At 45.8% G+C, this 140,688-nt stretch overlaps 2 protein-coding genes and 1 non-coding gene across 4 annotated transcripts; 1 reads left to right on the plus strand and 2 right to left on the minus strand.

The window, feature by feature from the left end:
* Positions 1–770: 770 nt before the first annotated feature.
* Positions 771–84,290, minus strand: LOC119456312 (aminopeptidase N-like). 2 transcript variants are annotated; one of them, XM_037718009.2, is made up of 20 exons: positions 83,023–84,290; positions 24,043–24,198; positions 23,403–23,505; positions 22,965–23,085; positions 22,041–22,195; positions 20,594–20,707; positions 19,373–19,507; positions 17,883–17,948; positions 17,691–17,756; positions 17,186–17,343; positions 16,423–16,514; positions 15,791–15,924; positions 15,052–15,107; positions 11,246–11,393; positions 9,696–9,775; positions 8,726–8,839; positions 8,046–8,213; positions 5,616–5,759; positions 4,626–4,707; positions 771–2,752 (listed from the first exon to the last, which is right to left on the minus strand). In XM_037718009.2, the coding sequence occupies exons 1-20, from the start codon at positions 83,625–83,627 to the stop codon at positions 2,603–2,605; spliced, it is 2,847 nt and encodes a 948-aa protein (XP_037573937.1). In that variant the 5' UTR covers positions 83,628–84,290; the 3' UTR covers positions 771–2,602. The 2 variants fall into 2 exon arrangements, with proteins under 2 accessions (XP_037573937.1, XP_049525677.1); XM_049669720.1 differs by having other exon boundaries at positions 17,883–17,944; positions 19,369–19,507; positions 83,023–84,243.
* Positions 10,366–10,437, minus strand: Trnat-ugu (transfer RNA threonine (anticodon UGU)). Its single transcript has one exon. It is a non-coding gene; the product is annotated as a tRNA-Thr (tRNA).
* LOC119456313 (uncharacterized) lies at positions 83,626–108,220 on the plus strand. The gene is made up of 5 exons (XM_049669170.1): positions 83,626–83,927; positions 96,878–96,995; positions 104,511–104,678; positions 106,884–106,985; positions 108,065–108,220. Exons 1-5 carry the CDS (start codon positions 83,626–83,628, stop codon positions 108,137–108,139), a joined length of 765 nt encoding a protein of 254 aa, XP_049525127.1. The 3' UTR covers positions 108,140–108,220.
* Positions 108,221–140,688: the final 32,468 nt, after the last annotated feature.

Here is a 140,688-nt window from a genome sequence, read left to right on the forward strand (position 1 = left end):
CCACATGATTAAATCTAGCATGATTGGAGCACAGTGTGTTAGCGAAAACTCAGTTGCATTTCCGATAGCTCATCGCACAGAAGCAAGGTAGAAGCGGTAATGGTTTCGTATTCGTGCGCGGTCGCTGAGGAGAGGTATGGCGCGCCGCCGTGAGCGCCATCTCGTTTCTTTAATACAAACTGCTCCACGAAAAGGGTCAATAACGCGCGTGATTGACTATATAAAGGATTCCGGCCGTGGCGGCCGCATTTCAATGGGGGCGAAATGCGAAAGCGCCCGTGTACCGTGCATTGGGGGCACGTTAAAGAACCCCATGTGATCAAAATTAATCCCGAGTACCCCACTACGGCGTGCTTCATAATGAGATTGTGGTTTTGACACGTGAAACCTAAGAATTAAACTTAAATTTAATCTACTACATTCCAGTGTAATGGAACCAGTGATTCGAAACACTTTGAGCATATCTGCACGTCTTTCGGGTCTGTTAAAAAAACTCTTGGAGTTCGAAGTTAATCAGTAGCCCCGTAATATACTCTAACTCACCCAATGGGCAGCTTCATGTCCGGGCGCAAGCAGCATCTGTAATGACCACAGCTCTCACGCGCGTGGCGATCCGCAGTGACAGTGGTTCACGCCAGCTAATGTTACGCATTGTGCGCACACGCGCTTTGTCACGTGAGACATTCGCAGCGCACGTGCGTCAAGAAGTGTGCGCTGCGCAACTGAAAAAGGCACTTGGAATTGAAATGCCATGCACGACCTGTTGTACGCTTATCGCCTTTATTTACAGTAAGTTTACACGACAAAATGTTGTGGGATGATACACATGACAAATAGCAACCCAGCAGGTGAGGCATGACTTTCACTTTCGTTTCGTCTCTCGCCCGCACACTCGCGAAAGCAACTATGCCACGTATCAATAGCAGGTCGTTCACAAAAGTATACATTCAAGAGCCGACTAAATCGCGACACCATGCTTTCAAAATTATCTTTGAGAGTGATATGTGCAGAGGTTCAAAACAACGTAATATTTCGGAGCTTGAGAGATAACACACACTGGAAACAACTCCGAGCAAGAAGTATATAGAGTTTACCAGCGAGTGCAGAGTGAAACCTACATGAATGGCTTGCACGAACGTGATCGTAGCCATCGAAGCCCTGCTAGGAGCAAAACCAGCGCAAAACAACCCTCGTTACCCAAATCAGCGTATCCCCAACGACGCACTGAGAGTCGTTCGTGGTGCTCGGTATATATGGCGTCGGTTACATCACGTGCAAGTCATTTACAAATGAGACGCGATGTCATTAATGCAACGGAGTAGCAGTGCGCGTATTTCACATTGCTCAAACAAGTGCTAGCAGCAAATTATCGTACTCACACAACTTACGCCAAAAACGCGCGAACCAGCCTTGCAAGGTCTATATTACAGAATGTTTGTACAAGGTCGTCGTAAGATAAAGCATACTTATATTACTGGCTTGGCAAAGCAGTTAAATGCGTTGCAACTTGGATATCACGCGCGAGTTCAGTTAATATCCATGCACACCTGACGGACATAAGAAAAGAGGAGTATCAGACACCTCATCAATACCAAAGTCTTTCAAGAAAACAAAACGACACTGCAGGCCACAAATTCGAGAAGGTGCAACAAACGGTGACTAAAGCACATTGCGTGTTCGTAGCTTTGCAGTGTAAAACAAGCGTACTTAAACATTTAGTGCGCTTTTATTCGTTGTTCTAAAAATATATATCCGCGAACAGAGTCCACTGCTAAATAAACGTCACACAGTGCAAGAAGAGTGTACCCCAGGTCTCCAAACATAAAACTCAAAACGAGCCAGTAAGTGACAACCGTGCTACCGTCACGTCTGCATGCAGCAAGGTGTGACCAACCGATACTTCACTTGTGACCGTCACTTATCAGCAGTCACCTAAGACAAAGATGCACGTGAGAGGAACTGCACTGTGGACAGACGTTTCACATCTCGTCAAAGCAATACTAAGACCGTCGATTTTCCTTTACGGCAGCCTTTCAGCAAAGGTACTTGACCGGGAATGATGTGGAAACAACTGACATCACCCAGAACGCATACAACCGCCAATTTTCTGCATATGTGTAAAGGAAACCGGTAGGCACTCCTAAATCACACACAACTTGACGTATGGATAAAAGTGCGATAAAATGAGCTGAAGAATAGCTTACTGCATTTAGTCAATCGAAATAAAATCGGATAAACATTTTTTTTCAGTGCTCACAAAAATCCCAAGGTCGTGCTCTAGGCAGCGACCGATGCTGCTTATTTACACACTCGTACACACAGTAAAAAATAAGAGGAGGACAAGCAATACATTCAAGCACAACATGCGCCACGTCACATTACTCAACCCCGCGCGATCGTCTACCGCAAACTGGAACCGAAAACACAACCGGAAGAATTTCCACAGGATAATTCAGCGGATGTACACAGGACTTCCGTTTAGTTGCAGCTAATTCGGCACAAGGAATGAAGTAAACAGTGTACAGGAACAAAAGAACAAAATAGAGCGCATCTCGGTTTATCAATTTGGTATAACCTAGGATGCCTAAGCGAGGCCGGGCGGCTACTTTATTTTCTCGTTCAGCCAGTCCCGTATCCGGGCGTAGTTCATCTCCTTCCAGCGTATGTTGGACTGGGCCTTTTCGACGGTCTGCTTGTAAGTCCGGCCCACAGCCGACACGGTCTCCTTGTGCTTCTCGTAGAACACGCCCAACTAACGTGGGAAAGGGGAAAGAAAATAAACGGCAGCCGTTTTATACGAAGAAGTAGAAAGTGCACGATTTATTGTGAACATTATGTTAAGTGCCTCTCTCTATATACACGTCCTCGCTGACGCACCAACTGACGCGTTGAAGACGCCATCGTGTTTCATCAACTAGGCCTAACACAAAATTGTTGCCTTCAATTAGAGTGTTCTAGTGTTCTTTGTGCTACCTATTCGCAAGTAAGGTTGCAATCCACACATTGAAATAAACTTAGATTGTGGGGCTTAGCGGCCGCCCTGGTCAAGAATCGGACCCGCGACTTCGTGCTCATCAACAGAACGCCACAGACATCACGACGCGTTATATTCGAATGTCACGAATAATTGCTGTTTGAAAATAAATTCATAGTATTTCGCCTCACATCGCACACTAGTTTGCACCTTCTACTTTGAATCCAAACAGCTGTATTCCGTTATGTCTTAAACCCATGTCTGGTTTCTTGCAGACACAAATGATAACAAAAAAGTGGGATGATGTTGCAAAAAATAAAAAAAACTAAGTATCCTAACCTACAAATCTGTAGTCACTTACCAAATACAGTAATGGCAACAACTGTTACCACTGACAAAGTGGTAATTCAAAGCACCGCTTTTCTTTATTTGATTATTTCCAGCACTAGAACAAGTTCGCCTCTTGCCGTAAAGACGAACTGGGAGACGAGGTCAGATTATATATATATATATATATATATATATATATATATATATATATATATATATATATATATACAGGGTGTTTCAGCGAACACTTTCAAGATTTATTTAAGGTTTCATGTGGCAGATAGCCCAATTCTAGTTAATGAGCTAGTCTACTCGAAGAGGCGGACATTACTTGCACAAAACATTGAAATGCATAATCACCCAATTAAAAGAATTTACTAATTAAGTTTTGAACTAATTACCTGATGGCCCATATTGCAATTTACAAATTGCAGCCGTGGAGTTCGCCAGGAGGATCCACTTAGAATTAATTCTCAGGATAACACCATTTTCGAGATATTAATTTCCGAACTTTGCGGAGAAATGCATTGGCGTTCCAGTTAATTTTGTGTTTCAATGCAGAAAGCGACATTTTGGTAAGAAATTAACTGGAACGCCAATGCATTTCTCCACAAACTTCGGGAATTAATATCTCAAAACTGGTGCCATCCCGAGAATTCGTTCCAAGTGGATTCGCCTTGCGAACTCCACGGCTACAATTTGTAAATTGCAATATGGGCCGTCAGGTAATTAGTTGAAAACGTAATTAGTGAACTTCTGTTAATTATTTGATTATGCATATCAATTTCTTGTGCAAGTAATGTCCGCCTCTTCGAGTAGACCGGCTCATGAACTAGCATTGTGCCATCTGCCACAGGCAACCTTTAAGAATTTTTGAAAGTGTTCGCTGAAACACCCTGTATGTGTGTGTGTGGGGGGGGGGGGGGGGGGGGGGGGCTCTCATGGCGCCTCATGCAATGCGCCGGACATTATGCGTACAAACGCCAAAGAATGTAACTTGTTAAAGCATTCGTAGGTCCGACTTAGATATACGACGTCCAGATAACGATGCGGACCGTGCGATGATACAAGGCTCCAGATAATATTATAAGGCAATTATACGTACACAGCGACCACATAAATGAAATTACTATGGGCGTAGCGCAGATGACACGCGAAAGAGCCGCGAAGTAACGTCATCGAATCGTTAAAACTTTGAAAATTGTTATCTTCCAAGGGTTGATCCCTTACAACAAAAGAATTGCTGAAACGAACATATTGACACTCCTATTTGTCCACGTCATATCACCTCGCTCTCTTATATATGTAGGAAAGCACTCACCATCTCCATCTGGAAGTGAGAATGGATCGAGCCACTGGCTGAACCGAAGATACGAGGAAGTGAGAATGCACCAGCTGAGTAGCTGCAGCGAGAAAAAAAAAACATATTATATATAATGCAAGGCAAATACTCGCTATGATCATCGCGCTCCATGGGCAACTCGATCGTTAGAGGAAAACGACAAAGTGCTCCTGAATACCAGTCTGCCAGTTGTACAGAGGTCAACACACATCTCTAGAACGCGCGAACCACGTTCGCAGGACTGCGCTGGCGAATCTGATGACGACGTGTGGCAGAAAATCGGCTGTATGTGAGCTTGCATGACTAAATACACAGTTTTCATTGATTTCTCTCGACCTGGTGGTCGGCTTAAGCTTTCGTGGCTGCTTTGGCCCTCGCGAGTGTGTTCTAGACATGTGTGTTGACCTCTGTACATTTCTTTCCGCTTTTTTGACATGTATAAGTACTGGATCACTAAGATGTATACGTTTATGCTTAGGTATATTGGCCTCACTCCAGACAGTAGCTATTAACCGGACACTAAAATCATAGCGGACACTGAACATTACCCGACATTAGCGCCTGTCTTGTCTGCGTACATTAACAAAACAAATCATACACTCAGTGCAGACGGTCAAGCCGCTCAATGAACGATCGTACGAGCCTTTAATGCAGCTGGCACCAGCGTTCACGTCACACAATGCACATGTTTGAACACACGTGATCGTTTACTGTGTCTGTGAAACGTCCCTGCGTAAAAAAAAAAAAAAAAAAGTAACACACTAGCCTTTTTTTCCCTGATACATTGTGTTTTACCAAGAGGTGATGATGGTGACAATAATGATGTGTGTTCCATAAAATGCGACAGCATCGCATCGCACCTCTCAACGCGATGCGCCACCATTTTATTCTATAGCGTATTTTGTCCGGCCTCGGTTATGTGCGATAGGAAAACTGTAGGTCTCGCGTGTAAGTTCGTGTTTCACGTACGTCTTGTAGATGGCTTCCCAGTTCTCGAGCAGGAAGTTGAAGAGGAGGCTGCGGCCGAAAACAGTGGAAGCGACTGCGCTGATGACCGCCGCGCCGTCCTGCCGGCGAACGCCGGAGTCGGGCGTGATTGTCTTCATCAGGAAACTGCAATGGGAGAGAAAAGACACAGTCATTGTTAGAGTCGTTGACTGCATGCATCATACTGTCAAGACATTTAAAAAAAAAGGTCACCGGCCGCGAAAGTGCTGTTAATATCATCTTACGTTGTACTTTGTGTAGGGGCTGTATTCTCGATGGATCGGTCTCCAGTATATCCCGTTTAGTGCGCGTTAGCCAAGCATTGCCGAGCCATTGACCGTCATACCAGTGCATGTCATCGCGCTCGCACAAAAATGAAAGTATCTCCAATGTGATGAGAGAGCATACGGGTACTGCGCGAGCAGAGCTCGGATAACGTTTATGTTACAGTAGGAAGCAGTGTATATTGCAGGGACGCTACTATCCTTTTATGTAACTGTTTAATCCTATAAGGAACGCGCCTCCAATGATTGAATCTAACGCCAAGAGCACCTCGAACCCCTACCTCCGTCCTTGATACACATGGCTCTGTAGCTCTAAAGAATGTAAGCCGGTTGGTTGGAACAGACATTCGGGGGAAACTTCCAGGCAAGATGTGCAGTGTAAAAAATCCGCATCGTGGAAGAACAAGGCACTTTCAGCTCTGAGACGCATCTCACTGCTGTCAGTCGTTAACATATAGATCCGTTCAGGTGAGGAATAGAGGCCATGCGAGTCGCATCCCAAACTCGTTAGCCTGATGACCTGCACGTTAATTTGGGGGAAAGCGCAAATGTCGTTTGCAGAACAGCTCCCTCTAAAATGCCGTTCGAGGTTTCGCTGCTTTCGTTCTCTTCAGTGAAACAAAGTCAGGTGCAAACAACGTTCGGCCTTAAATGCCATGCAGTTCTGCTTAACTTTCGGACCTTCGGCTTTCCGTCCTTGTGTTGCCTAGGAAACACAAAGAAAGCGGCAGTGAAGAAGGGAACAGCATGCGCGCAGAGTTGTTTTCTTAAACTTCCACCACGCGAAAGACGGGCGAGCGAACCGAAGCGAGTTCAGAAGAAAGCGCTAAGTTTTCTCAAGGGACCCTATAGCCTCCGGCAAGCCAGAGCGACTGTTGTTTGCGACACCTCGCCGAGAAGCAAATGTTGTGTGGACTTTTTTTCTGGCTGCATTCCGCAGTTTCCCTCGGAGCACTATTTTTAACTACGATCTCGTCAGAACGAAAAATGGGGCGAGCTTTGTCTCAATAGAGAGGCGTGCTGAAGCCTGCAGATGACCCAATTTCACACAGTCGGTACAGCGGTACAATCGTGCCAACTGCAGACTACGGATAATTCTTTGCGCAGCGCCAATTGGTTCGTGCTCATAAAGCTGCCTGCGGCGCGAAGACGAATGCCGATCAAAGGACGCGTGGCCTTTGTCCCAGGACCATGTTGTCTTTCGTTGTCGCCGAGTGATTGTGTAGAGCCTTATACTGCTTCTCGGTTGTGCGCTTTCGTAACCCGGATAGTTTTATTATCCCGGACAGCTGCAGATGGCAGGGGAATTATTTCAAAACGGTAAACACCGCAAATTGGCAAAGTTATTATTATTATTATTATTTTGTATGTGTGTCATGGTGGCCCAGCTCCACATCTCCAAAAAGTCCTTTGTATACTGCGTAGTTGTCTTGTGCAGCACAGCAGTGCACAAGCTACTTTATTATTATCGTGGTAACCTTTAAGAACGTGCTCATTTTCACATGCATCTGGCAATGCAGTCATGTATTGCTACTGCAAATTTTGCTCCGATCGCTGTTACCTATAGCTTCGAGAATACAAAAAGAACATCAAAATCATCACAGATGTTACCGTTAGATAACAGAACATCGTAGTTGTTATCTTTAAATAATAACATGTGTACATGATAACGGTTACCGTGATAAGCACGAGATGACTGCACTTTGTACGTAGGTGCCCAAAGAACTTAGGTATGGCACACACCCGTACACCTATATTAAAACGCGTCGGTATGCATTCCAATAATTCCGCATGTTGTCGGTACCATTCTTACGGTATTGAGAATGATCCAATAATTCGTTAGAATAAAATACAAGACTTAAATATGGTGGTGGTAGTAATGCTGATTACGAATATGACATATCAATACCGTAATTCCTTCCGAAATTAGGAAAGTACGGGAAACATACGGAATTATTGGACCTCATAAGGAATGCTTCAGCAGAGAACCGTAGCTGCGTGCTAAGAATGCGCAGTAACTTGGATTAGATTTCCTCAGTTGTAATCACCGCAGGGTTACGGTGCGGAGCCCGGCGTGCGGCTCTGGCGGCGCCGGTGAAACACGTCAGTGTTGACAGAAGGTGCTCACCTGCTGAGGACCCATGGTTCCCTGGAACAGGCCAAGCTTTGCAGCTGCTTCACTTTCTCCGAGGCCACGGAAGTCTTGTTGTACATGTCCCACATGAACAGCCAGTCGTCGTAGTTACCGTTCGCGATGGCCGTGCAGTACACAAACGAACGGAAGTTGGGTTTGATGCTGCGATGGCGGGAAAAATCAACAGAGGGACCAGTAAGAGAGCAAGGAAGCGCTCCCGAAAATTGCGATGGAGTGTTATGTAACTGCAACGTGTCTATGAGCACTACATTTACCTGCGCTCAAGATCGTATCACGTTTATCCGTTACTACTCGGGCACTCATTAGAACACCGGACAGAGAATGTTTACGGTCCTTACATTTTTGGTTTTGTGATGACGCCAGAAGGCTAACTGAAACCCGACATCGACAACCAGATCCCGAATAATTCATATCATCGTACCAGATTACTCGTCATGTCAGTGTTCCTTATATACCCAGTCTTGACTGCAATTACCTTACACAAAAATGCACTCCGTAATCAAGTTGCGGCTTCGGGGAACTCGCAAATCAATCAATGAATCAATCACTCACCGATCGAACACACGTTGATCGATCAATAGAGCAATAGCTGTGAAACTATAGTTATCGCGCAGAAAATGAATTAAGTCGGCGCAAGAAACATCGCCACTCACGGGCTTTTCTCCGCCTTGCTGTCTCTCCAAGTGCGGAAGTAGTTGAGTGCTTCCTTGACACAGTCCTCGTGGCCCAATGTGCACGCCGTCGCGTACACATCAGTGCGAAGGAACCTGCGGAAGCGGAAGTGAGGCAGTGCAGTAAATATGACGAGACCACTGCGTTTCACTTTCAGGTTCGGGCTGAATAGAGATAGGCTGAATTGCAACCGTTGAATTGCTGAGGTCATTTTTGAGCGATGATGACGGAATGTGAGCAAAGCAGTGGACAAAGGTTGCGAAAGAAAACGCTGCCTTGAAATTTCGCCTTGAGTTCAACAGGAGGTATTGACTTTACAAACTAGACAAGCTGGCTCAATGTTAGCTTCATTCAGAATTTATCCAATGCATTTATTTATTTCTGCATGCATTTCAATGCATTAAATGTGCTCGGGCGGCTTGACTGGGTCTTTCAAAATCCTGGCAAAGAGAAGAGAGATAGCGGGAGCTCAGCCGGCCGGGAGGGAGGAGGGGCCATGCGCTCAAAAAGACGGCGACGCTCGAGCCAATGCTGATGATGATAGTTTTTTTCTGCACGCGGACATGATCCTGGGTAACTTAGCCCTTAACAGCTTCGCTGTAAAAATAACGAGCCATTGGCACTTCCATGTGAGGCTGCAAGTGTACAGTCAAGTTGTGCTTCCAACAAATACGTGGGTTTCAAGCCTTTGACACGAATCATGGCTGGTATAATGTGTTCTGCCACTGGCAAACTGAAATCGCGAAAGTTATGTCGCATGAGGCTGATCCATTAAAAGGGAAGAAAATCGCACCTCGTGCGTACTGTGGTAGTTTGCGTACGGCACTGGTTTCCATGGTAAGGAATGAAGAACAGCTCTATAGAGCAACACATATTCTGGCATTGACTGAAGCCGCAGAGACCCTGTGCGGACCTCTTAGCAGAGAGGAAATAAACAGAAGCATGTCTCACGTCGTCAGAATGGATTCCCCTTCCTCCTCGTTCCAAGTGAGGCGGTCGTAGTTCGGCTTCACTAGGCTGAGCAGGTATTTCTGCAAGAAAAAAAAAAAAGGGGGGGGGGGGGGGGGGCACGTCATCAGATTTCATGGAACCTTCCAATGTAGGCTGCCTAGGTATTGTGGCTACGAATTTGGCTTCAGTTGAGCTCTATGCATTCAAGTTTAACACGGACACAAACACGGTGACGCCGTTTTATACATTCACAGGAATCATAAACGTACAACTATCATGCTCACATAATATTCTCGTATGCGTGCTGCCCTAGCGAGAGTATGGCATGATCAGTTTTAAAACTCAGGAAGAAAGAAAGGAAGAAGAAAAAAAGTACGCCTCTAGCAAACACCAGTATTTCAAAAATATGGTTTAAATCGGAGCTATGTCCTACAAAAGCAATACCGCCATTTGCTTGTTTTTGTTAGGTGTTTGTATCTAACCTATAGGTGAGCAACTAATTTCTCGAGAGATGGCTTGAGGCACCGGCACCTTCCTGGAGGGTCGGACCACTTTGCTGAAGAAAAATTCTATCCGCTTAAATAAATTGTGTGGCATTTCTCTTATACAGCTTCCGGTTGAAGCGTTTTACCAAAATGATACGAAAAAAAAACGAAAGAAAAAAAAACGCAGCCGCCAGTGAGGATCGAACTCACGACCGCTGGTTTACAAGACCAGCGCTCTGCCACTGAGCTATAGCGGCGACGGCGATCACGAGCCTTATGAGTGAAGTCATTACAACTGCTGATTTTTTTTTGTCTTTTTTTTCATCATTTGTCAAGAGTCGTGACACACACGTCGTCTGAAAAGGCGCGCGGACGTCTCCTCAGCAGTTTTCTGTAATTAAGGCTCATTGTTGAACTTTATTGTAAGATTAATTCACCGACGATTACGATACTCCCTAATGCGCAATGTGAGCGCAGCTCTATACGTGTTTTCATTTGGCGATATATTGGCTGGCGCGGACAATCTGTCTCGTGCGGCACGTTGCAAAGGGAGCGAAGTGTGGCGCGATTGTCTCGCTAATCGGGAGATTGCGAGAGGCAGCGCGTGGGTGACGCGTGGGCGCGATTCACAGCAGCCGCCGCAGACAGACCTCCGCTCATGCAGCGCTCTGTTTCCATACAGACGACGCGCGCAACTCTGGCGCCATCTCGTAGCCGTCGTCGCCGCAGAGCCCGTCTTGCGCGGTACTACGCTTCTCTTCTCATGCTTTCGCCATACCCTCCTCCTCCGCTTCCCTCCTCGCGTTCTCTCCGCTATCGCCGTCTTTCATCTCCCGTTGCGCCCTGTATTCGCTCTTTCATCCTTCGCTGTGCTCGTTCGCTCGGTTAAGCCGAGGGCACCGACTCCCACTCTCGCCGCTGGAACGGGCGCTTTGTTTCAGCACGGAGGATAAGCTGCGAGGCAATGAGTCGGGATCGGCGAGTCGGAAGGGGGCGGATGGCGGGCCGCATCTTGTCCAAGTCTGAGCTATCATTCGTTTGTGGCAAATAACAATGTGCACCGACCTTCCACTTTCCGTAGACTTCGGTGGTCTCCAGCATGCGGCTGATAAAGCCGAGGTTCGCGGAGATGGGACTCCAGGCGATGTACGACTCTTCCTTAGCCAGGTACTGCGTCGCATCCAGAGCCAGACCATAATCCACGGTGCCAGCCCTGCGAAAGAGCAGCACCGCATACAGTGGCAGAATGAGCAAGGTCAAGCTAATTATTATACGGAATAAATTAAGAGACCCCCCCTTACCCCCCTCCAAAAAAGAAAACACAAATACAGACATAACAGGGTACAATACGCATGATATGGAATGAATTAATTCCATATAATGATTCAACTCGCCGAACAACACATCCCGATTGTTCTAAACACGCGTTTGTGAACAGCCATTCAGAAGAAGTTCGCAGGCAGACAATTAGGCGAGAAACGACAGTAGAGGTTAGAGGAAGCGAGCGACAGCTGTATAGGACAACGGTGATTATCATACATGACATCATGTTTAAGCGAAAGAGAATACAGTGTATACGGTTCGCGACACCATTGTTGGTGCTCCTGCGTCGCCTTGCGGCTGTCATGGTGAAGCAAGTCTAAAGGAGTTAATGCAACCACTCATAGAATGGCAACAAAATGTCAGTCATTCGCGTGGCAAGGTCGCAGGAAGATATGGAAAAAAATTAGAACAAGAAGTTTCTGGATGAAGCGGAACGAAGATGTAACAGTTTACATAGCAAACATAAAAGCCACGATGATTTCATGACTCAGAATTAAAGGAAAAGAAAGGCTATCAACTTTGAACATAGACCTTAGCGACGCGTTCAACAGATTTCGCATTTGCTCTTGTATCGTGTATAGATAAGACGAGCTTGAACAGCTGAACTATAAAAAAAGAACTATGATGCTATCGAACAACTAGCTCAGGTAAATGCTATTCTGACGCTCCCTGTACAGAGTTTGTGGTTGGATAGTTAGCACTGAACAATTTTTAAAGACGGTAAATGAGGACTGCCGAAACTTCTGCAGGTCGAAATTTGTCAATACTTGTCAGGCATTGCGCGCAACAGACTAGATGAAGGCACGCATCAGTAAACTACTGTTTTTTTTTTTTTGCGTTGAATATCAGAAGGGGTGGGGATCCCTGCATTCTCCTTCACAAACCCCTCAACGCTTGCCCGCTTGCATCCCTCCTCAGTTGCAACGCGGTTCGCCCAAACCCTCCCAACTTGACGAGCGCAACGTCCGTAGAAATTTATTAACAGAATAGCAATCGTATTTACTATTCTTTCATCGCGAAATGACTTCTTTGTGCATTTACGAGGTATCACCACTCAAGTGCTAACAAAGCTGAACAAAGGCTTTGTTGCTTCGTTGCGGCTGTATGCATTCGTCGACGAGAGCCCACGCAGTTCTTAGCTCCCTCACAAGAAAATAAGACCGGTGCAACGTTGGTGTGAAGCGTTTATTAAACAGTTGGTCCTGAACAGATGGCGAGAGAATATTCGATATGGCGTAATTACCCTCTGGAGTTTCAAAACGTTCGTCCACCGCTTGAAGGAGTATTAAACGAAAATGGTAATCTAAGCTAGAGTGATCGATACGAGCAGGAAATAAACCACTTTTACCGAAGGCATGTCAGAAGAACGACAAAGTGAAAGACGGTTGGTGACGCCACCGTTTAAAATCAGAAACGTCGTTCCATGGCGTCACACATTAAGAACGACGTAGTGGGCGAGGCCAGCTAGCTGTTGACAATTAACAAAATAATAAATTGCATTAAGATAAATCAAAATGCAACCCGTAGTAATTGTTGCAGGTTTCTTTCTGCAAGAAAAGAGGTTAAAAAGCGCATTAGCCGCTCAACACCCTTCCTCTATTCAACTTCTCCCTTTCGCGGTCCTCGAATTCGGACGTCACGCAATCTCATCGCTTTTGCCACTGCTTTTGTGCAGATGGAATAGAATGTGAAAACTGCGTCTTCATTTGCGTTATTATGCCTAATATAGCTGCCCCTTCTCAGCTGTACACCCAAGCTGACAATATTTTAAAAAGCCAATTCCTCACTGTGGAATAAATAATGCGGTACTCGCGTTTAGCGCCATTTTTAACAGACGACACACTGGAAGACAGCCTGCCGAGAAACGCTTCACTTCCTCCCAGCTTTAAGTTCGGCAACAGCTGCTGCCTCGACCACCGCAGAAAAGACGATAATACGATACCGCATACATCCCGTTTCCTGTGTCGGCGGAAATACACGCAACGCATGCTCAGCGCTACGGATCGAATGCAAAGGTTTGCGCGGCCCGAGCGTGTGCAGTGGGAATGAGACGCCGCGCTGTGTAGATGAACTTGCAGTAACTTGCGTACTGGTCCCACTGTTCAGCGCGAAAGCTATAGTCTCAAGAAGAAAAGGCAGGGTTGCGTGGGTCCGTGATTTCGGATTGCTATGGAGAGCAGCATTTAAGATCTGTTCTCGTTAGAAACGACACGTTTTGTCGAATTCATTTATCTCAACACTTTCTCTTTTTTGGCGGATGAAAAAAAAAATTAAAAAATTTGGAAGACGCCTAAGCTTCGCCTTCAAGAGTGGAACGCGATAGCATTCAAAGAGCCCTGGCTGCTTATCAGGCTTTTTTTTCTCGTATATTCAAACAACAATCCGACGTTATCACGTCTGTAGGTTGTGGTTAAGTCGTACTTTACGATTTTTCCGACGGACTTTACTTTGAGGAATTCAATTTTTGTTCACTAACGTCTTGCGCCACGCGAAGGGCCTGCCAGATCGGGGTGGTTCGGGATGATGTGGTTCGGCATGATTATTTCCACCAACGACGCCGGCGCTTACGCAGACGCCAGATTTTCTGCGACACGGCGTTAATAATGAAGGACGCTGGACAGGTATACGGCTCTTAGCTTTGATGTTCCCTCTATTACTCACTGCAACTTCAATGAGCCAATGAGACTACTCATGTCTGAGATATTCCATGCGTGGCTAAACAGCGTGCGATGCGCGATTCGACCAATTAACCGTCTAGCAGCAACTATCAAGGCGATCTACCGAGACCCGACACACGCGTTCAATCAGTACAGCAACAACGCAAGCGTTAGCTCACGTCAGAATTGACGTTATGTAGGGACTAAAATAGAACCGAGTCCCTTAGCACTGCTCGAAACTGTTAACGCAAACCTCACGCAAGAGGCGGAACAATTAATGCGACAGCGCTCTCAGTCACCAGAACTAGTGGCCCACCTGCAGCAACGCACCTATTGACGTTATCTATAGATATGAGAAAAAGCTGCCTATACCGTCGGAAATGAACTGATATTGTTACCGAGTCGTTCCTCACGCAACGCTAGTACAAGAATTTGTTAGATTTCCCAAATAAAGGTATTTAATTTCAATTCGGTAACAGCCCCTCCACATACTTGTATACATGCTGTTTCTTTCTCTTGTTGCAGGTATTGTGCCAGCATCACAAAAGGAAGTCTTGCTGCTTCCATTGCAACAATATCTGCTGTATGCGCATTTAAATGCACTATTCCTTAGAGCTTTTCTATGAACAGCACATCATAGAAATTAAAGACTGCGTTTTTTTGTCGACAACCACATTGTCAAGCAAAAAAAAGACATGGAGCTTTAGTTACGACATGTAAACATAAGTACACCATAGAAATTTCGCATTTTTTTATAAGCCTGCATTATCCGGTGATAAAAATCTAAAAACATAAAAACGTTTTTCCGACAGTGCTCTGAAGGGCGCATTTGTACCAAGCTGACTGCATTTGTAACTTGCAAGCACAATAGAGATGTAAGAAGCAACGAACCTTGCCAGGTCCAAAATGTCGTCCAAAAGTTGCGCCCTGTTAATGACGTGAATGTCCTGAAACGAAAAAAAAGTATTACCGATATTATACTTTTCTTTTTGGCACTTAGTAATCTGACGTGTCCCCACTGTCTGGCTTCAATTCAACAGTTGCAAGTGGGTAAGTTGATAATAAGCCGGGTACTTTAATATATTTGTTGACAACGAGAGCTATTATCACACAGTTTTTGAAGTCACATTAGCAAATAATGTATTGAAAAAAAAACGAAGAAAAAAAAAACGTGACAGGCCCGGTATGCCCAGAAACATCGTATTTATTGTTCGTCCATTTCACAAAACATATTATGGTAACGAATATTTGAAATAAACATTTTTTATGACTGCCAATTACGTGCCACACCGCGTTAACCTTATACAAACCAATTATTTTACCCCAGTTTTAAGAACGAATCCACATTTTCCGAAAAATGTGTCTTGCCAATACTAGCAAGTACCGGAATCCCCTTCCCGTCTACGTCAGCTTCATTCAAGATGCCACATTGTTCAAGTCAGCGCTTTGTAATCATCTGAACTTAACAGCTAGTTGCTTATCAATTACCAATTTCTTTACATCTTTTATGTTAACCACTATTTTCAACAAAGCCTGTAAGGTCATTAAAGTAAAAATCCTCCCGAACCCGGGAAACGCTCTTGTGAACGGCATGCTGCTGACGTCACCGCAGACAAACGAGTACACCTACCGTATGTCTTTCCATGAGCTGCTTAATTAGAAGCTTCCAGTTTTGTTCATCGTAGTTGACCTTGTAGAATCCCACTTGCTGAACGTTCGCAATGAACCACTCCGACCTCGATGTTGGCAGGTCCGTGATAACGGCTGCGTAAAATAAAGTATACGGAACAATTCGCTGGCACTCTCGAACAAAGTCCACAAGTGGACACCAAGGAAGCGCTAGCGTGAGCTAAATTTAGCGATCACACTTCTACAACAGCAAATATGCTTCAGAAAACGAGGTGGCGAAGCCACCGGTAACTTCTTGCACTAACTGACATCGAGGCAGTCATTCGTTGGCATTTGTTTCATCTTGTTCTGGGCTGCCATGGATCGGCACATCTATTTAGGAGAGAGAACAAAGCGTGTTGATCCATTTAATTTGTTCTTGGTTGTGCGTAGTACCTAACAGCAGTGTGCTAAACAGTAGCCATAAGTTCAAACCGATGCATAGCTCACCGGCGTGCTCTCAAATCATTCGTGCCATTAACTGCACGCAGCGTCGTCTTATTTCAATCAAGCGCGAATGCCGCCAGAGCAAAGAGTTTCGTTGATGAGGGTGGAGGGGAGGGGGGGAGTTGCGTGGCCCTCTTCAGAACTCACCTGTTTTGTTGGTAAACCACAGCTTGGGTTCTGTGGCATTCCAGTCGGGACTCCTGGCGTCAGTGTAGGTGAAGGGTATTTTCCACAGCGTCCTGAGCAAAAGCGAGAAGGTACTGTTGCTGATACCGTGAGAAGGTCGAACGATTTTGTTGCATTGATTCCAGGGAAATTAGGGATGAGCAAGAAGTATCACTGTCTTTTTTCCTTTTATTTATATTTTACTAGGCATTCTGGGAAGTCAGTGACATCGTCGTAAAAACGAGGGCAGTCAATAGACAGGTCGCGCGAAACATTTCTGCATTCTCAATATTCGCTTTCGTGTTCGCACTGTCTTGTGATAATCGCCAGACCAACGGGCTTGTTACGCGCACATACTGCAAAAGACGGGTCTGACTGATCAACTAAAAGCGCTTAAGTGAACTGCGATTAATTTTGTCACTGCTACTGAAATTGACATTAACAGCTGCAATTTCCGCAGCAATTTACTGATAGGATTGCCGTTGCAACATCGGTGTTAGTTCCACACGCAAGTACTGAAGAGAACGTGCATTTTAAAGTAATCCTCGCCCATTTGAGTCAATCTCAGATGTGCCAAGAAGAGCGGTGGCAGCTACGTTAAACAACGAAAATAAAAATAAAATTAGTATGAGAAAAGCAGATTACGAAAAGCTGTCACGTTCTTCGCCTAGTAAAATACAGGAAGTATCCTGATCGTGCTTTTTTTTTCAAATAAAATATAAATAACGTGACGAAGTCAACTCACTGGTTGTCCGTGCTGCCGTCGACCAAGAAGCGCTGTTGCGAAATTTTTGCAGTGCCGCTCTCGTACGACCTTTCGACAGTGATGACCGGGTAGCCCGTCTGGAGAGTCCACGAATCCATCACAGCCTTCACGTCAACGCGATTGCCTTCACCTTGAGCCTGCGTTCAACCGAACAAGCTGTTAAATAGAGGGTCCCTGCGGCAATGCCTCTCTGTGCATCTTTTTTAAGTGACCATGCAGGTAACTACTCGTCGTTTGTTTTATGAATCTACGCTTTTTTCACATCATCAAATATTTGCGAAGAAACACTAAGCATGCTCAACGCTTTAAACCTTCTCCTGGTTCAAAGTACCACGTGACCAAGATTTGTTAACACCACGTTTAGATTACTGATCACAAGTGCCATGCAACGACGTTATCAAGATAGCACCCATACCCACTGCTCTTGACTTGAAGAACATTATATAGACACCTAGTTTTCCCGAGTGTTCAGAGTAAACCTCACCATGGTGAGCTCCTTCCAAAGGTCGTCCTGGCGAGCGTTGTTGAAAGACCGTTTCTTCAGGTAGGTCTAGAAAAAAAAGCAAAAAAAACAGCAAGCATTTAATCAAGTCAAAACTACCTTATGTATGTGCTGACACGTAATATACAGAGAAGTAAGTTTATAGTAATCTGCATAAGTTTCAGTCAATCTTACCGATACACCTTTCCTGAAGACTGGTTCTGTGAGGAAGAAATTCATCATGCGAATTATAGATGCTCCCTGAAAAAAAAAGAGAAGAAGAAGTTCGAGCGTTAGTTGAATTTCGATTAAGCAAGTTTCTGCACAACAAAAATGTGAGGGTGGGTGGAAGGGGGGGGGGTAGGGGGAGCACTATCTATTTCTGAATGGCAGGGCTGCATTCTCGAGTTAAACCCCTGTCGTCTGTTTATTCGCGGTGAACGCAGGCACTTAGTTGCTCTCATCTTGTCACGAACGCAGTATCAACGTGATGTATGACGCGTGAGATGTAGCCTTCAACTGTCAACAATAGACGAGGTTCAGTATTTCCCCTCAGTTGCTTCACGCCATTAAGAACAATACTGAGGCAAAAACATCAACTTGGGGTGATTTTCGAGACTATTAGAAGCGACTCCGCACAAGCTTATAAAATAGTATGACCATTAAGCTGAGTGCTGACAAGCACAGAAACAACCACAGTCTCAACAACACGTTCGGATTATTCAAGATAGTTAGAATTCTACGTTTAACATTAAAATAAGTCCAAAGTGCGAGTAATTCTGAAAAAAAGCGGCCATGTGATCCTCGTTACACAAAGCTGTTTAATATAATATAATAAACAAGAAGCAGCTAGCGATCGTTACGTTATAGCTAGGTAAAAGATAAGCGTGTCAACACAGATATAGAATAGCAAATGAGACATAAGTTCGTCGCCTTACTTATACCTTGCTTTCCTGCTGTGGAACGATTTCGCTTTTCCTAAGGCAGACTTCTTAGGGACGCCAGAAAAATCATCCTCTACCCAAAATATTTGTCAAGAGACTTCGTTAGCTGATGGAATTACAATGAACTTACAATGCTTCCACAGTTTCAAAACGAATTGTGACAAACATATGGGCCACTTACACGTTACAACTTCTAAAAACAAACGCAATTCTGCGTCTCCAACCACTAACGCCCAACATTAAAGTACTTTCCGCTCACACGGTTTGCAATCTTTCACCTCCGCGGTAGCAGCGATGCGCCCGCAACCTCACGAAAACTCCGTCATTTTAATGTCTACAGCCTGTCCTGCATAATTCGCGCGTATTACGGTGTCGATGTTAATCTTTCCTGGCTTAGAAAGATCAACCTCGCAGGCATGTCACAACCTGATTGTTCGTACTTCATCTCTGATCACTCAAGATGCCGATAAGTGAAAACAAAAGTAACAGGACATCATAATGTTACCGTTGCGTTACCGCTGCGTTAGCGTTACCATTGTGTTTGCCACCAAAACCTGGTGGCGGTAGCCCGATGCACAGACAGCATTTGATGGTTGAGGTATAACGGCAACGGTAGGTTTGTAACACAATGCTAAAGCATTATACTGCGCTAAAACGGTGTGCTAGAAGTATGTGCGTGAGTATCGTTGCATACGACGAAAAAGTATGCGCACGCTAATATGGGCGTTCGTCGAGACCCACCTTTCCGTAGGAGATCTTGTCAAAGTTTTCAATGATTTCGTCAGGGTTGTAAACTGGAACCGAAACAGGGTGCGACGACTTGAGGGAGTCAAGCTCCATGACTGGCTGCATTTCATCGGCGATGAACTGTTGCGCCTGTTATAAAAGAAAAATAAATATAAAAACCCCAACAAGCACTGTCGGTGGTATCGGTGACCCCGTCTATATTTAACTACCGTATAACCTCCTGAGACAAGAAAGCACGTCACGGAGATAGCCGCATTTCAAGTTGGTTCCAATTGTTTGCTGGTACATTACAAATGTGAACAACCATTTTTCGTTTAAATATAGCGGTTAGCAGCATCTCCGTGCATGTGGGCAAACTGACAGTCTCTTCATGTTTGTTGCCGTAAACACCGCTATTCTTTGCGTATACACATAGATGAAGATGTAACATGGTGTGGTGGGTTGGCAAGTTGATGCTGCATCCCGGATTTATTTATTTATTTTTTAAATGAGCAACGAGTCTCCTTTGTTGACGACTGGTGTGCAAGCAGAAGCAGAAATCGCAGTCCGAGCGCTCACTGCCGTAAATGTCGCTGTGCGTAAACTCCGAGAAAGTGACACCGAATGTCTCATTAGAACTATCGTCCCCGTGTTTTAAGCAGTCTATGTTCAGTCTACACGAAAGAAGTTAAGGCTGGCTTTCGAGATGCAAAACGCTTTTTGCCATTTCGCCGACTTGCTGTGTTAAGCTGTGTGTCTTCTGTTTTAAGCAGCTCTTGTGTGATATATTCATCTGCGGATTGTTTCGAACAATTCAGATTCATAAATATACTGTCATCTCCGCTTGTGGTAACATTTTCAAAACAAACGTTCTCAAACTAGTCTTACCGAAATCGGCGCTTTGGCACCACTGAATGTTATCTTCTGCTTGGGCTATTTTCGGCTTGCCCTCTGCCAGAACCTTTTGCGAGTTTTCTAAAGTAAATCAATTTACAGAATAAAAAAAAAACGAAATGCAAATCGGATGCAACTTGAGATTATGTTTTTCACAAGCTCCAGTTTACCACGAATCAAACCTTATGTCACACGTATACTAATGACACGAGTGGCGCTTCGCCTATAAGCAATAATCAGTATCCGACCGTTCGGCGCGGTGCATGTGAAAATATCGGTATGGGAAAGTGTATAACGTGCCTCGTAGCCCTGGCTCCGATACACAATGGAAGCAATACTCACCATCTCCCAGTCCTTGTGCACGAAATCCACGCCCAGATACTCAACGTAGGTAGCGAAGCCTTCATTGAGCCACAGGTCGTCCCACCACTCCATGGTAACCAAGTTGCCGAACCACTAAAGCAAGAACGGACCAATTCACGACCATGCTTAACGAATTCTTCGAGATTTGATAGGCATGTAAACGAAGCAAGTTCTACACACGCTAGCTTGACAATGTTCAGTTGTGACCATGATGGCACATGTTACGTGCCGATGTACAAGGACGACCAAAATATTAAAGAAATCATACACAGGACGGCGCTAGCGCCATGTTGTATCATTTCTTTCCTTCTGTTGTTCTTGGCCGTAAAGCACTAAGTCATTTGTACGAATGACGCACCAACAGTATAGCAACCTTGGTCAAACGCGTGAGTGCATTAACTCTTGAGAACGATACACATGCATATGCTGGTAGAAGCGGCGTCTGCACATTTTATTGCGATAGAAATTATAGGGACACTGCAGGCGAATTTTCACCGTCACCGTAATGTTCCGTACAGTTGCTTCAGTATGCTAGGTAGATGCTATAGTAATGAAACGTCAAATTCGTTCTGACCAGGTTTCATCGTTTTAACCACATTCAGAATTGTTGACTATAGCAGCGCGAATAAGTCTAAAATTTCATTCGCAGCGTATGTCTTTTATCTTAAATCTTCAAACTCAGACAATTAAACATTGAAAAAGAATATTAGGGCTCATTATCTGAAAGTGATGTAGTTTTACTGACGCCGATAGCGGTGCTCTTTATAAGCAGCGCAATGGGACCGGGGAGTTCTAACACCAGTGTGCTAAACCTTTCAAGGGTGCCACAAAATTTGGCGCTTCAACCATTTTTGCCGACAGCAATTGGCACATTAAAATTCACTGAACAGGCCTGGCGAGGTTAGCCGATCGAATGCTTTAAGCGAACTAGCAATTATACGGACGCTCGAGGCGCAGCACACGCCGTTGTCATGCAGTCTCGCCGACGGTGTATACACGGATCGCGCGCGAAGGATTAGATGGTCTCCAGATACGCGGATTGCGTATTGAGTGCAAAAATTACAAAGGCGATGCAGAAGTACCGTAAACGCTGCACTGAATCGCCAGTGCGACCGAGCAAGGGCAGCGTTATCCCTTCCGCTGCTGGCGTGAGCCTTTTGCGCACCCGCTGTATACAAGCGCACTAGCGTTCGTGGTGAGCTGTAGCTTTTAGAAAAGTATAAATTGCTTTGAAATTGAGGCCAACAAGGGCATATAAAGCGCGATAAACAAAGTGAAGCCAGAAGCACGGAGATCAGACAAATCCATGTACTCCATTATTACCATGGCGGCTGAACGATTGCAGCGCTACTGTTCCCTCTAGTAATTATCGTAGGAAACTCTACGACTTTGACACCGCCTATACACGTGTTTCGAAAGTGCGTACCTGATGTGCGAGCTCGTGCGAGACGACGACGGCGACACGCTGCTTGTTCCCGGCCGACGACTCGTTCGGGTTGAAGAGCAGCGCCGTCTCTCGGAAGGTGACCAGTCCCCAATTCTCCATGGCGCCAGCGTTAAAGTCCGGCAGTGCGACCATGTCTGCGAACGCAACACAAGAAGGACTTTCATTGCCATCGTAAGCACGTGCGCTGCATTCAAAGTCACTCAGTATGTACGCGCACACTCACTAACTCGAAAGATTCCGGCAACAGTAAAAAGCTACGGAATTGCTTTCAGTGTCGAAAGAGAGCGCAGAGCGTAAACATCACATATACGATGACGACGTCAGGCGGCAAGGCTATAATATGCAACCACAGTTAAAGATCGAAAACACCGCGTATTTCAACTGCCATCTCGAGAATTGCCGAAAAAAATGGTCTTCATTGCAACGAAGAACATTTTTATGATATCTGGAAGGCACACATCTACTCTTGGAAAGTATCTTTCTCTCAAAGACCAAAGTCCTAAGTAACCTGAAGTACTTCATTCAGTCAGGAGTTTCAAATCTGTCTCAGCATTTATTTAGTTGTAAGCAAGCACTTCACCACAATCGCGCAGCGGTAACCTTAGCACGAGATGACACGGTGCCATAAATCGAAGATAGTGAACCGACACAGCTGATACAACAGATTATGACACTTCTGTAGCGTACCATACGGCATCACTACAGACGTTTTAAACCAAAAGTCCAGGTTTTATTGACATTACTTTATAGCCCCTCCTCCTTAGTCAATACGCTTCAAATGAAAACTTTATTCGGCGGCTCTCGTGTTACTAAAAATAAATATTACTCTTGATGTGGCGGAGCTAGGTAATAAACCTTCGCTCGTATTATGCCTATGCAGCTTTCTTATATCCCACTACTCACCAGTCTTTGGGAGTGGATACTTTTCCGAAAAGTATTTCTCGTAGAATTCTAGGATCTTCGGACCAATTGATAGCGAATATTCCACGGCTGAGATGGCATTCGGCCGGGCCCACACCCTGAACTGGAAAAAAAAAGAGAGAAAAGCCCGAAGTGAGCAATGTGAATTGTGCAAAGAAAACTTACACTTCGCTGACAATTACGAGTACGTAGCAGCTGCACAACGTGGTTAAAGTATCCTCCTAATACGCTTACCAGAGGCGTACCTTGGCAGTAGAAAATGATACCTAGAGGCCGGTAATTAGTTCTACATGTTATAATATTTCCTGCTTAAATACAGAGCCATGTGTTGATATATTGTACTGATTTACACTCGCACACGCACACACCGTATAGTACACACAAAGCGAGGCATATGAATAAAAGTAAACCACGACTCACCTTGGAGTCACCCCGCGACTCGAAATCGCTCACTACGAAAGCCAGCAAGTAAGTAGACATGCGCACAGTAGTCTGGAAAGCATCCGCCTGTAATCCGCCAGGCCTGCGAGAAAAGGATGGTCGTGCAAAATTAGAGAGGTGAGTGCATCCGCACAACATGGCGCAGCTTGCGCAAACGTGAATTATTCGCACATCGTTGTTTGTTTTTGTTTGTTTGGTTGATTGGTTAATTTGTTTGTTTTTTTTGCTTGTTTGTTTGTGTGTTTGTACTCAGGCTTTGAAAGAGCACTAAAGTCCCAACATGACAGTTTTGGGCACAGCTACACACATGTGTCCACAGCCGCCGACAAACTCAAGAACGTTCCGGCCTGTGTCAGAGTTCCTCCGTGAAATTAGAGATGTTCAACAAGGAACTGAAAAACTGACCGTCCCCTGGCGTTTTCCCAACACATTCTAAATGTATAAGTATCTATGAGACTAATTCGCGCTCCATTTGGGGGCAAGAGTGCATAGTTCTAAAGGTGAACTTGTGCACGAAAACTGAAGAGCAATCACTATATAATGTCATTACCCGGCTTCCTAGGCCGTACATCCTTTAGAGGGCTAGCAATATACAGAGGGAGATTATAAGGTGTCTCACCTGTCCGTCGTGGAGCTGATGGGCATGTTGGAGAGCGCGTTCATGCCGGCCGGCCGCACGATGGTGACGGCGAAGGTGGCTTTCATGGCCGGCTCATCGAAGCACGGGAACGCCCGACGGGCGTCCGTCGCCTGGAATTGCGTCGCCGCCAGCCACCTGTGCGGAATGAGGTGCACCGAAATGAAACGATGCACTACGTGTGGTAATGATTTGGCGATAGAGCGCTGCCACAAAAAATTTAAGAAGGTTCAACTCGAGGCAAGAGTGCGTGATTACGGCTTGTGGCTGCTGGGATGGTTGCAGCCCTGAGTGTCAACTGCGACATTGTATATGGAGGTGGTTCTCTAATTCTGACTTTTACAGCGAAGCTGTATGCCTCTACTCCCCAATGCATTTGTCGTGTCCGTGAGCAAAAATAACCTCTTTCGTGGGCCGATTCCGGAGGTAGTGCAATCGTAGGCTAAAACTGAAGCGAAAAGTATACATATCCTTTCGAATCACACATACAGTGCATAGCACGTAAGTCGTTTCTATAAAGAAAAGCATAAAACACGTCTCGTGTCAACATAATGGATGATAAGGCGGTCGCTAACAATGGGAAGCACATGATTGATAACGACGTCCGCTTGTAAGCAGGGGGTGCGACGTTAATACTGACATAAATTTAAGTGCAGGTTTGCGACAGCACAGTTTGTAACACAAGCCATGACGTCATTACATTACGTATATATAAAGAGGGCGCGCCTAGTAAGGCATTGCGTTTGGGTTGTGACAGTGCTATGGGAAGTCCACGTACAGTGAGGACTCCTGAAGAGCAGCGTGCATACGAGGAGCGGCGAAGAGAACAGAGACGACAATGTGAACAATGGCGTCGTGCTCGTGCCACGGATGAGCATCGTGCCCAGGACGCTGAGCGCAAGCGCCAAGCGCAGCAGGATTATGATAAATGTCGTGAAGCCGAAAACGCGGCCAAGCGACGAAAGTACAACGCAATCAATTGTTTCAGGGCTCAAATTCTAAATTTAAGAAGTAATTGCTCGACCGGAAAATTTGGATTTAATTTCCCCGAGTGTGATCGACTGTGCTTCCAGGTTAACTGCTTTTGCCTTATCTCTGGTCCACTCTTTGTAGGTGCACGAAATAGCGGAGTAAGCCAAGTCGCAGGCCATTGAAACACCTTTGGCTAATTAGATAAAGTGCATGTGAATGTCGCCACGTGAATAATTTCAAGCCACGACGCAATGAGTAATCGTTCTAGGTTGCAGCGTTTTCAGCTTCGCTGTCCAACCACCTTCACAGAGTGGATTGGAGACCATTTTTTTATTTCATGTTTTTAGTTAGGTGAGGAAACAAACTTACGAAATCAGAAAAGAGAACACATGCAGTTTACCACAAAACAGAACTATACAATACTCATAATTGAAACGTGAGCAGCAACAAACTCCTTTTACGCATATAAATACATAGAACTGCGACGTGTGAGCCAGTCGGTAGCTGTTTGTAAGCATGGAGCAGTCCCAATCGTACGTTTTGGAGTCTGGATAAGGCCACTACTACAAATGCAGGTGAAACTGAAAACGAAATAATGCGTTGGAGTAGTTTCGGAATTCGTCGCGTTTGAATTTATGAGCACTGTACAGGATAATTTTGCAGGCGGAGCATCTATCAAATAATTTACTTGGAACAGAAATAATACTTGATGAAGAAAGAAAACATGATGTTAAGAAACATTGTGTAGTGTCCTAAATGAGATGACGCAGTTGTACCTTGCGCCACGCACTCGTACACCCGGACACGCACGCACGCACGCACGGTGGTTCTCCAGATTCCACAAGCATGTGCACAGGGCATTGCGCCGATTAAGTTAGCGGTCCTCGTGTGTGCAATCAGCCAGATTTTTAACAATACCGCGCGAGCGTCGACCGCACGCTATGTCAGCGCCTGGTAACGGCGAGAAGTGATGAGATCGGCGATAGTGCTTGCAGGCTGGCAGTGTATTCTTCAGAGCCGGCGTCGTCTGCTACGCTCTTCCCTTTAGGTTTTGCACACCCCCTGCCTTTGTTGCTCATGAGATCCCATTGTTCCCATCGTCCACACGAATGCCTGCCAATAACTCGCGCGTCCTAATAACTTTCGACTTTTCTTGCACCGCAGATGCTCATTTTACTCGTGCATGTGTTTGGTATCACACCGCTTTTGATGCGTTAGCTTTTCCGAATGTCAAAGTGGAAAAATGTGCGTATATATATATATATATATATATATATATATATATATATATATATATATATATATATATATATATATATACGACTGATCATCGTCGGGTGCGCTTCACTCCTCAAGAAGGCAGGACGTTTGTCGAGTGAGCTCGTGAACAACACTTTGCAATGTGGTGAACGCGGTTTCCAGCCAGAATGCAGGACCTCAAAGATGTTCGACGTAATTCCAACGCATTTCTGTCGCATATATCGCTAAATTGACGTTGTTTCTTTTTTTTTCACTATGTAGGATCAATTCTGGCGGGGTGTGTTTCCTCCTGTAGTATACGGCGTACCAAGCGATGGTCGCACTGGAGTGTGCATTGCGTGCTTGCGCGAACTATCGCTGATCTCGAAGTTTAAAGCCTGCGCTGAACGACAGAAAAGCCTGCGATCGCGTGATATCGTTAGAAATCTGGCTAATTGTACCAATGTGAATGCCAATAAACTATAACACGGGGCAGCTCGCAACATTGGCGCGATGACAGTCACCGTTGGTCTTTCTTCGGAGTTGTCCGTTGACCCTGACGATAAAACGCGTAAGCCGACGACATATTCTACAGCCCTTTCTCCCACCGACGGCGACACGCTGTGTAAACAACGGTCACAATTGGCTGGTCTCTCTTCAGAGCTGGGCCGATATCCTGCCACTACGCACGTGGCCGAAAAGTCCTATGGGTAGCGCTCGACCTGCGCTGTATGTGGGAGAGGACTCGGGCTGCGACCGCGACGTACGATAGACGTACATGGTTCGCCACTAAAGGAAACACCGAATTAGTTTTAACTAGAACGTATGATCAACTTCATAGGCAAAAAGTACTTGAGTGACGCGTTAGGTAGCAAAATATTGGGAAAGTATTATCGCCGATGCCTAAGTGTCAAAACAGAGCTGTGACCTGTCCCGAAATGCTAATTTGGTGCTCCCTTTAACAAATGACCGCACTTCTCATACTCAATATGCAAGTCATGAAGAAACTAGTCCCTGAATTACACCAGCGGGGGGAAATCGCGTTAGCAATTATGACGTTCTTGTTCAGTGGCTCTATGCTTACCTACATGGCGAAATGCCGAATTTCTCCTTATGCAACCGCTGAAGCGACTACATTTGTTGCATGCGTCACAGTGAAAAGCGGCGGTTCTTGCTGCAGACTATACAATGGACCCGTTCTGAGCACGAGAACCGAGAATTTATCTTTTTTTTTGTTATCCTTGCTTTCAGCAGTATGCGCACCTTGATTAAAGCGAAGCTTTCTTTCCTCCTTCCCCCAGCTTTGTGGGTGCTCGCTTCTGCTGTCGTGCTGAGTAGACAACTTGGGCCACTGGGCGTGACACTGAACGTGTGTAACTGAACGGTGACACTGGGCCAAGACAGCAGCTGGCTGCTGTCTAGCCGAATAAACAACTTAAGCCACTGAGTGTGTGCTACCGGATATGCGCTGCTGGATATGGGCCCATTCTTGGCCAATCCCCCAGAATTGATACATGCTGCTGTGACATAAGTGACATAGAAACCTTAGATGTATTTCGATGTGCGTCGTAATTCTCTGTGCATAGGCCTCCTCAACGATATTCTCCCCTCGAGAAACCTCATACATCTAACAGCTATACAGGCGACAAGGCTGTACTAGCATCATCCGCTACAGCTGCTACCTCGCTAACCCAAACAAGCTTTGCGTCATTTAGATTCCGACAATGTCTTGAATTTGCGTTTACTTTTTGTATTATTTTTGAACAAAAGTGCAGTTTAGCGAGAAGTTCACGCGCCCTGTAACGAAATGGTGCAACAGAGAAGCCGCTCCCAGCACGCACATTTGCTCTTTTCGCTCCCTCTGTCATGGCTCTGCACAGCTTCCTGCCCCCCGCTTCCCCCCCCCCCCTCCCCCTTTTCCTAAGTTTTGAGTTTCAATACGAAGCTTCCAGTCACACCACGGTGCTTATACTGCAATTGTACTCTTAAACTCGACTTTGAGGGATAACATATCCGACTATGTTAGTACAGTAGCCTATTACCAGTGGGCTTAATAACATCTAAGTACGACGTTGTACTTGGATTTGTGCACTCTTCTTGTGCTTCAAGTGCAACAGCTTATGGGCATGCAATGTCTTGAGTCATCGCTCATTCCTAAGAACATCGCTCAACCCAATTGTATTAGCAATGTATAAAGCGTCTAGCGAACACCGAGAGATAAATTTTTCTCACAAGGAAAAAAAAAAAAAAACAAGTGCACCTTATCTTCAGACAAAATGCCGCCGCTCTCCCGCGTCCACGAATGTGTTGGGTATCCGGTGTTCATGCGTCGCATTTTTTTTCTGTTTACTTGTCCACGCTCCTCACGGAATCATTATCGTTACGCAGGCGTTTCACCACGCAGAGCCTCACGTTCGCAAATGATGCCGCTGCTGAACATTAATAGTGAGTTTCAGAAACGAATGCCCCCTGCACTACTCTTCCGGTACTAACGCGTCAGTTAATGGCTTGGTGAGCAACGAAGGCCTGCTGAGGCAGCATTCCAAGAGGCTTCCGAGACTTCGTATTTTATGAACGCGCTCGCGTTTATTTTTTCCCTTTTTCCCCCGCATTTTCTTCAGACTCAATAAGCTACACGTTTCTTACGAAGATATATTTATCCCGTTTTTAGAATGTCCGTAGGCATTTCTGCATGAGGTTTGTAAGCTGCCGGAAGTCTGTCAAGGGCTTTGTGAGGTTACATTTGTTGTCCATTGTTGTCTAGGTATTTGCAGTCGCAATTCGCTTTGATATCTACGGACTGCAATATAAAATGAAAAAAAAGCTTCTTCACGACTCCGTTAGATAATCTGTTGTTCTTATGGATTAAAGAACCACTTTGTAGGAAAGCAAAACAGCCTACGAGAACACTATTATCTACAGAAGATTTAAGTACGTTTATATAGAAGGCGATCGATATTACGGTGCGGTACATAGCTTCGCTTCGCTATGAAATTACGGTACGATATTTTTTATACCAACTCGCGCTGCATTCGAGACCGTCCCGACGTACCGGCGTTGACAGCATCTAATTTCATGTCCTAAAAGGTGGATTTACACAGGGAGACGAAATTACGGAGCTCTTGTGATATTCGCTCCACATGACGAGTTATCATTCCTAACGACTCTAACTCGCTTGGCCGCAAAGATGCCACGTTCGGCATTGTTGTTGATCACGTTCCAATAGTGGAGTGGCAACTACCACCGAAAAACTAAGCCAAGCCCTTGCTGTCGAACTGACTCCATGTAATGCAAACCTACAACAACGCTTCAGCGCTCCCGCAAATGACCGGACAGAAGTGCCAGCTTTTCAATTAGTGCGCGGCCAACAGCGGAACGCTCGAGTTAAATGGAGTGCGTATCTTTCGCGCCGTGGTTACTTAGGTATCGAACCACGTCGAGTCCTTATGAAGCAGTGCCAGTTTAAGTTAGTCCTCTTGTGCATATAGGTTCCACCAACTCCACGCGCGATAAAGTTGCGAACGGGTCAGACCATCTTTTAAGCCATTGCAGGATCAAATTAGGAACTTCATTATCCGGGTTCATACGGATATCCGCTTTAGAACACAACTTTATGTAATGGCGAAGTCGAGTAGCACCGCAACTGTTTACAGCTCAGAGAGAAAAAGAAGAAGGAAATAACAAGCTGGGAGCGCACGCTTTCACGCTCGCTTTCGCACTGCGCGCGAGCATCAAGCATTCACGAGGCTCGACCATCATCTCACGCCTTTCGAGAGTCCTGAATGCTTCAACGCCGAGCGCTCACGAGTGTTGGCCACGTTTGCTCATTCACCTGAGTGCGTGGATAAGGGCCACGTGGTGCTGCTACGCGCTCCCGGCGCCATCAATGCGCGAGCAAGGGGCGCGGCTGACGCTGCGGACCAAAAGGTGCAACCGCGCCCGTGCTACTTGCTCTCTTATTCAAGGAAGCCGAGAGCTTCGAAAAGCTTCCACGGCAGCGCCATGCGCGACCAGCCAGAGGGTATGAAAGGTAGAGCCGGGTATTCTCGTAACTAATGAATTAGTTTTACCGCATGGTAGAAATATTACCTGCTCCGCTTTTTCTTTATTTACGTTTCTTTTGTGCGCTTGAGGAGAAACTAGAAGTATTTAGCATTTTTTTTAACTGGTCTAAGCGCCAGGTCGCTTTTTTTTTCCTTTTTTTTTGGGGGGGGGGGGGGGGGGGTATCAAGCTTCTGAGCTGACGATGAAACCGAAAAAAAGTCACCCTTTAACAGCCTTTTGACCTTTGAAACTCGCATTGTAAACGGTGGTTATAATGAAATACAAAAGCCTTTTGCAGCTGCTGGATGGTGTCAGTTTCCTTATTTCTGACGTTATCTAAACCAGACTAGTGTCCAAATTTAACCCAACCCTGCCTACGCATGCAAGAAAAATATGCGCTGCGTCTGTGATTTCAGAAAGAATGAAGGTTGAAGATTTGTTGCTAACCTGTCATATCTATAGTTGTTCAACCACGCTCTACTGGAGTTGACAGAATGCTCTAACGAAATAAAAAAAAAAAGCAACGTTCTAGGCCACTTAAATATATGATGCAGGCACGGCAGCATACCCCGTAACGAGTCTTTACAATACATTTCCATGTTTGAAGAAGTCACTACGTTTAGTTCTTGTTTTTATGATTATTTTTTTTCGTGGGAGCAGACGTTAGCAAGCAAATTACTGGCTTCAGGTATCAGTGTACTTGTCAAGCATCAGACTTTCTAAATTTGGCATTCACGCAATCTTGCATCATGAACTTGCAATTATCGACACCCATGAGCACATCACAGATATGGTGGCGGTGCTGAACCCTGACGGAATGCGAGCGCGTGTCACACAAGACTCGTCACGCTCAAGCAGAGCTCCTGACAACGGCGAGTCTAGGAAGCTTCGCACCTGCCATCTTAGACGTCATTGTTTTACATGGAACATTAGAACGGGCAATATCGGGGTTACAGTGTCTGCGGAAACCACCAATATCAATGTTTAATTATCCTGACAAATATTTGGGAGAAAAATTGGTTGTATAATTTCAACACCGGTTAATTCGACCTCGCTCTTAATTCGAGAGGGCTCGAAGACGCAGAAGACGGCTTTGTTTTTAGACCCTTAATGTCATATAGAACTTCGAAAAAAATTGAAGCAGTTTTGCATTCCTCGAGGAGATCAAACTAAGAGAAGTCGATTCTCTTTTTATAACGGTGCGCGTCCGGTACTTCCTGGTCACGAACGACATGCGGCGTTATCAGTGTGACATTGCATTACTTGACACGAAAGTAGCGATCGCCGTGCTTTCAAGAAAGGAAACGCAAGCAAGACTGATTATTGTTAGAGGAAAGATACGTCACGAAGGATGCTTGCACGATTGCAGCGATATTGAGCTCTCGAGTAATATTTGTATGAAACTATGGCGAAAGCTGAAGTAGCGTTTGCAATAATGCACAACCTTACTTGAAATGCCGCCAAAAAGCCTTTCCCTTTCAGCCAAACTTGTTTGCAACGAGTCGTCGGCCCGAAGAATGCCGTCAGAAGGTTTTCCTCAACATCGAGTCGATATTAGATTGGCCGCGACTGCAATGAGATTTCTGCAAACGGCAGTGCCATTTCGCAGCGGATGCGGGACTTGGCAGTGGCAGATAAACTGAGGAACGGCAAGCTACTTACGGTGAACGAACATACGCCGAATACTTTTGAGAAGTCTTGATGAGATGCTGAGCCCTTAAAACCCGCCCGTTCAAGATTTCGCGCAGTCTTATCGCGCGCAGAATGGCACCAATAAGATTATCTCAGGCCAGAAGAAAGCTGGAGTGCTATAATATATGAATGATGTGCATCTGATGCACAAGGTGTTACAAAAGCTGTTACTGTTATCTCACTATTATGCACAATAAAGAACGCTCAAAGAAATGAGCAAAAAGAAAGGGTAACCGATATGTCTATAGCAATTATCGACTACACAGTTTGAATTTTTGCGCATGAGATGAATGTAAATGGCAGAATAAATGGCGGGTCTTAATGTGTGGCTCAGTTGTTTCATGCTGTGTTGTTGCTATGAGCAAGTACTCAGTAACGGATTTGGTGAAGAAAAGAAAGAAAGAAAAACGTTCTTGAAAACCAGCGCAGTCTGCGCGTGCGCCTTTGTCGCTCTGCCATCCTGTGTCGAGTGCCCAAAATTAGCGTATGATGCTGTTGTACCAACAAGCCCAGCGTGCAACCCTAGTAGGAAGATTGTACTTGAGTCTGAAGAGGAAAACATGGGAGACACCTTCCAAGTCTCTTCCTGTGAATTTCCTCAGTAGTTAAACAATATCACCAGCCCTTCCCCTGTCGAGAAATTGGGGGTAAGCGAAGTTTGTGGCAAGACGACACTGTCGCAGGCGTTCCGCTTCGTTTGCCCTAAACTCAGGGTCCGCGGCTCTTCGCTGACGTTTCGCCTGGGTTTCGGAAGCCCTCACGCTAGAATCGGACGACCAAGCTTCGCTTACCCCCTTTTTTTTCGACAGGAGAAAGGCTGGTGATTTTGTCTCTTTGGATCCCACGTGTGACAAGGGTAGTTCAAGGGCGCGTTACAGGTCCCCGAGCCCACAGGGGTATGTACCATTGAACTTGTACCCTTTCTGCACTATGACAAGGATCGGCCCACTTTTCAGCGTGACACCACCACCACCATCACCGCCAAAACTTGTGCAGCCCATAAAATCTTCGCTTAAAAATATTCTCGTTCTAACTTGCAAGCTCCGGTTCAAGGAACGGCCACTGTGAACTGAAATTGCGCACAATCAGACTGCACAAAAGTTTGAATGTGCAAGCTTTATAAGGGCTCAGCAACTCGCTAAAAGTTATCTGAAGCATTTGGCATTCGTTCGTTATGGAACCAATGGTGTTCGGTCGTGAGCGTGTTCTGCCGGCAATATGTGATACGCGACAAGGCTGTTTTAAAAGTGCAGTGAAACCGAACCTAAATGTTAGCTGACGCTGAGCCCCAGTTTGATGAAACGAAAATCAAGCATAAAGCTTGTTGCTAGCACATGAGCGGCCTGTACACCACGTTTCCTGAAGGTGGTGTACAGATCGCTATAGGTGCAGATCGTACAGCCTAAAGGTGACGTGATGACCGTGAAGAATTCTCTCCCTCGGGCCCGTTTTCCTGGCGTGTCTCAAGAAGTACAAGAATGATGTCGCCAAAGGCCACACAATGACAAATGACCATCGCAGAGCCTGTCGAGAAGACGGGTAACGAGATAAGCTGGGACAACGCGCATATCGTGGCTACAGAGAAGAACAGAGAGGCTCAATCTCGGATCACTAATAATTCAAATGACAAATAACACAATCAATAGATCATCTGGCACTTTAAACTACGTGTACTACCAAACTTTGCATCATGTGCTCAATGCTATTTAAGAACCTTCTGCTTATATTGTTACGTGTAACTGATTCCCAAGGCTATTTACACTTTATTTAACGGAGGCCAAAATGGCGACGCTATATCAAGGGGGAATTCGTCGTCTTCCTTCTCAGTGTAGCCACACTGTGGTGGCTGTTCCGTATCAATATAGTCGACATTCCATTGTGAACAAGGGATCCATACAGATCCCGAAACGTCATTTTCTTTTCATTTTGACCTTTGCCAGTGACCTGCTTGAGTGACAATGAGATAGTCCATGCACCCGGTATGGCATTGATATTACACGGGGACGAACACTGCATGAAAGAAGAGTCGCTGCCTGCGCGAGCGCGTTCTTACGTCGTAGGTATCACTTTCGCTGTTATCTCCAACGCACACAACAATGGGCAGAGCGTATCGTCACCAAGTATACTGTATAGTGCTTACTGCAACCCTTCTGATGCGCATTGTCCCCGAGCTTCCGTTTGACTCGAAATAATTTACTGTTATCGTTATTACCGCGTTATCGTGAGTTCTCAAAAGTTGTCAACCTGGGGTTCTTTAACGTGCACCTAAATCTAAGTACACGGGTGTTTTCGCATTTCGCCCCCATCGAAATGCGGCCGCCGTGGCCGGGATTCGATCCCGCGACCTCGTGCTCAGCAGCCCAACACCATAGCCACTGAGCAACCATGGCGGGTTTTGCTGTGTTGTAAACAATGGCTCTGACACACTGCGCATCGACCGCAAGCGGGGCCGCACGGCCGAGTAACGTTTCGGCGCTACCAGCCGCGAACCCGAGAGCACGGTATACGACTCAGCACGCCTTCACGTCGCGAGGCCGAAGCCTTAATAATAAATGTAATAATAGTAACCTTAATAGTAAAAGAAATAGATTCTCTTTCAAGATTCAGTACTCCAGGTTCTGACCAATAAGGGAGCAAACAACAGACGGTGCCAGTGCGAAGTGCGCACATTCGCAAAGGCGCTGATGGTGCAGCCTTGAGCGCATTGTCCGTACACGAATGAATTAAGAGTTGCATGCAAACCTATTACGAATAACTGTTGTTTCGGTCGATCAACTATACCTTGTATGGGAAGGGTGGGGAGTAATGGCTTTGTATTCACGTTTGTCGACTCCCGTCCTGTACTATGGATTCATGTTTCGCGGCTCTGCACGCATTGCACTGATGACACCCCGACAGCCATGCTGGAGAACCACCAGCACGAATAAATGCGACAGCTCATTTAGATCGTAAACAGGCTGGTTTGCAGGTATGCATGCGCATTTGCACACGCGAAGGGCTTGTTCAACCGTTCGGGCCAATCTGCCACAACTTTAGCTTACAGCACCCGGTTTATACTACTACACTTTCATTGTTCGCTCGCACTGTCGATCCGTTTTACTGTGTTGTAAATTATGGGTTTTTACGTGCCAAAACCACAATCTGATTATGAGGCACGCCGTAGTGGGGGACTCCGGAAATTTAGACCACCTGGGGTTCTTTAACGTGCACCTAAATCTAAGTACACGGGTGTTTTCGCATTTCGCCCCCATCGAAATGCGGCCGCCGTGGCCGGGATTCGATCCCGCGACCTCGTGCTCAGCAGCCCAACACCATAGCCACTGAGCAACCGCGGCGGGTTGTCATATCTATAGCCTCTGCTCGTTTTCTAACGACGCCTAAACAATATTTATTGGTCAAAGAACCATTAGTCCAAAACCGACGCTATGAGAATCAATCACGAAGTCAGCCGTCTTGCGTATTTGTTTCTTTTCTAGTTGACGAAGCGTCCGCTGACCGACTGACATGCATTTCGTACTCGTAAGCATAATTACCAATCTATAGAGTAACCTAATACTATTATATCTTTTTTTAATGTAGAGGTACCGTAGCGGATCGCTATATGTTACCTGGCAAGTGATATAGTACGTGTCTTGCAGGTCACTCCTATATTACCTGCATGTGCGCGACCATAGCACCGTCTGCGCGCTGTAGAGTCTATACAATTTCTAATCATACAGCGCACGTTATGTGCCAATGCGGCAGCCTTGCCTTAGGTAAGTCCAAGTCTTCAAAGAGCGCACGAAAGAGATGGGGAGCATTCATACATACGCCGAAGCCGCGATACAGGAGACCCTGCAAAGGCGCGGCGTGACTTTCAAATTAGAAGCGCACGCTGCCGGAGCTCAGGCTCGTGCCTCCTAAGGAGTTATAATTAGCGATCATTGATTGGGCAAGAAATGTGCTTCTGCAGAGGCAGCGGCCAGAAACCCTCGCTTCCCGATAAATTCCCCCCAACAACACTGCAGCGGCCGCGAGCTTGAATGATCTGGCGGTCTGGCGCTTACACACATTGGGAGACTCGACTGTGTGCGAATGTGCGACGCGGATGGTCTTGCGCAGCGGCGAGACCGTGTTTGCGTTCACATTGCTGCGATTTATACAATTAAAAGAAATTTGAAATCGATCGCTAATCAAAACTAGTCCCAAACCGGCTATTCTTTCCGGCAGAACTATATATAAAAATTAATTCACACTCGCTCACAATACTTGTAGCCCTTCAATCTTTTGATCGTCGTTTGAATTTCATTTGTAGCGCGCGAACTGAGGTGCTGACTGTACGTTGTACGCACGACCGCAGAATGCAGCGAATAACGCGGAAGTCCACCATTCATTTAGAAGATTGATTGACTGATTGCTTGATTGATTCGTGGGGTCTAACACCCGAAAGCAACGCAGGGGCCATGAAAGACGCCGTATAGTGGAGGGATGCGGATTAATTTTGACCACCTAGGGATCAATGTGCATCTAAACTTGTGCACCTAAACTTGTAGGTATAAGAGCGGCAAGAAATCGAGCCCATGACCTCGTGATCAGCAGCTGAACGCCACAGCCGGAGCCACCACGCACGACAGGTATGCACTAAGGAGATAACTACACTTAAACACAGGTTCAAGTATCCAAACGACTTGACACAAATCGCGGGGGCACTGGTTACGTGGCCGTAGCATGCCTTTCATGTTCAAGCTGATGTGTCCGCACTTGTGTGCGCACCTTCCACCGAACGTCACAATTGACCACGGTCCACGCATTGTCGTCTTTATCCTTTATTCTCGAAGGCTCGCGCAACATTCCTAATCTGCAGGACGCAGGTCAAAGTAACAATGGGACTTTCTTCCTTCTCCGGCATTTTTCCGTTACACTCCCATCTCTTTCCGAGCCCCTTTCTAGGACATAGCAACCTTGGAATGCCTCGAAGACTCTGGAGTAAAGGGGGAAAAAATCGCGATCCAGATCACGATAGCACGCAGTAAGTTGACCACGATCCACTCCAGTACACTGCAGAGTATACCACACTATACGAGTACAGATGAAGAAATATACGCCTGTTTTTCTCTCGGTTGGCGTTCAAGGGAATGGGGTTGTGGCACGTTGAAAAACGTGTGAAACAATAGAAACAAATCGCTCGAGGGGTGGAAGTATCTTGGGGAGTCCACGGATAAACAAGTGTGGACCTCAAGTAAGCGGCATATAAAGATAAATAAACAAGGAAAGAGGAGCAAACCGTCAATCTTCATGAATCGAGTTTCGCTGAATCTCCTTTCTCTTTCAACTTTGTGTGCGTGCGTGCGTGCGTGCGTGTGCGTGTGCGTGTGTGTGTGCGTGTGTGTGTGTGTGTGTGTGCGCGTGTGCGTGTGCGCGTGTGCGCGTGTGTGTGTGTGCGTGCGTGGTGTGCTTACCTACACTGAGTCCCTGAATCTGCGCTGTTCTTTCTACGCCGTCCTAATGAAACACGCCAAGACTCAATTTATTACGCCGAGACTCTTCCTCGGCCTTCTCCACACAGGCCGGCTTACACCCCGCCCTCTTTATCGTTTCCTCGGGTCTACAGTGAGGACACCGGGTTCCGAAGAGAGAAAGTTACACTGTCGCACAGGCAAGCTTTCTTCGCGCCATCGTTGCGAGGGGCTATACGGCGCTTTGTTGACGTATAGAGAGTGCGGCAATTAATTTGAATTATTAGAGCTCGCCTAGCGCCCTGCGTGTCCCACGGTTTCGGCCGAGTGCTTTGCCGCATATACCCAAGGGATAATGAGCGCGGCTCGGTGAATTGTATCTGGCCTCGACGTCATCCATATTAATCAAATTCGCAAGGGACGCTATACCTTGAGAGCGTGCGAAGATGCCTATCTTGGGTCCTCTCCGTTAAGTGATTATATCTATTGTTCTCAGCTTTCTTAGCGCCAACGATACTAGAGGTTAATCCGGCGCTATAGCTAGTGTCTGCGTGAGCTGCCAGTGTGGCTTTTCAGCCAGCATGATCATGTATGGTCCTTGCATGCTTAAACCTGAACTTTAAGGGGGCTTTGAATGACCTTGTTGATTCTTATACAAACTTTCTTGAAGCTCTTTTTGTAACGAGGAGCAGACGAAGCTAAAGGCGACATAACATCCTGGCGGGTTCCTGGTTCTCTGTTACATCATGTGCTAAGATGATGGTTAGGATGACTAAAAGTTTATTGTTATGAGCAAGCGAAGTCTTCGGCCGAGGTGGGTGGCCCCCTCATTCCAGGAGGTCATGGACACTGTCCACCCTCCGGGCCCTGTCAATCAGAGCAAGCTGCTTCTCAGGGTTCGAGCTTGAAACTGTACGTCCCACTGCTCCTCCGTCGTTGTGTGCGTTGCCGGTGGGTTTTGTATGCTCCCACACTACGTGGCGTAAGGTGTTGGGGATGCCGCCGAACTTGCAAGTATATGGGTATTCCTTGCGCGAGATCCTGAGTACGTAGGAATTCGTTTGCAGCCTCCTGAAAGTTAGCACTTAATTTCTGTTGACTCTATGATGCGGCGAGGTATAGGCTCTTCTGTGGGGTCTGTAGTGCTGTAGAATATCTGCACATTTCTTGGGAACGCCACCCTTTCTCCGTGGTCCGTCCGGCAGGGAGGCCCGGCGAGTATGATCTCAGGACGCGGCGTCCGCCATCACATTCACTGCCAGGGTCCAGACAATGTGGATGTATATTTCTGGTAGTTTCTTGATGTGTACCAGTGTGAGTATAGTTTGTTTGGAGATCCTTTCTTTTTGGTAGTTTCAGCAGGCGACCTGTGAGTCGGGAGGTTTTGTTGCTATTTTGCCTCAGCTTGTCGCAACAAGTTGAATGGTTACTTCTTCCGCTGTGTCTACGTCCTTTGTAAGTGTTGTCGCCACAATATGTTGTGTGCTTCTCTTGCTCAGAACATGGCGCACTATATATTTAAAAAGAATCTATTTCTTTTACTATTAAGGTTACTATTATTAAAGTTACTATTGCTAGAGATCAGGAGCGAAAACGCCTGGCCCACACCGCAGCTAACACCAAGAACATCCGCGTTACACACCCGTAACTGTCCGGTTAGCTGTTTTTTTTTTCTTTTCATTGTATCACCGTCAGTCAAAATGCGGCCGTGGAGGCCAGAAGTCAAACCCACAACCTCCTGCGCACAGCATAACGACGTGTAGGCACTGAGCCACCGGGAAGAATGCTAAGGCGCGACAGTCGGTTGTTTCACCACACGGCTCCGATCACTCTCTTCTATTATACTCTGGTCGTCGTAGCGCAACACTTCTGGTGAAACGCAAAATAGGCATTTCGTCCTGGCGCTCTGTATGCGAGCCACGAGGAAAAGAAAATCGATTCGAAAAGCAATAACATTTCGACACGGAGAACAGTTCCGTTTTCTCTTCTAACTTCCGGGTGCAAGCGACGGAGCTAACCGGTGTTGTGTTTCTCAGGTTGTTGCGGCGGCATTCGTGATCCGCGGCTATTCGCCAGACCTTCCACCTGAACACTAATGGCCGCACACCACCGCCCGAACGGGTTTTGTGGGGTTTCGTGAGCTCCTCTCGGTTCTGTTTGTTACCCACTGCGCTTGCAGAAACAGGGACCTCGGCTCAACGCTGCGCCCTCGGCAAAGATATACGGCGGCGGCTGCACTGTCTATACGCAATTATAGCCCGGCGCGCAGGAGACACCGCTCCGCAACACGGGCAGAGCGAAAGCGGCGTGAACGGCACGGCGTGATTGTATGCAAATGAACTCGCGGATCACCGCCGTCCACCGCGGAAACAGTTTCTGTTCCGGGCGGCCAAGTGTTCGAACGCGGCGGAGGGCGTGACTGTGTTGTTCTCGCTAGCCGACGAACAAGTACAAGAACACACTCGCCATGCGGTGTTGCACATTCTTGTTTCCCCAGTGCTTCTGCCGTCATTCGTTGTTCATCCTGTTGTTTTGCGGTGAGGAAAAAAAAAGCATTCTCTGTCTCGTCATGTGTGCCAGGTGCGCTGATGACACTCGCGCACAGGTTTGCCAATCGCGGACGGGGAAAATAAAATATAAGTGAAGCCACCAAGAGAACGGGCGATAGAAGAGCCGGCTCGCGTTCGCTCTCGTACTGAATCGAAACTGCAAATAGGCAGCTCAGGAAACGAAGGAAGGCCGCGTGCCTATCAGTATTCATGGTCCTGGCTCAGGGTAGATCTGATCCTATCCTGAGAGGAACGATGCGCACCAACAAGATGGTGCAGGGCGCTTAGAGTGGGCAATGCTCTGCACAACAGAACGAAAAGACCAGCCCGACAGGACAAGGGCCTATTGCTTTTGTCTTACAGCGCCGATCATTTAAGTGCGAGTAAACAAGAAGACATACAACATACGCGTGGGACCATAGGCGACCGTACCAGTTTCGGTCGTGGTAAACCGGCCCCGGCGTCGGCCTGTCTGGCCTTTAGCGCTGCATGCGAGGCTGTGAGCTTGATTCCCACCAATACCACCCTGAAATAAACAGGCTGGTTTGCAGGTATGCATGCGCAGTTGCACACGCGAAGGGCTTGTTCAACCGTTCGGGCCAATCTGCCACAACTTTAGCTTACAGCACCCGGTTTATACTACTACACTTTCATTGTTCGCTCGCACTGTCGATCCGTTTTACTGTGTTGTAAATTATGGGGTTTTACGTGCCAAAACCACAATCTGATTATGAGGCACGCCGTAGTGGGGGACTCCGGAAATTTAGACCACCTGGGGTTCTTTAACGTGCACCTAAATCTAAGTACACGGGTGTTTTCGCATTTCGCCCCCATCGAAATGCGGCCGCCGTGGCCGGGATTCGATCCCGCGACCTCGTGCTCAGCAGCCCAACACCATAGCCACTGAGCAACCATGGCGGGTTTTGCTGTGTTGTAAACAATGGCTCTGACACACTGCGCATCGACCGCAAGCGGGGCCGCACGGCCGAGTAACGTTTCGGCGCTACCAGCCGCGAACCCGAGAGCACGGTATACGACTCAGCACGCCTTCACGTCGCGAGGCCGAAGCCTTAATAATAAATGTAATAATAGTAACCTTAATAGTAAAAGAAATAGATTCTCTTTCAAGATTCAGTACTCCAGGTTCTGACCAATAAGGGAGCAAACAACAGACAGTGCCAGTGCGAAGGGCGCACATTCGCAAAGGCGCTGATGGTGCAGCCTTGAGCGCATTGTCCGTACACGAATGAATTAACAGTTGCATGCAAACCTATTACGAATAACTGTTGTTTCGGTCGATCAACTATACCTTGTATGGGAAGGGTGGGGAGTAATGGCTTTGTATTCACGTTTGTCGACTCCCGTCCTGTACTATGGATTCATGTTTCGCGGCTCTGCACGCATTGCACTGATGACACCCCGACAGCCATGCTGGAGAACCACCAGCACGAATAAATGCGACAGCTCATTTAGATCGTTTTAGCTCCAACCGGTGGGTAGCGGCGCTGTCTATGGAATACGCGAATGTCGTTCTATTGTGGCGTCCGTGCCATCAGGTGCGAACCATTTATAGTTACCTCAACATCGCACTCATGTGCGGCCAAACGTGAAATGTGCCAATAAGTAAATGAAATCCGTAAATCATTAAAAAGTGGATAGCTACTGGAATGGGCCCTTCAAAGCGGAACGTGTTTGTATGAATCATTCGTGTCGACGCATTCAGCTGCGTGTACGCTATTTCCGCAGTCGCCGCCACTCAACGTTTCGTTTTCTTTATAGTTGGCACTCCAACGTGCAGCCCTAATGATAATTGCTGACACGCTTACGCCCGACACTCGTTGTATGACACCTTCGACACCTACGCTTATATGTCATTCCGCAGCTTCTCAAGGTGACCATCACCAAAAGCGCTGGTTTTTCCTCGGTCGTCCAGACGCTGCGCCATGCGATAATGTGTGCCTTTCTGCGAACTCAGGGTCGAGTAGAAAAACATTTCGCATCTGCTATTGTGATGTTCTGGTACTCCCGTAGGTTTACGATTTTTAAACATAGCCATATTGCTTTTCTATCACTTCTTTTCTCGCTACGTATTTGCTCACTTCATCTGCAGATTTGAGCTCAAATTTGTCCGTATTAGGTCTTTGTGAAAACAAACTACGAACGCGTGTTTGAAGCGCTTTGCTAGCACGTTTCGTCAACTTACATTATCACATACTAGGACCAATATTCTCGGTCTCTCGATCAATCACATTGCAGGGATTCGTTCCCTTTCAGAAGGAGTGTCAGCAAGTGCGATGTCACACTGCAGAAACGTATGATCTGCCAATGGCTTATACAGTCGACGCGCCCTGAATGTGGTAACAGCGAGAGTAATCTATGTAGAATGCAGTGCCACTGACTATCCTTTCTTATTTTTTTTCTGTTGAAAGGTAATTGGACCACACGTCTGGAAGGTGACGTAGGTTTAAAATGCATTTCTACTAGGTTGAGAGCGAGAAAGTAGAAGCTGGAATACTCCAAATATTCAAAAAAAAATGCAGCGGCGCACCTTTGAGATGAAAGAATAGCGTTATAAAATGTACCTATGGAAACAAAAACACATACACATACGCGCACACACCGACACACACACACGCACACACACACAAACTACTTACTAATGCCATTGGCTCAACGTATATAATTGTGGCTGACAGCACGCAGAGAGAGATAGTATCTTTAACTGATGGCTCTAGGCCTATTGGGAGAAGTGGGCAAGGGAGCCAGCTAAAATGTGGTTCACTATGAAAACTTTACATGCGAAGCTCCATAGTAAGTCAAGTGTTTCTGACACTTGACGTGGAATAACAGAACATACACACATTAGGCTGCTTGAGAAATATACACCAGGATATGCGCAAGTTACGCGCGAGGGCGTCGAAGAAAAACCATTGCATGGAGTTCGGTTAATGCAAACATGACGGAGTCCCGAGCCAAAATATAGCCAATTGAACAACAGAAATAAACGAATACAGTCACAGTGAGGGCGTCGCGACACCACGTTCAATGACGAGAAACAAGAACATTTTATGAACATAAATAACGAAGAGTACGTGTTATAAATTATGATGGACGAAAAAGAAAAAAAATGCTAATATGCAAACACCGGTGTTTCAGTTGAGGCTGAGTATTACTGCTGTTTATTTATTTTTTAATTCTCCAGAAGCGATCTCACAGATAGGCAACTGCAGCCGCGTCGAGGTGTGAAATAATCAGCCTTTTTCATCCCTTTATTTTTTTTTTCAGGTGCTAGCACATCTGGCACGTATCTTGTGTTATGGGGCGGCGTGGTAACCTGTGGCTTTATTTTCTGTCCTTTTACGTGTACTAATCGTTAACGCCTAAACCGCACAAGATGGTACACCCCTTGGCTCCCGATCTTGAATTAAAGCTTCTTGTTCTTGCAGTACCATTGCGAGAAATTCATAAGGCAATGTGTTGCACTACCAGAGCGGCCGCACCAACTTTCTGGGGGGAAAAAAAACAACCACATCGTTGTCATTTAGTTGTTTGCAGAGCAAGCAATTCGCCTGCTTCCAGCAGTAGTGACCCTTTCTGCGCATGTATAAACTGAACATTTTAAGCCACGTTAGCACACAGTGATCATTGATAATTTGCTATAGCGCATACGTAACAAGGGTATTAGAACAGACGGTATAAGCTTGCGTTACTAGGCAATGAGCGAGAACGAATTGTGTGTCAAGAATGGGGAGGTTAGTGTTAAAATTCAGTCTAGCTAGCAAGCAGTCCCTACTGGTGGTCGACGTTTTTCTCGACATTTATAAATCTTAACACAGGGTGATTTTTTTTACTGCCATAGATCTATGACGCTCGCATTGTACGGTCGATCTTACATGGTCCAGAAGCACCGCTGGGCCCTGTAACATTGAATCTCAGCCTACTTTGAATTGCTCTTAGCTTATCCAACGCGACACGATACGCACGAGGTTCGGAGAACAAGCTTACGACATGAATAGCACAATGCTTTTTTTTTATGAAGAAACAGAAACATGCGGTCATTGTGAAAGTCTCGGCGAGAGGAATTGTCTAGTTATGTGGCAAAGCTTCTGTGACGTCAATAAACTTTTTTGTTTGTCATTGTCGCGCAATGACATTAGAGGTTAAACTTTATTTGCTGAAAGCATAAAGAGAGAACGCGAAAGTACTGCCACTACACGATATCGCAAGGTGAAAATCAGCTGCACAAGCAGCAAAGCTGCTTGTTCGAGTATTGCAGTTGCCCAACTTTTCGAGCAGTTGAACCCTTTTGTTGTTGTTTTTCATGCAGTGCATCAAAAAAGGGGGAGATAGAGGGGGGGGGGGGGGCATATGCCAATAAGTTGCTCACTTCAAGTAGTTAAATACTGACCAACATATTCCAACACAAAAAAGATAACTTAGATCATGTCAATTGTTTAGATAACTATAGATATACGACGTCATAAAGATGGAACGAAGCTGGAGGAGGCGCGAACTTCCATCGTATATGAGCTCTTCACAGGTGTGCTAGTGTAGTGCCCCAATATAAAGGCTCATAGGATACAGCGTGATACAAAATTGTCAGCGGTTGCTTCTCTTACTCCGACTAGTGTGTCTTAAAGAAGCTTTTGTTCAGTTTCCACTGTGTAAAATTCCCTTCGAAGTAACCTTATATTTTCTTATCAAACACTATATTTTTTAAAGGGTCGCAATGGCGATTAACACACGTTGTAGTACCGACAAATGTGACCCCGGCTAAGTACGTACATGTTCGAAAAGTCTAAAGCGATAAAAAAATAATAAAAAGCTGTGCAGCGTAACCTGAACTGGATTGATGTGCACCGCACGGCACGTCATCGCTGGCGAATGGTTTCATCCGTGTTTAGATTAGAGCATTATGCGACACTAAGCAATACCGCTAGTTACGCGGAAATTCGTGTTCTTCGTCGTAGATGTTCACGTACTCTAGGCACCATCCCCTTACCGCAGTAAATCTATGTACTACACTTTATTTGCCACTTTTCATTCGGATGTTACGGTCGCAAAGAAAGAAGCGAACCTCTCAAGGAAACGAGACCTGCAACGAGGTGTTTCGTGAGACGGTAAGGAAGCGTATAACATTTATACAGTCGGCACGATTACACGTCACACTGTTCGGAGTAATCGCAACGCGAGACTAACTGCTTGTTAACGGCATAGTGACGTCACGGCTGCGATCTGAAGCGCGGCCATGAGTCAGTAAACGAACGTCCAAATGAACAAAAGGGCCCGGCATCGTGCAGCGTCTGGAGCGCCGCGAAGGCCAGTCTAAACACACCTCCTCGCCCAGCGTCTGCGGTGCCGTCGATCACCTCGCGAAGCTACAGCCAACTATAATATATTATAGACGAGCCACGCGCAAGTCACGCACGGCCAAACCAGTTTGGAGAAAACAAGGAAAGAGCAGTGCGATGGTCAGCACGTTCCGTACATCGTACCGGACTGCAGGGGGCAATCGAGCGTGCCTCCTCCCAGTTTCTTGGCAAGCACCGCCGGCCGTCACTCTGCCGCCGATAGGCGAGAAAGCTCGAAGTGGGCCCTGCGACGGCGGAACACGCACCCGAGAGGCGAAAGCAACTTGCACAGACATTGCGCCAAGTGAACACCTGTTTGATTGTGCGAGCACGTTGCCACCTATAGACGCTGCGTGCCTTCCGTGCGGGCCTTATACACGTATAGCTGCGACCGGGGAGTCGAGCAGGATTGTAGCAGCGCATCAGCAGTGATCGTTATAGCGTCAGGTCGAAGATCTTTTGCAAATGTGATGTACTTACAAAGTATTGCCTTAGGTAGAGAGTGTAATGAACTAAATTCGAGCTGTCTATAGTGGATAATTTAATCAATCGCTAAATTGACTGATTGATGGGCTGACGGCTTGCCAGATTGCAATACTTGGTGAGCACATTGCCTAATGCGTTAATTAGTTTACCAAATGACTGACTGTGCATCACACATTGACTGACGGACTGATTGATTAATTGTTTGATTGATTGATTGATTGATAAGTGGGCACGACGACAAAAACGAAGGCATCGGCCTAATTGATCACGTTGTTAACTTGGTAGCAGCACTTCCTTTAAATAAATCACTTCTGCGATGGTAGTTGTGGGTGCATCAGTTGCGAAGCGGCGCACCACTGTGTCGAAATCACGTGGCGCGCGATGCCGCGACGCGTCTTCTAAGAAGCTGCTTTCTTTATCGGCACATTATCATATTGGCCTAGAACATTTCCGCGTAACACCAGCGCTCTTCACCGAGGAACATAGTCATGCTTCATGTTTTCAGTACACAGGCTGGGGTGGCCAACATATCTAGCATACTACAGCTTTTTCATTGCTCACGCGCGAATAAAAAATCAAGTGCTACGGGGAAAAAGAAAATGTAAATCGAGCGATAAATTTACCACCGGAAGTGCAACGTGTGGTTGAAGCACGGGCTTTTTCTCGCATCCGTGTCCGCTTTCACGTTAGTCTGCGATTCCTGGAGAACGTGAAGTGAATGTTGATCGGCGAATAGAGCAACACTTAGAACCTGAAAGGCTATGTGAAAGAAAAAAAAAAGACAAGATGAACAAGAAGGAAACTAAAGATGCTGAAATACACCGTATATGGACATCCCCTGTTCTCTATTGCACGACTCGGTGCACACCTTTCCTAAGCCACGACACGTGCGCTCGGTTTCGAACAAGGTCACACTAAAACGCAGAGATATGTTCTGCACAGAAGCTGAAGTTTTCGGATATATTTTGCGCCGTTTGTGCAGGGGAGACCTGGATAACGAAGACCTTGTTGATTGCGAAAAAATAACGCGGAAGGTCAGACACAAAGGAATTTTTGAAGTAGTGTCTCGTGCTTACACTTATTTGGGGGAAATAACTCACGCCTTTGACGTCCGGGACTATTTAAATAAAGTGAAAAGCAACAGTCGACAATTTCAAACCTGAAATAAACCGAACATTTTGAGGTATTCGGTTTCTGAAGTTGCTCGATTCTATTTTCCGACACGAAACTTCTCTTTGTACATGTGCTAATAGAATATATTTCACTCTGTTCGTATTTGTTCTGTTTCTTTTTTCAACGTCACCAGTTATGTACTGTGTTTGTAACGAATAATCAGTAGGTCTTTATACTCTGTTGCGTGCGTACTGGTGCCCGTATTATCTAACGATCCTTCCTATTGCCATTATTTGTTCTAGTCGTCATTGGCCGGCATGACTGCACGCCTTCGTTATCGACAGTATCGGCCTGCCTCTCACTGGGAATTGAAGAAAAGAAAGAGTGCTTACATAATGCGTTGTAGCGCGTAGGGTCGCGTTATTGCGCGAATTTTCTTCACTTTTTTTATTAAATGCGAAGAATTTCTTGCCGGCGGCTTTGTCCATCCCTCCCGCGGCGTCCCACACGCTCCCCCTTTCTCTCCTCTAGGAATCCTCTACGGAGCGGCGCCCGCGTCCCACACCCCCACAGCGCATGTGCGTCCCCTTCCCCTCTCTCTCCTCTCCTACGCTCCCCCCTTTCTCTCCTCTAGGAATCCGGAGCGGTGCGCACGACAGTTGGTGCGACAGCTGCATACTCCACTGGGGGCGCCACGGTAGTTCCGCGGTATGAAAATGACGGAGCGCGCGCGCCTCATTCTCTCTCCTGTGCAGCGCCGCGATGAGCGCTCGGGCCGCTGCCGCGAAACCATCTCCCGCTCAAGCTAACCATCTCCCCGCTACTTCGCATCCACACATGGTTCCCTTTAGCGGGAGATGGAGTAATCTTGTTTTTGTTTTTCTATCACATTTTATTCCCTTTTCCCCTTTCCCCAGTACAGGGTAGCCAGCCGGTATTTACACTGGCTAACCTCTTTGTCTTCTTTCCCTTTCTTTCTCTCTCTCTCTCGACCCGTCAAGTACGAGCCCATGTAAACGCTGTCATTTCAGGCTGTCTGAGCCCGACTTGCGACTCGACCCGCTCCTCTCGAGTTCATATAAATGTGGCCTGTTCTTGTTTGAATCCCGAATGCAATTATTTTACCAAGTGTAACACGCCTTTACTTTGCGGCCTAGAGCCATCCCCTTCCTTAAAATAAAGGCTTTATTCATTCATTCCTTTAGGCATTGTACTGGCCCAGTGAAGGCACGAAGAGAGCGCTATGCGATGTTCTAAGTCCTGGAGTTTTACGTGTCAAAACCCCCGGTCTGATTATGAGGCACGCCGTATAGTGGGAGATTCCGGATTAATTTTGGCCATGTGGGGATCTTTAACCCGCACCCAACGCACGGCACACGGGCATTTTTGCATTCCGCACCCGTTGGAATGCGGCCACCATGGCTGGGATCGAACTCGTGACCTCGTGCTCGGCAGCGCATGCGCATTAGCCACTGGACTACCACGGCGGGTACGATGACGACGAACTCGTCAGTGCTCGCTGAGACTTTCGACGCGGTGGCCTTCGCCGCTGCCGCCGAATCATCGTTATTATCATCATCATAATTTTTACGTCCACTGCAGGACGAAGACCTCTCCCAGCGATCTCCAATTACCGCCGAATAAAGCCACGTAAATTCCAACTGTGAGTGTGGCGGACATTCATTATGTTTCGAAATGCAGATACATATGCGTTTCTAGCTATTTTTTTTTCTTTCGAGGGGAGGGAAAGGGAACTACAGCTATACACAATAGCATCACAGGTCCTGATGGAACGAACTACTGCCAAACGTGACTAACTGTTCCGCGATGGCTGTGCATACATCTCACCGCAATGATTGTGTCTGAACGTGCAACCTATTGCGCGAGCGTTAGCCAAACAGACCACTGACTAGGTAATGCAGAAACAGGAGTGTGATGCACACACGGGAAGCTGGCTCACCAGGCGTGAGAAAAGCGCTATAATAACTTTCACTGAATTGCCTTCCTTCTTTATCACGTACGGAAGCGGAGGCAGGGAAAATTTCACGAACGACCTCAGAGCACACAAATTCTACCGAAAGCAGGAAACGTCACCTGAAGCTACCCTCCGCCCCCGAACACGAATTTTAGAAATCTAATCGGGGAAGAGGAGCAATACCGTTTCTTTCGAGACTGCACGGGATACGAGAAAAGCAATTAAAGCAGGAGGACAGAACGAGAGCGTCACGCGCTTTTTTTTCCCCCTTGGACCTTGCGTCTTTGCCAGCAGGAATTCGACTTGATATGTGTTTATTTATGGGTATGTTAATCGAACACATTCGCGCTTTCTTATTTTTAAATATGCACTTGCGCTCAAAAAGGGCAGATATGCTTGTCTTTAGTGTGTCGTTCCGACCGCCACCAAGCTTTTATCAAAGGAAAAGAAAAGCGACTTGAAAAATAAAAACAGAGTAGCCGCTTTGTATACAAGCAGATTTGGACATATATCATTATCAGCCTATACTTATGTTACCTCAAGGACGAAAGCCTCTACCTGCCCTGTCTTGCGCTCACTGATTTCGACTTGCGCCTGCAAATATATATATATATATATATATATATATATATATATATATATATATATATATATATATTTGCAGGTGCAAGTCGATAAGTTAGCTTTGATTGTACTCTTCCCCCTTACACAATGCCTCTATAAGGGCCTGTAAGGTATCTGTAAACACGACACACACACACACACACACACGCACACGCACACGCACACGCACACGCACACACACACACATATATATATATATATATATATATATATATATATATATATATATATATATATATATATATATATATATATAAGGATACCCTAGAGGCATTGTGCAAGGGGGGGGGATATAGCCTAAGAAATGCGCTAATATACAGTAATATAGTGTTACAATATGTACCAGAAACAAACCGACTGCTTTTGAACGTGACAGCTCATTCAACAACAAAATCAATATAATTATAAAATTACAGAGCGAGCTAGACATAATTAGGCTATAACAAAACAATAATTAACGCGTACTTGCACGTTATATATATATATATATATATATATTCGTATCAGTTTACAGTTAAGTTAGGCAAGCGTGCGGGGAAAGAAGATACATGAATGAAGTCGTTCGTGAGTTTTGGTTTAAACACCCGCGCTACGCGCCTTTTAAGCGAATTTACGCCTTTAAAGTCCGATTCACACGTCGCACGTGGCCAAGGCAATATAGGTCGAACTGCGCGGTTCGATAGACGAGTTCATAAATACATAAATGCGATATTCCACCACGTAATCATGTTCGCGAATTTTCCCGTCTCATGCTTTCGCCACACAGGATAATTTTGCGGGTCTCTTAGCTGTTGTAGGCTTGCCTCAGAGACTTGATGCTGAGTTGTCGACTACACAATGTTTCAACAGCCTTCGGAGCCCAAATCGCATTGCGATAGCGTCAGGTTACTTTAATTACGGCCGATGAGCAGATCCCATGCTGCGCTTCACGTTGCTCGATTGCAGACACGAAGTATTCTGCGAAAACGCAGCGTAAACTATAGTGCTTTCATTAAAGCGGCGGAATCCAAGCTCTACGTGTTGTCTGACATCCTCGCCAGCATCGCATGATTTCACACCATTCAGATGTCACAGCTATACGAAGGTGACCGCCACATAAGCCGTCGCATTTACAAAAAAAAAAAGTTTTATAAAACGACTTCCAGGCTGCGCTTAAAAACGAATAAAAGAAGTCTCGTACAAGCAGCCAATATAGAGACGTCTCTAGCGTTTTTCAAGAAAAGTGCGTGACAGAAAAAAAGGCACAAGAAATTAATTTAACCATATATATAGGTATAATGTATATATATATATGTATATATATATATATATATATATATATACTGAAATTGCTTTTTTTTAGCTAACGACATACCCTCTTCGGGAAGACCATTCCTATATAGAAGAAGCAGCCGAAGAACATTGTTCTGGGCACAGGTGCACGTGTACAATGCCCTATCGCGATCTGGAAAGGCGCAACCTCCCTTTGCATTGCTCCTGAAGACACTGTTTGCAAAGCCTGTTGTTGGGCTTTGCGGTTGCTATGGGGCTTTGCGACACTCTTATACCACAGTGACGCGTATAATGTTGAATGCTTCGCATTTCAAGGTCTACTGATTCGCCTTTAATATTAATCGAAGTAAAACTTCTGGAAGCAATTTCCAGATAAGTGCGCCGCAAAAAGTTTACTAATCTGCAAATAACTTCGCCATGACGTACACTTATACATATAATACAACGCCTAGCGCAGGAGTTACATAGATATGACTCCTTAACTTGTACTCCGAACGTTATTAACCCCCATATGCGACCAAAATTAATGAAAACCTCCAATCCGATACAGTCGTTCTTCATTGCGAAAATTGCGCAAACGTTTATTAAGATTACCGTAAGCTGTGGCTTGAATCTCAATCAAAAGAAAAAGTGGTGCATACACGTAAACAGACGAGGGTACAGGGACCCTGGATGAAAGTTACATAAAAAAGTAACTGAAGCAACAATGCAGAAAACAAGAATGTAAAGTTGCAGCAAGGCAAATAACGTTAAAATACATGGATATAATAAGAGACAAGTTAATCAGATCAACAGTATACCAATGCAATATTACAACAAAATATAAGTACGATGTTATTTATTTAATAAGTTATCTCTTAGTGAGCTTTTGAGTAATGTTAATGAAGAAATAGTTTTTAAAGTACACGGTAATTTATGCCATAAATTGATTGTTTCGAAGGCCGAGGTAAGTTTTCCGTATTAGAGCCTTAGGTCGTCACTTTATTGTTGTACCCACTTCCCTGCCATAATGATTCGACGCTGCAGGGTGCAGTATAAATAAACAAACTGTATATAAAGGAAGTAACACCTGTTTTAGCAGCAACGTAAGTCCACAGTAACTACGCGAATTCACATAGTTCGTTAACGTGAGCCGCCAAACTTCCCTTCTAAGCAGGACACGTAAGAAGGAGACGGAAAGAGAAAGTTGGAGCCCGCCCGAGTCGCCTGTTAACAGCACTTCCGGTTTTCTCGCACACTCCCTGCAAGAGCACAGCCGCGAACGCTCCTGCCGCACAGAACCCTGCCAGAGGGCGAAAATTATAGTGGCCGCACGCGAGCTGCTCGAGACTCACGCTGAAACGCTGCCGACAGAACCCCAGCTCGGAAACAGCCGCCTTTCGACAGTAACAACCATAAATCGTCCCCGTTAGCCGGTCGCACTTTATAAAATGTCAAAAGCTGTCGCTGGCGAACGCGTTGTGGCTTCGAGCAGCATCTATTTCCGCTGGCGAAGTAACGCCATTTTGACGCTGGGTTACGACGACAGCGTCGGAGTAAAATACACACTCCGGAAACGTGCCCACGCACCCCCTATATCTGCTCCCGTACTATGTCAACTTGTTACAAAACCCGCTCTTCGTTGACACATGTCCAGAGTGTTTCTCGCTTGAGCAAACAGCGAGTGAATGACAACGCAACGGCTACTGTACAGATAGTTGTTGAGTGACGGTGTTATCGAGTGATCCTTCAAGCGCACGTGGTTTGATAAGGCTGGCAATTATTCATGACCATTTCCAGTTCCTTGACATGCGCCTAAATCTAAACGCACGTGCGTTCTATAGCACTCTAAAACACTCCCTCTCGTGAAATTTGTTTTGGCAGCAGCAGACTGAAATTGAGCCCACGACCTGTCGCTTTCTAAGTAATGAGCTTCACTAACCCGAATCTCGGTCACAAGTAAGGCTTCCATCACGTCATATCTGTCGTTTCTGCGAGCCTATATTTAAACTCTGCGCACTCGACGCGACGGTTTAGTGGCTATGATGTTGTCTTTCCTAACACGAGGTCGTGAGGTCGACTCCCGACCACGACGTGTGTGTGTTCGATAGGGGCGTTAAACATCATAAATAAGTTTACACTCAGCCCAATGGCAGCACAATGATGGCGTAAAACGGAGAAACCTACCGGTCGTGAAATAATTTAATTTCTTCGCAGGGAATGCAAAGGTACCGCCTGTACTCTCGTGTGCGCGATCACTTGAGTGCATTGAGCTCAATCCTATAGGCGACGAGCTCAGGCAGTCGTAGCTTAGTAACTTAATTAGTGCATTAATTCCTGCCTGTGTTGGAAGTCTGCATGGACTGTACAAACAAACGCGTCAGCTGGCGCATGTGTACTCTCGCCCCACTTTAAAACACTTCAACACCTTAGTTCAAAGCTGCCAACCATACAACACATCAGGGACCAAATTCACAAAGCTTTTCGTTCTTGCCAATGGCCAGCCGTCTTGGTTAATAATATGCACAACATATGCTTTTACAAATAGTTCTAGCGTAAGAAGTTTTGCAGTCGTTTTACTGCAATAATGCATTATACCGTAGGACATTCCACGAAACAAACGTTAAAGACAGTAAAGAACATCACACTTCAGCAATATGGCCTTATGGTTGTGCTTCCAGCTGCGCAAACTTGATGAAGGCGCAGCTCATCGTAATTATGCGTGCCTTACAAGCATAATGGCTATTTCGACTCGTCATATTTATAGAGCTTCTGTAGGGCTACGAAAGCTTCTTAATATAACAGGTAATCTTCACTATGAGATAAGCACGACTCCTATAGATCGATTATTTCAACAGAGTCCATGCAAGATTTCATACGACCAATAATTTTTTTCTTTCTTATTTCGTGCGATCAATGAGAAAACATGCATGTATCTTCTTTCACTTTTGAGCAATACTTATAATTTAGTTCATGGGTGCTGTCATTTTTTCGCAAGTCTACAACTGCTGTATTACTTGGCGCTCTTTGGCCACAGTTGCCCTTGCGCCATAAAAATCTATCACTAACTAACTGCTGTATTACCCGGTTGAGCGTGTCTGGATGGGCGGCGTGCAACGGTACAGGTGATAAAAAAATTAAATTGTGGGGTTTTACGTGCCGAAACCACGATCTGATTATGAGGCACGCCGTAGTGGGAGACTCCGGAAAATTGGACCACCTGGGGTTCTTTAACGTGCACCTAAATCTAAGTACACGGGTGTTTTCACATTTCGCCCCCAGCGGTACAGGTGATAATGCAGTTTAAAAGAAAATGAGTTGTTAAATACACTCCGAGCATTACGACGGTCAAGGAGAGCTCCTCGTAACTTGTGCAAGTTACGTTAACATAAAACCATTCTCCATCAAATCAAATTATGGAGACTGAGTCCTGAAAGAAACTCACGGACTATGACATCGTGTGATAGCGTAGTGAAGTGCTCCAGATTAATGTCGGCCGCTTGACGTGCACCTAAAGTGTACAGAAACGTTCTTGCACGCCATCCTGAGAATCGGTCCAGAATGGTACCAGAGACTCAGTGCTCAGTAGGAAAACGCCACAGCCACTGAGCTACCACAACGGGTAATCACTCACCATCGTCAGCCATTGAAGCAGCGAACGCTGAAAGTGCAGCACATACGCCTCGCCACCAGTGCGGCTCGTCGACTCCATCACAAACAGCCTCCTCTCCACCAAACAAGGAGGCTATAACGTGGGAATTGGGACAGCCCCACGCAGACCACGTCCCGACGAGACAAAACGCGCGGGACGTGAGTACAAGAACCTGCCGACGACCGAACTCAGCAGCAACCGCCTATTCTGACCAAATCACAGTGATGAAGCTAATTACCGCGACGACTTGACCTATAAAAGGAAGCAGACCTCAACGGTGGGCTAAGACTGAGGCACTACCAAATAAGAAGAAAATGAGGTTCAGCTTCCGAATCAGCGTGCATGGGAGAACTGACGTCGACGACGACAAAAACGACATCACAGCGACCACGCTAGTAGCAGCGTATAGGGACTTATAGTAAATTTCAGAATCCGCGCGACCGGCGCAAGAACGTCACAAGCTAGCAGAACGCAAAGGAAAAGAAACAAGATGGAAAACAACGGCTCGCCATGAACCCGTGCGCCTATAAAAACACGCCCGCGCTGCCCGCTAGAGATACATAAAAGCCAGAGGAAGAAAACACACGTGGCACAGGCGGCCTCTCAGAGCAAGCAAGCAAGCGCGCACATGGCTGGGTTACGTCACTCGTGAATTGAAGCGGGCGTCCGTCAGTGCCCCTCTGTCGTCGCTCAAAGAGCGCGACGCCTTTGTGAAGGGGGTGGAGACGGACGGCGACCACTCGATCCCGCTTGGTGCGTATTTCTGTTCACTTTCCACACCACACCCCAGCGGCGCGTGCGCACGCCTGCGACGGCGCTCGCTATGGCGCCGCATATTCTCGACCCTTCATCTTCAGGGATATCACTTTCACAGCGCCGTTAATTGGCTAAGCGAGCGAAAGCTACGTGACGAAAGCAATTTCGCAGCTCCCACGCAACGTTATTTTCCCGTCGCACGCATAGATCCCGAGGATATTGACAGAACATGCGCTATACCGACACAGGACACAGAAAAGAGAGTGGACACAAACGGCGCTGAATTACAACTGCCGCGTGGAACAACTGCAACTACATGCAACTACAACTGCAACTGCCGCATAACATGGAAAACCACCAACTCGCCCAATCTGCCGTTCTTCAGAAAATGCGCGTCGCTCCGAAGAGGCAACGCGCTGAACGTTAAGCCGCGCCGAAGTGAAGTCATCCCAGAAAATTTTACCGCCCCTTGCAGACTAGATTCCGTCCACTTGCGATTGTGATTGGCTGCGGTTGTGGCCGATCCTGGAGGCGCAGAGAGACAACGAAATGAAAAGACAATTGCGCGAGGCAGAGGAGGAGTACACATTACGAGCGCTGAATTTTAGCAGACCAATTCTTACACGCCAACGGGTCATGGTCAACCAATGCGCAGCTACGTCAACCCCATTTGACCTCTAGCTAGTTCTAACCGCCTTTTCTTCAGGCGCTTCTTCTCCTCAACAGTTGTCGGAAGGGGCCCTCGTCCTCAGCATCCACTGCTTTATGGCTGAACGACGGAAACTGGGGCCACTGCCTATAAGCAGGCGCCTTCACACACGCAAATACCCGTGAGGTCTCGAAAGGAAACGTAGTTTAGAATGCCGCAAACGTCACGATAAGACGCCTCTAAAAAGTGATTGCGGTTATGGTAGGGTCTACGGAAAGCAGCATGCATATGCAGCACATATAGTAGTTAAATTTCTTGATATGAAAATTACAGGAGCAAGTGAGCACGGGAAAATAAAGGGGCGCAGGTTAGGGAATAGTGGTGAGTTCATATTCTGGGTGAAACTACGAAGAGCATGTGGGCAAGGGAACCACACGCATTACGTTGAAGTGAGAACAGGCATGGTCTACGAGAAGCATCATCTTCATCAACCTATTTTACGCCCAGTAAAAGACAAAGGCCTCTCCCAGAGATCTTCGATTGCATTTGTCTTGCGCCAACCGACTTCATCATAAGCCTGCGAATTTCCTAATCTTGTCGTACCTCTTTACTCTTTCCTTACCACGCCTATTCAAATCGATCACCGGTGATCGATGATTTTGTTCACCAATTTCAACATGTTCAAGTAGTTGCTCCAATACATAGCGCTGTCTAGTAGGTAGGACAGGATGTCGGCTTCACAAAAGTTTGTTGATTATTTATTATGGATTTTTTACGATGTTATGTATTTGGAAACACCAGTTAGCTTTCTACAAGTGATAGTGCTGCAATATAAGTTAAGCGTTTCTTTTTTATTAGACCCCTGAAAAGTCGTCATTTTCTCATGCCTGCCTAGACTGTGTTCCGCTGCCCTTGACACCCTACTCTGTTGTTCTAACAAACAAGTTTCCAATGTCGCTATGTTTTGTAATGTCGTGGTGTTATTTCGATTTGTATGTATCACTTTTTCACTTGAGGAACAAAAGTAGTGTCCACAATGTCCATTTATACCGAAATCTAATTTATTTATTTATTTATTTATTTATTTATTTATTTATTTATTTATTTATTATTTATTATTTATTTATTTATTTATTTATTTATTTATTTATTTATTTATTTATTTATTTATTTATTTATTTATTTATTTATTTATTTATTTATTTATTTATTGAGTTGCCGCCATTCTAGAGAAAGTTTGCTGATAAAGTGAGCAAAAACATCTTTCTCCAAGCGCGACACGACAAAACCTGAAATTTCGAAGAAAATAAATGTACTACATTTCTACATAAAAAGATAAAAAATTTGTTGATCTGTTGTCATCGATGAATATCTGTTGGCATGGCCACACTTCTGACGCCCCTGGCAAGTCCCTATATTTCAGCTACATATCCCGAAACCAGTGGCTAGACACTTGTTTTAAATAGGTATCGGCTTTCGGGTAACACTGACGAAATAAACAGATCTGCGCACACAATTCAGTTTCTACACAATCACATTCCATGCAGTCCATACACAATACACAGGTAGCTGACGCATACAGGGCACAGGTAGCCAAGGATAATCTGCAAAACGAACGCATGTGGTGCGTTCTATTTCTATCTCTTTGTGTAAGCGCTCTGCGTAGAACATCCGTTTAACGCTGCACTTGGCGCATCAACAGAATAACGCAGCTGCTCTAAGTAATCTATGTCAAGACATGAAAATGCAGGAGCTGGGAATTTCCATAAACGAGAACTACCACCACAAATCTCTCCGGCACTCCAGCCCGAACTAAATGTTTTCTACGCACGGAAAATTCGGAGTGCTCACAGTGTTAATTTGAATCCCAGCTAAGAAGCTATACTCGAAAAATGACGCCGTAAGACAATTCGGCGACTGAGGGCTATACATTGTTCTACACTGTTCCTGCCCACTGTAGCCAACAATGTAGCCTATATTGGCTACGTAGTTCTTGCCCACTCTTACTGACGTCACTAGTCAGCAAGCAGCTCCTCCTATACCCCTCCAAACTAGCCCTTTCCTTCGAAACCGTATTTATATAAAATCCGAAATATTTATATTTTTAATTGCTTATGGCGGCCTAGTAATGACGACTATGAAAGCACGAAGTCGAAGGTTGAAACGAACGCGCTCGGTTTCTTCGTAACCTGCGAAAAGGCTGCAGCTGCTATTTCTTATTTCATTGCAACCGTAAACGCGAATACATTTTCACCACCGGCGCGCAAGCTTTCTGTGTTCTCGTGTTCGCATTAGTGCGGTCAATATGCATTGAGGTCACAACTTCGCGCTACACCCGCAAGGCGGACAAGACAAGCGTAATACTCAGCAGCCAAGACCCTTCCTCGACGGGTCGCTCAAATCCGAGCACGCCACAATTCGAGTGAGTGTCCCTCGGGTCATTGCACGCGTTTAGCGACAATTTTCACGGAAACATCAGTTCAGGCGAACCGATTTCCATATCCAGCGTCAGCTCCGACGCACGTGTTCCCTTTTCAATAAACCCAGCTCGCCGGCAATGCGGGTATGTATATCCTTGGGGCATTCCCCGCGAGGCGTCGACGGCAAGGCTCGCCGACGGGTGAACCACCAGTTTTCCTCCTACCCCGAAATCGCCCCTGCAAATCGGCAGAGCCTGCAGCGCGCGCCGGCAACCTCGCCACCGACGATGAGCATCACTCTCGGAACGATGCACTGTATACTTGCGACGGCGCTTTGCCAAATCACACGCCGAAGTTCCGAGCGCTGGCAACAAAGACGCACGACCTACGCGCACTCATGACACACCTGTCTATTCTTGTGGTGTCCCCCATGTTACAGCGCCTCAAAGCAAGCGACCAGTATCACCGAGAATCTACCGCGATCAAATTAGAAGGCTCGAAGAGAGGCAGGAGCCGTTCGCCAAGAGGGAATGCGTACAGCTCGATCCTTGCCGAGACCATCGGGCGACGCTGCACCCAACTCTTCCGGAAGGCAAGCACCGATGGAAACAGCGATGAGTCGGCGATGCAGGGCACCCCCGGAACCCCCCTCCTTTGCCCTCCCATCTTCGCCCCTTGGCGGCGTGTCGACGACACCCGAGAGGCGCCATGGGAGGAGCGCCGGGTCGCGCACGGGGTCGAGAGCGCAACAAGGGGGGCTACTTCTTAAGTGCGCCCCCCTCTCATCGAGTGACGCCCGAGGGAACGCGCACGGGCCCGACGGCAGGAAAGCGAGCCGGCGGCTCGTTCGGTCTGCGAACACTCAGCCCTGACTGCTCACAGAAGCCACCGAGGAGCCGCCCCGTTGCCAGAATTGTGCAACGTCGTACGATGAACAGATTGTGATGGCGGAGTGAAAGTGGGGGGGGAGATAGAACGTGTACCTCGGGGCGACCAGAGAGCGTGGTCGGTGAAACTGTTGAAATGTCGATTAGGGGGAATGCACTACGAATGTTGGCATACTCTCGGAGGAATAAATGTTGATTTTCCCTCGGGAAAACCACTGCCGAGTTAGAACGTTTGCGCAGCTGATAGATCAGCGAAGTATAACGAATGCGTGCCGTTCGTTTGTTATTCGGTCTTCAGATATAGGCACGGAGCAATAATTAATCTCCGTGGATGTAGCGCTCCACCTTGTTGTTAATAGCTCTGAGTACCAGCACGGCGACACTGGTACGCTAACAAATTTAAAAATTAGGTTATGGGGTTTATACGCGCCAAAACCCCGATCTGATTATGAGGCACGCCGCAGTGGGAGGCTCCGGAATAATTTCGATCACCTGGGGTTCTTTAACGTGCACCCAATGCACGGTACGCAGGCGCTTTTGGATTTCGCCCCCATCGAAGTGCGGCCGGCGTGGCCGGGATTTGATTACGCTATCTCTTGATTAGCAGCGCAACGACAAAACCACTAAGCAACCACGGCGGATACAGATACAGTGAACCTACTGACATGAGATAGCAACTGTCCACGATGCTTTCGATTTTTAAAATTTAATTTGCTGCGCTTTCAGGATTTATTTCTGCCCGTCACATCAGCATTTACTTGCAGTGTGTCACATCGCCGAGTGCTCGGCAAGTGTTGGTCCCGCGAAGTATCATAGTCGAAAGCAAACAAATGCAGTCACTTAACAACCAAGAAATGCTTCCACATCTAAAGTTAAAAGTGGATTAATGTTTTAAAAAGACATTGCAGATTTTTTTTTTATTACGTTGCGCTGAGCAAGAGTCGGTAGTTGCTTTTCGTACAATACAAGTTTACTTCAATAACATAACTAAACAGCGACTCTTGCGAGACTAAGCCGCGTGACCCCAGCACACGGTGAAGCTTATTTATTTTCGTGCAGCATTGAACGGTTCTAGAATCAGCAACCGAAACTTTTGCGTTTGACACGCCATCTACGGTCGGCAAAGCAGCAAACTACATGGCCTGCAGGGTCTCCAGCGTTCATCGACATTACCAACCACCATCGCCCAGGCAAAAACAGCAAGAGCTGCGAGCTGTGACGACGACCCCTTTCGGACGGCGATAAGCCAGCCGCGGAAGTTCCACCTCACGAGGACTGTCGTAACGCGTGCTTGCCATGCGCCGCCTTTTGTGGCAGCGCCATGCAATTACTAAAACATTGTTTCGTCTAAGCGCTGACAACAGAGGGCTGTAGTGCACGATTGCGTTTCCTTAATCTTTTTTTTTTCTAGTCGTTGAAAGCAAGCACCAAAATTCCTGCCGTACTGTATGCTTATTTGCATTCGTGTTTCATACTTGTCAAAAAGTAAATGTAGATGAATGTCAAAACGTTATATTGCCACGCGTCGTTTTACATGTTTATTTCATAATCATCATAATCAGATCGGGCGCCCATTTGCGGAGTGGTTGGATATGTAGAAGACGGCGTGAACCACATTGGCAGTTGTTGCCGCTTCAGTAAAGGATGCCTGTTCGCTTGCCTTTCTTCTCGAGACAAACTGGTGTAGGTGCTGGGTAGCCAGACACCATATATGCGATCTGGACCCGAAGCTACAGACGCCACGAGCTTTCTAACCTCAAGTCGCCCGAAGAAGCCGTCGCCTGCAAGGACTGCCACCTGAGTTCGATCTCCTAGCAAGCCCCCCGAAAAGAATACCCACCACTATACGGCAAGCCAGACACAAGGGACCCAAACTGCTCCTGTGTCCATGGATTGCTTAAGCACCATGAATTTTCCACGGCGACGTATTCGAGGACGTTCGAGAACCTGGTTTCGGCACGTAATAACATCATCATTTATAGTTAAGTTAATATGAAACACGAACATGGTCAGAGCAGAAACAGCAAAGTTATTATTTTAAAATCTTATTTTCTGTGATGACACTTCCTGTGAAATCCGCCATTGCAGTGTCATGCATAGACATGATAGTGGCATGAGTGTTACACAGCATGAGTGGCAGTGTCATGGCCGGCTATATATAGGACATGATAGATACGCAAAACATGGACATCTGATGCCTGAATGCCCTGCGAAAATAGCATGGTCGGACAAGACCTTCGCGTGTGCGCGCGACACGAATACGCACGGCGCCATTCGAATGTGAAGGGGGTCACGGAAATCAGCGTTCTATGTTTTCAAAAAAAAAAAAAGAGAGAGAGAGAGAAGGACGAAAAGGCGGGGGTGCGGCGTGGCTTCCGGAGGTCCACGCAGAGCATGGGGATAACGTAAGCGCGGCTAAGTACGAGTGCAATCGACCGAGAAGGCTCCTCCACCCACCCGTGAGTTGTGACGATTGCGCGGAATTGCTGCGCAACTCCAAAAACCTACGTTTAGTCTAAACAGTTGGGTGCTTATATATGATTGAAACTGTTCGACATCGCAATAATTATTGCACATACTAAACGAAACATTACTTTGAAGGTGTGGATCAGAACCCGGAAACTGACCTATTGCTTCGCCAAAATCCTCCAATAACTTCGTCCGCCAGAGCTACAGTCGGGAACAATATAAGACGGAACAACGTAACCGTTTCTATACAGAGTGATCATTTTTAAGTATTACGAAATTTTTTTAAATCGCCTTTGGCAGATAGCATAATTCCATTAATTGAGCTAGAATATGCGAAGAGACGGAAATTACTCGCACGAGAAGTCAAAACGCATATTCAACTAATTATCTGAAATTCTCCTAGACTAACTTCTTAATTACTTCAAGGCCAATATTGCAATTTACAAATAGTAGCCGATAAGTTTGCAAGACGCATCCACTTGAAATGAATTTTCAGGATGACACCAATTTCGAGATATTACTTCCTAAAGTGTGGGACGAAATACATGGGCGTTCCAGTTATTTTCGTGCTTCAATGCATAAAAGAGCGTTTTGGTTAAAAAGTAAGAGGAACAACAGTGAATTTTAACGGCGAAGTTTGATGGCGCATATATCCAAAGTGGTGTCATTTTGGAAATTAATTCGAAGTCGATACGTCTTGCAAGCGCACTTGCTACAATTCAGAAATTGCTATATGTGCCGTAAAGTAATTAATTAGGAAGTTAATCAGTAAATGTTCGTTAATTAGTTGAATAACTGTTTTCATTTCTCATGCAAGTAATGTCCGCCTCCCTGGATAATCCAGCTCAAGAACGACATAATTGTTATCTGACACAGGCGACTTTTAAAAGTTCCATAGAGCTTAAAAATTATGACTCCGTATATACCCCGTAATGCGTGGATTCGAATCTAACGTGTTACTACGTAACAAGTAGCTTTCCTGTTGAACACTTAAGTTTGATTGGCCACTTTCTTGCGGGGCATGTCTGTTTAGCAATTATGACTTCTTGAAAACAATTTGCGTGTTCCCTTATTTATTGCGGAAGAGGTTACATCGCTTAGCGACGCCGCTGTTGGCATGCTTTCCGTTCCTGAACGCACAAAGGGACGTATATGATGCGGCACCAAATTTCTGTCGTTTAACGCCAGAAAATACGTACGGTGCAAGTTTTGCGAGAAGCTCGAGCGAGAAAAAGCTCACAATATTTGCCCAACATCGACATATTTCTGCAACAGCGCAAGGTTTCCACGAAGCTTACGCAATATGCAGACGCCAAGTATATAATATGCATGCCTTTGTAAACTATAGCCAGGTTGGCTAGCGTAGCAACTAAGCGACTAAGCTCTGAATGTACGCCAGTCATGTGACGGAGACAAACAGCTGATCTTGCAGCATCAGTGACCCTTTCATTTTTTTTTAATTTGAATCTAATGCAGACATTCGAACACACCAGCAAGGCTTTTCTGGCTATCTATGCATATTGCGAACTAAAGTATCCCATTCACTTGCAGAATTGCTGCTTGTCTAGACTTAGCAAGCGCATCGTTAAGCATTCGCGTATTCTGTCCACGAACTGCTTGGCCATGAAACGTACTTGCAAAAGACTGCGTGGTTCGAGTTTCCAGTCAATGTCGTGCCGTGCATCGCAACGGCTTAAGTTGTGAATTTACGTGCGCGGTTCGTCACAGCGCTGTTCATAGGGATCTTGGCACGATGTACGGACGACAACAAACATTTTAGTTTTTAAATGTGACGTAACCCTCAACGAATTCTTAAGAGGAATCACGTTCCGATGTTGTGAGAAGGTGCCATTGTAAATTATAAGGCACCTTGCGTCAAATGCAATCTATACTGAACCCTCCCCTTTACAAACCTGCCACCTCACGACATACCTTAAAAGGCTGGCGAGGTGTGTGCGAAAGCTTTAACAACGAAAGTGGAAAGCGCCTTTCGAATAATAATTAACTGGCTTGTTCATTCCTTCATTCACTGGCAAAGCCTCTACAACGTAGATAAGAATCCAAACATGGGCCAGAATGAGGCGATGACACAGGATGTTAGCGGGAATACACGACAAAGTATACGTCATAATACTCTGTCGATATTTGCCTGAGCATGCGCTTCAGAGTATATAGCTAAATACTGGGCGTCCCCACGCGCCTGCTGCCATGAACACACACACACGTAAATAAGGAGACGGCATAAAGTTAAATTTTTTCGTTCGGAACAAACGTGGATAAATAACGGTTACATAAGAAATATGAAATTTAAATTCTGCAAACTATTTTGAACTTAAATCTTGTTTTCAGACATCTAGCACCGAAATCAGTGCGTACAATGCCAGACAAGTTAGGCTCCTTCAAGCTTACAGACTCTAATGTGCGAACCACGTGGAATGCGACATAGTTGCGCGTTGTAAACTGAAATCGTCTTTGAAAAGTGCTCCATATCGCTGCCGCTCAATTGACGCAAACCACGGAATACGGCAAATACGGCAAATAGGTGTTACACGTTGTTCAAGCGATGACTTGCGAGAATGTGGCGTTGTGCTGTCTGATCTCGGAGGCTGCCCTATAATTTAGGCTCTGTCCCGCCGCCTCATGAGATACCTACTGGCTGACCCTAAATTCTCAGAGCACGCACATATGCCTCCCCTGAGTGTGTGTGCATAAATCTCTATATGAAAACAGATATTCAGGAAGCAATACGTTCGCAATTACGATGCAGAGGCAGGCGCACTCAGATTTAGCTCCATTATTGCAAGATCCAGATCTAAGCACCTCCATTGAAGACCGCACATGCAGAGCGTGCGGTCGATACGGAGCGGCCTATTTTGGTTACGCGCAAGCGAACAAATGTTTCACGGCTCACGCGATGCAAAGTGCACGGCAAGCTTTAGGAGTAGTTTGACAATGACTAGAGGAAAACACCTCTGGCTGCCCTAGATATCAACAATTACTCCGGAAAACAACGCATTGCTTCCGTAAGTTGGTCGGTCACACTGCCGTGTTTGTCTACTGTCGTCTTGGTCCTGTCTTTCGTACTGTATCGGCCTTTCAGTTTATAAGGCTCTGTTTTTCTTGGGTTGGAATGCCTGAAGTATCATTGTAAATTGTGCATAACAATGCGTATAATTCTGCAACATGCGCCAGCCTCTGTATTACGGATGCTTCTATACTGGGTTGAAATGCGTTAAGAGCCGTGTAGCGACATTCTAGCTTCAGTGAACGACCCAAAGGTAGACGAAAAGCTTTCCACTGGGCAAATTTCATGAGACAATTGTTGTTTTGGAGAAATAAATATTACTATCATAGGCCATCTGATGAGTGCTTACGGTTCGCGAAAGTCACAAAATGACGTCACAATGTATTTTTACTGGTCTCCCACTGTTCTTTAGACGACATTGCATCGTTTCATTGCACAACCTCTCTCCCGCTGCTTCTCGATGCCAAGCTGCGTGCTGTAGCTCGCGCAAGGTTCGAAACTTAAGAGTTAATTGTAGCCAGCCTTTTCTGAAACGGATCGCAACTACATTGCGTAACAACTGTTTGCGAACTTTGTGCCGGGATTTAAAATGAATGTCTACACACGCACAAGTCCAACAGGTACAGCGGAACCCCTGTTTGATGACTGTGCTGTGTTTCCTATAGTGGAAGGAGGAGGCAGTGTGCAAAGTTGTCTCCTAATATCTCAGCTAGAACTGTTACGCAGAGGGGATACCAATTAATCGCGATGTTGTCTATATTATTAGCAAAGGCCACCGAATAGAGAACACATAGAAACTAAAGGCTATATGAATTAGGCTTTTAGCTTTGAATACTGTCCACACAAAATGCCTGAAATTGACAATATAAACATTCATTTATTTTGACGACATCTGCTGAATCGCCGAACTCGTAAGATTACTAATTACTGCCTCTAAGTACAGAAATAACAGCGGAATCTATAAAAAAGATAAAGATTGATGGACTGATGACGCTCACGACCGACCAACCAACACGAAGCGATTGCAACCCCCGACAACGTCCTTTTTTTTTTTAATGCGAATAGCATTCGTGGCATTGTCAGACAAGTTTGCTTTCCGGCTTTCTAGCTATCCCATCAAAAATGCGGGCCCATTTCAAGGGTAGTTCAGTCTAAAATGTGGGTCATTCACGTGTGTATGTGCCACTGCGTACGTGCCAATCTTTAACGAAACTCTGACGCCAACTTGGGTATGTGATGATGATGACTGCATTTCATGGTGATCACTTTATTGGCAATAGGCCAAAGAGCGCCAGTACACGTGTCTTGGTTTAGCCAGAATTGTGACTTTAAAAAAACTTCGGTACGTATCACTGAGTTATGTGCCACTGGTTATTTAGCCCGTTGCGCCTCTCTCCAATGAATCCTAATGAAGCAAACTTGGGTCACTGTGTATACCTACCACTTGGAATGCGCGAAATTCACGGCGCCGCCGCCAGAAGGCGCTGCGCGTTCAGGGGGAAGCACGAGAGAGGAGCCCGGCTGGAGCACACGCCTCAAACGTGACCTGTTTTGGCTATTCGCATACTTGGATAGACATCGTAGATAAGTTCTGCCAGAATCTTTCTTCGCTTCTTCCTATCGTCTGTGCCTTCTATAGTCTTTCCATGACAGATTCTTATTCCATACCTTCGACGTATTGCTATTGCGTGTTGCCCCGACGTATTGCGACATGCTCGACTAGGGATTAAAAGTGTACCTCGTAAGCGCGCTGTGGTTATATAATCTCTCGAGTTGGCAAGTCTAAATAATTTATTGCTTCAGCCGAACGGCGCGAAAATATAAGAATTAGCAAAACAAGTGTCCACAGACACGAGCAGAGAAAGTTCATGACATTTGCGAGAACTGATGCAAGAAAATACCAAACTCATTAACTTATTTAGCAAACGTTCACTGCCCACTTGCACGCTCGCTCGCTCACACGCACACGCGCACACACACACTAACACACACACACACACACACACACACAATTGAAAATAACAAGATAAAGGAAAATATTTTCCATGCCACTGGACGCTATGAGAGATGAGCACTGGAGTGAAATGGCGCAGAATTTTGAGTTCCTTCTTTATTTCTTTTCACGAGGTTGGCGTTTTCCTCCACTACTTTCACGACTTCTCAATTCTTCTGAAGTCGTTCTACATCATGACCTCCCACTTTACTGCTGCGCTTCGCGTAATACACCGTCGCGCAAAAGGTTTAAGTTTGCCGATTCTCTCAACTTTCCTCGGCTTTCTGTCTTATCCATAAAATCGCGAAGTTCCCCATGCTATGCACTCATGTACTAATTTCGCGATTCGTCTATTGAAGGATTTGAGACCCTCTTAGGCTACTTCAAGTACTTGATGCACGCGCTCTAAAGCACTGCGGGGAAGCAGGCCGCGTCCCTCGCCTGTACAGCCTGTACACGTGACTGCGCGAAAGTAATTTTGAACCGGGAAAGCTACTGTGCTGCCTCCCTGCTCCAGAGATAAGGGTCCGGGACCAGGTGCGCTCGCGAGCACTGGAGTGGATCAATAGTGCAGCCATTAGCATATTATGCATCCCACTGGAGCGGAAGCGCCTTACCCGCTCGCCCGTACCACTCCTTCCACCTCGAAATGAGAACGCAAAGGCATTCCGTACGCGCTCGCTTCGAGCTTGAAAAAATCACCGGCCCATCCAGGCCAGTCCCGGCCAGGGCCAAATAAGATTTTGAATGCAAAGGAATACGATTAGGCGCCACCAGCGCCCTCCACACTGGGCTGTTACGCCGCGAATTCGCCAAAAGGAAAGGCGATATATGACAGGCGCACAGTACTATACCTTACACGGAATGGAAAGGTTAGGAAGCTTGAGCAACTACAGATATCACCAGTATAAGATGAGGCAATAACAAAAACTTCCTACACATCGGAACAGATAGGCAGCAATCACGAAATTTCCACAATGCCCACACATATCCAGAGCAATATTCATCGGCCACTTCCCTGATGCAAGACATAGACCGAACACAAAACAGCACTCGTGGAGTCTTGGCAGGTACGAGGAGGAGAAAGTACCCCACTTGATCTCATCGTGCATATAGGAGCAGCTCTGCCAAGGTAGGAGGACTATCATGGCCGCCGCATTAGAGAGTTCCGCGAATCAGTGCTTAACCTGAAATTCCTGAACATGCACTGAGGTCGCAGCATAGGGAAATTTTCTTATTCAGTATCCGCCAGAACAAGCAGCAGACAGGAAATCGTACGCATAATGGCGATGGTGATAATGATGATTTATTGGCATCCCCTTTAACACGGGGCGGTGACAAATAGTCACCTAGCCTGCTTGAGTTAATCAGGTATGCTATATATGCCTTTCATTTTAGAATTTTAATGCTATAGCAATTATATGGAAGCTCTAGGCGCATTTCTGCGGTCGCCGTCGCCGTGATGTTCCGTATAAAGTTCTAGGGCGATAACATTGTCACCGCGAGAAGTATGCTGCATGTAAGAATCAAAGCGTGTGAGGGTGAGCCGACGATGGCGGCTCAATCTGGCGCGCGCAAGGGAGGAAAGCGAGGAAGGGAGTGGGGGGGAGGGGGGGTTCTACTTGGCGGCTGCTACGCAAAGCGCGGCCGCCCGGGCCCTATCTTGAAAGCGATCTGCGATGGGGCAAGAGTGCGCCGAGTGTTGATAGCTTCGTGTGCGCTAGTGCTTTCACCGCTTAGCTCGCGTTGAAGCGAGAGGCAGCACGAAGACCAATTCGCTCGCTGCTACTGGCGCACTTCCTCACCCCAGCGTTTTCACAGCGAGTTCCCGCGGTCATCGAGTGAGATGTGTTCATGTTTGCTTGTGCGCGCGTGGCACCTGTGCTTGTTAATTTAGTTAGTAAGCGAATGTTTACAAGTTTACACGGCCGATAACACTACTATCCTTACTTCGTATAGCTGTCTAACTAATTTGCTATCGCAATCGACGCTCCGCATTTCGGGCGAAACTGCAGCCTTTATAACACATCTCCTTAATATTTTTTCTTAACATTTTTTCTCTTAATCTTTTTCTCTCTTCCCTAAAACTTCTATATTTACCTTGTACCGCTACCTATGCCTGTAACAGGTCCTATCAATCTCTTCGCTTTTTTTTCCACCAGTACTCTAAACGTCTTGCTTACTCGACTGCTGTCGGGTTGATGCTTCCATTCATTTTATACCAAAGCGCTTTTGCAAGGTGTGGGAAACCTACGGGTCTCGCTGGGTGGATACCTTCACACACCATTAGGATGTGCTAATCGGTCTCCGCATTTTTGCTGCAGCAGACACATGCCTCGCCTTGTTACGAGTATTTGTTGCGGTACGTTTTTGTCCATAGACAGCCAGCTCGAGTCTCAAATAGCAAGGCACTGCCCTTTGTGTTGTCCACAGATTTTATTTTCTAATTTCTTTCTTGCCATTCTGGTATTTTTTCGTGTGATCTCCATGGTCTTTTTCGTTTCCATTCTTTGCATCCTCGCGCTCCGCAAGCACCATCTGGCGATGAATACCAGCTATAGCTGTTGCTCGAATGTTGCGGGTGTATGCAGGCACCACGCGTCACGGACAATAGAAAAGTGCAATGGAAACTAACCGGGCGGCTTGTGTGAGTACTTCTAGAGAAATGTATTGCGCCGGGGCAGAAGCTGAAGCGCGAGGCTTTCTATATGTTCTCGCTTATTCATACGGGGAGATGAGGAGTCAAAACACCGCTTTTGCCTCGCAGAATACCACACGTGGTTTCACTTCTTACCCACAAGAAATTTCACACAAATACTATAACTGAAATACTCAAATACTAATCGTCTAGTCATGGTGGACAAAAGAAACACGTTCTTGAGCGTCTGTCATTTTAAAGAGGCGCGAGGGACGCCACTGCAAAGCAATCTGGTGGGCCAAACCAGGTTGCACGTATGGGCTGCAGGAAGATGAATCCGGCCTTCATGCAATGTGTGGAAGCTTGGCTATACAAGACACGTGGTGCCAGTCGTGACCTGGCTTGAACTATACATCAAGAAATCAATAGCTATAAGTGAACTAACAGCGTACGGCATTGCGATCTGATAAAGCCGACGTCATAAAATCAACTATACAAAAACAAAATCCGCCTCCATTCTACCCTGTGAAAGTGGACGTACAGCGCAGCTGGTGCGGACATTGGATAGCACCAGCCCATCTGACGTTAGACGACGTCACACAAACACCACCACAACAAGCGACGTGCGTCACGTGCACACGCACGTGTGCATAAGTGCAGAATACATCCTCATTCTTCTAGGCCATCCGCCAAGCGCAAGTGCCTCGTTGAACTAAATTAATGCTCAAAAGTAAATTGCGTCAGAAAATGCGTAAAGTACGACTTAAACACAAGCTGCAGACATGATAGCTTCGGATTGTAATTCGAATATACCAGAAAACACAATTCTGTTACGCGGAAACTCAAACACAAACCCCTTTTCCAGACCTTACGAGAAGACTTGCCACTTTCACCCTCGCCCCTTGTTTTCGAAACTGTTGCGTTGTGTTACTCCACACCAGTAGTTTTCTTTAGTGCCGCCGATGCTATACGAGGATTAACGAGGTTGCACAAGCTGCGTTTTCCGCATCACACGTGACACATTTTGTGTCAACACTGACACAGAATAATCCTTTCCGCAACCCTACACGCAATACGTGTACATTCACAAAAACAGCGACGCTGGAGAACGTGGTGATAAACATGAATATTCAGACACCGTCCAGGCCACAAGGAAACAGAACTCGCCCCAATGCGTTTCGATGGGCGTTGGCTATTTCTTTATTCTTTATTAGATAAGGCGCTTCAACAGGAACTAAGCTGCGATGGAGTTCCTCCATACAGAATTGCCACAGTGGGCACTAATTTGCACGTGTGTGGGCGTCACTATATTGAATGCAAATGTGCGCGCGCGACTCGAGGACGCTCAGACACGTTTTCGAGTTGAGCAAAGGTGACGACATACCACAGGACACAGCCGAACCACGTAACTCTTCCAGAATGTCTTCTTACGTATAAATCCGCATAACCTACACTTGTACTCATTATTGGCTGTAGATTTATGCCGCAATGAGCCGCCAGAGCAAATATATTTCCACTCGGACGGTTACAAATCTCGCGTGACTCCAAAACGCATATATCGTCCATAATAATATGATGAAATACTAAAATGTAGAAATTATGTGCTCAATCCGAATTCGAAATACCTCGTAATTTGGTAAGCTAACGCGCCCCATGCAACCTGGCACAAAATATTAGCGGAGGCCTCTGCGTCAATCACCGCGAAGTGACATCTGTAACAGCAGAGCCGTCGTTGCCATCCGAATAAGCTAATCACAGTTTACTTGGCTTTGAAAACTTTTGTGACATTTATTCACCAGGCCATCTGAGTGGCAATGACATTCGCCTTACGTTGACGCTGCTCCTCAATCCTCTTTCGTTTACAACTACTCTTTATTCAATCTGCTGCATCGCCGCATCAGAAACGCCGATTTTAACGCGACAGCGTTACCAAACGGCCGAACGAATTACACACAGCTTCAGGAAGATCTTAATCACGTAGATGCATGGTGTAAAAATAATGGCATGGTACTAAACAGCAATAAGTGTGTTCACGTCAGCTTTACTAAAAGTGTCAATAGGCTAACGAATCAGTACGTCTTAAACAATGAAGTAATTAGGAAGGAGAACAAATACAAGTATTTGGGCGTTACGTTTTCTGAGGAAGGGACTTGGTCTGAACAAATGAACAGTGTTGTTAGCAGGGCAGGAAAAGCCCTTGGCTTTCTACAACGAAACCTTAGACATGTGACTAAAGAAGTTAAACAGACCGCATACCATGCCTATGCGAGACCTATACTGGAATATGCCTGTCCTGTGTGGGACCCGTTTCACAAGGTACATATTGATGCACTTGAACGTATTCAGCCTACTGCAGCCAGATTTGCTCTGGGGAAGTATGATCGGTACGAAAGTTCTACAGCCATGAAAAGAGACCTTAAGTGGCTATCTTTAAAAGAGCGAAGACGTAATCTTAGTTAAGTTTTTTTTTATTCTATTTATAACAAGCAAACAGGAATCAATGCTTCAGATTATCTACGACTGGCGCATTATCAGTCCTCCCGTTTGGATCACAAATTTAAAGTTCGGCCATACACCCCCAGGACCGATTTGTTCAAAAATTCATTTTCCCTAAAACGATTTCTGAATGGAATTTGTTGCCACCAGATTTGGTTGGCCGCAAGACTGCGGATTTATTTTATGAATGTTTGTGCCCCCCGCAATAATGCCAACAAAGGCGCTGCGGGTAATGTCAAATAATAAAAAAAGGGCCCCGTGTCGCAGAAAATCCGGCGTCGGTGTCAGCGTCGGCATCGCGGCGTTGTCCGTTAAAGAAACGGAAGAAGGCGCGTTTGCTCTACATATGGTGTTGTAAAGGAGGAAAGAGACGCCTACTTCTGCAGCCCTTAAGGGAGCACGGCGCAGAACGCGCGTTTGTTCTCCGCCGTGCGTTCACTCCCCGTGAAAGCGCGCGCCCCTCGCGCCCTTTCACTCGCACATACAGCGTTCGGCGCGCGGCGACGATTTATCTCCATTGACGTCATACGGAACCTCACGGCGACGGCGACGGCTACGGCGACGGCGACGCCGACGGCAGAAATCTGCTTTTGAGTGTCCATATAATTGCTATCGCAATAAAATCATACCGAACCAGGCAGGTCCGCGTGGCGCATAGGCGTTACAAAACTAATTGAATTTCTCAAAGTAAAATGCCTCATAAAATTCGTAAAGTACGACTTACACATTCTTACACATTGATGTATAGTTCAAGCCAGGTCACGACTGGCACCACGTGTCTTGTATAGCCAAGCTTCCACACATTGCATGAAGGCCGGATTCATTTTCTTTCTTCTTTCTTTCTTTCTTTCTTTCTTTCTTTCTTTCTTTCTTTCTTTCTTTCTTATTTGAGACAATTTCATACAAATTGGCTCAGGAGGCACAACAAAAGGCTCGGAGAGAGAGCCTGACTAGATTATGCCACCCCGACAGCGTAGGCGTGATAACCTACAGACATGATAGCGTCGGATTGTAATTTGAATAAACGAGAAAACATAATTCTGTTACGCGGAAACTCAAACACAAACCCCTTTTCCAGCTGCTTTTTGAGGTCTGTCTTAGTGGGAGCGGTGCGCCCCGCTCGGTTCCTTGCAACGTACACCATCCAGATGGCGCTCGCCTCCGCGCATCCGCGGCAGCGGCGGCGCTCGCCGTGAGGGGAAAAAAACCAGTAAGCTCGCTTTGTGCATAGGGTTTGCCGCTAACGTTTCCAAGTAAACATTACCGTTACACGAACAGCAGTTGCCGGCAAGCGCGTGAGAAGCAGTCAGGGATCTTTGAATGCTATCGCGTTCCACTCATAAAGACGAAGCTTAAGCGTCCTCCAAGTTTTTACAAGATTTACATGGAGGGAGCTCAAGTGTGTGCGCGTACTGCGCGCTGCTTTCTTAAAAACATACGCGCAGACGCCACCTTTATGAGATTGATGATGATTATTGTGGTCTATTGGCGCAAGGGCCAGATGTGGCCAAAGAGCGCCAAGACGATGGTAATGGCTTATTAGTGGTAGATGAATAGGGAATTATATGAACATTAGATGTGGCATGGCTGTAAAGGGGCTTAAAATCAGTCGCTGTAAAGTGCGTAAAGTCTATACTATTCGTTGCTGACGCTAGAAATCCCGCACACGCTGCCAAGTGCGCAAGTTGTCTTGTACCTCAGCGTTTAGCGCCCGGATCCAGCTTCATGCATACGGTATATTGCCGCAGTGGCCTGAGTTCCATCAAAACTGACCGTGATACGTAAAGTTCAGTCCTTATCGTTTCCGCCGCGCGATGAACTCCATGCGGCTGCTACGTCAGCGGCGTAGGCGAAGTTCTCACCGGCGCCCTTTTCGGCAGCCTGCACCTGACAGCTCCACCCGATTTCCGCGCCGGCTCTTCGCAGTATAACAGCGCAAGAACCTGCTTATGTTATCAAGCATACTCTGATTTGAATCATTTGCTCTCGCAGGTTAAAGAGGTTTCCTGTACGCAGAAATACAGGCATAAGCCTGAACCAAGTTTAGCAGCCGCCAATGTTATATGAGATGCGGGTGACAGAAGATTTGTCCCCTCGAAACGGTGGCAGTGTAGTGACATTTGAGAACAGGCCTGCCATTAGCAGCTCAATAAACGCAAGACAAGAGCAGACGGCGTTGGTTTGCCCTTGTATACACCCTTCATAAAAACCTCCTTTATACATCGCCCCCGGAAGAACAGCAAGAAAATTAATAAATTATGGGAGCGAATAAAAATAGAAAACGTCTCGGACCGGGGTAGGGAGCCTACGTGCAACGCTGTCGACACACAGCGCTAACTACAGCTGACGGCGACAATGAAGACGTGTGTGTTGGGCATTGGTCGTCAGCCATCGATCACCAGCGGCAGAAAGAAGAAAGAAAGAGAAGAGGAAAGAAGACAAAAGAAAACGCCAAATACAGACCGCGAGACCTTCCAGGTTCCTCTACCCTCGCTCTTACCCTCGCCTTCCTCTGAGACACGTGCCTCGGCACTTTCAGGGGACGCGCAAGTATACAGACGCGTCGCCCTTCAACAGGTGTCTGAATGGCGAAGAGGGGCTACAACGCAACCGCGGCAAGCAGCCATGCATGCGCTTGAATAACGAACTGGGTCCTCTTTCTTGCGCGTCCTTTCAAGAGTCGGCCTCTTCGTTGACACAGCTTTCATCCCCTTGAGCTCGACTGACAGGAAACGGAGGTGTTTGTTTTCGACGAACAGGGTGAGGGTACGCCCGTGCTGGCGTCGACAACTTCGTTAGCGCATTCCTATGCGAAAAGGTCGTCCAGGTGTTTTGCATGGCAGAGTTGAATGTGTGCCTCCTCTCGCGTATCAGGGAGGGTGGCAGCGAGTGTTCTCGTCTCGTGTTTGTTTTGTAAATCTGTTTCGAATATTCAGCCATGCTTCTGCATACTGTGCGATATCGCTTGCAGTCTACGGTTCCTGTCTGCTCACTTCATAATCACCGCTGATAGAGAAAGCGGCTTTGACGACTGCGGCATTGTGATCGAGTTGATACTATCCCATAATGCATGTCTTGTCAACGCTGTGCTTTCTTTTCTCGTTTTAAAGTTTAGGCTCCTCATGCTAACTACCAAACATGAAGAGAACATGCTATGTTGTGGAAGTGGAGTACACCTGCAACCCTGAAAGCCGGTTAAACCAGGAAATGACTCGACACATTTGTATAGAAATTAGTCCGAAACCGTAGAGCTAGCCAAAAACGCTTTTATTCAGTGCGAGATGAAGAACTAATATTGAATATGTTGTATGTTCACCGCGTGCCGCCAAAAGTAATAGGACCAGACGATTGGTGAAATTTGTTCCGATTAAGACATCATTGAATGCCAGTTAATCGATCGTGAGCTGGTTGAGCGACCTGAGTCACTCGATCGAACCATAGTTGTGTTCGCTCGATTCTCTGTGAGCAGCGACGTGGTTACCGAGTATCAATCGTGTCCTAACAAAACATCTGAGCCCAATTATATTTTCTTCGTTATAATGGTTATTTAAGAAACTTAATGGTAGAAACTACCGAGTGCTGGCAAAGGGCGACAAGGAAGTGGCTGTCTTGTAAACACCAGCTCCTACGCTATGGAATGTTGATTTCCACTCCACAGTGTCATCTTACTGGTGCGTCTTTTCTTCAACATTCCTTTATTCCCGGTCAATTGTGACCTTCTTAGCGCAGAGGCGTTTCATGACTGTGCTACAGATACCTTCACATTGACCGGGATGCCGTTGTTGCGGTGTACAGGCGGAAAGAAAAGTTTGTAGACAACGAGTGCAGCGAAAAAAAAAAATAAACAAATAGCCAACTTTGTCACTGACCAAGTAAAGCGCCCTATAACATAGAAATGTAACAGGGAACTCCGTGTGCAAGCAGCATATTGCAGTAGTAATTTTCTGCGCTGTATACCTAAGATAACACAATCCAGCTTTTTCGCGTCACCTGTGGTGCACCAGCTTTTTTCTAACGGGTGTACCTACGTATTTTCCCTGGCATAAAGATAACTTTTACCTTGGAATGGACCGGCAAGCACGCGCCACCTTGGAAGGTTCGTTGAAAATTCAAGTATGCTAAAGAAACCATCGACAGCGAAAAGAAAGGGAAGGAAGATGTGATGAAGTCGTGTATTGCTTTGGCGTCCTGCCACTGGGTTCTTATCGCTGGTGATAATGCAGAAATGCGGTAAGAGCACCAAAGCAGCTCGAAACAACGCGATTACGAAAATAACGACTGCCGGTGTATGCGAAGAATGTGACCGAACGACCAGCGCGCTCTTTCGTCCCTACCGATTCTTGTCTCGCTCGACGATTCAACTTGCCATAATATCAGCATGTAAACAGCATTTCAAGAGCTAAGCTTTATCGTATTATCCCGAGTCTATCCCCACTACCACTTACCCATAGAAAAAGAGTAGGCGACATCTCGATATCCAAGTAAAAAGAGAGAGAGAAAGAAACACAGGGTGTCCTTGGAGAAACACAGGGCACAACGAGTACGAGGTGCTTTATAAACGTTTTCCAGCGGTGTCCCGCGAGATTTCGGTTATTCATCAGCCCGTCAAGGCAATCGTTTTCTTTCTCGAAGAGCACAGACATATTAATAGGCAGAAAACAAAATACAACGTCCTGCTGCCAAACATAGTTCCAGTGTGCACAGGCGAGTATTTTGAAGGTGCAAACAATTTATGAAAATGACACTTCGCAGAAAGAAGTGAAGTTGGCGATCTTTCTGAGATGGGCGTTGGCGACACGTTGATATGTTAGGCCACACTACCGTTTTCACCGATAGTGTGGCCAAATGACATATCCTGGCTTTCTTTGCCTCTTTGCCCTCACGTTCACGTATGTTTCTATACTGCTATCGAGTGCGCAGGTATACACACTGACGTCACACAACTCATGGAAGCCATGTAACGAGTTATATAGGCTTGTAACTGCTTATATAGTGCCTAATTCGAAAGACACAATTCTGTACCTTTTGCGCACCCTGAACGCTCATGAATATCTAACTAGAGTCCCCGGTCGACTGGGGCGTTTGACTGAAGGTTGCCCGCTACATGTGTTATTTCACTCCCGTGATTTATAACGCATGCGCCTAACAGAAAGCAATTTAAACGCGCGGAAATCGTCAGCACTGGGTCTTTCGGGAGTAGTAAGAGCAGAAGTTCTTGCATTTCGCGGCTGCTCGCCGGTACTATAGACGACGCGATACTATAGGTCGAGACTCGGTGGACGTATCAATCACGTGTTCAACAAAGGAACATCGAAGCCGTTAAGCACGCGTCTTACTTTAGCGTCCAAAGACCAGTATTATGCGCAATCACGCAAGTATCCCAAACCATGGAAACGTCTGTAAACAAACAGACCTGCACATTTTACACTGCTCAGCGATTGAAACACGATGCTCGGAGTGCGTGGCAGCTGTCACGTTTTGCGCCACCGGTGAGCGCTCGAGACACCGAGCTGATGCATTCTTGTAGCACATAAGGGCAAGTCTTTGTACGATGCATAGTGTCTACATTGTCTCCCAAAGCGATCACCCAGCGCTCACGTGTGGCGCAAAAAGTACCAGCCGCCGTGCGGTCCGAGTATGGCGTTTAAGTTGCTGAGCACTGTACACTGCCTGTGTCATGTTTAAATGCACCGTTGTATAAAACAACCAAGAAAGAAAGCTTCGCCTACATCGACACATATCAGGAATGTGTACTGCCCGACTTTTTTTCTGCCCTTCCCTTGTCTTTGTTTTGCCGAGTTTCGCTACACCTCATTTCAATTCAACATGAAGCACCAACAAGCCCACACTGCCACCCTCGTCGATATATATATATATATATATATATATATATATATATATATATATATATATATATATACTGTGCTCGGCACGAGACGAGAGAAAACAAAAAGCGCTGAGCGCACGACAATTAAGCCGGGCTTGCCAGAAACCGCTAAAGGGTTAATGGCGTGTTGACACCGACAACGACTAATTGGTCACACGACTAGCCGAGTTGCCAACGCAGCGCGCCGGAAGCTCTTGCGCGAGTCGCTGTCGTCTTGGTCGGTCACGCGACGTATACGCCGCACACGACTCGCGTGACGACCCAGCTTCGAAGTGTGTATGCACATCTGCTGCAGGTGGGCGCGAGCCTCCACACAGGAGCTCAGAGACAGAAGCCAAGCCCACGCAATTCAGTCGCAGTGTCATTGTAACCCCGTTTGCGTGAGTCTACCGTCGTGATGAAAATAAAGAAAGAAGGAATGAAGAAAAATGCGAGGACGGTGTGTCGAGGTGGGATCGAAAAAAGAAAATTGGGTCGCAGAGCTATATGGAAGAGAATTAGGGACGCCATCTCGTCGCGAGAACAAAATGAGGACCTTAATAAGTTCTACGAAACTCATTTCGCTAAACCAAAATAATTAGGTCGTGGAGTCCGGCCGAGATTAGGCTCGGAAAGGGAGCCAGCGCATTCGCGTATCGCATGCTTGCAAGCGCAATCACAACACCGAAGCATGTATACTAGCTGTGGCCATGCTCACTGAGTCAGCTCCTTTTGGAAACGGGCTTTAAGGACCGCAAACACATAGGCGCATGTAAAAGAAAACTGATAAATTTCAGACCCGTTGACTGTGCGGTGAAAACGAAAACGGGATCACCACGTCGTGTGATAACTCGTAATGCATCCGTGAATTGCGAACCAGCGAAAATAATTCGCAATCACAGAATGCGTGCGTCCGCGTTGTCTCCTTTTCGATTCGTTCCTTTAATTGCATCGGTGCCGCTCGTCTACTTGCAATTGCTCGGTCAGGCGCTCTACGCGTTGTCGAGTAACACCCGTTCGTGCATTTGCACCACGCTAACTTCCTCGTCACCGTATGCCCTTGCACTATACGTTAGCTAATACAGTGTGCCAGGAAGTTACAAGAATGATATTTCGTCCAATATTATAGTCGCCGACTATACGCTTGTGTTAAGGAGATCAGGCTAACCAAGTGGTCTAGTGCCAAGAAATGGTTCGCATTTAGGAGTGATTCCAACATTCGTCGAACAAGGAATGCCTCGGGCTAGACCAAATTAAAGCTTCGATAAGGCAGGGTCCCCAACGTATCCCGACAAAGCCATTAGCCGAAATGTTGACGCCAGCATGAGGTAACCTTTGTTCAAACAGTGCTAATCACTTCTAATCTCACATTCCTGTGAATTCGTCTTTCTTTGATTCGTATTTAAATGCGCACTATGCCAGCTGTTGTGCTGGCAACTATATAAGGCATATAATGCAGCTTGAAAGATGCCGATTACGCCGCTTACAGTTCCCATGGCACGCAAGGATTGTTGCTTACTGGTTGGCAGTAGTTACAACGCCGCTTGAAATTTGGCTAGAGATTTGGCTAGGGAGGATCTAAAGAAGTGCTACAAAGTTCTCTCAGGTGTCATTTGAAGGTGGTTTACACTGTGAAGCCGTATAGGCGCATGATATGATCATTAAAGACGTGCCGCGATAGCTGCAAGTGTATAAATGCGAGTATATATTAATCAGTCCACTTGCACTTAAAGATTATCGGGCGATGAAGCCGTTAATCACACATAGGGCGCAAGAAGCTTACACTCCGCTTCTACGTAGTTGTACGGCATGATTGGGTCTGTACTTTATCTAATGGAGTTGAAAAGTTCGTAGATACTTATGCGTGATTTTACCGTCATGATATAGCACTTTATCTCAATGGGTAATGGGTGACGTCGTTGTACTTTATCTATTGCGTTGTACAATAAAGGATTTAGAAAGGCACACCCGCCGTGGTGGCGTATAGTATTCGATGGGGGGAAGGGGGGGGGGGGGGGTTAAATGCCAAACGCTTGTGTATGATGCATTTGGTGCAAAAGTAGGTAGGCATCGTAGGCAAGTAGGTACCGTGCATAGGTAGAGCAATTTAATTTCCGAGCCCCCACCACGGCGTGCCTCATAATCATATTTTGGTGTTGGCACGTGAAATCCCAGAATTTAATTAAATTTACAAACACGTGATTAGACTTTATTGGGCTTGCGAAATTAGGGTTGCATCCCATCGGTGCAGTTGTCAGAGCACAAGTGTACTAGCATGGATCATGAGATATGAGTCGGCAAACGAACATTTAAGAATCCCGGTTACCCAAGAATACCTTAAACTAAAATGCTGACAACCAAACAACTCCCTAAACCTTGTTGATACTTCATGCGGCAGACAAGACTTCACGATTGTCTTTAATTCATCTTGTAATTTCATAGGGCAAATTCATCAAATAAACAGGAATGCAGTTTCCGTCTAGGTGAAAACTGTGGTAAGTGATTCTTAACTCAATTGGTTTCGTCATTTTTTTCCGTCCTTGAGTGCTCACTCTGCTTTCGCTTAGCCCTTGCACAACCTCAAATTATATACACACTCGGCGCCCTCGTTTATCGCACACAGAAGAAAGTGATACGGTGCCGCGCAGGCAAAACATACGTCATCGTGACTGCTAACCTGGAAACACAATGTTGCCTCTCTTTAAGTCGAAGAACAACTCAGCACACGCTCAGTTTACTCTCGGCCATTATAGGTCAGCTATTTTTTATACACTAGCACGACGCAGGCCGAGCATAGTAGTAAAAGTGATTGAACAGAATTTCAGGGATTGCATGGAACTTTCCAGAAACGAAGATTCACTCGAATAAACTTCCTGTCCGTGCGGGGATTTCTAACGGTGCGATCAAGTGATGTTCAACCAGGTGACGATTGTTGAATAACTCGTTGTTTGAATGGCTGGCTGATCTCTTGGGTTGAGGAACACCGGTGCCACGAGATACCGCGTAATAAAGAACTTTGAATTGCAAGCATGCGGGGATATATAATGTGCGCCATAATGTTAGCACATGAAGGTTTTCTTTAGCGCCCCCGTCGACGAACTGCGGCACTAAATCGAACCCGCGGTCTCGTTCTCGGTAAATTTCCCAGCCGCCGAGCTGCTGAGGAGGGAATTCAACCCACTTGTAACTCACTGTAGCTAGTGACATCAGCGCGGCTATTTCCACGTATACCGCCACAGCTATGCAACCGCAGGTACTTTTTTGATTTTTTTTATTTCTTTCACGACACCAGAAGACATTATTGCTCACAAATTCTCAATTGTAAAACGCGTTATTTAGCCGGTAGGACCAGCGTTCGACACTGACATTCTCCCAGATAACGCCTGGCACGGCTGTTGGTTTGCGAAACTTCGCCTCCATGCAGTTGCTGCCAGCGTTTGCTCGCAGAGGACTTCTCTATATAGCGAACAGGCTATAGAAATAGAAGCCGCGGAGAAAAGGAAGCAGTACTGTTCCAGTTGCAAAATTACAGATGCAATTTATGCAAACTGCAAAAAACACGAGTACCTTTCTTCGAACACAGCAGCTACAGTCCCACGACTACGTCAGTGCACAGAGACGCACAGTTAGCGGACGCTCTAGATGAGATCGAAGGCTGTATACTCATTGTTTCCCTTTCACTTGCACCCAAAAACACGCTTCTTCCATTATATATACTATGCAACCAAATGTGACACCTGAAACACCTTCCCAAGTCGTTGGTTCTCTCCCTCCGCCAACTCCATCTATCAATTTCAAACTGTAATTCTGCCCGTACATACTATGTAACGCACATATGACTAACAATAATATAGCATCACCGGTCAAAGGCCACAATTGTAACGAGGTGACCTATATCACTCTTTACACAGCTGCCGACATCTTCCCGGCTGCCTGCAGCTGCGTCCGCTGTTCTGTAAGCGCACGAAAAAAGTAGGCAGCATGGAAGCTAAGATTCTTGTTCTGTTTGCAGATAAATTTTCATTACAATTTAACATCCTGATATGGTAGCGATCAGACAGACGCACTCGTGCATTAATCTGAGGTTATATGGGACAGAACTACAGTGAATAAGGGAGCTAGACGACAGCACACATTCTTAGTATAGTACAAGCGAATTCTGCCTATGACAACTTCCCCCATCCTTAGGAATTTACTGATCGACGAACTCCGATATTCTTTATACCACTTTTTTTTTTGCCTAAGCTCACCAGTGCCTTAATAAGCAGTGACAACGTGCATCGTTAACTGAATACCCATAGCTACGTATGTATGATCAGCATGCTTTTCAACCAACGGGCTTGCAAGTTGCAGCAAGTTGCACACACTGTGAGTTTCTTTAACTCAATGTGTGCTTATGCTTGCTTACACAGAGAACACTTATAAAGCCACTAGCAACAGCACCGGTGAAACTGCGGCATGCATATCAGCTACGAAACGAAATCAACTACTAAAGAGCACGTTCCTTAGCACGAAATCAGCCACAAAGTCTTCGAAGAAAAAGAAAACAGAATTGAAAATCACGCAGAGCATTGTGCTAACCAACACAGCTTCACGTGCAAAACTTGTCATGGGCAAAGAATCTACCATTTATTATCAGCAGTCAGGAAGCGCTTGATCTAGCCTAGATTCTTTACAGATCTATCTGGAAAGACGAATGTCGTATCAAAAAAAAAAGTGCACAAAATTTCACGGCCTATGCAACGTTGCCTCGGCACGAGCTGTCGGCGAAGTCTAGCCGAACACTGCATGCGACGTTGCAGCCTGTTTCAAACGAAGCCGGCGATCGCGAACGGAAACCGGTCGTTGAAATGAGCCTCGAGAATTTGGCGCACGCAAGTCCTTCTAGCTGCACCCAACGTCAACGCGCAAGCCAGCCGCGCTTTGAGGTCGACCGCGCGCTCATGACGAGCGAATGCAATCGTGGGAGAGCCTCGCAGCGTGGTTCAGACATTTAAACTTCCCGCGCCCGCGCGTGAACCACGGCGCGTAAGTTTAACTTGAGGAAGTGAAACCATGCCATTCACGCGTTGCCCCGGAAAACTTTCAGTAACTAGCCTTACAAGGATGTTTCCTCAAGATTTCGAAACTAGTGAGCTTGTAGAGGGCGCATACTTAAAGTACATGGTGTCCAAACGACTGAAACACAGTTGCTTTGAGGACGCGGATGTGCGCGATATTTGGATAGTCCAGTTTGCATTATGAGTTTGAACAGACGCAGAGCTTCGTGTCATGGCACGTGACGTAATTATACCAATAATATGACCCGCAAGTCCCGTGGAGCAAGAACTCTCCAGAGGACAAATTTGCTTCTGACGAGGGGTAAAACCACGGCGCTTACCTCTTGTGTCCCGAGGCGTCCACGTACGAGCTCCGGTAGAATCCCGCGAGATCGTCATTCAGGTGGCCGACAAAGTTCATCCTGATGGTATAGTTGGATCCCGCGTTGAGCGGCCTCTTCAGCTTGATAACGAGGAACTGGAGGCGCTTGTCCTCGTCGTACCTGTCGTGCTCCACGCGGGAGCCGCCGGCGGAGGCCGCATCGTTCACCGACACGTCCGACACGTTTAGGTCCTTGATGTGCAATGTCACGTTCGACGTCTCTGTCGCGCAGTGCACGAGGATCGCCACCGATCCGTTGAAGGTGAAGTTCCCATCTAGTCTAGGCGTCAGCTCGACGTCATAGTGGACCGGCACCAGCGACCGCGGAAGGCGCACGTTCTTGGGAGGGGAGGGCACGGGCTTGATCGGCTCGGCACCGCTCGCCGGGCCCTGATCGGCCCTTTCCGTGAGCAGTTTAGTAGAGATGCCGACGATGGCGAGTGCCGCCACAACCAGGATGACGCACACGGCGATGCATTTGTGCGACACGAACAGGCCGCGGTTCTTGTGCGAGACGTCGTCGCTCTTGTCCATGTCCAGGTACTCGGTGCTGCTGGGACTCATGGACAGAGGCGGGCCCCCCGCGCGGCGCCTTCGGCTGCTGCTGCGGCTGGGCTCCTGTAGGCCGTCTCGCGTGCCGTCGTCTTCGACGCCGGTGGTTGCTGCGCCGGTAACGGGCCCGTCCCGGCTCCCGGCCGCCGATCGATGGAACTGGCTGCTGCTGCTGCTGCCGACGGCCGCCGCTTCCCGCGCTTCGTCGTGCCCGCTGCCGCCGCGTGCCACGTGCCCCGCGCCAGAAGCCAATCCGCGTCCGCCGACCGGCTCGGGAACGTCACGCGGGAGCCGAAACAGCCGCTGCCAATGGTGCTGCTGCTCGCGGGACCGCTGCTGCTGCCTCCGTGTTCCTGGCACTCCCGGCGCCGAATAACCGACCTCGGGAGAGTCGCCGCACTCTTCGTCGTCGCTCTCCTCCCAGCGGGCTTCCTCCTCGGTCAGCTGATCTGGCGCCCAAATGAGCGGTTCACTCTCCACAACGTCACGGTCGTCGCCGCGAGAGCGCTGCTGCTTTGTCGACCACGCTGTTCTCCTCGCCACGCCGTCGTCCCGACAAGTGCGACATGTGCGTTCTCCGTAGGATATATATATAAAAACACAAGATGGATATTGTAAAGTCGCCGTTCGAACAATGGATTAGAAAGTTGGTCACAATAGATCGGACACGCCACCTCCGAATCCCGCGCAGCCTTGGGCGAGGACGATGACGTGTTATGCCGGAGTAATATCATCAGCCCGATACGTTCGCCTTGCCTGCTTCGTGGCGTTTTGTAGCTCGTCTCGCCGCCTCGCCTGACATCTGTTTAAACGAACTTGCCTGCCGTAAGGCGTGCGCCTTAGCATTTCTCTCTTTTACGTTTTCTTTATTATTACTTCCCCTTCCGTCAGCGAAGCGACGTGAAATGCGAGTCGTGCGCTGCGAAGGAAGCTGCACCTGTCGTTGTTCGGCGCAAAGGTCTCGCGGCCTGCGAGTGTCACCTCTTGACAAAAACCGGAGGTTACGGCCATTTCGTGCTCCCGCGCTGCTCCAGACGACCAACAAGGGAAAGAAATTGTCAGCTCTAGCACGTAAAATACCACCAGAAAGAACTCGACACTGGGCTTATCGGGCACAATATGCTCAGAAAGGCCAGACTCGAGTCGGTATCTGAGAATTTTATTCCATTGATTAAAGGACACTAAACTGAACATATAGATAGACATTACCACAGCACCATAATCAGACTGAGCTTCATGCTTTTAGTATCTTTTTTGTTTATTTTTCACATGCGCGTTACGCCAACACACTAGAATTGAAGGAAAAGATAGTAGAAAGAAGAAAAAAGAAAAATGCACTTTCTCGAACTCGGTGCGAACCTCCTTTTTACTGCCGCAACAACTCCAACCTCACGATCGCCGTGCTATCTCGAAACAATTATGACCATCACTTTTCGTGCGAGTTCGCTTTTTGTGCGTCTCATTTGGCATTGTTTTCCAATAGTTATGAAAACGATAAGTCCCCTCTTCAGCTGCAACAAGGAAAAAGCACCGTGTAACACCTTCAAGGAATCAAACGATTCGCTACAAAATATCCGAGAAAATCTTTCGACCACACCTTGAATAAGCGTGTGCGCAGGAAAACTTATCTTTCAGACTGTTGCGCAATTATATTAGCCGCCCGAGGATACGCGGTGGTCGTTGCAAGATACTTCCATATGTGAACTAATTACGAAGGCGGTGGTTATTTATCGCCGTGTTAGTCGCAATGACATTGAATCGCATGACATTGTATCTAGATGCATTACATTGCAGCTAAATACAATGGTTAGTCTCATTCAAGACTGCCGTTACTGGTTATATCTCTAGTTTTGGTCTTGAATAGAACTGCACAACTGGTTGTTTAAATATATGTATTTTTCGTCGATGTATCCAACAACTCTGTAATGCTCTCTTTGGGCCTTGAGGGTACTGACATAAATGAATGAATGAATGAATACAGCTTGCAGTGGGAAGGCTATATATTATGTACCAGTTGATGGGGCGAACATGTCCTGAGTTTTAAAAAAAAATGACTCGTAGGTCCAACTACAAAATGTAAAATGTGCTGAAGGTGACGGATTACGAAAGTCCGTGTTATTCCACTGCATGATTCACGAGCAGGCCCTGTCGTAAATACGATGAGATGAGGTGTGTACTAAAACTTGTTGTTTAAGCCGTTAACGTTATCAGGGGGACGTATGGACGATCACCATCGCCAATATTGTCCCTTTCGCGTGACGTAGTACACGGCACGTTGCATGATTCGAGCGGGTTAGCTCAACCAGGAAATCAGCTCATCCAGTATTGCTCAACCAGCCAATCAGCGCGCATTGAACTTGAAATCTCCACAATAAACCGTCCGAGAATACGTCTCTATAGGTCGCATGGGCTCAACTATACTGCCATTTCTGTGAATATCTGATGGAGACGGAATCTGAGTTAGTAGACCTAACGTATTACACGCCAGTCCGATGGGTGAGCTGCAGACAAGTTGTCTTGTTGCTCTAACCTTAGGGAAGAAAAGGAGAGTTATTGCACGGAAGGATGACTTCGAGCCACTACCGTCCAGTCACGAGTTGTTCTGGAAGTTGTCCTTTTGCGTCGGATTAATGGACCGCATGAATAATCGCAACGTGAAGCTACAAGTAGAGGCACACCTCATTCACGACCTGTACATGGACAAAAAGGCTTCAGGGCAAAACTGTGTTTTTTGAGACGCGGGTGTAAAATCGAAACTGGGAGCATTTACCCCACTGTTCAAAGTTCGGAGACTAATACGGCATTTCATACCCTATTTGCGACAAGAATCCTCCGCAATCTGCGTACACAAATAAGCAAGCGATTCTCTGACCTTGATGCGAACAAGGGGGAAATATAAATGTTTCGAAATTAATTTAATTCAGATTTGATGCACTGCCAGATTTCTTTCCATTAGAGGTAACTGAACGACAATCAAACGACATCTTAAAGTAGAAGTACAAAGAAGAAAATATAATGAAATTGTTTAATTATACAAGGCTCTATAACATTCCCCAAACTTCAATTCGGCCGCGGTTACATGTAAATTTTTGACACTGCCCACATTTGTGAGCAAGCTTTCTACAGAATGAAATATGTGAAGTCTAGATACAGGGTTAGTTGAACTGACGAACATCTGAGTTCTCTGCCATGGTCTACTGAACAAAAAACCATCAGGCCCAGCACTCACATTAATCCCCGTAGTCTCCTGCTTCCCCAATTGCACTATGTAATTATTGCAAATATGTGAATATGCTAATGTAAACGTGTGTGAACGTTTTCTTCCCTCCTGTTGCGATTGTATCCGTTCCGACTTTGCGCCATTCTGATAGTATAACACTCTTAAAATAAATTTAGAAAATAGTTAGTAAATGCATGCGTTTACTAGATTAATATGAATTTTACTACCTTATTTCTTACTAGTTCTCTACTAGCCAACGGTTAGTAAAGCTAGTGCTGCATTTTCTAGCCAGAAAGGTGTCTTAGTAGTTTTTGCTAAGTAACTACTAAGTCACTACTACCTTGTGGGGCCGTGGTCTAATAAACTGATTGTGACAGTATTATGCACAATTTATATAACCTGTAGTATTGCTCATTAGGTTGGACTAACAGCTATGTGCGACGTCGTAGCACAATTATAATCAGACAGAAGGCCATAAAAATAGGGTACAGAGTTTTGATTATTTATCTAAATACATAGGTGCACACCGGTGCAACATGTGTTCCCAAGAACTAGGGCTATAAATACTCTTTAAGTTAGTGTTCGAATACGTGTCGCGTAGCACCTTTGTCGTTGTTCTGTATGTGCTTTCTTTCGAATAAAACCGCTGACAACATGGACGAGAACGGAAGAAGACAGAACCAGCGCTGTCCTGTCGGTTCTTGCTTATCGTCCGTTGCTTGGTGGATCTACATAAGAAAAAAAAAATAGCACTTTGTTACTTGGAGACAATGTACATTACCGTAATGTCTTTGGTAAGCATTACCTATACCAGTAATCCTGCTTATATATAGCGAAATGACGCCGTTTATCTTTTTCTTTCATATGTATTATTTTACTTTATTATGTCTTTACAATATCAGCTACTTAATATTACAATGCAAGTGGCACTCTTAAATCGAATGGGCTCCATTGTATTGTTGGTAATTATATTTAAGTTGCGTTAGTAACTGCACTACCGAGGTAGTACTAAGTTAGTGCTTTTTCCTAGCTTCAGCCGGTAGTGAAAAGTACTAACTATAATTTTACTGCCTGCACTTACTAAGAAAGTATGGTGTTTTTGTGACAAGTAACGTGTTAGTATTTGGTTAGTGGATATGACAACCTCTGTTTTTCTAGAGTGTGCAGTGCATGTCGTAGTCAGCGGTCCCCATCGTTCTTAGTGCAAATATAAAGCCTTCGTAACTATGTTCAACTTGAATGCGTTAGCATTAGGAGTGTCAAAGTGGAAAAACGTATATGTGTGAAGTGTGGAAAGCCGGTCACGTGGTATGGGTAGAGAGGGGACGAGTGCTTAGAAGTGCGTGCGTGCGCCTCCTCAAACGTAATGCTAACGTCGGCACTTCTGATGGCATTTATGTTCGATGTTTTCAGTGCCACAACCGTGCAATGTGGCTGTTATGTAAATAGAGAATTCCCCAAAATAGCTTACTTGTAACCACCTGCCAGAAAATGTTTCTTTCTTTTTTCTTTTTTGATAACACTTGGAAACCTGCGATGAAAGACTTACTTTTTAGAACTTTCATATTGGATCTGTCGGGATTAATTTTTCAACCGAGTTACTCGGCTCAACCACGAAGAAGATGCTTGTGAGCACCTGACTGTGAGAACATTGATTAGGTCGTCTTCTTAAGGAGTAAGCTAGATATTTCATACTCCAATAATTGTAGTTCACAAATAGCCCACCCGCAAAATACAGCAGTCAAGGTTGGATGTTTACCATCACAAATGTTTGCCTGTCATCACAAATGTTTGCCTGCCATCACAGATGTTTGCCTTTCAAATGAGAAGTGGTATAATATTTTGAAGTCTCATTTTATTAAAATAAGCCTGTACAGCAGCCTACACGAGTTGTCCTTTCTGGCAACTCTTAAAACGTAAACATTGTGAAGGATAAAATAGCAGAATACAGAGAGCAGGATGAAACAATACGAGCGCTCTTTGTCCTGTGTATGGCGGTATTCTATTCTTGACAGTGCTGCACCAACTGGCCTACACTTCTACAATACTGACACGCAAACACGGTGCCAAAAAAGGAACACGGCTTCGTAGGAATACCGGAGCTGCTGTCACGACACATCAGCAAAACAAAGAACCCTTTATAAAGAAATGTGACGGCTCCCAGACAACATCAACGTATTGCAGATATCTGCTTGGTGCAGATAGATTCAGAGTAAACAAGTAAAAGAAAAAGAAAGAAGAAAAACTGCGTGCTAGTGGGCAATGTGAACAAGCTTATTTGCCACCACCAATGTTTAACGCTATTTCAAATCGATATACCCACAGAGCCTTAGCCGTAAAAGCAAAATTCTAATGCCAAAATATTATTTTGCTCCTTTTCTGAACGTTATGCCAGAAGGCCCACGTAACTAATTATAATAAGAATTTTTTTAAATAAAGCACGACGATTATTTGGAATCAATTTTTTGTCGACGTGCGGTGTCATTACTTACGTTTACTAATTTCTTTTCAATATTCTTTATTTAGTTATTTATTGCCTGGTCCTCGACACCGCCATTGGTAGCCAATCTGGCTTGTAGCCTATAGCCGGTGCGTCGCAAAACCATGTGTACAGCAGGAAAGTTGGTCAGTTCTACTGCAAGTTTTTGCAAGTCTCCTTTTCTTTTTGTCTTTTTCTGTCTTCGTTCTCAAGGTTGTGGTGACATATGGTTTTCGTAACGCTCCTGTTTAGGATATCAGTACTTCAATTTCGAAATAAAATTGAGTTGAAAGTAATTGCCTTGTTTCGGTCGTTCCACTTCCAGCTCGTATTCTCCGTGTTTCTCTACGCTTCTCATTCAAATTCAATATAAACGACAAACAAGGCCACATTGTTACCCTTATCCACGGCTCAAGTTCGGTCCGGAAATAATAAACCAATTAACGTACTGGGCATACATTCCAAAGTAATCGCTGCCGCTCGCGTATAGATTCGAGATTGTACGACACGATTCGCACCGCATAAGCAATCTGATTAAACACGCCCATCTCGCTATCGAATCCGGTGACAACGTTCACGAAGTTTTCGACACAGCAAGCATGTTTTTCGCCGAGCTATGCCTTCGTAACAGTGATAACCCGGTGAAAGTGGTCAGCGGCAAAAAGTAAAACAATGTCCGAGTTGTCAATATGCAGAAAAGTATCAAGCGAATGCGCTGCCGCTGGCCTTTAATCCATTTCCACAAAATGGCCGAAGCGATTTCACAGCTGTTGCGAAATCACAAAGCCGCATTACATCCTTGGTGTAAGATGTTTTCGTGATCTCTCAGGTGCTTCCCGCATTCAACCATTGCTCGAGTAGTTCGAGTGCCAATCGCTTCCGTGTAGGAATAAATCTCACGAGCGCGCTATGCACAGAACGCCGGCAATCCATAAAGCGTCACCATACAGCTGATAAAAAAAAAAAGGGGGGGGGGGGGGGGGGGGGACCCATGAGAGCAGCAAGACGTAGGGGGCTGTTTTATGACCTACGTACATGCCACCCATGTCATGATAATCACGTCATGACATATCGTTTATGTTTGTCATACACTCTTGTCATACTATGCCAATTTTGGTACATACCAAGTTAACGAAATGACCATGAGAGCACGAAGACCTATACGGCGGCGGCTAGACATAGATACTCTCAGCGGCAGATGTTCGCCAAGAAATGCTTAGCATTTAAAAATACGATGGGCCGGCAACATAATTTTTTTCGCTGCATTTCGAGGTTAAGCTATCGGCTTGCCACGAATGAAGAACCGTACAGCGCAGTGCATTGCGAGCTTTGTGTGGTGAGGATTATTATTATTATTATTATTATTATTATTATTATTATTATTATTATTATTATTATTATTATTATTATTATTATTATTATTATTATTATTATTATTATTATTATTATTATTATTCTCTTACATCTAGTTCTGTGTTGTTTCATGAAAATCTGATCAGCGAATGTCTCAAACGCTTGAAGCCTTCCCTATCCTGCGGCCGTGATGGCATACCCTCCGCAATTTTAAAAGCTTACGGCAGTATATTTGCCCCAGTATTGACATCTATATTTAATAACTCTCTGAATACTTCCACTTTCCCTCACATGTGGAAAACTGCTCGTGTTTTTCCTGTATTTAAGTCTGGCTGTAAAACCGATGTCTCAAATTATCGCCCAATTTCTCTTCTTTGTGCCACGTCTAAGATTTTTGAGCTTGCTCTTCAAAACATATCGTCTTTTACTGTGAAGAACGCATTGATCCCGAATCAGCATGGATTCTTCACCCGCCGCTCCACTATCACAAATCTCACAAGTTCCCTGACCAAGATCTCCTCGCCGGTACTCCAAAGGGGACAAGTTTACACCATATATTGTGACCTCAGCAAAGCTTTTGATGTGGTCAGCCACTCACTGCTTCTGATCAAGCTTACACACTTTGGTGTTGAATGTCAATTGTAAATCTCTTGCGGAGTTATCTTATTGATAGATCATGTTATGTTAACGTCAATGGCCAAACGTCTTCTTCTTACTTTGCAACTAGCGGCGTCCCTCAGGAATTACTATTGGGAGCGCATCTTTTTTTTTAATTTATATTAATGACGTTCTTTCTGCCATTCGGCATTCTTCATTGCTTCTATATATAAGCCGATGACATAAAGATTTTTAAGGCAATTCACACTGTTGATGACTGTCGCATCCTGCAGTCTGACCTGCTTTCTTTTTCTAAATGGTGCACAGATAATAACCTAACCTTGAATGCTGTTAAAACCAAAGTCATGATTTCCGACCCGCAAAACAACACGCATTTCTTTTTCTTATTCGATAGATTCTGTACCATTGTGTAGGGTCCGTGAGATCAATGATCTCGGTGTACTTTTTGACACAATCCTTACACTTTTCAGCTCGCACTAAAGGCGTTGCAATGCGGGGTATGCGCACTCTTGGCTCTGTTTGCAGACTATCAAGATAATTCAATTCTCCTAGACCGTTCCGCGAGTTGTACACAACAATCTGTCTTCCTCAACTCGAATACGCGTCGGTCGTCTGGAACGGCATCTCTAGATCCAACAGTGACGTTATAGATCGGGTCCAGAAAACGTTTCCAAGCATATATTATCACCGCTTTGCTAGCACGGACGCTGGACCTTGCTCTATAGCACTGTAGGGTTATTGTCATTGCCATTACTTCGCTGCCGACATAATCGTGCTGACCTTCTGTTTCTTTTCGAACTCCTTCACGGTATCCTCATGTGCCCCGAACTCCTCAGTTGTATCATGTTTCGTATTCCGCGCAAGGTCACTAGAGAACACAAACATTTCCATGTTGCTGACTGTCACAACCCCAACACTCAACCGTCTTCAGAATACAGAGTCTTTATAACGTCCACTTTCATGACCTTGATATTTTTCACAACTCGCTGTCATTATTCTGTTCTGAGCTTTGCGTTGTTGTCTCTTAGTTTCACATATTGTTCAACTTCCCTTCTCCTCCTTTTTCTTATGCATGCATTTTGCGCCTTGTTACATGTATGTGCATTTTATCTTCAAGATTGTTATTTTTTATTCAGTGTTTTTTTTTACTGATATTCCCTTGCTGTATTTCTTTGTCTATGTATACGTGCGCTAGCACTTAGACCTTATGGTTGTTCCTGGGTGCGATAAATAAATGAGTGATTGATTGATTGGTCGTCATTATTATTATTGTTGTTGCAGACATAAAAATTATCAGTGGCTTAGTTCGGCTATGCCAGGATATACGTAGCGTGAACTAAGTCGGCCACATCGTTCAGAACCGGTAGACCTGGTGGCATGGGCGGGTAACGATACCCATTGGTAACGCTAAAGAGTGGAATCTTCTGCTTAACGAGAAAGATCTTGCACGATGTACAAACCCGCCCCACTGTTTCACCTCACTCATATGGCGCCGATAAACTCAATGTTTCACGCATGGCACTACGTACCGGCGTCAAGTCTTTCATGTGCCACAGTCTTTCACACACGTCACACACATATCCAAACGGATTGTTTACGAAGTCCGTCTCGAAGGTCCGAGTCGCAATGGCGCTTTCGCAAAGTTTCACCGTATAGTCAGTCAATCGGCGAGCCTTGACGTCATCGACGGCGTCTTGTTGTTGCTGCTGTTGAGATGGTCGGGCACGTCTCTCAGCCTCCTGGCGACGCCGCTTTGCTAGACGTTCCTCCCTTTGCTCCGGTGTCTCCGCAGCACTTTTAGCCTTCTTCTGTTCGTTCTTCCTACGCTCAACCGCCAATTTCCAGGCAACTACTTCGGGATCCGATGAGTTAAGCTTCTCCGCTCTTCTGCGCCGCTGAGCAGCAATTTCGCTCTCCTTCTCCATGGCTATACCACACTGGCAAACGACCAGCGCAAACGATCATCCAAACGCCCAGCGCCGTGTAACGTCGCTGCTCCTCGCGCATGCGCATCACGGCTCTCCAGGAGCCACGCGAAACTGCTCAACCTCGGCCAGTGTAGCTCACACTACAAAACAATCAGAGATTAAAAAGATAACTAGCTGGAAACTGCCACCTTGAAGGGCACAACGCCTGTTGGCGCTAGAAGGAAAAAAGCAGATAGAAAAATAATTGTGAGGTGAAGGAGAGGAGATAGATGAAAAGGAAGAGGGCATAGTGAGTGGAGAAAAATGGGAGAACAAGAAAAATGGTGAAGAACGACTGAAGCATATAACATCGACGTGTGTCACACACTCATCGGGCGGCACTTAACATCTGGCAAATGGTGCACAGATTAGCATAAAAATTATAGGAATGTAAAAGCGCTTTAAGAAGAGAAGAAAATTAGAAAAAGAAAACTTAGCTGCGTCGATCTATTCTGCATTTCAGTGACATCGTTAGCGGCTTTCTAATCAATGTCATAGATTCCGGAATATTCGCCTAATATGCTTCTGACACCATTCCTGAAGTTCCATAGCCTTCCGGCTAGATTCAACCAGCTTGAATGAAGGATCCTCGGATGTCTGCAAAATTGTATGCAAGGCTAACGCGACTTGGTCGCTAGAGTACTTCTTGCGACGCTGTTTGTGGTCGATTTACCGGATAAGAAGAATCTTTTCAGAAGAAAAAAAATCACCGTTTACTACCGCGCTGATGCTTCTTTTTTTTTCTTTTTCTGAAACCAACACACGTTGCTTCGTAAGCATCGCGCTTAACAGCCTAAAATATATTTATGGCTTTGCATATATACGCGCGTGATCGGCTTTTGAAAGACGACTTCCTATTTTTTTTTTTTTTTTATTAGTGTCCTCACATTCGGCCTTACACTGTCGGTACCTTCTTTTGCTGTCCCATAATACCGTTAGCATAGTCTGATACCATATTCAGTTGGCTGGTTGGCTTGTTCCAAGTGGCATGACCCAACCCACTACGGGGATTACATGCCAATTAAATCGTGCAATGGCTACGTTCGTCACTTCGTTGACTTATCCCTGCCCCAAATTTTCTTATTGTTCCAGTAGACCCCAGTCCCTGCCCTACTTTCGAGCAATGGGAGGCCACCCCTCGCAGCGATGACCCTGACCTTGTCAGGTCATCGGTCGGGACCCTGGAAGCGAAGGAAACCAGAGCAGCGGATGGACCAGGCTGCCCTGCCATTCGACTCGCACAATTTTCATGTCGAATAAAAAAAATGTTTTCAATAAATAGCGCCCTCTACTTCGCCAATCACCCGTCGCGCGTATGTACCAATGTCTGGGATCACCATCATCATCATCGTCACTTACCGCGCGTGCCTTGCAAACCCTTCCTGATAGGCGTCGCCGTGCATTCTTAAGAGAACGAAGAAGAAGAAGCTACGCCTTCCAGATCAGATTGCGAAGGAGCAGAAATGAACGCGATAAGGTAAGATTTACATGCATGTCTTCTTTCTTTCCGGTCTTTTCTTTTTAGTAGATTAGCAGATAATTTGTATTGTTATCGAAGGTAATTACAGTACTGCATTACGCGCAATGGTGTTAAAAATCCCATCATTACCACTATCGTGTGTCGCGGTTTCCTTAACCTTTCCTTGTTTCTTTCAATCCCTCATCCAATTCCTATTTCCCCGTGTAGGGTAGCCAAATGGACATTCGTCTGGTTCACTTACCTTGTGTTCCTTGTTTTCTCTCTCTCCCTTCTGAACTGCAAGCTGAGCAGCTCTGTAATTCTATGTCGTTATACCGCATGACGGCCCTCAGGATACGATATCATTTGCGTGGAATTTTCCAACCGAGAACACAAAACATTATCGAAAAATTACCAACCCTTCCATTACCGGAAAATGGGGGTAAGCGAAGCTTGTCGTGTGTTCCTTCGGTGTTCCTTGGAACAAATTGCACTGACGAGTACCACGCTAACCTCGAACCACAACCGTAACGCGCACTGGAACTAGTCAGGTTGAGAAACTCGCGTTGAAACCTGGCCGTCGCACCGGGGAAGTTGGCGCTAGCGTTGCCGAGGCGTGCCCCTCCTTTGTCGGGTCCCTGGAGGGGAAGACGACTCTGACATTCGGCCTCAACATTGCACTCCCGCAACTTGGGATCAGCGGCTCATCGCTGACGTTTCGCCTGGGCTTCGAAAGCCCTCAGGCTAGAGCCGGCACGTCGACGACGAGCCCTTTCCCGAGTGAGTTCGCGGCGCCGTTGCTCAAACGCAGCCTGCTCCTCGGCGGAACGCACCGGTCGACGAGACTGATCTGAGGCGAGGGAAGCACGGCGGAGCGCGCGTCAATCCCCGTTCCTTCCCTTTCCCTCCCCGTGACACACCAAACGACCCTGATCGGCCGCGCGCGGGACGCGATCCGGCGCCGGCGCAGCTGGAACAGCTGCTCTACATTGGGAGCAGCGTTTTATTTATTTTCTTGCGTGAACGCCAACGCCACCGAAACTTGTGAGCGTATACAAGCTTCGCTTGAAAACCGTTTTACAAATACTTCTGTCAGCGTGGCTCAGCCAGTGAGACGTTTGGCTGCTAATACGTAGCCGTGAGCTCGGTTCCTGGTCACGGCGGGCGCACTCTAACGTGGCCACTGGCCAGAATGCACAAAACGCTCGTACATAGTGGTTTTGGTTCTTATTAAAGAACCGAAACGACACGGCAGTGCTTCCTGCGCTGCAGAATGCTTCGCTCCACAGCGGTTTGCCGAAATCTTGCCGATAATTTCAGACGATTTGCTTGGGCAACGTCGCCGATCAGAGCTGAAGGCAATGGATCTCAAAGAATAAACGAGCGCGAAAAACGAAGCAATATCATGATCATATGAGTGTAGAGGACGAACTCTGGGTTTAAGCCGCAGTTGCAAGACAATATTTTGGCCTATCCCGTTCTCTGCTGTTTGCGTTGGGTCTTTATTTTTGTCCTCCGATTTACTCATTTACCTCATTGAAGCTTGATTGTTGGCACAGTTAACTATCAGTTCATAACTTCATTGCTTTGCCCAACGGTAGTTTTTCTTCTTTGTCATTATTACGCACTATTTATCCAGATTATTACTCCTATTTCAATATATCTAGCTTCTTAACACTGTCGTGGCACCTGTGGTAAGAATATGTCTTGCAAACTCAAACAAACAGGTGCAGCCTCTCGTTCACCTGAATGTCAAGGCGGTGTGAAAGATACGGCAAAACAATATATCAAGAGCAGCATAAGTGTGGGAAGATTATAATGGCACTTCTTGCTTAAAGAAAGGGAAACTGTTTTATGGGGTATCTTGGGGAGCTCAGTTTAGAAAAAGCTTCACAACATGGTGCTTACATACATATATTGAATAATTCAAATCACCTTGTGCCTGTCAAAAAATTTATAAATTATTTTAACTTTTCAACGTCCCTTTCGTAGTCTATCTTACAATCTCTTTAATTATATTTTTCTCAGTAAGCTTCGGCGCGTGGAAGAGTTATGTACCACAGGCTGAAAATTTAGCTAAAGAGTTCCCGCTTACCATTTTTCGCCGTTTAATTGCAACATGCCGGTATCGTTTCAAACTGTCTGTATTTGTTATGCTGCGCGCAGCCTCACCGACGAGTTTCTCGTGGACCGGCACTCAGCCGTGGACGAGACCTTCGGCCAGTTGCACCTCAACACCCACTACGTGCTCTCGGTCAACGGCTTCCTCAACGCACTGCAGGTGGTACGTGCCTTACATAGCTATACAAGCTTCCTCTTATACGCTTACAGTCATTCCTCCTACAAACCCCATTGTATTTTCATTTTTTGCCCTAGACCTTTTTCCAGTGGTGGCCTAGGTCACACGGAAAGGAAGCGCACGTTTATTTACGAATACTCATAGACGTTACCGGGTTTAGTAGCGGCTGAAAGGGTCACCACTCCCGCCGGGCACCAAACCGCGCTCTACAGGCACGCAGTCTATAACTCCTTATTGAGCTCCAGTGTAGTGGTTTGTAATACACAACGAAATAAACCTTTTGTCAAATCATACTCCAAGAACAATGGCCCGCTTTTTTTTTTGTGCGATCTACCTGCTCGTCCCTTAACACCATGTTGCTCAGAAACAGGAAGGACAAGGTGGAGGAAGGGGGGAAACAGTTCATGAATGGATTTAAATATGGGATATATCCATATACGGGATGTCCCAGCTAACTTTAGCTAAGCTGTTCAACGGAAAAAAAGATTAAAAAAAAAAACATCGTGCAAGACATGATTTAAGACCTATGGTGTTCATACACCAGAGAAACACCGTAGGTCTTAGAATTGTATCTTGCACCGTGTTTATAGTTTTCTTTTTCTTCGTTACACAGCTTGGCTGAACTTAGCTGGGACACACTGTATATGTATATATGGATATGCCGCACAAAGGCGTTGCCAGTATACCCTTTATTCTTAGCGTGAATAAAGGATCACTGCATGTGGTAAAGTTAAACGAAGCCCGTGTATATAGCGGGCTCTTACCGCATATCTATAGATCCTGACAGTTCGGCAAGATGAGAGAATTTGTGCTCACGATCGAGACAATCTGAGTGCCAGAGCCGCTAGAAAGCGGCGACGTGGCTCCTCTTGGTCACGTGTGCACAGCATGCCCTATAGATGTGCACCCGAACCCGCAAGAAATAGACGTGGTGACTACAGTGCGCTCTATGCGTCAGTAATATGCTGGCAAAGCAGATAAGTTGGTGACTCTGGCTCAGTTTCGGCGACAAATGCTGAAACTAATGATGACGATAAGTTCAAGTAGTGAGCAATTTATTTCTCGAACCACTGTGTGCAGGGTATTCTTGACGTGACAATAAATAAATAAATAAATAAATAAATAAATAAATAAATAAATAAATAAATAAATAAATAAATAAATAAATAAATAAATAAATAATGAGTTTTCCTTCTCTCCCTGCACGCATATTGTCTTTTTCATTCCTTTGCAGCTCAATTAACCAATCAATGTATTTCTGTTCCACGTTCGGTCAGTCTTGTCACTAGACAAAGTGGTCCACACTATTGTTTAACCAGGCTTCCCTCTTTTCTGACGTTTTCCTGACTCAAGGACAAACTATTGTTTTAAATTGCGATCGTCTTCGCAGGTTTTGTTTGCAAACATTCCAATTCTTATTAAGGTCCACTTTGGAACGACTCCAGCTGAAATACAAAGCGAGCGCCTGGCATTAATGATCTGCTTTATGCTGATAATAGGCATAGAGAATTAAAGAAACATAGAAGGAGATGGTAGGCGAACGGGAGTGCGTAATGCGACGTATACCACTAAAAATTAAAAAAGGATATTGCAGACAACCAACATTTACGCATTTCTGCCCGTCGCGAGCAGTTCTAACCGTTCACCCGTTGCTGACTTTCAAACGCCCAAGCTGCCAGCAAGGGTACCGAGCGCTTAACGCTCGCATTGTTCCGACCTAAAGAGGGCGATTCTATTTCCACGAGTGTCCAACCAAGATTTTTAATTGCGTGCTGTGAGCGGCGGGTGGAGCATCATCATCATCATCATTATCAGCCTATATTTTCTGTCCACTGCAGGACGAAGGCCTCTCCCTGCGATCTCCAATTACCCCTGTCTTGCGCTAGCGTATTCCAACTTGCACCTGCAAATTTCCTAACTTCATCATCCCATCTGGTTTTCTGCCGACCTCGACTGCGCTTCCCTAGTGGTCCACCGGTTGTCCATCCTACGCATTACATGGCCTGTCCAGCTCCATTTATTCCGCATAATGTCAACTAGAATATCGGCTATCCCCGTTTGTTCTCTGATCCACATCACTCTCTTCCTGTCTCTTAACGTTAGTCCTAAGATTTTTGGTTCCATCGCTCTTTGTGCGGTCCTTAACTTGTTTTCGAGCTTCTTTGTTAACCTCCAAGTTTCTGCCCTATATGTTAGCACCGGTAGAATGCAATGATTGTACACTTTTCTTTTCAACGACAGTGGTAAGCTCCCAGTCAGGATTTGGCAATGCCTGCCGTATGCACTCCAACCGAATTTTATTCTTCTGTAAATTTCTTTCTCGTGATCAGGGTCCCCTGCGAGTAATTGGCCTAGATAAACGTACTCCTTTACAGACTCTAGAGGCTGACTGGCGATCCTGAATTCTTGTTCCCTCGCCAGGCTATTGAACATTATCTTTGTCTTCTGCATATTCATCTTCAACCCAATTCTTACACTTTCTCGATTAAGGTCCTCAATCATTTGCTGTAATTCGTCTCCATTGTTGCTGAATATGACAATGTCATCTGCAAACCGAAGGTTGCTGAGATATTCGCCGTTGATCCTCACTCCTAAGCCTTTCCAGTCTAAGAGCTTGAATACTTCTTCTAAGCATGCAGTTAATAGCATTGAAGAGATTGTGCCTCCTTGCCTGACCCCTTTCTTGATAGGTAACGTTCTTCTACTTTTCTTGTGGAGAACCAAGGTAGCTGTGGAATCCTTGCAGATGTTTGCCAAGATATTCACGTATGCCTCCTGTACTCCATGATTACGCAATGCCTCTATGACTGCTGGTATCTCTACTGAATCAAATGCCTTTTCATAATCTATGAAAGCCATATAGAGAGGTTGATTGTACTCCGCAGATTTCTCGATTACCTGATTGATGACATTGATATGGTCCATCGTAGAATATCCCTTCCTGAAGCCAGCTTGTTCGCTTGGTTGGCTGAAGTCAAGTGTTGCCCTGATTCTATTGGAAATTATCTTGGTGAATATTTTATACAACACTCAAAGCAAGCTAATGGGTCTATAATACTTCAATTCTTTAACGTCTCCCTTCTAATGGATTAGCATAATGTTGGCGTTCCTCCGGCTCTCTGGTACATTTGAAGTTGTGAGGCATTGCGTATAAAAGGCCGCAAGCTTTTCAAGCATGATATCTCCTCCATCTTTGATTAAATCTACTCTTATTCCATCTTCTCCAGCAGCTTTTCCCCTGGTCATGTCTTTCAAGGCCCTTCTAACTTCATCGCTAGTTATAGAAGGAGCATCTGTATCCGGTTCGTTACTATTTCGAATGAAAGTAGCTTGGCTGTTTTGGGCACTGTACAGGTCAGTAGAGAATTCTTCCGCTGCTTTTACTACGTCATCGAAATTGCTGATGATATTACCATGCTTATCTTTCAGTTCATACATCTTGCCTTGTCCTATGCCAAGCTTTCTTCTTACTGATTTAACGCTGCGTCCATATTTTACGGCTTCCTTAATCTTTCCCACGTTATAATTTCGAATATCCCTTACTTTCTTCTTGTTGATCAGTTTTGACAGTTCAGCAAATTCTATCTGATCTCTTGAGTTGGACATTTTCATGTTTTATCGTTTCTTTACTAGGTCCTTTGTTTCTTGGGAGAGCTTACCTACCGGTTACCTTGGTGCCTTACCTCCCACTTCAATTGCTGCTTCTGAGATCAACCTAGTTACGGTTTCATTCATTACCTCTATGTTGTCTTTATCTTCCTTTTCTAAAGCTGCATATTTGTTCGCGAGCACCAGCCTGAATGGTCTGCTTTTACCTTTACTGCCTCTAGGTTGGCCTGTTTCTTCTTGACTAATTTCACTCTTTCTCTCTTCAAATTGATAGAAATCCTATACCTCACTAACCTGTGGTCACTGCACTTTACCTTACCTAACACTTCTACATCCTGCACTTTGCTTGGATCGGCAGAGAGTACCAAATCTATTTCATTCCTTGTTTCCTCATTAGGGCTTTTCCAGGTCCACTTCCTGTTGCTGCGCTTCCTGAAGAAGGTACTCATTATTTGGAGCCTATTCCTTTCCGCGAATTCTACCAACATCTCTCCTCTTGCATTCCTAAAATCGATGCCGTAGTTGCCAATTGCTTGCTCACCAACCTGCCTTTTCCCCACTTTTGCATTGAAGTCGCCCATGCATAATGCTGGAGCATAATGCACGCAGCTCTACGCAGTCGCCCATGCGTGGAGCATAATGGGCGTCATTTCGCTTCCGACACACATCGGTAGTGCTGCGAGAAATCTGGGCAAGTTTCACTCTGGAGACCACGATGTACTGTCTGTCTGAGGTGTGCACATTAGAATAAGAAAGAAAGAAAGAAAGAAAGAAAGAAAGAAAGAAAGAAAGAAAGAAAGAAAGAAAGAAAGAAAGAAAGAAAGAAAGAAAGAAAGAAAGAAAGAAAGAAAGAAAGAAAGAATCTGCGACTTTCTTTTTGCACGCGTATAGAGCTATTTGCAAACATGGCGTTTTGCTATAAAATCTCTCATGTTGTAATATACAAATCACCGTGTCATAATCTTTGGTGCGTTGCATGGGAACTAAAGGCCAAGCTGTAAAGTCGCTTTACGAATTTTGATTGACCACACCTCCCCTCTCACCTCTTGGCTTCGTCGTTCTGGGCGTCCCCTTTCCCCCCTCTTTCAGAAAAATTGCTAAATGAAATATACTGAGACAAAAAGAAGAAAACAGAAAGAAAGGAAGAAGCAACACCGCACAGCAGGCTTTCCTAAAACTACAAAATGGGCATCGTTTTGCTTCCGCAAAGTGTCGCTGGTATTTTGCTGATGCCCACTCCGCTGCAAATCGCAAATCCTCACACGCGGAAGCGAAAGCTAGAGTGCTGATGCAAAAGCACGCCATAACGATCGTTCATAAAACGACGTGGTGGTGTGATCGCGACGACGGCGTAGCGAGAACACTTCTGATATAGAGGGATTCACGAGGACTTCGACTGAGTGCAGCATCCATGGCTATGACATACTTCCGCCACGTTGCGGTGATATTCAAGGCTACATTGTGTTTTTTTTTTCTTGAACGTTACCCTGTAAGTACATGTACAGACATACTCGCGCGCGCACACGCACCAGACTTGTACGCGTTGCTCTTCTTGCACCGTTATCTCCGCGCGCACGTTGCTTTCTATCAGCTCAAAGTACATTGCGAAACGTGCGAAACGTTTAGGCCCTGCATGCATCGTTTTCTTCGCTCATTTTGAAACTGGATAGAGATTAACTTTATTTTACAAACGGCACTTTGTCCTAGCTGTCGTCGCAGGTAAAGCATATCATGTGTTACTGTGAGGTCGGGAAAGCCCCTGGATGTGCTGGATGTGCAGCTCGAGAAATCACCAGAGCACGAGTCTAGGTGTCCTGGTGGAACAGAGGTCTCGTAGCGCTTCAGATGTAAGCCAATAAGTGAATCAAAGAAAAGCTCTCAGTGAATCAAATAAATGCAAAGCTTGATGTAGCTTCCATTAATTCAGTAAAGCGCCTTCCTTTTTTGATAAGTAGCTTGTGGCATTGCAGCACCTTTTTTTTTTCTTTCTGGTAGATACAACAAGGTGTCCTTGGCGTAAAGCATCACACAGTGTTTATCCTTCGAAGCGTCATGAGAAAGAAACGGAAGCCGTCCTTGAGACACGTGCGCATAGATGGAAAGCAGAAGGAAAACATTGGGAAACGCTGCTGTGACTTTGACTCTGCATGTTCGCCTCGCAATTCAGCTGCTTTAAAAAAAAATGCAACCTCGTCTTGCGATGCCCTTCTCAAAAGCCAAAGCAAACACTGCGACGGGTATACCGAGAAATTTGCTATGCAATGCCGCTGCAGCGGCAAGATTGGTTGCACCGCTTTTGCGGTTACAGTGGGCAAAGCCACCTTAAACTGGCTTCCAGCAAATATTTGTTTGATCCCTTGCAGCGTGACAAAGCGGCCGGGCAAAGCCGGATTTGCATGGCCACGGTAACGTGTACTACCGATGACCACGGCTCGAAGTAAAGAATAGAATCTTGTAAATGCGCACAAACTCATAGAATGTTACCTGACTCTGTAGAGGCACCCCTTCGGAGGACCGAAAAGTTTTGCACCGGGTCGGCATGAATGTCTCGCCCTTGGCATCTTTCGTGAGCATCTTTCGCAGAAGATATAAAATTGATAGTCAGTTAAGTATCCTTACGTGATTTGAATGTGAAAGCATTGACTTCTCTAATTAATTGGTTTCGTACATGATACGTGTTGCAATGCATTGTCACGTGTCCTTCACAACTATACCTTAATCCACCTTGTTCTAATTTGTACCAACCTTAATCCACCTTAATTCCCTTTACTATAATTTGTACCACCTTGATCTATCTTAATCCTCCTTGCTCTAACTTGTACGAACCTTAGTTCAACTTAATCCCCATTAATTCACCTTCATTCACTTTACTTCACCTTAATTCCCTTTACTCCACCTTAAGTCACCTTAATTTAGGTCACCTTGTTCTAACTTTAATTAACTTGACTTCACTCTAAATTCGCCTCAATTCACTTTAAAGCACATTAATTCTTCATAACTGCTACTAATTAACGTTCTTACACCATTTACTATCTTCTGTATTACTACTGATGTCATGCAATACGCTGATGACGTCCCATTGATTTTTGGTACCACCCGTTGAGGACAACGCCGGCTTTTCTGCCTCATGGGACATATCATGCTTTCGCAGTAATAAAACGCCACACGTTGTGCATCAGTGGGTGAAATTGCGGACCATGTGTCCCGACATATAGTAACACGGTGGAATCTCATTGATACGATTCTGTATAATACGTTTTGTTCTTTACCTGGCCAATGTCTTATAGGAACAATGTATTTCGGACGATACGATTTTCGGATGATACGATTTTCGGATGATACATTTTATTTTCCAGTTCCCGTGAAGATCGTATCAGCGAGATTCCACTGTATTCAGTTCGAAATGTGTCATGCACAGATAATCGCTTTTCACGTTTTCCTTGAATGCCATCGTGTAGAACACTATGGATATGAGACACGGAGGAACAGCACACGAAACTCAATTGTTTTCTCCAATTTGCGGATTCAGTTTAGATGATGCATGAATAACTTTGTGCGCCGTATGAAGCAAACCCCCTTCATTTTCTCTCCCCCTCAGGTGCATTGTCGTCGCCTACACCCTCATTTGCCCATGTTTTTATGGCTGCAAATATGCTCCATATGAAGTTCTATAGGCTAGGGAAGAGAAAGATCGTTGCAAAATACGTTTCTCCACGAAACATATATTTAAGGTGTATTACTAAATAGTAAGTGGGAGTAGTCGAAAGCATTTGTCAAACAATAGGTTGTCCAGATAGTATCGCATAGAACCATGGCCAAAGAAAGCCTATGCATCAGGGTCCATTGTGAATATCTCACGTTCCCTTGCCATATTATCCCTTCGTCATTCAGTTGGCAGGCCTGGGCAACTTCTTCACGTACATGATCTTCGGCGTGGGCTCCAAGTCGCAGCACTTCCTGTACGCCTGCTGCTTCGGCTACTCGGTCAACGGGCTCCACTTCCTGGTCACGGGGCTCAGCTCGCAGCACGTCGCTGAAGTACTGCCCATCACCATCTACGTGAGTGCTCTGGCCATTTGAACTGGAATACTGTCTTCCTGCGCTCAAAAACCACATATTTATAAACGAAGTAGGCACGCTGTCACAAAAGAAAATTATAATCTAGGGTTTTATGTGCCAAAGCACGATCTGATTATGACGCATGCCGTAGTGGAGGGCTCCGAATTAATTTTGACCAGCTGGAGTTCTGTAACGTGTACCTATATCTAAGTACACGACCGCTTTTGCATTCCGCCCCCATCGAAATGCGGGAGCCGCGGCCGGGATCGAGCCCGCGACCAAGTGCTTAGCAACGCAACGCCATCGCCGCTGGGCTACCACGACGCGTGACACTACGACGGAGGCGTAATTTAGAATGTAGGCAAAACGTGCAAGTGCGCGCTTGCTTCTGATTATCTTAAATAAAATTTACCATATGTATACCATACCCTTCACTTCTGCTAGAAATCTTAAAGGTGTCCTCATTAGAAGCGCAATAATTTTTATTGCGATAGCAATTATATTGTCACGTAGTATAGTGACGGTGAAGCAAACAGTCGTAAAACTGTGTATGACGAAACTGGTTGTTTATTGGGCGAACCTGTGCCCACAAAAGCAAGCTATGTATACACTCAAAGCACAACGATAGCTACGAACACAGTCGGCGATCGTCGAAAATCTGATCAGCGGCGAAACGCGTCGGCTTTTATACCCGAGTCATCGAAGGTTCCAGATTAATCCCTGATGCCCGCGGGTCTTCCAGAAAGTTCTAGACAATTCGCGTCGGTCATACAATCAGATAACATAAGCGTCGGTGAAAACAGGCAACCGAAAGAAGCATCGATAACGTTCTAGAAACTCCCGATACAGGCGCGTCCTGCGCCGAGCGATAACGTTTAACATTTGTTAGCCGGTGGAAAGCGGCCACCGGTGAAAGATAAACATGTATACGTGTCAATATGGACACTCTAAGCGAGTTTATGCCATCGCCATCACCGTGATGTTCCGTATAAAGTCCAAGGGCGATAGCATCGTCGCCATACGATGTGTGTGCGAGTGAAAGCGTGCAAAGGTGAGCCGACGATGGCGACTCGATCTCGCACGCGCAAGGGAGGAAAATGGGGAGGAAGCGCGCCGTTTTCCGTCGCGCGCAAGGCGCCGGGATGAGTCCCGGGAGGGATGAGGGGGGGTGATAGTGGGGGTGGGGGTGGGGGGGGGGGGGGCGTTTTACTTCGGCGGCTGCTGCGTATGGCGCGGCTGCGCGGGCCCTAGCTTGAAAGAGATATGCGATGGGGACAGAGTGCACCAAGTGCTGATAGCTTCGTGCGCGCTGTGTTCTCGCCGCTTAGTTCGCGTTGAAGCGAGAGGCGGCACGAAGGTCAATTTGCTCGCTGCTGCTGCCGCGCACCCTCACCCCAGCGTCTCGACAACGAGTTTCCGCGTTCATCGAGTGAGATGTACTCATATGTGCTTTCGCGCGCGTGGCACCATGCTTGTTAACTTAGTAAGCAAATGTTTACACGTTTACACGGCCGATAGAACTACTATCCTTACTTCGTAAGCTATATACAAATTTGCTATCACAATCGATGCTTCGCCTTTCGGGCGAAACTGCGATTTTTTTATATATTAAGGCAAACGTTCAAGCGCAATGAAGCGACGCGGCCCGCACGCACGATAACTTCAACAAATGAATTTAATCTGAACGGGGTATAAAAACACAGGGAAGGAGATGGTGTTCATGATTTCTTCAGCGATAGAATGTAACGTCCCAATAAATACATAGGGGCTATGGAGGACGTTGTAGTGGAGCGCTCCTAATTAATTTTGACCACCGGGGTTTCTTGAACGTGCACCAAGTGTTCGGTACTTGAGCGTTCTAGCATTCTGCCACCATCGCAATGCGTTGTATGGAACTCGTCAGATGTCCAAACTCTCCGTCTGTGATTTGTGTTATGGCTCCTCAAGGGTTTAACCTTCTCTTATAAGGTCGAAATTCAAGGCTTGTTGAAAACTTTTAAGTTACGAATCTGCATCGTAGTTGGTGACGTTGCAAACGTCCTGAGATACTGCTCATTGCTTCCATTTTCTCAAGGCCATGGCCTTAGGTCGTACTCACGCAGGCAGCAGTGGCCTCCGAGACTGAGCAACGCGAGCGTGATCTCCGAGGCCATTTCACGATCTTGAATCGAAGCCTTGCTAATAAATGCAACTGTTCTGGCGCAGTACAAGGTGTTCCAGGCGAGCGCGATGAGCATGTACTTCCTGGGGTCGGTGGCCGTGATGACGTACGACCTCCCCAACATGCCTGACTCCTTCTGTGGAATGGTAAGTCCTCGGTAGGCTCAATTTTTGCGCCTAGTATGTAGACAGACTCGGATAAATGCAACGGATACTAATGAGCACCACCTTTAGAATGGCAGGACCCCTTTTCTGACGAGTCACTGTAGCATGCTACATGTGCATGCCCCACCATTCGTTTTAAAAAGGAATGAAAGTGTACTACTGGCCCCAGTATAGCTATAGTGAAACTATCTTGATGTCATAGTTATTCTTTATTTGCTTCTCATGTTGCTCTTTCGCAATATTCAATTCAATTATTATAATTTGCGTTTGAGTGTACGAGACATTCGAAGCTGTGAATGTTCTAGAAGGCTTTCCCTGGATCACAAATAAGTGAAAGGTTAATGTTCGGTAATGTTAGCGCATCAGAGCGACACCAATCAAAAGTTAAGTATAGGACGTTGAACTGCACTTAATATACCTCTAAAAAAACATATCCCCTTTCATGTTCTTCGAAATTTGGCAGCCTTGTGTAATGAACGGTCGGCCGGTAAACATTATACGAAATTTGAAGCTCTTTGACGACAAAATGAACTGACTGTTCGGATTGTCATTAACCGGGTATTTAGTTTCTTTTAATCGCGCCGATCGTCAAGATGGTGTTTTGACACGGTGCGTAGCTTTGCCTAATAGCACTGTATGTCATATATAGCCTCAAAAGTTCTCATTTAGCGAACAGTTTGAACATCATAGGTCGGAATACTCAATGAGGAAGGAGGTGAGTGGATTCGTGAGCATGAACAGGAATATATATGTGAATTAGTGCCGGTGAGTGAAAGTGAAGGTGACTTTGAACGAGAGCGTGTTCTGGTGAGTATGACTGGGCGCAAGCAGGAACGTAAATATCGACGAGTGTGAGTGCACGTGAGTGTGAGTACATAGCCTGCAGAAAGAAAGAAAAAATTGTGAGTGTGAGTGAGCACCCACTTATTTTGCCGACCTGTGAGTTTTATCCTTCTACGTAGCCCATAGTATAGCTGTTAATACTAACGATGGCCATGATGACTTCTGTAACTTGCGTGCCAAAGTCATTCTAAACCTGCCCGTCCCTGACTTCTTTTCAGGCCACAGGAATGTTCACCGGCCTGCTTCACCTGGTGCACCTCATCTACGTTTTGATCTACGTACCATCACCATGATATCGCTAGCTTCTACCCATATGCATATTTCACGCGCGCAATCTCGCTTCATTTCTTTTAGTACTGAATGTCATTAAACTAAGACCCTTTCGCACTCAATAGCTAATCGTTATTCTCCATTAAGCCACAACGACATGGAAAGCATTTCCGACATATTTTCAGGAACACGTCGCCTGGCAGCAGCGCGTTCATATGACGCCGCGCGATAGCCACAACGCGTGTGGCGAGGTATCGATAACCACAGCCGATCAGATTTCGAGTGGACTTTCAGTGCAGTCCTTGCGCATCGATCGATGAAGTGGACGCGTCTGGTGTAGAGATGTAAAATTTCATGAAATTTTGAGGGACGTGAAAAAAACTGGTTTCTTGTTTTTTTTCCCCAAGAAATACCAAACATTGAAAAAAAAGACGACTGCGCCAGAGCTATGAAAAAACCCGACACATTTATTTCTTTAAAACTGAAAAGAATATAATTGTTACATTACTGCATCGCAAAAGTCCCAGCAGAGCTGCGGGATTAAAAAAAATATAGGCACGATTTCACGTCAAGGTATTGATTTCACATCAAGGCGTCAAGCCCGACATTTGTATCAATCTTTGTCCTATAGTCATTTCCGCTTGACGCGTCAACGCTTCGCTGTGCAGCGGACGAAGCCTTCCGGACATTGAGGTTAACGAGTGCACGTACACAAGTTGTTGCACGCGACTGCGACCCTGTTGCGCAGCTTGGTGTGCACATTTCCAAACTCGGACCAGTTTCCTTCACATGCCGCTGACTACAGCCTTTTAAAAGGAAACATTTGGATACGTCGAAGAGTCGCATCGCAACAGAAGAATTCCGCATGGAAGCTGCTGCTGCTGCTTTTTTTTTTCCAACTTTTATCCTGGTTGAAAAAAAGAAACGAAAAAAACCTGTTCTTTCTTTCCCGAAATTTTCAATGTTTTTTTTTTTTCCACTGCTTAAATCTCTAGTCTGGCGAATACGATAGATCGGGTTGCCGCTTTTGCTCAAGGTAAACAAGGCCCCGTCGCTTTGTGAAACACCTGGGGTAAAAGGGCTGCAAAACAGCCAGCCTATTTGCGCACCTGCCGCACGCAAACAGTGCACCTATTGTCGACGACTGCGACCGCATTTTCCAATGTCAAGTCGACTTGCGATGACCAAAATATCATTGTACGATGATTCATCGCGTAGTCCAGAATGCACGTGCTTCGCTTAGACATAAGAAGTCGCAGATTAGGTATACTTGTATTACCTGAAGTAAAGCTCGTAGTTTTGTGGGCAGTAAACATTCGCTTGCTAACTAAACTCGCGTTGTGTCGCGCGCCCGAAGACATACATTAACAGAGTTCACTTGACGACCGCGGCGACTCGTGGTGATGCGGTGGCGTGATGAGCGCCGGCAGCGAAGATCGCGCGTGCTTGTCCCAAAGCGAACAGTTCCGTGCTGCCGCTCCCTCGCACCCCATCATTTTACTGTGCGGTGCCGCCGGAACCACAAAGTTGGTGCAATGTCCGAAACACAACAGATCACGGAACCTCCAACACACTGCGCGCGGGCCGTGCGTGCGCTATCAATATCGAGACGGCACGGCAGCAGCGACCATGCCAGCGCGTTTGAAGTGTTCGTACAATTATTAACGCAATAAAATTTCCAACGCGGAGACATACAGGCGAATCCCTTCTAAGGTGTTTACAAGCGCGCTGGCTGTCAAACGCAAGTGGCTTCAGCTGAAGAAGGCGATGATGCCTCAATGATTGTGTTTTCAGAATCAGAGTATGTTAACGCGCTACATGGAGCCAGAAGGTTAATAATAGGCTTGGTGTAACTAATGCACGAAGCTAGATATCACGATTAAAGAATTATCTATCGGCGACGCATTTCCGTTAGAAAGATAACGAAAGAGTCGTGACAAACAAGGTACTAATTCAGTAACCGTGGGTATTTATTTTATTTCGGGATAACGGTAAATGGATGTCAAGTTCAACAAAGGACAACACCCGAGCTAAGATTTAAGATCAATATTTTAGAAAAGGGTTATCGCGCAACCGATGACGCTCGAACCCGCAAATTAACACCCGCATAGCACGCGTGTAGCGCTCTACCAATTGACCTACGGCGATATTTTCTTGGCCACATCCTGGACAACACTACAAATTGGAAAGGTGCATTTTCCCACCACCTCACCAAAAGCTCAGCAAAAAGCAGTCTGTCGAATGGCGGCAATTACAGACCAGAACTTATCCGAACCCGGCGATCTCACGTCTCATTTACCCAGACATATGCAAGACAGATAAATGCAGAAAACTGTAGTTCTAGAGCCAATCTGGAACATATGCTATGGGAATGTCAAGACATAACAAACAATGGGGATGCAGCCTCTCGCGATCGCCTCCGCGTGCGCTGGGAGACTGTGTTGCTCAGCTCTGCTGCCCTTGACGATCAACTTTGGGCCGTCCAGCGGGCCGAGGAAGCAGCCAGGGCTCAAGAGCTCCTGTCCGTCACCTAGGCGGGACCATTTGTCCGTCCCACAAACTCGCAGGGCCTTTAAATAAAGTTATTTGACTGACTGGCTGACATCCTGGACAAAGACGGCATCGTCGCTAATCAAGCCAAAATAGAAGCGATACGAAAGGTGAGACCTGTTGAAAATGTCGGCGAGCTGAGATCACTATGCTGGAGGTGGTAAATCACCTGGCCAAGTTACTATCAAGATTATCCAAGAAACCAAGCCTTTGAAAGACCTATTACTGAGCGAGTTCGGTTGCATGCTGGAATGAGACACAACTACGGGCGTTTGACGATATCAAAGCAGCTTTTGCAACGACACCCGTTATGTGCTATTGAATTGCTCAGAAACTTCGGCCGATGTCGGCAGACGCGTCATTTGGATCGGGAGCAGCACTTGTCCAAGTGAACAATGAAGCTAATCGCCTAGGACTCAACATCAATGTCACAAACAGAACAGAGACATGCACAGGTTGAGAAGGGAGCCCTTGCGGTGGCGTAGGCCTGTGACCCGTTTCGGCTAATATGCTAGGTCTGCAATTTTACACAGAGGACACTCATAACAGAATAGGCATTTGGTGCCGATTCCATCCACAAAACGCATCGACATCGACGAATTGACGCCAAGACTACAGCGGTTTCGCACGCGTCTATGTGAGTACGACTTCACAATCTCAGATGAGCCCGGCAAACATGTGCACCGCAGATGTGCTGTCGAGGGAACCTCTATCGCTTGAAAGTGAAAATTTCGACTCAGTGGTACAGTACACGAACTTTTGATTGTTGACGAGTTGATGTTCTCTGCAGACATGCTGAACAGGTTAAGAGCTGAGCTCAAGAAGAACGCAACCACATCCCTGGTCGTGCGCTATTCAGCAGCTAAGTAGCCAAAGTCTTACTCTTTCACTCCGGAAACACGCAAATATGCCAGTATTGCTGAGGGGTTCTCCGTCGTACAAGTACTTTTGTTGAGACGCTCAAGGCTAGTACTCCCTCCAAGTCTACGCCAGGAAGTGGTTGACGCAACAACGATGCGTAGAGACTGCTCAATCACTGATATTTCGGCCGACAAGTGTTTTGGGCTACGAAGACAATATGATGGAGAGACAAAATACAAGGATGTAATGAGGCATAAAATGTTGGGAAGTATGGACTCGGCGACAGTTCCGGGGCATTTACTCTGTCCTCGATTCCTTCTACCTGGGAACGTTGCGTTATTCATTACACGGTAAATTGTTTGCAGACACAAATAAATGTTTGACTGCCGCACATGTTTTCGCAACGCCAAACTATACTCATCCGTTAAGCAAACGCAAAGCGGCGCCTCAGCAGATTTGCCTTTTTACTGTAACGCATGGTAATCCAATGCTTCTAGCGCCGGTATAATTCTACGTGAACCGCGGGCAAAGTGATTCCTCGAACTGCCTCGCCGTACGACGTCGAGTTGCATAACTTACTCCTACTATTCCGCCACTTCGGTCAAAATTAATCCGGAGTCCCCCACTACGGCGGGCCTCATAATCAGAACTGGTTTTGGCATGTAAAACCCTATAGAAAGAAGAATGCAACTACCGTGGCGCAATTCTGAGAACACCTGGCTTGTGACTGAAAAATCAAGAGTTCAAACCCTGCCATGTAGACAAAATCAAAGAATTATTTTTTTCACGAGGCATCTTGTGATAATTGATACAGTGCGATCGAAGACCCATTTGTGATCGGTATTATGGCTATATGACCATAAAGCTGAGAAAGTTTGAAATCTTTACGTGCCATTCTAGCCTTGCAATTAAGCTTAAGCTTAATCAAAGCTACTTTGTTGTATCCCGCTAATTTAGGGAAAACCACAGGCGAAGTCAGATGCGAATCACACTTCCCAGTGTTACCTTTGTAGCCCCTCCGCCAGTTCTACAACTTTGGCGTGTGCGCATTGTGCCAGACAGCATCTACAGCTTTTACAACGCGCTGCTCAAGAGGAAGGTTTTCATGAAATAGCAGTGCAACTATACAAACATGAAAGTAACAGACAAAATTATATGTCTGGACTCGCCGGATGTTGCATATACGCGCGCGCACTGTCTGTCCACTGGCTTCAACCATGCGTCCGAGCAGCGTGAAACATAATTACGCACGACCGAACCTGTAAACAGGTGAAATGTTGAAATAGCGTTAAGTGCATCATGTGCACACTAGCTGGCGATTTTATTGTTCATGGCTACGGTAGAGGACTTTTTCGCCACAGTATTCTTATATTTGCTCATCTATACAGCTGCAGACCACGCGAGGCTCACCAAAATAGAACATCCGTATAACCTGCAAGCTCTCACTGTGAGTTAACTACTAGGGCGCCAACACATAAATCGAAAACCACGCATTGAAAAAAAAAAAAGAATAAACTGAGCGCGCGAAATATGGCCTGCATTATTGATTGAAACATAATTGGTTGATAGGCCTGTCCACGTGACATCATCGCTCAAAGCAGGCAGTCCTTATTGAAGGCCTCGTTTAAGGCGCTAGTGCAAACTTGTATGTATAAGGTTTCTACACGCAAGGCCTTTTATGAAAGAATCGACGCTCTTCGTTTGCGATTAACGTCAAGAAGAAATACCAAGTCACACAGCACACAACGGTATACCTATAGGTTTTGGCAAAGTAAAGAGCGAACTCCAACAAATACGAATTTTACGTTTTCAGTCATTACACAATGGCACGGCATTCGTCTGCTTGCGCCACCAACACCCACAGGTTCTCGTGCCTTCCTACTTCGTGGTGCACCTGTCCCCAGAGCACATAGTCCGGGCCAGGACGTACAGGTCAACATTTACATCTGCCTAGAGCTGTTGTATACTAAAGCCGGGCATAAAATATGGCACAGCGGTAGAGGGGGAGTCGATCGAGCGGTGAATTCGCCACATTAACGGTTAAACGTTCTTCGGAGCCGCATAGCGCATCTAATGAGAGAGTCCAGCTGACACATTGTGACTAAATGTGCCGTTCCACGGGTCAGTGAGCAGCGGAATCCAAGCGACGCAAATGCGCGCAATCGGCGCGTTGCTAATCTCTCGACGTGAACGTCGAGCATGTATGGAGAGCAATCGCGACGTCCCGCTCGAGCAGCGGTGTTGGAGTGTGACGTCACACCGTCACTCGTAAGGCACCGCGAGAACGTGAATGAAGCAGAATGCGATTGCCCTCGTTACGGATCTCGCGCAATGTAGCGAACAAAAAAAATATTTCAGCTCGCTAGGCCAACGCGGATTCTCATATCCACATACTCGACTAAAGCGCAGCGATGCTCTCGTTAAAGAGACCGCTGAACCATGAGATTTCAGCGAAATTGTTCAAATTTAAACGAGAAAGTGTAAGCGTAGGTGACGGACGGCCATCCAAATTTGATTTAGGCGTTCAATTAATCCACTAAATTTGAATAATATTGCAGGATTTCAAAACAAAACTGAACACATGGTTTACATATCCAAGATTACAAGCAACAATTTCAATGTTGCACTGCCTATTTGCTTAAGAATACGGATAAAAGAAACAAGCAGTTTATTTCATGCTGAATCCAAAATACGTAAAAGCTTGTGATTATCGGCGCTCGATATGAATTTTTTTAAATATTGAGAAACACAAAATATTCGGAATTCCATTCGTATACGAAATTTCGCATACCCCTCGTTGTCACATATAGAGCCAGAACTCCACAACTCAAAAATAGAGTTGCGTAGCGGTTAGCGATATAATAACACTTCGATGAAAAATCCAATACAAACGAGTAATAGGGAGAAATTAGCTTAGTTTCATTTCGCAATAAGTGTATTTTGGCGATAACTATTCGTATAGTATTAAACAGCAGTCGATAAATCACTTTCAGTTCACAAAAAGCCTACAAATTTATTTTTTTAATTGAAATCTGGGGTTTGACGTACCAAAACAACTATATTTGATTATGAGGCACGCAGTAGTGGGGGACTGCGGATTAATTTTGACCACCAGGGGATCTTTACCGTGCCCCCAATGCACGGGACACGGGCGTTATTGCATTTCGCCCCAATCGAAATGCGGCCGCCGCTGCCGGGATTTGATCCCGCTACCTCGTGCTTATCAGCGCCACACCTTAGCCGCTAAGCAACCGCGGCGGTTTACAAGTTTATTTATGAAATGCACGAATAGTACACAATTTAATTTGTATACTCAAAGAAATAAGGAACGGAATCAGCATTGATGCTCTAAACATCTCGCCACCACTGTAAAGGAGAGGCCACATTAATACAAGAAGATTTTTCAGTCTTCTTAAAACGCTCAATCTACTAAGCATTTTAATGCGAAGCATTCTTCGCCTCATTCTTGGCGCTTTGCGGTAGGTAGGTTGGTAGGTTTCTGCCTCGCCTCGTTTTAATAAAAAGAAAATAATTTGTGACCGACAGTGGAATCGAACTTCTGCCGGGGTTCTAATCACTCACAGCCCGGTGTTCTAATAACCAGGCCACGATCGCTCTTTTTTTTTCGTCGTCTTGCTGCTGTCCTTACACACACGTACGCTCGCAGCCCACACACACACTACTACTACATTTGCACAAACACGTTGGTTCATCTAGTAACGGTTCACGAAACCCCAAACAATGCTGGATTCTCAGGTACCTGCAAAGTGCTTCGCAAATAACATCGATTCCCACAGTGCGTGGGATCTGCACTAATTTCATTGCTTCAAAAATGGACGTACCCCTATTCGGCAGGAGAGCAAATATAGGGCGGTTTCCCAACCTCACCGGACACCAGTCCTGCTGGTCTTTCAGTGTCCGTTACAAGCTGATCAGTCCCAAGACAATTACCACATTGCATACCTTATACACTGGCGTCTACATCGCAGTGTTACATATAACCCTCGCCGACACAATGCACGCTGATCTTAGCACAATAACCTTGCAATCTAATTTGGAAAGGACACAATGCCGTCATCCAGTTTACGAGTGATCGCTGTCCTATTTCGGCAAAATACGCGCAGCTCCACTCGTGTTGTCGCCTACGCAGTATACGCGTTTCTCCTCTCTGTGCTCTTGGCCTGTGGCCCTCATTATCTGCCGACGCGGACAACCCTGCGGGAACACCGTCCTTGGCGCTAGAAGTCGTTGCTCGCCCTGTTGCACACTGGGTATACGTACCATGTTGTGCGCGCGGAGGAGCCATTCGGGGCTGAATCTCGAGCAAAAGGGCGCATTCTCTGCTGATTGTGTTTGCCCATGGCCCGCCGCGCAGCGGCAGTGCCTCGGCGTCAACAGAGTGCGCCGGCTTCCTCCGGAGGGGAGATGCACACACACGACAGCGACGAACGCGATCGAGAGGCCGATGAAACAGGCCGTTGTATGCGGGCAACGGCGGTTGTGACAATAGAAGGCTCATAGAGAGCCACCGCCGCGGAAAAAAAGAGATCGAGCTATAGGGCAGCAGAGCGAGCTTGTGTGCGCCCGATCGTGCCGTTATCTGGGCGGTGTTTGATCGGACGCGAGAGCAACACCGTACTGAGAGGATAGGATCGCAGGTCGTGCCTCACGTAGCCCTCGCCCTCCGTATACCCCAACAGCCTCCTACACTTCACCGCCAGCCGTCGGCCCGCTTTACTACGCGATTGCCCTTTGCGAGGCTAGCTATAAGGCATCGAGCGGACACAGGAGTCGTGTCCACTCGGCCGGGCTTTGCCAATATTGTCGCGATGCCGCGGTCATTCGGGCGCCCATACAGAAATACGAAACGTCAGATGCGGGCAGTGAGTCGTGCTGGAAAAAACTGCGCAGCAGGAGCACTTGACGATTTATGAGGGCGCCTGCTCCTCTAGTTTGTTCTATATTACAGTGTGATTGCGATACTTAAAAAAGCGAGGTGAAAACCGGTGTTTTTCGCTATATCCTCTTCAAGGAACCAGCGTCGCGGACAGCGCCTGATGACAGCTATCCAGGGTACATGGATCTATACGACGGAAATGAAAGCAAGGCTTTATTAAGCTTTCTAACTCTAAGCGCCCTGTCAGAGAGTTCATAAGATGGATCGTATACTTTCAGTGAACAAGCGTGATGTGCGGAGCACTTAGGAGTTGTGATAACCTTTAAGCTCGAACGACATGACATACCTGTGGCCAAGCATCTTTAGCTTTTGTTCAAGTCATCATTTCTCATATCTCATGGCCAATCGTTACTCATAGGCTAAGTACTCCTTAGCGCCATGTGCAAACCTTTCCCTCTACTTCTTCAACAACTATAAGGGCGGGAGCGCTTCCATACAAGGTTTCATAATTTGCAACGCTCCCTGGGGATTGGGAAATGGCGACTGGACGATATCAGATGTGGCTTGCTCGTTAAATGGACGCTGAAGACAAACGGCAAGTTGAGCTGGATTAGTAAATTAGGCTTCTGGAATACCACATACCTCCGTTTACGTGAGGGGTGGGGGTGTCCTTGTGAGCCAGAAAAGACACCAAAACGAAAGACGTGTTTGGAGTCCGCGCGTCAGCTCCTCCAGACCTCATGCAATTTGGTCAGCGTTTGCGCGCGACTAGAATGTTAATCAATCAGTAAAGATGGCACTGCTTTCCAAACGAACGTAAAACTAAACCTAGGGAGTTTTTGAGAACTTCATACAATCTGCCCAAACATAGGGAAATACTTGAAAATCCGTGACGTATACCTACGCGTAGCGCGGCACAAGTTTCATTTTCTCTGCTAATAAACAACAATTTTTCCCCAGTAAATAAATTCAAATATAATCTTGAAAAAAAATTGTTTACAGACAAAACTCAAGGCTAAGACGATGGGCCAAGAAAGAAGTGCACGACACCAGCTTTTGTGCATGTAGTGCACTTATTTCCTCGTCCATTGTCTTAGCGCCAAGTTTTGTGCAACCATGAAGCCAATGCCCCAAATTTGCTGTCCTAATAAAAATATTTCACCAAACTAGAGTGAGCTTTTCTAGTTAGTGTCCTTTGAAGGCTGGCTGTGTGACGTTACGCTCCCCCCTCCTAGTTCTTCTTTTTTTTTTTTTTACCTCAACAGCTGCTATGTGTTCTCTAGATTTTCAATATATTTCTCTGTTGCATTGGATGTATTTGTACCTAACAGTGCCGATGTGTGGGGCCGGGTAATGAGCTATCGTAAGGAAGTCGCTCCACAAGCGAACTATAGTGTATACGACAAAGTGAACCTACAGTCTCTCTGTTGCATGAACGTTTACACACTCTGGGGCATACCTTACCCCCAAAACAACAATCGTCATCTGTCTTGCTTGCGTTTCCTTTCTCAAAAACTCTTCGCTCGCTACTTTTGTGTCAAGAATGCCATGTCACGCTGATAGCGCGCATGCCATTCGTGGCCTGAAAGTAGCGGACGCGCAGCGTTAAGGGAAAGGTTGTCACGCAAGGTAGATGTCGATTATTATTGGAGGAGGAGAACGAAAGGGCGCAAACTTTTCTTAGAGTGTATATCTAAACAGTTCCCTTCTTTTCTCTATCCTCATTGCTATCCTCTCTCCCTGTCCTTTTTATTCCTCTACCCCCGCGCACTCCACTGCTGACCGCTGTTCAGATGTCAGCGTAATGTGTTAGACTGTTACAGTGCGGTCAGCGGTAATTTCCTTCCCTTCCTCTTCCTTTATTTATTTATTTATTTGAATAAACAATCAATTACTTCTACTACGTTGCGTTCACGCCGGTATCGGAGGCCACGGTCGCACCATATCATTTGTTAGAGCCCCTTTACATATAGCAGCCCCGCCGCGCAACCGATTTCACCACCGCCGCTTTACATGACAGTAGACAGCTCCCTATGCAGTCTCCGCACCCAACACAACCTTCCGTCGATATCATTTATGGCGATGTGCTTGGCTGCACTTCTGCAGTGTCTAGACATCATCATCATCATCATAATGATTGGTCCAGATTGATGGGCATCGGTCAAAATCAAGCCCTCTGCAATCCAATAGGCCATGCACCACCTTTGCACGATGACCGCAATTTCTAGCATGACCTACCTTACTGTTTATTTCTCTTTTAACAATGCCCTCACGCTCGCACAAGTTGTTACACGCACCTTAAGGCCGTTGATGAATTTCTCTGGTGGGAAGTTATTCTTTTGTAGGAAATTTAATGGAGCACGCTGTTGAAACAAGTTGTATTGGACGATTCTTTTCTTTCCGGTAATTGTGGTAAAATCATGAAATGCGTTGCATGCTACTAATTAAGCGCTGAAACTCACGTTTTCTTGTTTTGTTTTTTCACTCTTGTGTACTTCTCACTACTTTAGCTGCAAACTGCGCACAAGAAAAAAAAAAGTCTAGTTGAAGTCGATGAAAGACAGTGTCTTCTTGGGCGTGTTGGGGGTGGTAATGGGGTGTATAAACCGCATGATTTATGGTTAGACTCGCTCTGGAACGACAACGTTTGATATACGTCAACTATAGGTTGAATCGCCTCCCAAAATTTTGTCATTAGTTATCATCATCATCGTCATCATCATTATAGTAATCACACACCCAAGGGCCCCAGTTGCATATACCAAGGGGCCCAAACCCAGTGGCTCTCCTCGTATGTAATGCAAGTCCTATACATATACTAGTGCAGCTTCAAAATCCGAATACCCGTGTACCAAGCCATGTGTCCAGGCTGCGAAAATATTCAGAATTTTCTCAGATACCACAGGCCGTAAACTGGCCCCAGTGGTACTCATGATTAGACTGAACTTTCTTCTGGATCGGCCCACGAAAGAGGCTAGAAGCAGGATAATAACAGGCATTCTCAATATGAAAAATTGGTGGAAGCTCGCCAAGGAAGACTTTGTCTTCTAAATATGAAAATAAGAACCAGCTCTGTAACGCATAAAATAGAGTTAAACCGTTCACAACGCGAAGTAAACGAGTAACTGAGCGACATAAAAGGGATTCATTAAAAGTATGCTACGAAATGCTGGCTGTGAAAAGTCAGCGTCGTGGAGACCTTAATAACACTGTCCAAACATCTGTCCGCGTCGTACTCTGCGCCGCAGTAACGGCACACCAAGCGCTGAAAAAACGTAGTACATGTACACATTTACAAAGCCCCACCCGGATTCGACATTTCATGAGAAGGATGGTTTTACTTCTTTCAGTGACGACTTTCCGTTATTCTTTTTCTTGTCCTTTAAGCAGGTATACTGACGGTTGTTGACGGGCCGGAAATTGATTCCATTCTCGTGACGAGAGACACAATCTTCCATTTCCTCAACGGATCTCATTAGAGGAGCTAGCCTTATCGGTTAAGTTGAAGTTCCCTCCGACCGAGACAGCTACCGCGTTCTTCCATGCATCATCTATAGTACAACTGTTATAATACTAGCTTATATATTAAATACAAAACGTTGGAACGCCATCGTCACCTAAAAAACGATGACTGCGCTTCAGAACAAGACAAAGAAGACGGCAGTAAAGAAAGAAAGAAAGAAATCTGCGTGGTGGTCAAAAATAAGAACGAATGTCAATCTAAGTTACCGCATCGTCTTATTTCTGTCCTCAATCACAAGGAAGGTCCTTAAATAAGCATGGTTGCCACTACATTCGGGGTGTCAAGGGGTTTCATATCTGTGAACGAGGGACTAAAGTAGGATTGAAACACGCAGATAATTCTCAAATGTAGCACATTAGACAGGTGCGAGAATAAGAAGAGACGTCTTCAGGATCGCATTCTTTGGAATTTTGTTACTCTCACACTAAAACGGAAACTATACTTGTGACGAAGGCTGCGTGCTTCCCACTCCTTAAGGAGTGAAGCGCTTCATCGCCGAAGAGCGTAACTTCGGAGACATTTCAGCCATTCATCACTGAATCAGTTAGTTATAGACCCTTTCGGTGTTTACAAAGAGACCACCCCAAAGATTTCCGGTCAAGTGCTCTGCAACAACAAAACGTAAGAAGAAGTAGTTTATTGATTTGAAAATGTAGAGAGGTCGGCCGGAATATGGAGCATCTGGCCTGCTACTCTACGTAAGGGAAGGGGAAGAGGGGAAGAAGGAGGGTACAATAGCCTAAAACTCTATAGAACTCTCCTGCTGACCCCAGTTTTGCTGCAGAGTAAGACTAAAGCTGCATACATGAGCTCGATGCATGGGGCACTTTCCTAATTTGGAACGCATCAACAACATCTGTTGTTGTTGTTGCCTTAAAACCTGCTTATAGTATATTATGAAACAAAGTACTTCTTTTTCCTTGACTAGTTTGACTGTCAAAAATGCATGACCGGAAGTTTTCTGGAGTAATGGATGTACTGCTGCCACAGCGCGGACAAAAGGGTCTACACACCGCGGTGATATCGATCCTGAAACCATTATCCAGCCTTTGAAAGACGTCAGAAAAGCTTTACTATGTGACAGCCGCCCCGGACGTCGAAGTAGAATCGACAAACTTCAATATTCTTTTTTATTGCGATAGCAATTATAGTGGACACTCCAGGTGCATTTCTGCCGTCGCCATGATGTGTTGTGTAAAGTCCAAGATCGATAACATCGTCGCCGCGCGTCGTATACTGTAGTGTGCGAGTGAAACCATGTGAGGGTGAGCAGACGATGGTGGCTCAATCTCGCACGCGCAAGGGAGGAAAGCAAGGAGGAAGCACGCCGTCTTCCGTCGCGTGCAGGGCACCGGGGGTGAGGGGGGGGGGGGGGGGGCGGCGGCGGCTGCGCATGGCGTGGTCGCGCGGGCCCTATGTTGAAGAGTGCGCCGAGTGCTTATAGCTTCGTGTACGCTGTTTTCTTGCCGCTTAGTTCGCGTTGAAGCGAGAGGCAGTACGAAGGTCAATTTGCATCGCTGCTTCTGCCGGGCTTTCTCACTCCAGCGTTTTGACAGCGAGTGTGCATGCGCGGTCATCGAGTGAGATGCTTTCATGTTTGCCTGTGCGCGCGTGACACCATGCTTGGTAATTTACTAAGCGAATGTTTACGAGTTTATACGGCCGATAAAACTACGATCCTTACTTCGTATAGCTGTCCACTAATTTGCTGTCGCAATCGATGCTTCGCCTGTTGGGCGAAACTGCGCCTTTTTTTTTCTTTTTCAATGCCGTAAAAGCAGAATGTGGCGAAACAGTTCACTGTGTCAGGTTTTCCGCCGAGAGTACATGCGACTACTCTCCGATATTAGAGCTAGAACTGCGACATTGGATGGGAATAACACTCTATTTTGTTCTTAGGGGAACATTAAAGGGAAATACTGCATCAGTTAAGGCTGATAAAATAGTCTTCGAAATAATATTTTCGTTAAGTGTGGGGTAATAGGTTGATTATTAAAAAAATAAAATAAGAACCAAATTACTTCTCTCTCTCTCTCTTTTTTTAGTTCACGCCTACATCCTAACGCCGGTACGTCAGCAACGTAACGGATTTAAGATTATCTTTCCGTATTTGAGCAATCATGGCTCTGCAAAAGATTATGGCTCTGCAAACCAATTTCAGTCGCTGATGTAGACGTATGTCACAGGGTTTCAACAAAAGATAAAACTAAAAGGAACATCGTAGTCCAGTTCGTGAGGCGAGATAAGCGCGACAAGGTTCTTGAAAAAGCACGCAAAACAAAGCTCACAAACACAAAGTTGGGCCTGCCGACTGAATTATCTTTGGATTCCTCGACAGACGAGCCAATTTACATAAATGAGCACCTCTGCCAATTTATGAAGAGACTTTTAGGCATGGCTGTAGCCCGCAAACGCGAAGCGGGATGGGTGAAAAACGGCAACATTTTCGCACGTGGCGACGAAAAATCGCAAGTTGCAGCGATAAAGCGTGAAAGCGATCTTGGTAAGATTTGCGCGGGCGACTAGAAATGCGCATTTTTTGCGCAGCCTGATTTCCGTGCCAATACCAGGATGGCAGTCGATTGTATTCTCCTGGAGGCTGTATCAATTGCTTTACCCTGTGAACCACACAAACTGTTTAGGATCTTTCACCTGAATACAAGATCCATTCAACGAAAGCACGATAACATCGCTGTTCTGTTAGAGTCATTCAAAATCTCTTTCCATGTAATCATGTTCACCGAGACTTGGTACAATGGCAACTCTGATCCCTTTGTTTTACCTCGCTACAGTCATTTCTTTTTAAATCGTCAAGATAGCAGAGGAGGTGGGGTGTCTATACAGGTAGCAGTACCAGGCTTTGACGTCATAAGTTAATTTAGCATTGTCACTAGAGACTTTGAAATCATATGTATTAAACGAGGTAATAGTGTGTTTGCCGTATTGTACAGACCGCCAACTGGTAATGTTGCCACGTTCCTAAGTTTTCTCGACTTTCTGCTTTCGCATGCCAACGAGTGCAAGTAGTTGCTTAAAATTGGGGGTGAGCTGAACATTGATAGTCTAGCGAACTCGGGCCGCACCATGGAACTTTTACTCTTGCTACAAGGAAATGGCTTTGAGAACATTATTTCCACTCCAACACGCGTAACTAAATCAACGGCATCTCTGCTAGACCTTTTTATTACTAATGCTATTACTGAAAAAGTTGCATCTGGCGTTGTAACTTCAGACATTAGTGATCATTTGCCAATCTTTTGCATGCTTAAGCGGAACAATGATTCACAAAAAGATGCATGGCCTGAGACAACTTATCGTAAGATATCGCCACAGACATTAGATATATTTAGGCGCAAAATTGCCCAGGTTGATTGGAGTTAAACAAACGCAATCGAGGATACCAACCTCTTCTATGATACCTTTTTGAGCATTCTGAAAAAGCATTACCTGTGTTCTTTTCCTATGCACACATATCACAAGCAAAAAAAGCTGCGCAAGCCGTGGATAACGTATGACCACATCAAGCTAATAAAAAAAATAATAAATTTCGAGTCCTTCCTTTCATCCCGTAGGATTGAAAAAATTTTAAGAATATAAAATATTTCGAAATAAGCTTAATAAAATTTTAAAGAAATCTAAATATGAATATTACAGTCGTATGTTTGATGAAAATTGCCTTCGAAATAGTGACATCTTATGGAAGAACCTTAACGAAGTATTGAACGGAAAAAGAAGTAAAACAACAGTTGAAAACCTGACGATTGGAAACATGACGGTAGCTGTAACGGACCTTGCAAATTCTTTCAACGACTTTTTTGTCGGAATCGGTAGTAGCACATATTGTCCTGAAGCAGCAAATCATATTGCTAGATTGTTGTACAACATTAAGCATTTTTCCACCCAACAAATGTGCACGAAGTAACCAGCATTTTTCAAGGACTCAGAAACAGTCACAGTCATGATGCTGATGAACTTCAAATTAAGCCAATTAAGTATGTGATTGATTTACTTGCACCGATATTAATGCACATATATAATTTGTCCCTCACGACGGGCGTTTTTCCTAGTAGAATGCAAGTAGCGAAGGTAACAGTGATCTACAAAAACGGCGATAAAAACAACCTAGACAATTATCGACCTGCGTCTGTGTTAACCATTTTCTCAAAAGGACTAGAAAAAATTATCGACCGGATAGAAAATTTCTCCAAAAAACACAACCTCCTTACTGACTGTCAACATAGTTTCAGAAAAGGACGAAGTACTGAAACTGCACTTCTCGTCCAAAAGGAAACTATTCTGGAACATTTCCAAAACAAGACCATGACATTAGGTATCTTCTTAGACTTAAGTAAGGCCTTTGATCGAGTCAACCATCAAATACTACTGGATAAATTAGAACGCTATGGCTTTAGAGGAACGGCTTTGCAACTAATCCAAAGCTATTTAAACTCTCGCCTACAATACGTCGAACTAAACAAATATAAATCCAGGCTGATGCCCATTGAGTCGGGAGTTCCTCAGGGAAGTATACTGGGACCAATATTCTTCCTTTTTTACATAAATGATATCGTACAAATTTACAGTAAATGCCGGTAACTTATATATGCAGACGATTGCTCAGTCCTTATATATGGCATAAATATTAAAGAAATAGTACCTAAGGCTACGGCTTTCTGTCAGCTACTTTACCTGTGGTGTAAAAGAAATCGGCTTAACCTAAATGAATCAAAAACGAAGTGCGTCCTGTTTCGTCCACTGGGAACTGCGGAAATAGCAACTGGATTCATAACCCTAGGTCCTTACGAAATCACCATTGAAAAGTCGGTAAAATTACTCGGAGTCGTTTTCACGGAGCACATGTTTTGGAATGAGCACATAAAAAAAAACTACTAACGAAGTTAAGCAATTATGCCGGTGTGCTAAGTCGTTGTCGCCACATACTTCCAGCAAATGTGAAAAGGGCTTTATATTGCGCCTAGTTGAATTCCCACTTGTATTACTGCGCATCAGTCTGGGGAAACACCACACTTACAAACCTACACAAACTTACGATAATGCAGAAAAAGGCAGTGCGGTGCATCCATAACGCCCCGTTTCTAGAACACACAGATCCACTATTTCGTAAGCATAGAATTAAAAAAGCGGACAATATCTACCTCCACAAATTACTACTAATGTATAAAAATGCTAAACTTGGCAAAATTGAAAAGGTTTTAGACCTAGCCAACTTAAAGGAAAACATAGCGTTGTACCCTTTTAGGTACAATCCACCTTTTGAAATTGCTTTCTCCCGTACACATTATGGCACAGAAAGGATTCGACACAGAATGCCATTTACATTGAACGAATACTATGCACGAGATATAGACGTACTAACACTAAGGAAAAGGGAAATATTTGTTATTTGTATCTAGTATGTTGAATAGATCTTTATTATCTTAATCTAAAACATTTAAATAATGTTTATGGTGATATCTTATACGTGTCCTCGTGTAGTTTCTGTTTGTATTTTGTGTGTATTTTGTTTTCAATACTTCTTATTATGCTGCTCGTACGTTCTGTAAGACGGTTGATCTTCATTTGAAGCTGCAAAAAGAAAATGAAAAACGTCTCTGTATGCTCATTTCCTGCATGCATATTTGCTGCTGTACGGGTGGCAAGAGCTCAGTCAAGCTGCGACAAAGCAGCTTTTTCTCTCGTCACCTATTTTAGATGTATCGTGTACACGAAAGACGGAAATAAACAGATTGATTGATTGATTGAAAAAAAGCTTGTTGTGTTCAGTGTTTGTTCCAACACTGAAAACAATTTAGGTCCAACACAATACAATTTAGGTTACACTTACCGACAAAACGTTAACTAGGCTCGAGCTGACGATGTCGAAATCCATGACTGGCACGGCGAGTAGGTACAGGAGCATCAAGGAGGCGTCGGGACCCGTAGTTTGTTCTTACGTCTTCTCTGGCTTGCGAAGCTTCTTCTCACGATAAGTGTGGCTTTTCTGATACTGTAGTATGGTAATTTACTAATACAGCTCAAATTATTTCACCCTTTAACCATCGCACTTCGCCGCGCGTACATTTCTTTCTTTCTTCTCTTACCGAGACGTAAACAACATGCTTGTTCGTACCAAGTGGCAGCTTACACACGCACATACACATATAATTTTGAGGAAGGTCAATCGACCGACCGAAACTGTTATGCAAATAAATCAAAGCTAACCGCGAAGTTGTGTTTCTCATCCTTATATATATATATATATATATCTGCCGACTGCACTACTTCTTTTCCTTTTTCAACCTACAACGCTCAGCCCCCTAGCGGACACTCTAGTTAGTATACTGTTTTCGAAAATATACAGGCACCCAAAAATACAAAACGATCACGGGTCACCGCTGAATTCTCCCCCAGCTGAACTCGGCATACCTACCAAACCACAGTACAAAAACCGTATACATACAAATTTCTGCTGATTCCGTTTGCCTTATACAGAGGAGGAAGCTTCTCCAGGGTCCACTTTATTGGTTTTGCTCGTTACAGGGTCTCGATACAAGTGGCGAGTCGCACAAATGAACGAGGCCAATAAGGCGTAATCGGATACGACGCCAGCGGACACAACAGTGGTCGTCCGAAGCGAAACAACGAGGAAAAGGAAGAAAGTACCATAGGCCGGGCCCTAGTACAGCCACGTGTAGGAGAGGAAGGACCCCGGCAATCAGCGACAGGTATACGTGCACAAGGCCGGAGAAAAGGAGCTTGATCCAATTACAAGGAGGTTGGAGAAGATCCACCCGAGCAGACAGCAGAACGGCGCGCGTCGTGGAACGCGGCGGCTCGGGGCAGCTGCTACAATGCGAGTTGATGCTCTCGGAGGAAGAACACTGTAGTTAACTCTCCAAGGATTAAGGCGCGACATGCCGACCTGCACCGACACTGGTGCCCCGCGCGTGGTTTCGGGTGCCTGTTAATGAATTGAAGCGCCACTCACACGACTTGCCGTAACTGTGCCCGCTCAACCTTGTTTCGAGAGTCCCCCGTGGGCGTATATAGCGAGCGGGTGCCGGGGAGGCCTAGCGCGAACCCAAGCGTATGATGAAAAAGGCAGGCCGGGAGGGAGGGAGGGGGGCTTTGTTACAAGGGCACTGAACGCTAACTACTCGATACCCTCAGCCTAAGCAAAGAGGTAAAACCTGGTATTGAACAGCGACAGACCTCTTCGACTGCAATCACCCTCTGGAGAGAACAAGATCGCGAGTTTGTGTCACGACGGCAGCGGCAGAGTTGGAGAGCAATGGAATGACGAGATCTAGGTAAGCGGTGGGTGGAGAGTATAAGGGCGGCGTGGTTATGATTAGAGAGAGAGATTAATGAAAGGCAGGGAGGTTAACTAGGACTGAGCCCGGTCGGCTACACTACCCTGGGGAAGGGTAAAGGGGAGGAAAAGATTTAAAGGGGATAAAGTGAAGTGTTCATGTCGCCGACATTGGCTCTGTATCACAGATGGTCGTGCACTATAAGCCCTGTAGCCTTCAGGAATCGCATCAGCGCTGTTGTGGCCTTCTACCAGCTGTGATATGCGGGACGAAGGCCCCAAGATCTTGTTCGACGAGAAAGGTAAACGTCAAAAATAACGAGATTGCCGAGAAAGAAGTACATCGTAAAAAGCTGAAAGCACGTGACCAAAATACGCAGCTATATACGCATATACGCTCATACGCTGCCTTCCAGACTATCATAGTCAGTGTTTCTTTTTGTCTGTTACTCAGAAGAAAGTCACTGCAAATACTAAGCGGCTTTCTTCACGGTACTTCTCCGTTGCATAATAATCTGGCACCATTGTCTTGCACTCGAGATTGAGCAGCCGACGCCCTGATGTACAAAGAATCACCCTCCCGACAGGCTGACGTCACCTGTCACTTCCGCACTAGTGCCACAACATTATGAGACAGAGAATATGTCTAACTGATGTCGCCAACAAAACTGCCGAAATAGACGCCCGAGAGGAGAATGAAGACAAACCCAGCGCGGACCATGCAAGCCGTGCCCCGAGCAACAAATATATACGTATATATACAACTCTGCGGCTCGGGCAGCAAAGCCTCCGGCGTTACGTAATATAGGCGAAGTGGGAGAAGATACAATCGAATTGGGACCGTGAGAAGCCCTTCCGGCGGCAGTCCTCACAGCACGTAATGAGAGAGCGCGGCCGTTCCCCCGGACGAAGTCATCACTGGCGTTCTCTCGTCACGCATCAAGCTTGGACGACTCAACATGTCACACATGTCCCATTAGTTTTGTGTCTTTTTGTGTTTAAGCTTTATTTTCGTTCTTGTTTCTGCCACGGGCACATCGTCGCTGTCTCTAAGGCTTGTGAGCGTAATCTGTCACTGCACCACAGCAAGTTCTAGAGAAGGTAGCTTACGAAAGAGTAATAATGCACAGCTTCGCATCCAGTTTCTCAGCCCCTTGAGGAACGACGTAGCCCTAGACACGTACAGTTTATGAGCAAAAGCACACGGAACTTAACGCGCAAACAAAACGATTTTGTTACTATATCAAGTGTGCCATGTAAAACTGAGAACTGCACAGTGCGGTCTTACACCAAGTCCAGGCTGCATTATTCTACTCAAGAAAGAGAAAATTACCCGACTCTACCATGAAGCTACAAAGGAAAGCCATGCCTACGGATTTCTCAGACAAAATGTGCGAAATATGAAGTAAAATTATGCAGATGCAACGCACATATTAAAAATATTTGAAGCGAAGCTTTCGTGAAGGGCTTAGTTCAATGCTATACAACTGCTTATCTTCTGCAAAGCGTTTTGAAGCATAGCGATTGCGTGCCTCCCCGGCAAGACGGCAATACACAGAGACCCTCATCATGCAAACCACGTGACCACGGATTACACAGTGTGCAGGGTCGACCCACTTTGCCATGACATTGTTAGGTTGCGGAAGTCAGCTATAAAGATGTATTTACACTATTTACAAGAAAGGCAACAATACACAAACAAGATGGCTGTCGGGATCGATTACACCTCGACACGTCAAATCATCGTCTTCTGACTTTGGCGGCACTCTTGGTTGCGCCCACGGTGTAAGATATATACTCTACATCATGGTTGCGCCGTAACATAACCCCCGCCTGTAAAGGCGCCAGCTACAATGGAAGTGAACTCGCGGCAAAGTAAGGCTTCAGCCGGAGACACATGCACAATGTAAGTGGGGATAGGCGAGTCCAGCGGAGCGATCTCGTAGTTAACATCGCCAAGCTGCCGCAATATCGTGTAGGGCCCTGAGTAGCGCAGCTTTTCAGACAAGCTGATGCGGCGACATGGTGTCCAAAGGAGGACAACGGAGCTAAGGGGAAATTGAACGTCCTGATGTCGGCTGTCGTACCGGATCTTCTGCGCGGCCTGAGACTCAGTGAGCCGGGAGCCGGCTATCTGGCCATTGTCGAGGGTCGGCCCACCTAAATTTCGCACTATCTCCAGGATCGGCTCACTTTACTCGGCGAGAAACCCGGGACAGAAAACGTGTAAAGCTTCGTTTTATTAAAGTATGAACTTGAAGCATTTTGACAGCGAGTGCGCGCGGTCATCGAGTGAGATGTGTTCATGTTTGCTTGTGTGCGCGTGGCACCATGCTTGTTAATTTAGCTAGTAAGAGAATGTTTACAAGTTTATACGACCGATAAATCTACTATCCTTAATTCGTATAGCCGCCAACTAATTTACTATAGCAATCGATGCTGCACCTCTCGGGCGAAACTGCGCCTTTTTTTTTTTTTTTTTTTTTTGAGAACTTCGACTAGGGCAGTCAGGAAACACTAAAATATAATCGACAAATCTAAAAACTTTCATGCAAAGGGTAGATCCCGTGAGGCGTTCACACGTGTTCCTACCTAACTGAGCTAAATAGAGGTTACTAAGAACATGGGCCAGGCTGGATGGATGGATGGATGAGGCTGAACCCTTTAAATCGGGCGGTGGCATACGCCACCTAGCCATGACTATTAACATATTTTGTACTTTGTGGTGGGTGAAATTTCACCCCTGCCTTGATTTTAGCCACCAATCAGATAACCTCCGTTTGGTTATTTCTACCCGCTTAAAGTCTATTTTGCCTTCACTGTCCCTAAACCCCAATGCTTTGAAAAAAATCAGCCCCGTTGCTTTGCACGACCCTGTACAAACGCCGCTCTTCTGTGGATACGGCCTATTGTTCCAGTGTATAGAAGTTGAAAAGTAAAAACACCGCAATTCTAAAAGCCCTTCTACTGAAACACCTGCTTCGCGTGAAAACCTCGTGGCGTCGTACCTGACACAATCGAGAAGCTCAATGTGCGGAAGGGAATTCTTTGACATCGGCTGAGAACGGCTTTCAGGCACTTGTCAGCATGACACTTCACAAAATTAAGGATCCCATCAGAACTTTTTACAAGGCTCACGAATATCTAGAAGGTTTAGCTTCGAAAGCAGATAAAGGGCGGACTGCTTCTGCCAAGTGCCCCTCCCCAAAATTATAAATCGGAATGGGAGTTCATCTTTGTGCGTCTTAGCACTAAAAATGTATTCAGGCAATTGTCGGATTTCTGAATGCTTTTCCTGAGCTTTTCCAGGTTGAACTTGTGGCCAAGGTCTATTGCTTTGGCTGCTACTTTCGTTAGTAAAACATCCTTGCGCTCAGTTACTTCTGCCTATATATACTGTAGGCGCGAGTAAATGTGATACTAAGAATAATGACATACTAAGCAGAGCGCATCCTCTCTGACGCTGATCAATGCGTAAGTCAACCGTTATTGTCAATGTCCGCCGAACTACTTGATTACTTGCGCATGCGCGGACAGGTGATTACATCTGCAATGAACTACCAGTTTTTCTGGTTTTGCTTTTGAAATTCGTTTTCATGCATGTTGTAGTATAATATAGGGCACTCATATCACTTAGTCTTAGCATGTGGTGTTGCGTACGTATAAAAGTACAACCGATCCCGGAATAAAACTTCATTGTTAAAAGTTAGCAATTAAGCCGCTCATCTCTCAAGCGTCCACAATGAGGTACACTGCAAGAAAACTGTCAGTAAGTCAACCTATCTAAGATAAAGCACGAAATGATAAGTTGCATTTGCACAATACTGTAGAACACTACACAATGGGCCTTTTTCAGGTGCACCTACTGCGCACGCGTGGCATGTTGTCGCGCCGTGCATCATGGGATGGCATACGACGCCATTTCTTTTGAGGGTCTCGCTACAGTAGTCTCGCGGTCGCGCTCTCCCCGCAGCGAGAGCATTGAAGCTTGTGTTTTCGCCGGTTTTCTCCGTGATTTTTGTGAACGGAAGCAGCAAATCGCAGGCAATGCCGAACCGGTGTGCTGCCGTAGGCTGCGCGAATATCAGAAGCAAAGATGCAGCTGTCAGTCTGTTTAGATGTCCTGCCGTCGGCCTACATGCTGCCAAACGAGCAAAATGGATTCAGGCAATGAGCCGCGTCAATCTCGACGGCTCACCGTGGCAACCATCCGCGGACTCTCGGGTATACAGCAGACTTTTATTACAATGAAGTGATTTAGCATGTAAGCTTGGGCGTGTTGGGGATTCATTGAAAAAAAAAAACAAAAAAAAAACAACACACGCACACAGCGCTGTGTGCGTGTCGCTCTCTCGTGTACGTGTCTTTTTTGCGCTGTGTTTTTTCCAATTTCTTACAAGATGAGTTACTTTTCTTTTTCTATGCAGTCGCAAACAATGTGGTACAGCGCCGTCAGCAAGCGGCTGATTGCCTAACCGTCGCCAAACTGACCGTCAGTGGTGATGGTCAGCGCACCTACGCGATCATTGTCTAGTGCATTTTTGTGAGCTACGAAGAAAGGAAAACGCTCTTTAAGACGTCTGCATTTTCGGGGATATGCTATAACAGCTCTTGGCACCTGCCATCTGAGTGAAGTTGTAGGCGCCGGTCGGAGTGCAACCTACACGCGTAGACACGACAGATGCTTGAATGAAGTTTATCATATTTTTGCAGGAGAGCCATCACGTTTCCCCCACCACCCTGACTACGTTCCCTCTGTCTTCAATCACACGAGAAGTCATAGTGGAGCCTTATCTCGCTTCAACAGATTGGAAAACGAATGTACTTTTCTTCTTTGAAAAGCCAACCTTTGTGCTGCTGGCGGTTCGACGAGGCGAAATGGGCTTCCATGCAACGTTCGCTCAAATCGGGTACACAGGCCAGGTCAGAAGTCCATTCACCGCCGGTGTCGTAAAACGACTTGAACTCGTCTAACGAGTACATCTCGAAGAACACCGCGGTTGAGCCGCTCGATCCGCTAAACAACTAGGAAACAAAGCGGAAAGCCTGTAACACGTGTTTGAACCTAAACTTCTAGTACCACGTGCGCGAAGACGAAAGAAAAAAGTTGTCGCAGTTTCACCTGAAAGGCGAAGCATCAATTGCGATAGCAAACTTGTAGAGAGCTATACGGAGTAATGATATTAGCTTTATCAGCTGTATAAACTTGGACATGCAGCAGCATCGGCAACACGCAGAACTGTTGTCGACGCCATCGGCGTTTTGCCCGCGTTCGCTCAAAATGCGTGCGGCGTTGGTGACTGTTGCCGGAGCCTCTGATATAAATAAGCACTGCGTGCCGCAGCTAAACGTCGCCTCCCTTCCCTGCCCCTCCCCCACGGCCTCTCGCTCGTCGGAAGAAGGCGCGTTTGCTCTACATACATGGTGATTGTGAAGGAGAACAGAGACGCCTACTTCTGCAGCCCTTAAGCGAGCACGGCGCAGAACGCGCGTTTGTTCTCCGCCGTGCGTTCACTCCCCGTGAAAGACGCGCTCCTCGCGCCCTTTCACTCGCACATACAGCGTTCGGCGCGCGGCGACGATTTCTTCTCCAAATGACGTCATACGGAACCTCACGGCGACGGCGACGGCAGAAATCTGCTTTTGAGTGTCCATATAATTGCTATCGCAATAAAAACGCTATCAGCCGAACAGCACGCTCGGCAAGCACACTGACTGTGACTGAACTTGCCCCGACTTGTCAGGCCGCGCCGCCCCGACCCTCAGTTGTGATTTCGGCGGTCGCCGCTAGAGGCGCTCTACCAACCCGAAAAAGGCCCATTACACAGAGTGCCACGGCAATACAATATTTCAACATGATGATGTTGTTTCTTAAATGGCTATAGTACGTTTACCATATTTATGCACGAGTAATGTATTTCCGATTATTGCCTTTAGCATGGCCTTCAGCAGTTCTGCTGACTTCACTTAGCCTAGTAAGGCCCACTGTAGGACGAAGGCACACCCAGACATTTGAACACGACAGCGTTAAGGGCCCCATGTCGCAGAAAATCCGGTGTCTGCGTCAGCATCCCGTGAGCGAAAATTGCCGTATAATGTTCTGTAACTAAAGTTGTTCATACGTTTCCTTACATTTTCTACTAAGTTATTCCTCGTCAGTCGTCATGAAACAAACACCGACAGTGCATGCATTTCTTTAATTAAAAGTGCTAAACAACAACAGAAGAACCCAAGAGGCCACGTTTCTACCAGAAAGGTCGCCTTCGCGCATAGCGTTTCCTGGTAAACATTACGGTTACATAAGCTGCAGTAGCCGGGAAGCACGTGAAGCAGTCAGGGATCTTGGAATGCCTATCGCGTTCCACTCTTAAATGCGAAGCTCAAGCATCCTCCAAATTTTCTGTCATGTGTAGAGCAAACCCACACTAAATCCTCGCAAAGTTCCTGGTCTTGTATGTACCATCTAATTCTCTGCCACCACCGACTGCATTTCTCACCCCCGGAAACCATTCTTTTACTCTACTAGACAACTGGTTATCAGTCCCATATCTACCAAGCTAACACTAATTTTTCCTCTTGGTGCCAACCAGGATGTTGAGCCGAACTGGAACTGAGCTGAAAACCGAAGAGAGAGAGTAGCAACCTTATTTCACCAAGGGATTCGGGTACCTAGGTCTCAGGGTCCCCGCACGACCTCACTGCACTACACGTTTGCGAGTTTATGGAGTTACAGAGACCGGCGCGCCACGCTTTTTGTCTCTGAAGCCATGTGCGGTCTTCTCAGCGGTGCCACTACATGGTGCAGCGCGTCTGGAAAGAAGCACGGTAGAGGAGCTTGGTTGCTGCATGACGCGTTTTTAAGTCCGCACCGGCGCGCCATGCATTTCACAGGCCACGCACAGGATTTGCGGCGGCGATGCTAGATGGCACCGAGCGTTCTTAGGCAAGCACAAAAGAGGAGTATGGCAATGCTAAATGCATTACCATCGACAGTCATCGTGATATGGGTACTGCCAAATGTCTTTTATATCATCTTAGAACCGAACCAGAACTTATTGGAGGAACCATTCTGTACCAATTCAACCAACAAATAGGCCCTGCAGGCCCTCTGCTAGGGCACATCAGACAGGGAGCATTGGACAAAGGCTCAAAGCCTCCTGAAGTTGGCAAATAACTCCCACCGCTGTAGGCAATATTCAAATGACTTCAAATAACCTCAACTCCATTCTGACACTCATTACATTGTTAATTTTTGTGCAAACAAGGCTGCCCATTATGTGATGAAAAATGTGACACTTTAATGTCCAGATACATACATGGTTAGGAAACAAATATTTTTATTTAGAACTTTAGAAATTTTAGGTGGTGTAGCATACGTTTACTCTATATGTTACAGGCCATCGGTCTAGGTTCATGTCTTTTGCAAAATAAGACAACTAGACGAAAACTTCGGTAGCTGCTTTGTGGGTGCAGTGCTGCATGGCCATAAAATAATCAGTAAACATGAATTATACATCAAAATACAAAATGCCGCAAATGCTTTAACTTGATAGGCACAAAAAAAAATGTAATAGCATACGGGACTTGCATGGGTTTGTCGTTACACTTGGTTGCAGGATGTACAGAAAAGCACAGGTCTGTGTCATTGCCAAATCTATCTAACCATAGAATGGCCTCACTATTGAAGGACGTCGTCCCATGCACCACATGCTGCAAAAATTTTTTGAATCCTTCAAGTGGAGTTATTGCACCGGTATGCAGCTTCCTCTCTCTTTTCGTTTCCACTAGCATACTGGCAGTTACACAGGGGACAAACGAAGTGGGCAAAGCCTTACCCAAAGTTTAGTGTCTCTGCAGCAAAATCACTCGGCGGGACAGCTGTAGTAGACTACGCTACACTGTAACACAGCACGCCACTGCTATATGCAGACCGGCGGTGCAAATATGAAATGATTTTTCTGTCTTTTTGATATCCCAGCATATATGTTTCATTTATTTAACTCAAAATTAGCAATTATGTATTACTGAGAATGTTTGCACGATCATGAAACCAGCCAATAACTGTTGGTGGGCCCAGCTGCTTGCGATGCTGCTGCATGACAATGTAGCAGAAGCGAAAGCACGCATTTTGCCGTTTTCTACAAGAGGTTGTAAATTCCCTGCTGCATGCCGTACAATATTTGGCTCACATGTTAAGAAGAATCACTCGTACAGATCAGCAATGTTTTCTTACTATGTTCGAAAAGTGTTTCAGGGCGCCTTTAATGTATTATGCTCTTACTAGCCCCTCTACCTCAATGGGCAAGGTGCAAGCAGGTGTAAGGCAGCTTACAGATTCAACTAGATCGAATTAAATGTGTTTTTAATGCGTGGGGCACTGGGGTCTTCAAAAACAAGTCACAGTGAGCCTGCGCGCCTCGGGTCACAGGGTATTCAATTTCGTGCATAATGTTAGACGCTAGATATACACTGATCCGCATCACACAAGGGTAGAAATAAACGACCTTTGGCTCAAATAAATTTGCGGGCGAGGCTGAAAAACGCTGCTTTCCAGGACTTTTCTTTTTTCCTAATGCCAAACCGTTATGAACTGCATGAATCAGCTCAAACTAGTTCGAACCAATCTATTTTTGCTCCAGGGCTTAATCTGAACGAAATAAAAAAATGTGCGGAAATCTGAACCTGCACCGAACCTTAAAACTTTTCGGTTTGACAGCGCGATGTCAACTACATGTGCATTTATTCCCTCCTCTGACACTAATTTTAAACAGAATTGCATGACAAGAAAGTCTGCCTGCCATGTGAAATTGTCCATGTTAGGTCTTCAGTCATTATTGTCACGTCTTTCGGGGGAAGGTTGTAGCTATCACATTGACGGGTTGCATGAGTGCTTTATAGACGCTATTTCTGCTTTCACGTCAATGGCTTCTGTCCGGAAGCAGAGATTCGAGTTGTATGCCGTGATCTCACTTCACATTTGATCTCAAACCACGATACTATAGTTGTCTCCCACATCAGTCAGCTCCTCTTTGCCAGCGAGATACATTCTAACACCATGGCACCATGACAGCTGTGGTGTTCTACTGCTGAGCAGAAGGCTCCTATGTTTGGTTCTTTCATAAATTGGTTGCATTCCAAAAAGAAATCATATGAAAACAATACATGTCATCTATACCTTGTCACAGAAGAGAAATCCTCACTGTGTGGCGATCTCAAGACGTCATGATCTGTCAGGCTGCATTTTCTTTCACATTCAAATGCAATGTAACGTCCTCTAGGGTGTTCAAGCATGGTCAACGCTGCTGTTGTATTGGATTTTGTGAAGCACGTTGTCATCCACAACTGTGCAGCAACGGCGCAGCACACAGATGCTTATTGGGTTAGGTCTGTTCGTTTCTTCTGATAGCAGGAAGCCTGCCAGGATTACGCGTCAGGCGTCGTCATGAAATTTGTATCGCAGTGCTCCATGCTGTGTTTCAGGGAGTTTTCCTACTGTGCAGAAGCATCCATGCCACATATAGTGCCTGCCACAGCATGCGACATTGAGGTTCTTTCACTGCTGCGCCACCTGAAACGTGAGTGCGCATTATTGACTGGCACATTCCATTCCTGTTTCACTTGAAAACTATGGTAGGCTTCTGGCGACACAATTTTACACACAATGAGTGAGAATAAAGGGAACCGAGGGGCTCAATTCTTTGTTTGTTACAACCAGATGAAGCCAACAGACAACTAAGTTGGAGATGGCATAGGAGAAATTAACTGCTTTTTTTTAATGCAAATGCAGAAATAATGAGGAAAAGGGCAACGTAAGCAGATGAAGAGACAGCCGCAAGTAGCAGTTCAACCCACATCTTTAACATTATGCGGCCGGTGCTTTACCATTAAGCTACCCCAGCAACCGTCATCCCATTAACTTTCATGGGTAAATATTTCTGTATGCGTACAAGATTACCCCAGGAAGTGTTAGCTAGTGCCTTATATGCAGTGTGACAAGCTCGTATCTGAGGACAGCTTCATCTTTGAACAGCCTGATTACAGTGAACTAGACTCTAGCTGCTTTAGCTCTGCAGCTGTTTGCCAGTGACAATGAATGAGGTAGGAAATGAAGTTAAAGTAAATGCTTCCCGAGGTTGTTGCGTACAGCAGTAGGCACATCTGTTTTTCAAAACAGACAAACATATTACCTTTTACTTGTGTATGGGCCATGCCCTAAAAGTTCATAGCCAAAAACTAAGTGGCCCTTAAGCAATAACAGATTGTAAAACACTCAACAAAATGCCGTCACATTTTTTTGGCACACTGGTGATGGGTCCAAGAATCATCTCTATGTGATACTATTAGCCCCGAGAACGACCTGCAGGGGCGCTGCGAGCGCCGCTCGTGTGATGTCAGGGCACGGACTCGAGCCTGTCTGCTGCCGTTCGAGCGCTGTCCGGGCGCTTTCTGCAGTGTTTCCGTTTGTTCGCTGTCGTTCCTTCTGCTTGTATACTTATGACGGTCATCTCAAATACATTTTTACGACGTCATCATTCGCGCAAACTTGTTCAAAGAGCTTATTTCCTAGACAATTTATTTCTCAAGGACAACGCTGTAGTGCCAGCCAAAGAAGCTCAGACCAGCCCATTGCGTATTTTTTCATGCGCGGATCTAGACTTTGCAGACTGAGGGACTAATAAATAAAGCATAAATAGCACGTGACTAAGAAAAGCATAAACACATAAACATAGCACATAAGAATCCAGTTAGGATACCATATCTGCAGTGGTGCACCGAGCATTTTACTATGTCTGCTACATATGACTGCTACATTTCACTTGATTTTAACCCATTAAAACAGTTTGCTTATGACGAGTAGCTCATGGTATATAATTTTTCATTTCTTCAGAGAAACGCTCGGCAGTAACACGAGGACCTGACACTGCAGTTTAGATTCAACAAGCACCACTTATTCCTTTAACTGCTTCTCCAAAATTAGGCCCTTCTTTACCGGTTAAATTCAAGTGGCGGTAATTTGAAGTAAAACTAATTGAGGCTTACAGCCATTTGCAGAATACACAATTTAAAAAAAATTATGGGGTTTTACGTGCCAAAACCAGTTCTGATTATGAGGCACGCCGTAGTGGGGGACTCCGGAAATTTGGACCACCTGGGGTTCTTTAACGTGCACCTAAATCTAAGTACACGGGTGTTTTCCCATTTTGCCCCCATCGAAATGCGGTCGCCGTGGCCGGGATTCGATCCCGCGACCTCGTGCTCAGCAGCCCAACACCATAGCCACTGAGCAACCACGGCGGGTGCAGAATACGCAATGGAATGTACCAATATTTATTCACTGTTCCGTGCTACATGTTCAACTCATCTGTGCAATTTACTGCTGCCTGTTTCTTCAGGAACAGACATCACGAATCTGTTTGGCGAACTGACACAGGCTGCTCGGCCCAAATTTTTTAGTGAAATATGCCTTTTGAACCATATGGCTGCAGCTAGAAAGAAGCTGAAGCCTTATTCATTAGCAGTATGAGGCTTATTGAAGATATCATTAGGGAGGAGGGCGACAGGGAAGTGCATTTGGCCTCGGCAACCCCGTCACTTCGGTGGCTCCCCTCGCCCTCCCTCTCAACTCTCTCGTAGCTCCCTCACCTTCGACTGTCTCCGTGCGCATCCCCGGGCCCGGCGCCAGCTTAGCCCGCTCCCCGAAGTTTCGTTTTCTGCTGAGAGCATTGTCGGTGTGCGGCTATGTTCGAATTAATCATCGCAAATGCTTTCGCTTTCGAATTACCGAGCATTCTCGCCCATTGGAATACACATAACCTTGACGGGACCACAGCGTCAGTTCGAATTAACGAGATTCGACTGTAACTATGTTTTGCAAGAAATAAATGTACCTCAATATGGGCTTGTCAGCTTCAATTTTTACTGGATTCAGATCGTACGTTTTCCCGGAACGTACGTGTATTTTTCGCATATTTTTTGAAAACGTATGAACAAGGTTCTACTACATACTATACGTGACGCGCCGTCGTGTTAACAGCCATGAACAATGCGTTTTCTGGGTGCCTGTTTCAGAGAACGGTGAAAGTATTAGCAAACATTTTCATGCAAAATGCGCACCTAACTCTTCCTTTGACACTTAAGTCACTCGCCATATTTGGCCAGAACTCACCATAGTACAGTCGAACCCGGGTATATCGAACTCGCCAAAAAACGTTTATTAGTTCGATATATGGCATAATTCGATATGGCGTTATATGGCATAATTAAGTGTTTGGGGGCAAAAAACGCAGCTCGATGTTGCTGAAGGTCGTACTGCAGTGGTGCGATGAACAATTGTCCACGAGCAGGCTGACCTTGCGATTTTCGCCTATCAAATCATCGTTCCACGACGATAGCCACCTGCTAAAAAGCTCCCCGGTAAATCCACGCTTTTGAGTTTGCTCTGTAGGTAGCAGTGCGCATACGTCGGGCGCCACGGGCACCTGGCCTTTTGTCCGACTTGGCCCTGATGTCTGCCTTGTTCTTCAGGATAGTACTCAAGGTGCTCCTTGGAATCTTGTACGCGGCGGCGACGTCGGACTTCTTCTCACCGCGCTCGACTCGATTTATGATTGCGAGTTTTGCGGCGAACGGCAAATTCTGCCTCTTTGCACAAGCCATGACGACAGCGCGCCAAGAAAGTTCACAGAGCGCCAACAGGCAACACCACCAGCACGGACCACGCTGAACGAGGACTCGAGAAAAAGAGGCAGCAGCAGGCACACAAGCATAAAGAAAGAAAAAATGGCGCTCACTTGTACCGCCTCCGCGCCTCGGAGAAAGCACGACGGCCTCTGATTGGCTGTAAGCGTTGCGAGCAGGCCAGGATAATTTTTTGCAGGGGGGGTGTTCGCCCGTGCACAGCCGGGTCTAAACCACTTTTTCTAGGGTGGCGCAGGCAGTTTTCCCCGCCACCGCGAAGGAAAGCCAACTTGCTGGGGCACTTTTGAGGCACATGGAGTTTGATATATCGGTTGTCGTTGCTATTTTCGTTCGATGTAACAGTAACTTTTGCTATATATTCTCAATGTAAATTTACCGTGTTTAGAAATTGTTCGATATACGGGATAATTTGATATAAACGGGTTCGATATAGTCGGGCTCGACTGTAAAGAATCATCATGAAAGATTCGCTGGGCAGTTTACTTCTAACACACATTTACAATATTGACATCAAATACCAATACCAAGAGTTTTCTTCCTTGTAAAATGCAATGTCTCTCATAGCTAAGCACTAAGGGCATGTTAAGTGTTTTGCGGAGCATGATACACAACATCGTGTGTTGAAATTGCAGACATTATTTTCACGCAAAGTTTATGGACAGACACTGCGCATTTACGCATTGCAAAACCAGTAGACCCCTTCAATGCTACATATATAGCTTGCGATATC

Source organism: Dermacentor silvarum, chromosome 6 (genome assembly GCF_013339745.2).
Source record: "Dermacentor silvarum isolate Dsil-2018 chromosome 6, BIME_Dsil_1.4, whole genome shotgun sequence".
Lineage (NCBI taxonomy): Eukaryota > Metazoa > Arthropoda > Arachnida > Ixodida > Ixodidae > Dermacentor > Dermacentor silvarum.

Bases quoted from the DNA above. Each gene is read 5' to 3' on its own strand.
- LOC119456313 (XM_049669170.1), top strand. From the start codon at position 83,626: ATGGACAGAGGCGGGCCCCCCGCGCGGCGCCTTCGGCTGCTGCTGCGG. The intron at 83,928-96,877 runs GTGCTGCTGCTC...TGCTGCGCGCAG, and splicing joins CGAAACAGCCGCTGCCAATG to CCTCACCGACGAGTTTCTCG. The intron at 106,986-108,064 runs GTAAGTCCTCGG...ACTTCTTTTCAG, and splicing joins CTGACTCCTTCTGTGGAATG to GCCACAGGAATGTTCACCGG.
- LOC119456312 (XM_037718009.2), bottom strand. From the start codon at position 83,627: ATGAGTCCCAGCAGCACCGAGTACCTGGACATGGACAAGAGCGACGAC. The intron at 17,344-17,690 runs GTGAGGTTTACT...GGTTGAACGCAG, and splicing joins TTTGGAAGGAGCTCACCATG to GCTCAAGGTGAAGGCAATCG. The intron at 5,760-8,045 runs GTGAGCACCTTC...CTCCCATTGCAG, and splicing joins GAACCATGGGTCCTCAGCAG to TTTCCTGATGAAGACAATCA.